This window comes from Amborella trichopoda, chromosome 3, assembly GCF_054954075.1.
Source record: "Amborella trichopoda isolate Santa Cruz 75 chromosome 3, AtrichopodaSantaCruz75HAP2 v2.0, whole genome shotgun sequence".
Classification (NCBI taxonomy): Eukaryota; Viridiplantae; Streptophyta; class Magnoliopsida; order Amborellales; family Amborellaceae; genus Amborella; species Amborella trichopoda.
In genome coordinates, this window is record NC_142338.1 from 53980740 (window position 1) to 54124058 (window position 143319).

Genomic DNA, 143319 nt, shown 5'->3' on the forward strand with positions numbered 1-143319 from the left:
CACCATCATAATGTTTCATTCCACATGAAGTTTTTTTCTCTCTAAGAGGAAATTACATTTTATACACATGAGTCTTTAGCTCCCTCTCTCTCCAAAGGAACCATTATTCCCATATAATGACCAAAATAGGGCAAACAAATTCTCTGCATTTTCATCTCATATATATAATTAGGAATCCACACAAAATATGAAACTTCATATTAATAAAACATATATCTCAAAAGACCAAGAGATAAATCCAAGGGTCCTAATCTTTTTGGATTTCTATTTCTTTTAAGAAACTTATCAATATTAATCTTAATCCTTAAGGGAATATCTCATTCCCACCTACTATGGGAATATCTCAATTCCTCATAATTTAGGAATATCTCAATATTGGTAATTTTGGATAGCACCAAATCCAACACCACCTATGATTAAAAAGACTGGTCTATAATTCGTTGCAACTATATGTAACTTTCAAGGACGTCAACAGCGGTCATGAATAGCACTAACGAGTAGGGCTGAATCGCTTTTAATCTAAAGAGGAAAACACTTTAACATAACAATTAGAGTTAGACCTTCTTCAAGAGCAAAGAATTCCTGCTCGACCTGGGTTATGCAAGGAAGCCCCATCAATGTTCAGCTTGAAGTGATTAGGGCTAGGAAATGACTACGCTACCGGGATAGCCAACTGATCCCTCTGTTGATCCCAATTGAGCTGTAAATTTTCAATGGGTGTTTTTACTTAAACATGGAATGTCCATGATTTAGCATCAGCTAACTCCCAAACATGAGAGATGATCTGTCGAAGCAATTGTTCCCTTCTGAATAATCTTGATTGGAAAACTCTTCGATTGTGTTCCTCCCATAAAATCCAAATAGTTGTGAAGAATAGAGATATTCAAATATTGAAAAAACCATTTGATTTGAATTTAAAAAATAACCAACTTCTCAGCATAATCGGAATAGAAGAGCCATAAATAAATCGTTTCTCGCAACACCATGCAAGAGATCGCCATATAGCATGCGAAAAATCATAGAGGAACAACAAATGGCAGGGGTCGTCATCACTGTTTTTGCAAAAGGGAAATACAGGAGGGGCCATAGCTATCCCACAATGTTTTAGGCGAGAGATAGTGGGTAAACGATAGTGAAGGGCCAACCAAGAGAACCATTTCACTTAAAGATGACATTTTGATGATCACAAGGTTCTGAAAATCAGTAAGAGGTATCCTTATGCCGAATAAACTTTCAAGCCTCTTTAGTCGAGAATAATCCACTTGCAGAATGAATCCAAACTAAAAAATCCCTATGTTGTTGTAATGGGATAATAAATCTCTCAACCTCTTGCCACATTTGAATCAAAGAACCTAATACAGCCGGCGGTAAAACTCAAGATTGAGGAGCACCACCAATATAATAAGAGACATTTGGCATAGCAACCTCGAGGTCTTGATGAATAGTCATCCTATAAGGGTCCTATTTTGACTTCTTTGATAACCATGGGTCTGTCAAAAAATCCACAAGCTAGCCATCTCCAATAACCAATCGAACATTATCTTTTAGATGAGACAATACAAGTTGAATACTCTTCCAAGCATAAGATGAATATCTTTTGTATTTGGTCTCCCATATGAAGGAATTCTAAAATTAGTGATGCTTTAAGAACCAAGCAAATAGAGGTGAAGGATCAGCCAAAATTCTCCAGGCCAATTTCATCATCCTGCAATATTGAAATCCACTATGTCACAGACTCCTAATCCCCGTTCGGCTTGAGGTATGCTGACTGTTTTCCATTTAACGAGATGCACTCCCTTTTTCTCAACCACGCCTGCCCATAGGAAGGTCCTTAAGGTTGTTGAAGCTCTGGGGAGGTAGATGCTAATCCTCTTTCTTTTAAAATTTTGAGGTAGTTCCTCTGTTGAAAGTTTGATATGTTTTTTTTTCCTAATATTTTAATATACTATCTTTTCAAAAGACTTAAAATTTGGAATAGTTTCTCTATCTAAAATTTTTTAGATAGTTTCTCTCTTTAAAATTTTTAAATAATTTCTCTGTAAAAATTGATATAATTTTTTTTGTGTAAGTTAGAGGGGGAGAAAGCCCCCTACCCTTTTTTCGTTAATAAAAAATAGATAAGTAACATCCAAATTTGATATAGTTTCTCTCTCTAAAATGTTTAAATATTTTCTCTCTCTAAAACTTAAAATTTAAAGATAGTTTCTCTATATAAAATTTTTTAGATAGTTTTCTCTCAAAGCAATTTCATGTAGTTTCTCTCTCTAAAATATGATATAGTTTCTCTCTCTAAACTTTTAAAGTACTTTCTATATCAATCACTTAAAATTTGAGATAGTCTCTTTCTAAATTTTTGGAAATAGTTTCTCCCTCTGAGAAATTTTAGGTACTTTATCACTCCAAAATTTGATATAGGTACTCTCTCTAAAATTTTAAGATGATTTTTCTCTCTAAAACTTTAATTTTGAGTTAGTTTCTCTATCTAAAATTTTCAAATAGTTTATTTTCAAAAATTTTAATATACTTTCTCTCTCTAAAACCTAAAATTTAAGATAGTTTCTTTATCTAAATTTTGAAATAGTTTCTCTCACTTAAAATCTCAGATACTTTCTCTATCTAAAGTTTTAAGATATTTTCTCTATCAAAAACTTAAAATTTGAGATGGTTTGCTCTCTCTAAAAAAATTCCAGGTTGTCTCTCTATCTAAAATTTGATATAGTTTCTAATCTCTAAAATTTTAATGTACTCTCTCTCTCGAAAACTTAAAATTCTCTCTCTAAAAGTTTTGAGATATTTTTCTCTAAAATTTTTTACGTAATTCCTCTCTCTAAAATTTAATGTAGTTTCTTTGTCTAAAATTTCAATATACTTTCTCTCTTTCAAACTTAAGATTTGAGATAGTTTCTCTCTCAAAAACTTTAAATTTAAGATAGTTTCTCTCTCTAAAAAATTGAGATCATCTCTCTCTCCCTGAAAAAATCATGTATCTTCTCTCTCTAAAACATTTCATGTACTTTCTCTCTCTAAATTTGATAGAGAGATTAACAAATTAATACTTTACTTGTATCGTAAGTTGGAACAATTCCAAAAAAAAAAAGTTCGTCTCTTGTGAGAATTTTGATAATGAAATATAAATGACAACACCAAAAAACAAGATAAATTAAAATGAAAGAGACAAATTTTCGCAAATCGCAATACATAAGATGGGAGCTAATATGATGTTTGCCGGATTGTCCCCGCATGATTTCGATCAACTTAGAAACCTTGGTGCCACATTTTTCACCTTCAAAAAACGCAATTACTGTATATAAGAGAAAAACATTTCCTTTAGGATATTATAATTTTTTTTTATTTATTTATTTATTTATATAATATATGATAATAAATTAATAAATAAAATAATAAAATACTAAGTTGAAGTGTTGTAACATAGACACGAATGATAAACTATACATATTACATATTTATTTACATGGATTTCTTCCCTTTCAAGGAACATGAATATACTAGACTAAAGTGATAATGACACGGATTAGTAGTAATCCTGTATGCCAAATTGGTTGAGAATGAAAAGTAAACAAAGAAATTATTTCTTTATTCTTATCTTAGAATAAGTCATGAATCCTAGTTATTAAAAATATAAAGAATGTGAGAACAAATAGAGTAAAAAAGGATTGATTCTTTCTCCCTCTAGATCATTCATTTGATAGCGGAGAGGTTAACGATCTTTTTCTTTTTCTTTGGTTGTCGGATAATCAGTTGGTTAAACAAAAACTTAAATTAAGTAAAGATATTATTTATTATTTCCCTATATCTAACATGGACTTGGACCATTTACTCCAGTTGGATGCCATATTATAGCTTATGAAAAAGTCATCAAAATGAGAACTTAAAGTGGTTACAGTGATATTTACTAAGAGCCTAGACGAATAGCGGTAAAACCACTATGTTAGTGAGGAGTGCGCATAATTGGCCAATTTTTTTTTTTTAGGATCAGACAAACCACCAAACCTGTGTTCGGTTCAGTTAATATCTGTTGGACCACGACCAGGTAAGATTAGAACTTAAAAATTATAGAATATTCCTTAATAATATTTAGAATTACAAATTCTATAAAAAAAAAAACAAACAAATTTGAAAACCTTCGTTTAACTTGTATAACAAAAAATATTGTTGGTCAAAAGGGTCAAAACCTACTATATAACTTAATTTTTGTTTTGGACCAAACTAATCAAGACATCAATTAGTCAAACCTGCTAGTGATGTCGATTCTTGATAACTATATTAGTAGCAACATCTTATTATGGTCGCATTCCTGAAAAAACACATTTTGATAGTAGTGTGCTAAAAAGTAATTTAACTCACAACTTAAGGAAAGAAAAATTGTTTCATGTGGGCTGGACCGCATTTAAGATAGGGAAAGTGTGTTAATCTCTCTCTCAAATTAAGATATATAAACCATGGGGAGATGCATCCATATAGAAATCTCTCTCTCTTATTAAGATATGGAAACACCATCTTAGATATGATATGCATATATTTTTTTTCTCTTGAATTTTATTTATCCTATATAATATGGGATTGTATACCATGAGACTATTTATTTGTGGTACAAGAAGGTCACAATTACTTATAGTCATCCCATATGACATATAATAGTTTGGGTGTATCACAAAGTTTGAGAAAATTTCTTTTGAGCTTTGTGTTTGGTTAATGGAGAAAATGAAACCACCTACTTTCACATCCAATAGTCCGAATTAATTGTGACCACCTTGTACCAAAGGTAAACGGTCTCATTATATACTTATCTATATATTATTATATAGTAAGATAAGATAATTTTTATTTTTTTTATATTTACTTACCATAACAAGATAGGTTAAACTTTATTGCTTCTCTATATATTACTATAATCAAATAGGGTAAATTTTAACATTTCCCTAATTTTAGTTCATTGGTACTTCTCTCTCTACCTAACAAGGGTTGAGTGGGGATAAAGTACCCATTTTAGGAGTTTTGAACTGAAAAATTGAGGGGAAGGGGGGATGGGAGATGACTTGCATGCACAACTTTTAGAAAAAGGATAGAATGGGATAAATAAATAAATACAATATCTAATTCTTACCGACTTTAAGAGGTTTTAAAAAAAATAGAAATAAATAATGTTCAGACAAGGATGGATATAGAAATATTTATCTCTTGTACCTCTCTAATTAATGTTGAAATAAGGATGAATATGGAAATATCTCGCTTCAAATATGGAAAGAATGATGATCTCTCTCACAAATTAAGATAAGGAAACAATGACGAGATAATCATCGATATGAAAACCTCTCTCTCTTTAAATAAGATATGAAAATAATGTTTAGATCTTTCTCTCTTCTGCGTACTCATCTCCCTCTCAAATTTAGTTATCCAATAAATATAGACATGAATGTAATACACATTAAAATACCTTCCAAGTAAAGTTAAATACATTCTAGTACATTTTGGGTAAATCTATGTAGCCTAAAATTTTAAAATCTCAATCAAGGTTGATATGAGATGGTTTGAAACTGGATATTAAAATTTCGATTTTTTTTTGGAAATTGTTATAAGCAATATTTTTTCGAGTAATTTTGAAAAGAAATGATTGTTTAAAATATTTTATAAAAATATGAGACTTATTTGCAGCAAACATTCTCGACAAGAAGGAGAATTTGATTAGAGATGAGCACCGTAAACAAGCACCTTTGCCATGGTTTCAGGCCATGTAAGCCCTACCAGGGCGAATCCTGGCCTTGTTTATAACATTGAGGCCGATGACTTTAATCATTAGCTTCCCCAATCTTGAGCATTCTTCAGTGGACAGTTTTGTGAGTCCTAGAACTCATATATAGATATGCGTCCCCTCATGACCACCCATTTTTCGGATGGATTTTGTACCTATCTTTTTAGGTATACGGAGATCATGAACATGTAAAATAAATAAATTTTAAAAACTAAAAATGATAATTTTTTGAAGGAAATTTTTGAGCTGTAGATTTTACCTTTTTCAATTTCATATCTGATGGATGCGTGAGGTATGTCTCGGGGGATGCAAATGTAGTTATGCGTCCATGGATCTTTTCATTCTTTCAATTAGCTTTATCAGAGCAATTATCCGCAAAAGAAATGAGAGATAGAATTACAGTACTATAGCATCATCCATTTCATGTTGCCCACATTTTTCTTTCTTTTTTTTTTTTTCTTGATTTATTGATCTCTCCCAACAAACTTTGTTGCTTTTAACAGAACAGTATTAAAAATCAAACAAAAAATTTGAGAAAGAATATAAAAACAAGGCAGCGACTTATCCGTAAGCTACCAAAGTCAAAATAGCAAAGGCAAAAGTCTTTTTACAATGAAAGCAGGACAATTCTTTGGGCATAGGGGTAGAAAATATCAATTTTCATAGAAAGCGGTTAAATCACATGTTCAATGTTTAGAAGTTTTTTTTAAGGGAAATTTATCAAAATTTGCATAAGAAATGAATTATTCTACATTTCACCCATTCACAATTATTCTAACTCATTATTATGTACCTTTTTTATAAGTATTTTGAAATTAAATCAAAAGATATAAGTAAAATGTTAAATAGCTTTTCTTTCATGAGTATTTAGATAAATTACCCTTTTTTATTTGGCCTAATTCTAGAGTTGTCAATGCATTAACCATCCCCGGTGGCATGCCAGTGGGAGGAATCTCATTTTTAATTTTTTATTATAGACAATATGTGATTAACATGATTTTACTACAATAGGTTCTATTGATGATTGAACCTTCATATTTATCCTCGTATCACATTGCATACATACCATTATGGTTAAAAATAGAACTATACCTTTTATTTGTGAAAATATACAATATTTTCTTACTACAGTGGTACTACTTTTGACTTGAATAGCATGTCACTTTTGATATACAACCGTCTTTATTGACTTTATAAACAGCCTATATATACTGTATATTAATTTTATAACCCCGTAAAAATAAAGCTTTTGTACACATATCAATTTTATATCATTCTTATAACCCCATAAAATAGAGCACTTGTACGCATATTGTATGGGTTCTGTAATACATCTTTTAAGAACTTAAAACTCAAAAATAAATAAATATAAAAAAAAATTACTTATTTAATATGCCATATCGACCAACTTACTTGAGATAAAACTTAAATGATGATACCGTGTCAACGAACTAATGAACCTCGGATTGTGGACCACATGGACTTCAATTTGAGTAGCTTGAGCACTCAATGATTAAAAGGTCGCGTATAGGGCTCTCATAGTGCCCACCATACACTTGCTTCCTTAGGCAAATACCCATTTAGGAGGATTTGTTTGATATGAACTTTTGCGCATATAATCAACTATGAGCATGTTAATAAAAAAAAGATTGAGTTCTTGAATAAATTTGGATTGTTGAATCATTCCAGTGGGGCTGGGTCTTCGATCATCACCGTCCATACATCAATTCGATGGTCTTAAAGCTCATGACCATAGACATTGTATAGTGTATATAGATTATATTACACTTTCCCATGGAAGAGGGTCCACATGTCCCGTGTAGTCAAGATTCTCAACTTATAAAGCCTAACACCTTTTCCACTTCTTTTGGACTTTTTAGCATTGAATCTTTCCATTCTTTGGACTTTTTAGCGTGATCATTAAACTGTGGTCCCCATTCTTCCCTCTTTCTCTCTCTTGAATCAAAATTCTCTTTCTCCACGTATTTTCATAATACACAAAGGAAAATGATTTGATATGGCTGCACTGCATAACTCATCCTAATTCAACAGTGTTGAAAAATATTTACATCGATCACATGAGCTTGAATGTTATGGTCGTGCAAAAAAAAATCATTTCAAATTCTAAAAGTAGTATATATTGTAATAAATCATCTAGATCATCCATTTCACCTTAAAAATAAATGTTTATGTATCTGTAAGATCGATTATCATTTTTTGAGTCTCAAATATATTGTCGGTCTTGAAAATTAATTTTAGAGCCATCATGATGATTTTCGATGCCGAAATTGCTTTCCAAATGAAGATTTAAGGTGAGGCTATTTTTCGTTTTCATAAAGCCTAGGCCTTATGAAAACTAATAGGATTCCCGTCCTATCAAAATAAGTAAAGCCTCATCTCATAAGTCATTGAAATTTATAGTTCCAGCATTGAAAAAGCTTTGGCTTGAACTTTATTATTATGAAAAAAAATAGAATTTTAAGCTCTAAAAATAAGGTATATTGTAACAAATTATCTAAACCGTCCATTTCATAGTAAAAAAAAGTGCTCAAGATATGTACCATTTTTTTTAACTTCAAATTTCACTGCCCATTCCATATATTGATTTTAGAGCCATTGTTGAGATTTTTTGTTTTTTGATTTTAGAGCCATTGTTGAGATTTTTTGTTTTTTGGATAAGAATTTGAGGTGAGGCTTTATTAAAGCCTAGGCCTTACAGAAACCTCATCCTTTCATAAATGAATACATGGGTGGGCGTTGCATCCAAGACTCTGACCTTGCTTGTACTGGATCTTTCTAAAATTTTTAACCTTTTAATCGTCTGAACACCCAAGATTTTGATTCCGGCTTATGTGATCAATGCACAATTTTCTCTTTCCCCATATGGGTTGAAGTCAACATGAACTTTCCTTCTCTTCTCTTTCTTATCCCTGCCATCTGTGGTGAACTTGAAATGTCCACCCTAACTAATCTTATGCGGATCTGTCATGTGCATATTCCCCTGTTTCAAAGGAAGGTTTCCCCTTTTCTATTATTTCTCCTTCTATAAGTATTATTAATGGAGTTAGTTTGTCATGTTATAGTTTACTTCTTTCTCCTGCAAAGAAGTTGAAGGAGGAGAAGAGAGAAAAGAACATGGGGTTGACGGTGCTTTTGGTTTTTGGATTGATTTTGAATGCTGCAATGTTATGCAATGGTGGTGTTACAAGTTTATTTGTCAGGAAAGTCGAACCCACCAAAGATATGCCTCTTGATAGTGATGTATTCCGAGTCCCACCAGGCTACAATGCTCCTCAACAGGTGATTCTATCTCTGTGTTCTAGCTACTCTGCTGTCGTTCTATCTTTGTGAGTGTGCCTGTGCTTTTTGTGCTAGTTTGTTTGCTACTGATTTGTACCTCCCTTTCTCTCTCTGTGTGTCTTGTGTTTTTGGTTTCTTACTATTAGTTTGCCCAACCCACAACTGGGTTTTCATTTTCATTTTCAGGTTCATATAACACAAGGAGATCATGATGGAAAGGGTGTGATAGTATCTTGGGTCACCCCATCAGAGCCTGGTTCGAATACTGTGCTTTATTGGACTGCAAATGATAAGCACAAGTATCATGCTGAAGGACACGTTAGAAAATACAAGTTTTACAATTATACTTCGGGTTTTATTCATCATTGCACGCTTAGGAACTTAAAGGTATGCTCATTTATTATTCAACTTTACCTCTGCCTATGCCTCCCCTTTCAATTTCCTCTCCTAAAAGTGATTATTTTTTATTCATCTGTTTGAATCAACTGTTCTTTTGATATTTTGAATTTTTAAGTTCCTAGTAAAAAGTTCCACTTTGCACCTCATATGACTTGATATTATTTTGCATGCGACCTCTTTTAAATTTGCAATATTATTTCCATATTCAGATGTGTTTGGAGCACTGAACTATTCTCTGTGAGCTGTGCAGATTGATACCCAATATTACTATGAGGTTGGAATCAAGCACACAATGCGCCAGTTCTCTTTTAGAACTCCTCCAAAAGTTGGTCCGGATGTTCCTTATACTTTTGGCCTCATAGGTATTGCTCCATGAAACTTTTACTCTGAAATTGAAGTAGCCTTTACAAGATAGATGGATATTACTTTAAATGTTATTGGTTGTAGTTTGTTAGTTTATGGAGTGGCCCAAGGATTTTGGCCCTAGCTTCCCTAGTGTAGCTTCTTCAAAATCCAGCACTCTGTACTCTCAATGTCATTGGGCAAAAGAAAATATGAGCGGTAGGGTCGAATACGATATTTAGTGGATGGATGAACCCTCTATGAGCAAGAGCTCAGATGAACTCAGCAAACCAATTCTGTATAATGATCAATAAGCAGCTAACCTTGCAACAAAATGTAATTTCAGTGATGTCCAAGCTCCTTACAATAGTAATATTGTAAGCGACATGATCGTTCCACTAAAGGTAGTTGAGCTGTATGTGCTTCTTGGCATGCATAAATTCATATAGAAAATTGAGCACATTCATGGGTTTGATGTTCTTTTGCTGTGACGGATTCTATCATTTATTCTTTTCTCATTTCCATATTCCATGGTCTGAATTTTGAATTGCTAGATTGTATACTGATAGGTTCACGTTGATAATATTGTGATTCTATACTGTAGGTTCACCCTGATAGTATTGTCACATATGCAGGGGATCTTGGTCAGAGTTTTGATTCGAACAGAACACTTGCACACTATGAATCCAACCCCAATGGGCAAACAGTTCTATATGTCGGGGACCTTTCATATGCGGATAATTATCCATTTCATGATAATGTCAGATGGGATACATGGGGTAGATTTACTGAGAGGAGTGCTGCCTACCAACCTTGGATATGGACTGCAGGCAATCATGAGATTGATTTTGTTCCTGAAATTGTAAGTACTGGATATATTACAAAATCAAGCTACCGTCTTTAAAGAGAGGGAAAGTGTAGAATGATCTAAAGGACTAAGGAATAAATACTCTATTGGATCATCACCCTCCATGGAAATGACAGAGGGTGATAGAGAGAGGTCCCCACCATTGAGGGGATGTTCACTCTCTCTCACATCCATGGATGATGATGATCCAATGGACTAATTTTTCCGTGGTCCATTGGATTACAGCATAATTTCCCTTGAAGAAATGGAGCTTAAAGCTAATCAATCAATCAAAAACAACAACAAAAAAGACAAAAAAGAGAAAGAGCTTAGACCCTGTCACAAGATTACTTATAGGTGCTTTTCATTTTCTTATTTTGGCCCGCACATTTAATTAGTTGGAGACAGCTTGTATCATTCTATCAATATTTACAACAAAGCTATTTCATCTGTGTATTGATACAACTCATCAATTTTCTGCAATAGTAGTAGAATTATGCTTTCTGATATATCTTTGGTTGTTTAGACCGCAGTTAAAATTAAGTGAATTCTCCGACAAAATAAAACTATATTAAATCTCTAACTTAAGCGGCCATCCCGTGGTTTGTAATGGTTTACAATAATATGCTGGTTTATAATGGTTTTTTAATAATATGCAATGGTTTTCATGTACCACCTGATGTTAATGTAGGGTGAAAAGGTCCCATTTAAGCCATACAGAAATCGTTATCATACACCCTATAGAGCATCAGGAAGTACATCTTCATTATGGTACTCCATCAAGCGGGCATCGGCATATATCATTGTCCTTTCTTCCTACTCAGCTTATGGTATGTGTACATTTATTCAATCTACTTCTTCCATTTCTTATAAATTTGTGTTATTATAAACATTGTCCATCTTTTATTGCTTTTTGTCATGATATTGTAAACTGGTAATTGGATGATTATTGATTTGGCAAATTATGCTAAATTATAGTAATCAGTCTAATATCAGTATCAATTTGTTAAATGATCATCTCTGATTGCACTAAATGTGTAGATATTACCTCGTGATTGATTGTGACAATGGTAATCGGGTTGCCTTTTTAGGGAAGTACACTCCCCAATACAGATGGCTTGAAGCAGAGCTACCTAAGGTGGACAGAAAGGAAACTCCATGGTTGATTGTGCTCATGCATTCACCATGGTATAACAGCTATAACTATCATTATATGGAAGGAGAAACCATGAGAGTGATGTACGAGCCATGGTTTGTGCAATACAAAGTAGATGTTGTATTTGCTGGTCATGTTCATGCTTACGAACGATCGGTAAGTTGTTATCCTTTTATATGTTCATTCAACTTTTTATATAGCTCAGTATCAATATTCATCTTTTACAAATTGAATAACAGTTCAAGCATATCATATTTAATTCTTACAACAAGCAAAAAAATATTGTCTTTAGTATTTTCTCCATAGTGAAGGGAATCTTAAACAGCAACCAATGTGCCCATAGAAACTTATTTAAGGATTTCATATATTTGTCTGTAATGCCTTTTACGATTATAAGTTATACACATAGAAAAGTGAAAGTTTCATCTTGCAGGAACGCATATCCAACATAGCATACAACGTAGTGAATGGACAGTGCACCCCAATAAGTGATCAATCTGCTCCTGTCTACATTACCATCGGAGATGGAGGAAACCTCGAAGGATTGGCAACCAAGTAAGACCTTTGCACAAACCCATTTCCAAAACATTTTCTAAGTTAGCTTATTTGAAAGAAGAAAGCCCACATTGTTATGCCCAAATGTGCTTTATAAGTTTAATTAGTATACCCAATTCTCTTTTATGCACTTGTTACTTTATAAGGATTCAAACGGACAGTTCAGATTTTTCCAGGGACAAAATCAACCAATATCTTCATTTCCAAATTCCCCAATTCCAAATCTGAACTGTCAATTGAGGTGAAAGTGGTATATCATCCATCTCTGTTGCCATAGATTGGCACTTTCAAGCATGGCAATATGAAACTTAAAAAACTCTTCAGATGTATGAAGATGATAAATTTTTAATAGCTCCTTAATAAATTCAAGGGAAAATTACTAAAACCCCCCTTAAATTTTTTGACACCCTCCCCCCAACAACTATTTAAAACCCAAAAAAAAAACAGTATTATTTTCTTTTGCACTTCCCCCCAGTTAAAAGGTCAATAAATTTATGACCAAAATACCTTTCACCCCCCCTCCCCCCCCCCCTCCAAAAAAAAATACCCCCCTCTCTGCATATACCCATGTTTTCATAGTGCCGGTCTGACACATTTTTTGTGCCGGACCAGGCTCATTTTTCGGTCAGGCTGCTGGACCGGTGTTATGAAATCATTGTACTGGACCGGTCGGGCACATTTGTTTTGTCAGTCGGGCACAATTTTTTTTCCTGGACTGACATGGACTCATTTTTCAATCGGGCACATAAAAAAAAGAAAAAAAAAAAAATGATTGCTCTAAACATTGGTCAAATGGGGCATTTTAATTTTTAAAAAAGGGACCTTTTTTAATTGGGGGTAGTTGCAAAAGAAAACAGTACTGGGTTTTTTTCATGTTCTAAAAAGTTGTTGGGGAAAGGATTTTAAGAATGAGTCAAGGGGGGTTTTAGTAATTTAACCATTAAAGCTCTGGAGCTATTACCATGGATTTGTTTCTCGCTACATTCATGCAATAAAAATTTAGTTTAGATTATTTTGAATGACTTTCCAATGAAGATGTGGTTAATGGGGAGAGAATGGATCCCACCAAATCAAGGCAGGATCCCAATGATAGGTCCCACTCTCTGCTTTGCCATCACCATTTCATTGGACCATGCTTTTCCCAGCCCAATATATTCCTTCATGCTTTCCTGGTAAAACCTATATATTTCTTCTATTCTTATTGAATTATATCATGCTTGTCTTCATGAAATATACATCTGTTCTGATGCTTCTGTTCTTGTTGTGACAGTATGACTGAGCCTCAGCCAAAGTATTCAGCCTATCGTGAAGCTAGTTTTGGGCACGCCATTTTTGAGATAAAGAACCGAACACATGCCTATTACACTTGGCACCGAAACCAAGATGGAGAAGCTGTGGCAGCTGATTCCACATGGTTTTACAATAGATTCTGGTACCCATTGGAAGAACCCACCTCAGCTATGAAATAATAATTCAAGATTCTTATTTCTTGTCTGTTTTATGTGTTCTTTGGCTATACGTGTTCTTTGTTTTGGTAGGTTTATATCAAAACAAGAAGAAAGCAAGTGAAATTCACTCTTTAAAGTATCGTGGGGAAATTCACTTTTCTTCTTCTTTGTATTATGACATTTATAATGCCCATATTATCAGAAAAGTGAAGCCATTCAAACCTTGCTGCATCAACCTTTCTTGACGGCAGATATGCGGATAACTCAAGGCATTTAATAAAAAGGTCTTTTCTTTATTAGATTATTCTTGTAAGTGATTGGAACACGGTCTAGACAATTGACATAACTAATCCAATTCTGGGATTTGCTGCGGGTGGTTAATTATAACTAAAGTTAACTCCAGGGTTGATGTGGCAGTTAAAAGTTGAAGACCATCATGGCATCATCATCGCACATCAGGGCAGCTAAGATCAGTGTTGGAAAGAATGAGTCGGACCGACCAGTCGGTCATGGTCCGAGCCGATTAGTCGGACCGACTCTGACTTAGTCGGACCGACTTTGACTTAGTCAGCCGATTAGTGCTGAGTTCTTATAGTCTGGACAAAATTTCTAGGTACCTAAAGCAATACTTTTTCAGTTAATTAGAAGTTTTTTATACTAGAACTCTAATTTGAGAATAAAAGTAATTTTAAAATTATTAAATCCACATTGCACTTTAGTAATTAGAGAATAAAAACATATTTATATTTTTTTCAAAAACATTTAATTTGAGAGGAAAATAGAGAGACAGACTGAGATAAAGAGAGGGAGAGAGTCCGAGAGAGATGAAAACCAAGGGGAAGAGAGCGAGGGAGGAAGGGAGTGGTAAGGAGAGAGAGGTTGGGGCACCTTGCCTCAACCCGAGAGAGAAAGAGAGAGAGTGGTTGGGGCAGGCCACTGCCAGAGAGACGTTGGGCAGAGAGAGATAGGTTGGGACACATAGCGCCAACCCAGGAGAGAGAGGTTAGGATACATCTCTCCAACCGGAGAGAGAGAGAGAGAGATTGGGGCTCCTTGCCCAGCCCAAGAGAGAGAGAGTTTGGGCCTCCTTGTCCCAAGTTCGAGAGAGAGAGATAAAGATAGGGAGAGAGCTATAGAGCGAAAGAGGTTATACTACATTAGAAATCTACTCATTTTTTCAATCTCCGATGGGTGTACAAATCAGTCAATTTTGCAAATCAGCCGATTAACAATTTGTACATTAAATTAGCCGATTAGTGCCTCAGGGCTATACGCGCTCGGCCAGTTCACGAGTCCGAGTTAGTCTGCTGATTTTTTAAAAGTCAACCTTTCAAACACTGGCTAAGTTCTCCTTTCTCTCCCTCCCTCCCTCCCTCTCTCTCAAAAAAAAAAGTGTAGCACTATTTTTTCAATGTCTTTACAAAATCTCAAAGGCTAGATAGTGAAAATAAATATCATCGAAGTTCGCTAAATGCCGTGGAAATAAAATGATTTAAAAGTCTCCTACAAAAGTAATCGTATTAAATCACTAAGATAAAATAAAAATGAAAATAGAACGAGTATCTGAAAAAACATAGACTACAAATCCCTAAGGCAATGATCGAAGCAAAATATATCTTTCCATATTAGCCAGAGCTAGGCTCTACCACAGGATTCCAATATCTGTTATAAAACCATGCAGAATCACCTGCAACTGCCTTCCCATCCTGATTCCGGTGCCAAGTGTAATAAGCATGTGTTCGATTCTTTATATCGAAAATTGAATGCCCAAAGCTTGGCTCCCTGTAAGCTGAATAACTCGGTTGAGGTTCTGTAAACCTGCACAAATATGCAAAAATGAGCACAAGTGGATTCATCACAAATATCCTACGGGAAAACAAACGTCCATTCCTAGAGTCATCGGACACAACAGAACAGGATATGGAACTTTAACTGGGGTTTCAATCTCTCCCCTTCACAAGGGAAGGGGATATGAAACTTAACTGGGTTTAAATCTCTCCCCTTCACCATTCATCATTTCATTAGATTATAACGACCAAATGAACTATGAGTTCTCCACAATATTGAGGATTATAAGTTATTTTCCCTAAATAAAGAGTGAGATGCAGTGGTTTACCTGTTGGCTATTCCCTCCATGTTTCCGCCATCACCAATTGTTATGTAGACAGGAGCTGAATTGTCCTTAACTGGAGTGGACAACCCATTGGTGATGTTATATGCTATGTTTGATATGCGTTCCTGCAATTAAAGGAGAAAATTTTGAATCCTTATTAAATCTAAACAAAGACTTGAAAAGAACTTGCTAGCATCCAAGGCAGTGAACTTCATTAGAAATGGATTTATAATGTTAGAACGTGGGAAACAATATAAAATCAGAACATGAACGCATAGTGAAATGACTTACAGATCGTTCATAGGCATGAACATGGCCAGCAAACACAACATCAACTCTGTTCTTCACAAACCATGATTCAAATGCTACCCTCATGCTCTCCCCTTCCATGTAGTGGTAGTCGAGACTATTATACCACGGTGAGTGTAAGAGGACAATTACCCACGGCGTTTCACTTCTATTCACTTTGGGAAATTCCTCTTGGAGCCACTGATATTGAGGAGTATACTTTCCTAAAAAACATAAGCAAATAAGTATCATCCATGTAAAGTAATACAACAGTTAAAAAGAACCTTGAAAAGAAATAAAGCGAATTGCAAAACAAACATTATTGGGACAAAATTCTCAGTTTCCATACAAGTGACATACAACCAAATGTTATTGAGAACGCCCTCGGCTGTTATTCAAATGACCATAAAGGTCATGTAAATAAACAGAGTATGCTCTCGCAGGAGCAAAATTTACATTCACTCCTCGAGCAAATGACATACGAAGGAGGATTCTCTTGATGCGAAATTTTGGTATCCACTTTGAAATCACCATATGTACTTTTCGAAGAAAAAAGAATAGGGTTTTGAGTACCTAAATACTCAGGTTTGACAGTGGGTGAGATTTTTTTTCATGTAGTTTCAAGGTCCTTCTTTTAAAGGTTGATCAATATAAGTTTGGAGTTTTAGAAATACCTCCTAGTTAGAGTCCACACAATCATATCCATTGATCCATTCCAAATTTACATAATTAAAATTGATGAGCATATTTAACTCTAGTTGAATTTCTTCTTCTTTTTCTTTTTTACTGTTCTTGCTGGTTAATATAGAATGAATCATTACCATATGCAGAATAAGAAGAAAGGACAATGATATAGGCTGATGCACGCTTTATAGAATACCAAAGTGGTGATGTGCTGTTCGATGCTTTGTATGGCACATGATACCGATGTTTGTATGGCTTGAAAGGCACTGTCTCACCCTAAACAAATAAATCCAATTTCAGGCAATTCATTTTCGATTCAAAACAACATCCAAAAAAACACAGCATCAATAAACAGAGTATCATCTAATATTAATCTTGTCACTGGTAGCATGATTACCATTTTCCTGTGAGTAAATTGATATCAATAAGATCAATAAGGCATTATACATAAAATACATGCTTACAAGTTCAGGAGCAAAATCAATCTCGTGATTCCCCGGTGTCCAAATCCACGGTTGGTAGGCCGCATTTTTCTCGACGAATCGGCCCCAAGTATCCCAACGGATATTATTATGAAATGGGTGATCATCCGCATAAGAGAGATCACCAGCAAATAGCATGGTTTGGCCTTTTGGATTTGAATTGTAGTGATCTAGTGTGTTTTTTGAATCAAGTGTCTGACCAAGGTCCCCTGCAACCGTAAAAAATTATGAATCATCCATTGCTCTGAAAGCTAATTATGAATCATCTATTGCTTTGAAAGCTTTGAAAGAATGATCTTATGAATCATCCATTGCTTTGAAAGCTTTGAAAGAATGATCTTATGAATCATCCATTGCTTTGAAAGAATGATCAAAACATATGAACTCAAGCAAAAGGAAGAGATTGAACTCAGTTTAATGATCATCAGACATTAATGGAGAGAGGAGGTACCCATGACGCCGAAAGTGTATGGAACATCGGGTCCAGTTGGGGGAGGAGTTTTGAAGAAGAATTGGCGGCTGGCGTTCTTGGTCTCACTTAGTATCTCATAGAAGTATTGCGTATCATACTGTTCCTCACCAAAAGCCAAACCAAATGAGACTGAGACTGAATGAAGCCAGATTCTATTTTCTATTCAACAGTGATTTTATATATATATATATATATATATATATATATATATATATAAATATATAAATATTTATATATATATATATATAAATAAAAGGAGTCAATCATATACTATAAGTAAGATACATCTAAAAAGTTCACTTAAAAATATCGTTACGACATTGAAAAACCTTCCAATTGATGTTGACCACAACATATAAAAATATGAAAAAATAAAAATATCAAGACTCAAAAAGGGTGCATCTTGAATCACATTATCTCGACCGATTTTCAAGATTTTCATGTATATCTACACATCTCAAAAAAAAAGAATATCAAGCCTAAAAAATAAATAGAGGTTTCCAGCAACAAAGCCACATCTTTAAGTATATTTTAGAAATGCACTGGTTTAAGGTTGACCCGTTGTACCAAAACTGCCCTTTTCTTTTAATATTATTTTTTATTTTTCAATGATATTTTGTTTAAAAATTTAAAAGTTCTTTCTATGAATTTGGTCCCACCAAATCTTTTGTGTATCCCACTTGGCCTTATTGGGAGCGTACAAGTATTAAAAATTAAAATACGGTTATAAACTCTCCCAGAGTTTATGGGCACTACCATGAATTTGTTTGGAGATGTAGTTTTAGTGAACCTTATGATGGTTGGAAAAATTATTTTTATTAAATTTTAAAATTTTAAAAATAGTACAAATTGAGTCGATCTATAAACACAAATTTTGAAAACAAATAAGTCACTTAAAAATTTTATAAGATTCTCTATTTTTAGGACTTTAACTTTTTAAAAAAAAAATTTACAAGATTCCTTATTTTTAGGACTTGAAATTCTTTTGTTCTTAGTAGAAGGGTTTTCTAATATTGGAACACTGGTACACCTTAACAATATAAGGTTACAAATCTTATATAAATTTTCTCCTAGTTTTTAATACATATAAGTTTTTAATAGATTCAAATTTTAAATTTTGGAGACAATACACCTTTCTTCCTAAATTTTCTCTCTCTCTCTCTCTTCCTCTGCTCACTCCCTCTTTCTCTCACCCAATCTTATTTCTCTCTCTGTAAATCTTTCTCTTCACCACACGTCTCTCTCTATTTTGAGAGTAGGTTTCATGTGATGGTAAATATGATATGTTGTATTATTGTATTGGCTAGTTATGCTACGATGAGTTGTAGTGTGTAGTGTGATGAAGTTGAATAAAAAAATAAAAAAATAGTGGAAAAAGCATTCCGGGGGATGCAGTTTATACAAAACCCTTATTTTGCAAGATTTCATCATAAAACAAATCAAATCATAAACCAGTTACCTCAAGGTTCTTGATGGTGCAGTGATGAATGTATCCTGATTTGTAATTGTAGAACTTGTAAGTATAAACGTTGCTTCGAGACATGTGCATGCGCTTGTTCTCTGCAGAACCATATACCAGCTTGCCGGGCCCTGGCTTAAGGGGTGTGACCCATGAGATTATCATGGCTCTCCCCTCATGGTCTCCTTGTGTTATATGAACCTAATTCAAAATAAAAAGGAGGTAAGTCTTTTTTTTTTTTTTAATGAAGGGTGGTTTTTTTTTTCTCTTTTTTTTTAAAAAAAAATTAAGAAACGAAAACAATTATAAAATGAGGAAACAAAAAACTTAATATACAGTGGAGTCGGCTGGACCACTAACTCAGAGGGCTGGCACGGGCTATGGGATGGGGAGTGGCTCGGCTGGACCCCATTAGCAAGACCCAGCCAGGCCACCTAACTCCAGAAAGAGTAGGGCATGCACGGGGCTATGGGATGTGTGGTGGCTCCGCCTGACCCCATTAGCAGGAACGGCCGGGCCACTTAACTCAAAAAAGAGTAGGGCCAGGAACGGGCCAGGCCACCTAATTCGAGAAAGAGTAGGGCAGAACCGGGTTGACCCACCCGGGCCACCCAACTCAAGAAAGAATAGCGCAGACACTGGGTTATGGTATGGGAAGGGCCTAGGCTGGCACTACGTCGAGAAATCGAGAAATAGTAGAGCCGAGCCGGGCTTACATTATGGGCAAGGCCTAGGCCCCAGCACCCTAGGTCCTAGGTCCAAAGTCCAGTCCTCATAAAGAGGTTTCATGAAATCAATATATAAAAAAACAAAAGAAAAATTTTTTTTCTTAGAAATAGGTGTACCTGTTCAGGAGCATTGAAACCAGGAGGCGGCCTAAAAGCTTCATCAGTGAGGGGCATGTCAACTGAAGGAGGACTCCTAGAGTAGGAACTGGTAACACCGCCATGGCATGGAAGGGGAAGAAGACTAAGCAAAAACAACAAAAAGAGCCTCAAATTTCCCATTGCAACAAAAGAAGAATAGGGATGAGGAGCTCAAACTCATAATCCAGGATGCTACCCTACATATATATTGAAGAAATAAGGATGAGGAGATCAATAATAAAACTGCAAAATCACGCTAATATTGTTCTCTATCCATAAGTTGGATGAACAGATAAGTGGATATAACAAAAATATTTTAAAACAGAATCTGAATATTCAAATTTTAAAAAATTTGTATAACGGTATTCCCGATTTTTCATATATCTGATATTAACTCATTCAAACACAGTCTTTTAACAATATCCCTAAAGTAAGCAAAAACCCAAAAATAAAATTTGTTCAAATACGGGCGTTTATCAACTAGATCATCCTTTGTGTTACTTACTGGCTTCTCTGGTTAAGCCCAACGCGAAAGGTTGCAGACATGGACAGTTACTATGTGAGTAGAAAGTAAAGGAATTAGGGTGAGTTCTGCTTTACTGGCGAAATTACGGGTTCCTGTTACTGTTAATCATTAATAGAAAGGTCCCATTAGAGCTCAAGAGCCAGACTAGTCCTTATACGTCAAATCCAGGCTCGCCATTTTTCTCTCTCTCTTTGCAATTTGGATCTCTCTCTAACTCTGTCACCAAATTTCATCCCTTTCTCTCTCTAAAACTCTTTAAAGGAAATTACTATTTAGCAAGATTAGTCCTTTGACTCCTTTCCATTGATGAGATGGGGTCAACTGTAGTCCTCGATGACCATGGCTGCCTTCGCGCCTTCACGTCATGCCAAGTTCTAGTAAAACCCAGGAATTTGTGCTTATACAAATTCCGGCAAAAACAGCGCAATTCCAGGTCGAATTCCCTCCAAAATAAAGAAATTTCTGGTGGGGGCTTCACTTTCCGGCAAGTCAAGTTTATTCTCCAGCAAAGTGTGTGAATTTTCTGGGGAAGTGGATGACTTTTCCAGTTAATTGGCTCAGTTTCCAGCAAATTACGTGAAACTTCAGGCGTTAGGGTTCATTTTCCAGCAAGTTGGTCAGTTTTCAGGCGATTTAGACACGGATCTGTTCCTATGCGGCCAAGCCCGCATATGTAAAAAGGCTGGCCTTTAATTAATTTATTTTGATGGATTAAACTTACTTTTTAAAGATATATAATAATATGTAAATAAATAAATATATTTTAAAAATTACAAATAATAATTCTAGTAAAAATCATTTGAACGGTTAGTTTTTATAGTTTTCAAATGAAACACCAACTTGATTCCATCTTAACTGCAACGCTATGTAAAAGATGGGTGGTTTATACTATCTGGACGGCTGCGTAAAAAATGGATGCTTTACCCTTGGAACGGCACCGCATATGCAAGGTACCAGCAAATTGGTTGCATTTTCCGGTGAGATAGATTGCCCGTAAATGGTGGGATCAGGAGTGAATAAAAGAGATAGCGGTTCCAAATTTGGTAACCAGAAGAGATTATCCACAGAGAGAGCAAATTGCATCCCGTCATAGAATAACCCCGGATACCAAAATTTTCAAACCCGGGATGAGTTATTGGGATTGAGATATTACGTGGTTATTAAGATGAATAATGATTTTATTGGACCCTCTCACCGCTGCAAGTATGGGATCCCAATAAGTTGCTGTAGGATTTGGATTCAAATTTCACAAACAAATCTGAATCCCTCCCCCTATTTTATTAAAATAATATTTTTTTAATATCTCTCTCTCTCTTTCTCTTTCTCTTCCTCCTTTCATCTTTCATCATACTTTTAAGAGAGCGCGAGCTACTTAACAAAAGTATAAAAGAAGGTATTTTAAAAAAGAAAAAAGAGGGGAGGATTTGAAATTTCTCCTTGGAATTTGGATGAAAATTCAAAAGTGATTTATTGAGATCTCATTCTTGCAGGTATGAGAGGGTCCTATAAAATCATTACTCTTTGCAACTTACTTTTAAGGTGGGGGCCTTATGCAAACCCCACCCTTTTACGAACATTTTGTTGAGACATGAGATAATAGAAAAAGTACATGAAGAGGCTATTTACTTTTATATAAAAAGGTCACAATTACTCTTGTCTGTTTGATTTTAAATTGAGATGTAGGCTTTATGAAATCAAGATAAAGCCTTCCCTCAAATCCTCGTCTACAAAGCAGTTTTTGGCAATGAAAATCTCCATAATAGCTCTAAAATCAATTGCTAACACCGACAACAACATTTAAAACTCAAAAAATGGTACAAATCTTGTGGATTTATAAACACTGATTTTTAGGACGAAATTAACAGTCTAGATAATGGAAAAAGTTTATATAGATTCGATGCTCCAAACAATCAAATTAGAGCCCACAACAAAAATTTCACTAGAAGATGTTGTTTTGATGTCCAAATATCCTCAAATCGATCATCTCGCTATCAAGATGCATGAACATGAGAAAAAAAATGGATTTCAAGTTTTGAAAATAGTGCATCTTGTAAGGCATTTTAAGACGGTCAATTTTCAAAATTTTAAAGTTTTCATAGATCTGCACATCTACACTATTTTTTAACCTGAAAATTTTATAATTAACGAAAAAAATGTATTTTAAAGCTATCACAAAGATTTACAGCATAGAAACAACATTTTTCAACATTATTTGAAGATGCGATTTACTTTGATTGTTTAGAGCTTCAGCTCTATACAAGTTGCACCCCTAGGTAATTTGTTATAATATACACTATTTTTAGAGCTTGAAATTCTAATTATTTTTTTTTTTATAACCATATTCAAGCCGAGATGATCAATATAAATGCTTTTCAGGACTTGAATTGTAATTTTCGGAGACTTATGAGATGAGACTTTATTTATTTTGATAGGGCGGATGATTGTAGTGTGTCATTTGACCAGACTCAAAATCTGAAGAAGAAAAAAATTCTCAAGATCTCCCAAATCCTCCAATTTGATATTTGTGAACTCTTTATACCAATGATATCTCATACTATATAATCCCGAAAAGGTGGGGTTGGTATAGAGCCTACCTAGGCTCTAAACAGTCAAATTAAAAGCCTACCTTCAAATAGTATCACGAAATGTAGTTTCAATATTAGAAATTTTTATGATAACCTTAAAATATATTTTCATATTTATTTATATAGTTTAAAGTGTAAAAAATAGTGTATGGAGAGATCTACGAAAATCTTGAAAATTGAATGTTAAAAAATGCATTACAAAATACATTATTTTCAAAATTTAAAATTTATTTTTTATTACAAGATACACTATTTTAAAAAACTTGGAATCCATTTTTTCACTTAAAATCCATTTTTTCTTCATGTCCTTGGTCTTGATGTCTAGAAGATGAATTTGTGAATACTTGGGCACAAAACAACCTGATCTAGTGAATTTTTTGAGGCAGGCTCTAAGCCTCGGCTCTATATAAACATTTCCCATCCCGAAATAATGCATATGAATATGAACAAGACCGCAGGCTTTGCTCGCGCCATCATCAAGTGCCCGTGGTATATTGCGCGAATAAGAGGAGTAGCAGCAGAGCATCACAAGCAAATGCCTAGCAATTGCAGAGCAAAATGGGGGAGAATTTAGAGGTGACTCAAATGGAAACCCAACCACAAAACTTACAGGGGTTAGAAATCCAATCCCAAAACTATGAGGAGAGTGAAATCCAACCCAAAATCTCCGAGGAGAATGATTCCCAGCACAAAAACTTCGATGCGAGGGAAACCCAAATCCAAAAGCCGAAGGAGAGAGAAACCCAACACCGCAGCTCCAATTGGGGAGACGCCCAATATCAAAACTCAGAGGAGAGAGAAATCCAAATCCCAAACTCCACTGAGAGAGAAAACAACCACCTAGACTCCAATGGGAGTGAAACCCAAATCGAAAACTCCAGTGCGAGAGAAACACAAATCCGAAACTTCGAGGAGAGAGAAGGACTGCCGCAAAAGACTGAGGAGAGAGAAACCCAACACCAAAGCTCCAAGGATGAAGAAACTCAACACCAAAAATCAAAGGGAACTGGGGAGATGGATGCTGAATTCTTTAGTTGTCTCCTTCAACCTATCATTTCCAATGTTGATCCTTCTTATGTGGCCATGCGTCGCCTACTCCTTTCCAGAAAGGTTGCTTCTGGTTGTGATCAACGCAAGGTTCGCTCGATTTTTTCACTGATTTTGAATAGACCTGAATTTGTGTTTCACCGATTTGCCTGATCTTTTCACTGATTTTGAATAGACCTGAATTTGTGTTTCACTGATTTGAATATTCCATGAATTCGTGTTTATCTTGGAAAAATTTAGATGCACAATGGAATTGAAATCTGATTTGATTGGAAGAATTTGCATTTTTAAATTGGATCTCATGATCTGCTGAATTTGTGCAGCTCCCCATCAGTAATGCATGAGAGAGAGAGAGAGAGAGAGAGAGAGAGAGAGAGAGAGAGAGAGCCTTTGAAACATTTTTAAGATTTATTCAGAATATATTGATGGTCCTTAACTGAGGGGGAGACCATGATTTCAAATCATTTTCTGAAAATGTAACTCATTGTGGCCATCTCATTATGAAGGATTGGAAATGTAATGGCAGAGGTTATGTGGCCTTTCGCAACTACATTCAGCAACGAAAAAATGGGGAAAGTTTGCATGTACCAAGCCAACCAAGTACTCCTGGTCAAAGGTCAGTTAAATTCAAGTACTCTCGTTTTGGGTTTTATGTACCTTGAAATTTCTTTCCACTTTGTTGATTCAAATGATGCAAATTTTGAACTAAACAATCTATTTTGGCTTGAGATTTGATTCCCTTATGGTGAAGCAAGGTCTTTTTGTTTTTATGGTTGTTGTGAATTAAGGCCTTGTTTTGGTTTGAAATTATTCTCTATGTGTAGAAGCATGTACGGGGTTTTCTACATTGCGAATACTCATTGTAGCTTACTTGTTTTAAATCAAATTATGCCATTTGTAACAAATTCATATAGTCTACTTGTGTGATAATTTAGCTCTTATACTTGAAATCATGATGCATCTCTTCATTTTGTGTTTACTCTCTCGGAGTTTATTTGTCTAAACAAATCTAAAATTTACTGGTCGATGGATCAGTGGGCGCTGGGGATCATCTCCTGGTCTGCAGTCTATCCTTTATGAGGCGGAAAGTTTGGGCTCTAGCAGGGTATGATCATACTTTTTTTATGCCTTTTTCAGTATCTATGATACTGTGGTATTTAAACAAAACACGCACACACACACAGATACATTGTTGGTTTCATAAAGGAAATTTGGTTTAGTGTTATTTTTTTTTGTTTTTCATTTAACGATATAGGAACTGACTTGAGTTCATTTTTATAGGATTTGCAAGGCTTTAATTCTGCTCTTAGCCATTGTACAAGTTTTAGCTCCACTTTGAGTGAATCTGATCGCCCTCTTCGCTTTGCGGAACCTGCATATTCTTTTGTAGGGATGCATTGTATCTTTGACAATTGCAAAGCATCAGGTAAAATTTTAATGGGATTTACTATGATTTAATGCACTATAGAAAATGTTAATTCACTCTCCAATGAAGTGAGGGCAGTGATTAATGCACTATAGAAAATCTTAATTCACTCTCCAATAAAGTGATGGCAGTGATAAAGGGCGCAGGGGGGGGGTGGGCGGGGCAACATGGGGTTCTTTTCTTGGTTTTTGAGTCTACACTCGTTCCATCGTCATCCATCATTTCTTTGGATGGTGATGACCCTAATGGGTTCGGGTGATGACTTCATGGACTATGGTAGTCCATTGGATCATGATGCAGTCTCCTTCTCGTGAACTGAATTCAGACGATACCTTCTTTTTCAGTCCTTGATTGCAAGGGTTGGACATCTGGATATTTCCATTGAAAACTCACTAACTAGTTACTGTTTCCAGTTACTATATTGAAATTTGGGCACATGAGCTCAGACACTCTTGCATATGGCGCTTCTGATGGTAGCTTGACTGTTTGCACTGTTTCACAACCTCCTGCCATAATTCAACAATTGAAGGGCCACTCAAAAGATGTCACAGGTCAGGTCCAATGTTTTCTATAAAGATTCTTATGTTATCTTATGAGGAAGTTCTGGAAAATCTGTTTGTGTGGCGATTTGATCAAACTATTTTTTGGGTATGATTTTTGATTTTTCAGCGATGCATCCTAAAAAGTTCAATCAATTATCGAATTTTTACTTATTTTTTATAGTTTATCAAATTTAGTTTCTTTTTCAGGGATTTTATGATGTGGCTAATTTGTAGCCTCAAATGCACATAATGGACATGCCAAATCTGTAATATTCATCTTTTTTACTCGGATTTTTGATGGTTTCTCTTTCATTCAGTTTCTAGTTGAATTTACCCAATTTATACATTAATGTAGCCCTTCCATCACTAGACAAGAAAGAAAATAACTTTTGTCATGTTTCATGTCAGTTTCATTTATTAAAACATCACTCAAATAGTCAAGAATCAAGCGGATTGTTACGGTATTGTGATATCTCCCTTAGTGAAGAAGATCAATAGTCTTTTTGAAGATGGATTTGGGTGGAAGGTCGAATGGTTTTAGTATTGAGTTGGGAACTCACCTCAAAACGATCTTTCTATTTTCCAATTCTTCTTAAAGAACATGAATCTTTGTTCAGAGATCTCTCTGTTGATCAAGAACCTATTTCGGAGGCACAAATGAAGTGACACATCATTCATGGGTTAAAGGAGTATATTCCCTATGTTACTTTTATTCAAGGGTGGGCTATGCAGCCATCCTTGATGCAGTTTACAAATCTCCTTGGTGGCCCGTCGAATAGCCAGATTTTTTTTATTTCGGGAAGTGATGGAGATGGTCGAATCACACTTAAGAGCTAAGCATTGTCTCCTTTTTAAAAAATCACTTTAAGGGAGAGTGTTAAAATTATTAAAGTGTATTTTCTAGAAATCATATTAGTTTTTATTTAATTTTATTTTAAGGGTATAATGAGGTTGTATTTGTAATTTTGTGCAATAGGAAGTTATGGAATTACTAGGTAGTTAGTAGTTATTACTGGAAATAGGTAGTTATTACTGGAAGTGGGTAGTATTTGTAGTAAATATGGTTGTAAGAACCTCTATTTAAAGAGATACATATTGTGGGAAAATTGGGTTCCATGTATTAAGTTTGTAATGCTTTTGTGTACCCTTTTTTTTCATCATTGAATAGAAAATTTATTTTTTGTGGAGAAAGGCAGATGCCACAATAACTAAACAATTCGCTTATTAATTATTGTAACAATGGCACACTGGCCCAAGACTCATCACCAAAGAGATAGAAGAAGAGCAATCAAGATGAGGCCGAAGAAACGCAAGTTCTCATTCAATTATAATAAATAGGGTATACAAAAGCATTACAAACTTGATACATGTGACCCAAGTTTCCCACTACACATCTCTCTTTTAATAGAGGTTCTTACGACCATATTTATTACACGAATTACCCACTTACGATAATAATTACTTATTTACAACAATAATTACTAACTATCTAGTAGTTCCATAACTTCCTACTACATATGATTACAAATACAACCTCACTACATCACTCAAAATAAAATAAAACAAAGAATAATATAATTTATAGAAAATGCACTTTAACAATTTTAACACTTCCCCTTAAAGTGATCTTATAGAAAGGAGACCATGCTAGCTCTTAAGTGTGATGCGATCATCTCCATCACTTCCCAAAGTAGAAAATCTTGCCATTTGATGGGCTACCAAGGAGTTTCTCAAACTCCGCCAAGGATGGCTATGTAGCTCACCTTTGAATAGAAGTAAGATAAGGAATATACTCCGTCTTTAACTCACAAATTACAAGCCGCTTCATTCGTGCTTTCGAAATAGGTTCTTCCGAATCAGCGAGAGATCTCTAAATAAATATTCTTGATCTTTAAGAAGAATTTGGGAAATAAAAAAATTGCCTTGAGCTCCCAACTCAATGCTAAAACCATTCAACCTTTCACCCAAATCCATCTTAACAAAGACGATCTTCTTCACCAAAGGAGTCAAGATAATATCACTACCACCCTTGTGGCTTTAATAACATGCAGAGAAAGATAGATGCCACAATACCGAAGCAATCGACTTCTCAATTAGTGTAATAATGTTACACTGGCCCAAGACTCACCACCAAAGAGATAAAACCAGAACAATCAATATGAGGTGGAAGAAAAATAATTTACTATACAATGATGAAAAATGAGGTACACAAAAGTATTACAAACTTAATGTGACCCAATTTTCCCACCGCACTTCTCTTTAAATTGAGGTTCTTACAATTATACTTACTACAATAATTACCCACTTACAACAATAATTACCTATTTACAGCAATAACTACTAACCACCTAGTAATTCCATAACTTCTTACTACACATAATTACAAATACAACATCACTCAAAATAAAATTAAATAAAGATTGATATGATTTCTAAAAATTACACTTTAACAACTTTAACAACATTTTGAGGTTTTTGCTTGTAAAAAAAATGTATCCACCTTATTCTTATTTATCCATTTACTTGAAAGAATATTGTTAAAGGTGGGGCATAGAGTAGAGTGAAGACTTGATTTGACGATGGCATGTCCCTTGGACACCTTTTACCTGTCTTTCGTTTTGGAGAATGGGCGACCTTTTGGGCAGGATTACTGTAAATGCTGGATATAAGAAAGGGACTTGCTTTTCTCAATGCGAGGAGCTTTCGATATCGTGTTCAAGTCATGGTTGCTAATTTGTAAGAGAATCAGTCTGCAACTAAAAAAAAAAGGAATGAACTCATCCTTGTTCAAGACATTTTCTTTCTTGTTCTATTTTTTTCACTCCTCAGTGGGGTTTTAAGGCTGTTGATCAAGCAATAGCTGTTCATTTAGTAAAAGGTCCCTATACTTCATGCATATGTGATCAGGATTTCATGTAAACTTTGTATGAGAATTTAATTGCTATCCACATGACCAAATAGTCTTAAGTTATGCTTTTGCTTTTAACAATTTTATGACTTAATTCATGATGTTAACATTCCATTGGTTGCTGCAATATTTCTGAAGTTGTGTGGTTTTTTCTTTAAGCCTGATTTTACTTTTGCGGTTGGAAGAACCACTTTGTTTGTGCTCTCTGCGAGACTGCAACTTTAAGATTCGATGCGTTATCCTGTTTCTTTTGAACTCACTAGGTGCACTTTTTTCAGATTTTGCTTTTTCATCCAACAATCAGTACATAGCTTCGGCATCAATGGATAAAACAGTTAGAATTTGGGAGATATCAAAAGGGCTTTGTATTAGAGTAATATATGGAGTTTCTCCACAATTATGCATTTGTTTCCACCCGGTGAGTGCATCTTCTGACATTGGTTATTTTCCCTGTTTTCTATGTGTGATCAAGGTCAATAATACTACAAAATATCATAGTCTTATTCGCAATTGAAGGCCTCAAGACTCCCATTTTATTACACTTGCTTACCACTTACCTGCATCTACTTTACATTGAATGGGGAATTTGGGTTCTTACTTCTTGCTTAGTGATATAGTTATTTGGCTCAACCCCTAGGACTTGGACCCAACTTCCTTATCCAACGATAGTAAAAGTTCATGAGATAATATAGATTTCACTATGGGTTTGTAATGATGGTAACCAAAGCACAAGAGTAGCCACGAGTATCTTCTTTGGGAGCAACAGATTTCTCCTAATTTTCGCTCATATTTGTAGGATGAAAACCCTAGGAGGGCTTCCAAGAACAACAAGAAGAGCAAAAAATAGTTTGAATGTTTTTTTTAGTTTTTGTGCTATTTCATATGTTTTTTTTTTTAATTTATTTCATTGTTGAACCAATTAGGGACTTTTTAGATATTTAAATTAAAGTTAGGGAGTTTAGTTTCAAGTTATCTTTAAGTTAGGACTTTTTAGTCAAAAGTCGATTGTATGGACATATATGGTCCACAACAATAATTTTCAATATAAATAAAGGCGTGGATGGGTTGGAGAGGCATTCATATATTCCTGCTTTAAGAAAAAAAATACTTTTTCTTGGGAAAAGAAGCCGAAGGTTTGAACCCTAGGTGTGATAAAGCCTTAGGGTTTCTACAAAATTGCTTATGTTAAGGTGCTTTCTTGCTAATTTTCTATGTTTCTTCAAATTCTCTACATCAGTTTGATACCCTTGGACCTGTACAGTTGTTCTACTAAACGTGTATTAGATCTTTTGTAATATGCATGATCCTCTTGGAAGAAAGTTCCCTATGAACTGAGATAAAATTGTTTAGCTGAAGGAATGAACTGGATCTGTAAATTCTGGATAGTGAAGGCCATATTTATGTCAACTAGATTAGCAATTTGCACTCTCAATTAGGGTAGAGTGCTTTCAGTGGAGCCCTTGCAGCTCCGTAGGAAAGTCATCAGACCCCTTTCAATGAGTATGGTGCTTCTCACACTTATATTTCAATCCGAGGTGTGTTCTAACTTCTGGGAATTGCATAGATGAAGTTTGCAGTTCTCATTAAAATGAACTGGCATTGAAGACCAAATGTTTCCGAGTTGCATGAACTCGTTTATGCCAATATGCTTTTGATATTTCAAAAGAACGAGACAGGAAAATGTGGCAAAAGGATGAAAAATAAAAGGGAAAAAGACATATACCCCCTTTCCTGTAATTATAATCCCTTTGGTCCATGGAACATGGGCCCCCTCAAATTTAAAAGAAAATTACATTTAACCTCTTCTCTACCTTTTTCATAGTCCAAATGACAATATTTATTTATTTATTCTTTTCTAATGACCCCGTCATCCAAACCATAGGAAAACTCCCCCGCTCGCTTCGTCACTTGTGATCCCCTCCTTTTCTTTCTCACTTTCTCTCTCTCTCTCTCTCTCTCTCTCTCTCTCTCTCTCTCTATCATACACACACACACACACACAAACATGGGCCTCACAAATAGGTTAAACATACCATCTCATCTCAAAATCCATTCGGATGATAGACCTAAAAAAAATGATATAATTTGGACCAAGGTTTAAAAAAACAGATCGGTGACTCGGATCAGTCACTTCAAAAACTATGTCGGATTGGTGATCTGGATCGAAGAATTGGCCAAATCGGTGGTTTTGGCCTTTAATTTTTCAAAAAATCACTAAAAAATTTAGTTTCTTATGTTTTCAAAGAAATTTGGGGTTTGCATTGTACATTTTCACTATTTTATTGAAAATATATAAATACTAAAAATATTTTTCATTCCTGAGTATTTGTTGACCACTACATCCATTTTATAGTCAAAATGTAGTTTAGAATGCAACTCATTACAACAAAAATAAATCACTTTAACTCAAGCTTTTTAATTTTTATAATCACTTTATCAATTGTGATTGTAAAAATATGGGATCTTGCCTCATTTCTTGTTGTAAAGAAAAAAAGATAAAAATTACAGGTGACATAACCTTAAACATTTTCACGAGCAAGAAATAAATCAGGATTAAATAAAGGAGGCGGTTAGCATGCGGCCAGCCCGCATATTGTAGAGATGCGGGCTTTGCCATAAATATATTTTTAAATATAATTTGATCCTAAATTTTAGAGAATATATAATTTTTAACATGGAGATCATGAATATGAAAAAAAAAAATAATTTGAAAATTAAAAATAAGAATTATATTAAGAAAACATTTGTATCGTTAGTTACAATTGTTTTTAGATGGACCACCTATTTGCATCCATCTTTAAGATGGATGCTTTATACCTCTGGGCTGCATATTTTAGAAATGCGGTCCAGCCCGCATGAAACAATTGTTCTTAAATAAATAAAAAATATATAGTGTAGGATATAAACAAAACAAAAAAAAAAGCAATATTTAGCTTTGTGTGGATAAAATATTAAATATATTCAATAGCTATGTTAATATATTACATATACTATAGTCTCTCTCACAAAAATAAGTAACGCAATGGGTCGAGGAGAAAGATGTCCCACATCAAGGAGTTAGAAAGACGATGTGCTTTATAAAAGTAGTGTTTTCTCACAGTAAAGTACAGAGTGGTTGTGGCCTCTTATGTGTGCATGTGGAGGTGCCAATTTTTGGAACTGGGGAAAAGCTAGACATGTGGAGTTGCCACTTTTAAACTTGATAGTGGGGAAAAGCAAAACCTGTGGAGGTGGCAAACAAGTCACATGGAGGTTCAAAATTTTGAAAATTACAAAAGTATATTGGGGAACCGGTTATGGTGTGAATAGTACATTTTTTTGACAGAACCGGTGTGGACTAGTTAGAAACTGGTATGGACCGGCTCGAACCTGCAGGTTCTAGGGCGGACACGACCTGTTCTCGATATATTCAGAGAACCGGATCGCCCTGAACAATTTTCGATTCGGATCAGGCGATTCCGATCCGGGTCGCTGAATTTTAAAACCTTGATTTGGACAATGGAAAAAGTAGGGAGGGGGTTAAACACCTTTTCCTTTTAACTTTGATGGGTTCCATGGGCTTTCCTAGACTTGAGGGTTTATTTGTGATTATAATCAATAAAGAAACTCAGCTATCAGAGGCATACTCCCTTGGGGTTTGGTCCAACAGCTGATGAACACATTTCTCTTAAAACTGGAGTATAGTAAGCAAGTAAGGCAAATAGAAGTAGTGCTTTTAATTCATGGCCTTTGTTGGCAAATAGAAGTAGTGCTTTTAATTCATGGCCTTTGTTGGACAGTCTTGCTGGCATCTAAGTGATGTGGATATAAGGAATATAAATAATTCTTGTAGTGGAAAATCTCCATGAACAAAGTGAAACAGCTTCAGTGTTTTCTATTCTTTTGTTGATTATGTGTTCTCTTTAAATTTATCCAAGACCTGATTGGGTCATTCTTTATCTCTTTGATATTGGTTTTGATGACATCCTTAAACTTTTTATATGGGGCCTTAATACTTTTGATCCTCAAGCATATCCCTTCTCGAGCCTAAAGCTTAACTTCTTTTTCCACACTAATGCTAATTTATATTATTTAGGAGACCCCCACTTGCCATGAAATTTAATGTTCCATACTGAATCTGGTTTATTCATGTTTGAGCTGAATGAAAAAACAATATCATGTGGTTTCCAAGCAACTAAAATGCCAAAATATCCTAGGCGGTAGCATTTAATCTTGGAAGTCATTTTGTGATGAACCTCGAGAACTTCAGTGCAAAAAGCATCCTCTTTGTTTACCATCATTGCTAATTTCTTTTCTTTTACTGACTAGGATTGTTTTCTTTTCTGAAATCCATTCTCTAATGAGATGTCTGAATGGACCATACCATAAACTATATTCTGCTGTTGAGAATATTATGGATTCTTTTTCTTGTTGTATGCAATTTGAGATGCCTGAATAATATCCTGCATGTTTATCTTGGTGGGAATCTGGTGCAGGTCAACAATAACTTCCTTACAGTGGGAACAGCAAACAAAGAAATCACTGTAATTATCTTATCCATTCTCTACAGATTTCAGTTTAAATTTGACAGTTAACTAAAAAATATCGGTAATCTGAAACTGTAGCTTTAGATTATATATTGACAAATAGTCATTACAATTAGTTGACTTTGAATTGGATGGCGCTTGTTGCTGATTTTGAATTTAAATCTTGGTCTAGGTGATCAATTTTAGTACAGGACGAGTAGTAAACAAGGCTGTCTTTGGGAATGCGATTACTGCAATGGACAATGACCATACTGGTCAGCTTATTTTTGCTGGTGATGCTCAGGTTTGATAATTTATTCTCCAGTATCTTTCATATTCGTGAATGGAATGCATGCTCTATCCCAATGGACAATGGAAGAAGCCTAACTTATTGGGTCATCACCATGCAATGAAAATAATAGGCAGAGCGAGTGGTTCCCACCATTGGTTCATACTCTATCTGATGGATCCCAGTTTCTCCTTCCCATCACTCAATGGATGGTGATTGCTCAGTTCCATTGGCCAAATGGACTATTAAATTCCTGTTTATGATTATGTTGTAATCATCTGTATGAAAATCACAGGGTTTTATATATTCTATCAGTATGAACTCACATACAGGTGCATTATCAAAGACCCATCGAAATCGTAACAACACGCGCACTTCTCCCATTACCACTGTGCAATATCGTACCTTTTCACTGTTGGCACGGGGTCCTGTTCTTCTTGCTTGTAGTCAAGATGGCAGTCTCTTTTTCTTCAGGTCTTTTTTAGCGGTCTTTGTTATTTCTTTTGATAATTTTCTATTTTTGGTGGGCAATGTGAAGGAAAAGCCGAGTCCGGTCCCTTCACTCCTCCCCCAAGACAAATGAAAGAGAAAATATAAAAAGTAACAGAAAAACAATGCTTCTTGGTGTTTGCTCATTTGATCCATTGAGTTTTTTATCCCTTTCATATGTGTTGTTGTTCTAAGAGAACTTTTGATTATGCAGCGTTGCTTTAGAAATACAGGGTTACTTAACCCTGCGGTGCTCACTCAAATTGGCTCCTCGGGTACACAATATACATGCTTCCTTTTGTCCATTGCTTTCCCTAGAGAAAGGAGAGTTTGTAGGTTTGTATTCCATATTACGAATGCTCTTTGATTGCTTGGAACAAAAAATATGTTTGTTTATAGAACATTACTGTCTCAAACATAAGTGTGTGATACAAATGAAACATTTAGTATTTTGTCCTACAAAGACAAAATGACAAATTAAATTTTCTTTGGGGCAGTAGGCTATTAGCAGATTGCCTTTAGCAATGTTTCTATGGATTCACCAACTATAAGATACGGCTAAGTGCTGTTGTGCATTTCTTAACATTTTGCAGGGTTTAAATGCACACCAGATTGTATTACTTGCACCTACTACATTGATACTTTTAATTGCTCTAGATGCTCCTAAATGCTCTGCATTTTAGTTTTATCAAATTACTATGTGGGGATACATCCATTTCTAATATTTGACATTATTTTTTTGGTTTTCATGGAAGTCTCTGGGAGTGAGGACTCGAATGTATACTTCTATGACCTGACTCGTCCAAAGCACATATGTGTGAACAAGCTGCAGGTTTGGTTTTTCACATAATGTTCTGATTTGTTATTGGATGTCATGAGCTTCTGTGATGCTCAAAGGTCTTGTATGGGTGTAGGGACATGGTTCTCCAGTCATAGGTATAGCTTGGAATCATGGGGAGAATCTGTTAGCCTCCTCTGATTCAGATGGGACCGTAATTGTTTGGAAGAGAGAGAAAGTTGGTAGTAGATAACCAGCATAAACTCAAACAAGGTATGGATCAAGCAATGTCTGATAGAGAAGATTTTGGCTGATAAGTTCATTGAATTGTATCTTCTATGCTTCTATGTTTAATTTAATTCATTTATGTTTTTGTGAGGTAGGCTAGGTGCTCAATTTAGTTACTAGGAATGACTCCTCAATGTGTAACCTGATCTTGCGTATGCTATGATGGGCTCAGGACAGCATGGTGAAAGAAGAATGTCAGATACTGAGAAAGAGATCTGATTGGGGTGAGGATCCAAAGTTCAAACTCTTGCCCACGTACCCGAAGGAATAAATTGGGAGTACCTTTTTTTTTCTTACCAGACCCACAAAATTGAATGTTTCAGTTATAACTGCTTTCCAGCAGAGCTAAAAGAAAGCAAAAAAAAAAGGAAAATGATGGGAAGTTTGATAAAGAGAAAATGATGGCAAGTTTGATATAGATTCAAATTGAGATTTGGGCATTATCTTGATTACAAGTCGACGTCCTGAGGTTGAGTCCCACAAAGAAAAAGACTCAAGTCTGTTTCCAACAACGAATTGCTTGGAAGAAGATCGTGCTTGGTCAGTTTGTTGAGAATAAATGTTGATTTCCCAGAAGAATGTTATATTGTGATCCTCTAGGAATTGAACTCAAGAGGAGCATGTAAAGAATGCCTGGTGGGCTTTAGGGTTTGCATGCTGTTGCATAAGAGTGTGTATGTGTATTTGTGTGCGCGTGTGTGTTGAAAAATGTACCTCTTACCCGGTAACAAAAAATTAATAACTGTCATGTTTTTTGAATATTAACTTGGACTGGAAGTTAATAACAGATTGCTTGTTATTTTATTTTTTATGGTTGTCGTGGGACACTCCTCTAGGGGATTTACCAGATTATAGATAGCCTTCTAAAGGCATGACTCAAACTAAGTACGTGTGATATGTCTAAGTTTGAATGGCTGAAAGCCTTGGAAAGTAAGTGTTATTCAATGAGTTGAAAACGCACCGTTCTTAATGTCCTCTGTATATAGTATATACAAGAAAGACCAGATCTGACTCAAATTCTCGAGTATTTATAGACTAACTCAAACTCAATAAATTTGGAGAGCATTTTGTTATCTGTATTTCTCCCTTTTTTTGGGGGGGAGAGCGGAGAGTGTGTGTGAGAGAGTGAATAACGATGCTCTTTTGCCAGCCTATTAATGTCTAAATTACACATTTTGCCGGGCCTATCTATTCATGGGTAGGGACCCTTTCCTTTGTCCGCATGTTACCAAAATACCCAAAAGCATTTAAGGAATAATAAAGAAAAATAACTAAAAGAAAACAGGAAATCCCTGTGCATATGAATAATTATAGAAATATGCAGTGTTTTAAAACCCCACTAATCCATATCAGGAATTGGTTTGGATTGAATTAGGGTAAATTGTTTCATGCGGGCTGGACCGTATTTCTACATATGCGGTCCAGAAAGTGTAAAGCATCATCTTAAAGATGGATGCAAGTAGGCGTTCCATCTAAAAACAATGGAAACTAACTGTCCAAATATTTTTTTTTACTAGAATTATTATTTTTAGTTTTAAAATTTATTTATTTTTTCATATTCATTATCTCCGGATTACAAGTCCTTAAAAATTAAGTCTTAAAATCCATCTCAAAAATAGATTTAAATAAGAGGCTTGCATTTTTACATATGTGGGCTTGACAGCATAGAACAGGGTCCTTGAATTGGTTCGGGAAAGTATCGAAAACAGGTTGATCCCCCAAATCCCTCTCATCATATTTATTTTTGCTCTTTGTTTTATTTGAACCTACCTATTATTTTTTGGCATTGTATACAATGAGACCATTGGTCACAATTAATTACAGCCATCGGATATAAAATTTGATAAGTTTGGATGTGTCAAGTTCGAATTTTTTTTTGAAGTTTAAGTTTGGTCAATGAAATAATTACATCTACTCAATTTCACATTTAATAATCAAAATTAATGTGACCACCATGTACCAAAGGTACATAGTCTCATTCTATATTTTCTCTTATTTTTTTAGGTCCCTTTAATAAACTTATCTATTATTTATTTCTTGACATTTTTCTACTCCGATCCAGGATTTGAATAACGCCGGAAATATGGAAAGTCCAAATCGGGAACCCCAATGATCAGGAAAATTGAGGAATTTGGGTCCTCTAAAATATCTCCCAGTTCAAAAATCTATCCTGTACCGGGAAGCCAGCAAAACCCGCGAAATAAAAGAAAAAAAGGGGAAATATCGGACAGAGCTTTCGTTCCCCATCTTAGTTCGTTAGAATAGCGAGAGTCGAGATAAGCCTTTCAAGGGGAGTGAAGCTAAGAGAAAGGGCCGATTCCAGAGAGAAGCTAGAGAGCAAGAGGGAGGGCCTATGCCATTGAGGATGGCTCGTGTTGCTTCTCCAAGCTTCTCTGTCTACCCAACTCTGCCTACTGACTCCAAAGCAACACCCTCCCTCTCTCCTGTTACTTTCCTTCTTCCTCTCAGGTAATTGTCTCTCCACTCCATAAAATACGTGTTCTTTTGAACGTTTTACAGAGAGAGACCATCACTTCTGTCAAAGAGAGGGAGATCATCACTTCTTCTTTAGAGAGAGAGAGAGGTCATGATTTCTTCTGTCAAATTTCTCTTGTCATTTTCTGATGTCCGTTTTGCTTTACACAGTATTGCTCATCCAAATTAGTTTATCGTTTTTATAAATTCTGCTATTTATCATGGTCTCTGCAAATGCTGCTATGTATTAAAGTAACTCGTGTTCCAGGTTTTCTTTCCTTTCTAGATCATATTATTACATGGTCTTGGAGCTAATATTTCTCTGCATTTTTAACGTAAAAATGAAGTTTTTTTATGCAATTTCAACTTTGAAGTAAATATATTTCTCTGCAATTTAATCCATCTGAGAAATTCCTATATCAACTTCCACTCTCATCTCTTTGAGTTCCTTCTATTCCCTCCTTTGCTTCGTGTTCTTAATGTTAGGGCTTCTTTAGTTAATTATTACCGTCTTTGCTTCTCTTGAATTTAGCATTTGCTTATTGGATACTGATACGCTTTTTGCTCTGTTACTTAGGATGCTACTCTTTTTGAATGATTCTTGATACTCTTCTCTGATTCTTCTTAATTATTGCCCTAGGTATGGAAAGAAGAGAAACCAGTCTAGTCTTTTGAGGTGGCAATTTATACAGTGCAGGGTTGCTAAAGTTAAAGATGACCCTTCTTCTTCTTCTCCCTCCTTGATAAAAGAAGCTCACAAATACTTTGACCATGTCTTCATTACTGTTCGTTCTGGAGATGGAGGCCATGGTGCAGTTCTTACCATGCCCACGACCCAAAGAAACCCTACTAAAACTCTAAGTAGACATGAAAAAGAAGCGATGAAGAAGAAGAGAAGTCCTTCTTATAAAAGAGATTCGGATGGTTCTCTCATTTTACCAATGGGTGGCCATGGTGGAGATGTGGCTATCTATGCAGATGAAGGGAAAGATTCATTGCTTGAACTCCATAAGAAGAATCGATACAGTGCAAAGAGGGGTGGGAATGTGGATGCCATGGGTGTTTTGACATCCATGTTACATGATGGGAATGCAGCTCCTGCAATGCGTATTCCAGTGCCCATAGGTATGTGATTTTCTAAAACTGGGTCTCTGAGTTTTGATCTTGGGAACTTAGATTATCTTCTGAATCTGTAATTTAATGCTTTCCCTTGCAACTTCTGAATTGGTTTTCGTTGCTTTCTGTGAATTTTGTGCTTCACAGTGACAGTAGTTCTGTTATTTTATGGAATTGGGCCTCTTTGTTTTTGGGAATGTTTTTTATGATCCAATACCTATTTTTGTGTGGATTTGTCTGCAACATTTGAATTGTTTTTCTTTGCTTCCTGCAAATTTAGTGGCTTGCGAATTATTTTCCTGCAAATCTCATGCTCAGGCTCTTTATAAATGTCAACTTGGGTGGAAATTAAAATGGTTGTCTTGTTTTCTTTCGCAAATTTTAGCTTGGGGAAATTTGGAAATGTAAACTTGGTGTAAATCAAATTGGCGACATAAATGTGAATTGTTGTTGATGGCAACTATGGGCAGGTACTGTGGTGAGACGCAAGCAAGGTGGAAAGTTACTCGCTGACCTTGTGAATCCAGGTGATGAAGTTCTCGTTGCAAGGGGTGGGCAAGGCGGGGTGAAACTCCTTTTTCTTATTCTTTGGTAGTGGTTTAACATTGTATTTGCTACATGGGATTTTCCTTGAAAAAAAAAAAAAAAGATTCATCATCATTTAGCCTTTTCCCAATTAATTGGGGTCGGCTACATGAATCTTGGTTCGCCATTCTGCTCTATTAAAGGTCATATCCTCAGTGAGGCCATAAGTCCCCATATCTTTTCGGACTACTTCTAACCACATCCTTTTGGGTCTACCCCTAGCCCATTTCAGTCATTCCACTTGAACTAATTCTCACCTCCTGACAGGTGTTATATTTGGTCGGCGCCACACTGGCCAGCCCACCTAAGTCTACTCTCTCTCATTTTATCTCCTATTGGTGCTACGCCTAAATTCTCTCGACTAGATTCATTGCGAATTCTATTCCTTCTTGTCTTGCCACTCATCCATATCAACATCCTCATCTCCATTACACTCATTCTATGAGTATATTGTTTTTTGTTCACCCAACTAGCAAAGCTGGTCTCACCGATGTCTTATAGAATTTGCCTTTCAGCTTCATTGGTATGCGGTGATCACATAAAATTTTAGTTGCACATCTCCACTTCGTCCACTCAGCTCTAATTTTGTGTGCGACATCTTCCTCGATCTCTCTATTTTCTTGGATTATCGACCCAAGACAAAAAGATTAGATTTCTTTATTTATTATTGATTCAGGCATCAACACTAACAATAATAATGATAATAACGACAACAACAACAACAATAATAATAATTTTTGAAGTTGTTAGCTTTGTAGAAAGAGCAAAGAGTACAAAAATTAGCAACACAAACATGGGCCAGTATCCAAAACTTACAATCAGGCCCACCAACACAAAAAGGGATTGGGCTACTCAAAAAAATGCTACACAACATATGTGAACATTAGGTACAAAAGGTTGGAAACCACATGGGAGTGAGGATCAGAATTATGCATTCACAGCTCCCATTGTTCCATTCATAGAGACTCCTTCTCTAGTGAGGTGGTCTGCTTCCGTGTTTGCCTCCCGCCAGATATAATTCCATGAGACGTGTATATCCCTACAAATATGAAAAATTTGGTCAAAAACGCTGAGTAGTTTCCACAGACATGGAGAGAGACCAGATGAAAAGGAGATGACATTCTTGGAGTCCTCTTCTATGACCCAGAGAGGGCCCCAATCTGGGTTGCAATTCTTGAGTCCTTCAAGGAGAGCTAGAGCTTCGGCCATTGTAGAGTCGGCTTTGCCAATAGGTAGGGAGAAGAAGAAAAGAATGTGGCCATTGTGGTCTTTTGAAATTGCCTCCAATTCAGGCTGGGCCTGGGTTGGCCAAGGAACTACCATTGAAGTTGAGTTTGGATTGCCCAAACTCTATTTGGTCTCCAAAGTGAGGCCCTGGTGTCCCTTGCGGGCCGTAAGTTAAGCATAGCACGCCAGTTTTGAAGAAAATCAGCCGAGGAAAAGTGTTTGAAGTAACTGTGATCGGTGGCCCAGAATATGACCATGGATAGGACCCTGTTGTTCATGTCTGCTAGGGTGGTTTTGATTCCTCGAAATGTTCTGTTGTTTCCTATTTCGCTCCATCCATAATTCCATATTACCCACAGACTTGCTGCCACATAAGCTTTCCATAGGAGGTCCCCGATTTCGACCAAGGGCGTGGGTAGAAGGATGTGAAGATCTGAGGAACTGATTGGGGTGTTACCCATGACAACTCAAAGCGTCTAAGCAGGGCACCCCACAGGGCATGAGCTACAGCACAGTGGAGAAAGAGGTGTTCATTGGTTTCTTCCTCCTCCAAACACGACGCATCTGTTGGGAAATGGAAGGCCCCTCCTCTGAAGTTGGTCAATAGTAAGCACCCTCCAGGCTAAGGCTATCCAGGAAAATACCTGGATCTTGGGTGGGATAAAGTTAAGCTACGCTTTGGAGCAAATAGCATGGGATCCCTCAGGAAGGATGGATTGCGACAGGAGTAGACGGTAGAAAGAGGAGACTGAGAAGAGGCTGGAGCGGCTGAGGATCAGATGACTTTGTCGCTGCTGGTACAAGAGAAGGGAGATGAATGGAGGAGTGCAGATAGAGCCAAGAAGTCTTCCATCTCATCATCCACAAGGGACCTTGCTTAGCCATGCCTCGACTGCTGCTTACTCGATCAGCCAAGAAGCATTCGACCTCTTTCTCAAATGAGGTTATGGTGTTTGGAGGTTACGGGTGGAAATGTTCCTTGTCTCGTCACCATGGTCTGCATGATTAGGCTTGATGCAACTTGTGGGTGAAGCTTTAGCCTTGCTGGGAGACCCGAGAAGCTGCCTTCCCAACCTCTTATTATGGGTTGGGGAAGGGCCCATCATACTTCCGTATGAAGTTGGGATTCGAAGCTTTGGAAGAACCCACAATTTCCAACTGGTTTGCCATTGTGGCCTAGAAGTCCCTATCTAGAAGATACAACTTGGGGTAGAGGTCCTTTAAAGGGGTATCACCTATCCAAACATTCGACCGGAAGAGGATTCAATTGCCTTCCTTGGGGTGAAATTGTATGTTGGCAGTGAAGGCCTCATAGCTTCGTTATATGGACCTCCAGGCACCCGAAGGTCAGCTGGGGATCAGGAATCTAGGAATCCAACATGAGTTATCACTTCAGTATTTGTAGTGTAGTACTGTCCACCACATATGGTTGTCCAAAGTGGTGAAACACCACCACCACTTGCCAAGGAGGGTGAGGTTGTTCAATTTGAGGTTTCTGATTCCAAGGCCTCTTGCATTTTTGGGATGTTAAACTCTATCCCACAAATTAGGTGAATCCCAGTAAATTAGGTGAAACTTTTTGTTCCCCCCTCACCTGACTAGCGGAAATTCCTCATGAGTTGGTCGAGTGGAGCCACTACTGAGGACGGCATGTGAAAGAGTGACATCTGGAAGATTGGAACATTTGAAAGGGTGGATTGATCAACCATGAATCTGCCACCCAACCCGCAAGCCTCCTATCAAACTTATTAACAATGTGACTACAAAGGCGCTTTTTGGGCTTGCCGATGCATAACGGTAGGCCCAAGTACGTGGTTGGGATGTCCTCGACCTGGCATCCCCATCTATTAGCAAAATACTTTTTGTGGTCTTCGATGCATACCCCCATCATCTTAGTTTTGGCCATATTAATACGAAAACCAGTAGCTATCTCGAATAGTTTGAGAAGAGGAAGGTATCCATATCTGTTGAACATCGGCATCACAGAACAAGAGAGTATCGTCGGCGTATTAGAGGTGGGACACCACAGGTCCCTGGCTACTGGATTTGAAGCCCATTAGCATTCCCCCCTCGTGCAACATAGCGATGTACCTGCTAAACACTTTTTGCCACTGTAGCAAACAAGAAGGGGGACAGGGGATCTCCTTGCCTGAGTCCTCTGGAGGAGTTGACAAAACCTGTGGGGGAGCCAGCCCTTGATAAGGATGGAAAACAGAGAATTTGATATGCAAACACGAACGCATCTCCTCCACCTTGTGCCAAAACCCATTCTGAAGAGGTTTCGTCAAGATGGCCCTGTCCACATGGTGGTAGGCCTTCTCCAATCAAGTTTGATGTTCACACTAGGGCCTTTGGATAGGTGTCTAGAGTGTGGAAACTCATGAGTGATTAGGGCACCGTCGAGGATACGGCGGTCTTTAACAAAGGCCTCCTGGTTTTGAGAAATGACCCGGCCCAAAACTTCACGCAATCGAAGAGCGAGGACCTTGGAAAATATATTGTAGGAGCTATTGATGAGGCTGATGGGGCAGGAGTCTTTAAATTCTTCAGCCCCTTCCATTTGGGAATCAGGGCAATGAATATCGCATTCATTCCCTTGTGGATGATACCTCTCTCATGGAACTCTTCGAAGAATGCAAGGATGTCAGGTTTGAGAGTATCCCAAAAGGTGTTGAAGAGCCCTGTCCTGGGCAAGAGACTTAATGACCTTAAGTCCTCTGAGAAAGGGCATTCCAGGCCAACTGTTGCATCCAGGGCGATGGTATGGAAGGACAAGTCGTCCATTCTTGGCCTGGGCCCAGACGAGGTGGGTTGTCAAATATATGGTCTCCTACTTTGACATGGGAGATAGCATTATCCCTTCTTCAACACTTAGCGATCTTATGAAAAAATGCAGTATAAGAGTAATATTTTTGTTATACTTTTGCCCTAGTTCTTATGAAAGGATGATTTTATATATGGCTTGAGTTTTAATGTGAGAATGCCATTTGATCTTTTCTGTATTTGTTTTTGTGGCAGATTAGCTTGTTAGAGATGCCTGAACATAGAAGAAAAACGTTGATGTCCCTGACCACTAACGTCATGAGGGATGAGAATGACAAGGTGAGTGTAATGAGCATTTATTTTCAGAGTTTCTTTCCTTATCATCTCTTTCTACTGGACCAATGATTATATCTTGGCTTACTTGAAGGTAATCTTTTACATATTTCAGTTTTTCTCCTCTAAAATTTTGAGATTTTATCTTATTGCTTGAATTGTGAATGTGAATATAGACCAGCCATGTAGTTTATTTAATGAGAGTCACCTACCACATGATGCTATCATTGTCATGCTTTTTCACTGCAATAGTTTTGGAAGCTGAAATATGTTAGTGTAGATTCAGAGGCAGGGTCCATCACTTGATTTCCTTTAGGAGTCTAATGGTCTCTTCAGCAATGGCACTACTAAGGAAGATATGTGTCATTCTGGTGTAGGTTTTGGTTCTTGGTCAACCCGGACAGGAGGTTACCTTGGAGCTAATATTGAGGGTAGTAGCTGATGTGGGTCTTGTGGTATGTGTTAATTTCAGTGTCATGTTACTTTCTAATCCGGATAAAGTGCTAGTATTAAGATTTAGGAGCGGCTAACCTTTGTTTTGGGATCTGTTATGTGCTGCATTATCACAATACATATTATATAATTATTTCTACTCATAATTCAGCTCCTGCCACATGCAGTCCTCTTTCCGTGCTGTAAAAAACTGTAATTGTCCTCTCTCTCTCTCTCTCTCTCTCTCCGTTTGTCTGTGCGCACGCTCGCATGCCCTCATGCACGGGCCAACATTATGTTGGTCAATACGATTGCCATTCTTCCAAGAAAATTATGTATTCTCGTTCTCTGTTTTTTAGGGACTTCCAAATGCAGGAAAATCAACTCTATTGGCTGCCATCACATTCGCAAAACCAGATATTGCTGAGTATCCTTTCACTACATTAATGCCAAACCTTGGGCGCCTCGATGGTGACCCCCGCTTGGGGGCGCTGAAATACTCTTCTGCTGCAACGTTGGCAGACTTGCCTGGTCTAATAGAAGGAGCTCATCTGGGAAAGGTACTGCTCCTTACATGGTGTTCAAGTTAGTTTTAGTTGTGAAGTTCTGAAGTGTTATTGAGATTGTAACTTTATACTTCTTGTAGGGTCTTGGACGTAATTTCCTTAGACATCTTCGCAGAACTCGACTTTTGGTGCACGTAGTGGACGCAGCAGCAGAGAATCCTGTGAAAGATTATAGAACAGTGAAAGAAGTATATAGCTTTGACATAAGACATCTTTTGAAGCACTTGAAGACTCTTATGTGCTTTATGCCCATCAATTATTTTGGTTTGTTAGGTTAAAGGGCAAATTCTATTTTTTTTTCAGTGTCGACTTTTTTTCCTATATTGGGATAGATGGACTTCGTTTTACGATTATTTTGCTCTTCAATTGTGCAAGTCCTACATAATATCTTAACGTTCAGTGCTATCAGGAATTTTTTTACTTAAGAATCCATATTTCCTCGTCTTTTGTTGATACTTATTATGTACGATTCATCAAGGGATTTGATCAATATGTTTAAGTCTACTTATTGGTACATCTTACACCAAGTGCTGTGGCCTGAAGTCTGGTACTGTACTGTTGTTTACAACCTACTTGTTGGAAAATTTCATTACTAAGAGTTGTTTTTATGGATAAGCTGTTGGAAAGTGCTCTGCTAGAGCGAACCACCCTTTATCAAAATTTTGTGATATGGAACTCAAGAGTCAAAACTTGATTTGGATGATTCATTTCTTATGAAGAAAATAGATTTCTCATGAATAAGGGGTCTTTATTTACTTAAATACTTTTTTTTCCCCAACAAATCTTTAACTTTTACGAAGGGCATTGGTTTTCTTCGGAGCATCAAATTGGGCATTAAACTTATTATTTTCCAATAATTCAAGTGTTAAAATTAAAATAGATTCTTAATATATTGATTTTATAAAAGGTTTGGCCAATGAGATGTCCACATACAGTTTCTAGATGCTCATTAATCACAAATGAGAATTTGCTACAGAGATTATTGTATGAGACAATTTGAGTTTAGGAGTATCTTGTCAAATTTCTTTTGAGATTGTTTCATTGTAATGCTTGATAGTGATGACCATCTTGCTTGCAGGAATTGCGGATGTACAATCCTGAATACCTTGAACGGCCTCATGTTGTGATTTTAAATAAAATTGACCTTACAGAGGTACACAAATTGGAGACGAACTTTGTCATTTTAAAATATAATTTTATGGTCATATAAACTTGTATTGTATATGTCACTTTTGTGCTGTTTGCAATAAATTGCTTAAAAGCTTCATGCGTACCCAAATCCGCAAATATTTCTATGTTGCAGGCAAGGGATAGATTGCCTTCCTTGATTGAAGAGATAGCTAACATAGGTTGCAATGAGATGGCCCCCAAGTCAGTGGAGAGTCTTGAGGGAGCTCTAGAAACATCGAATGGACATGAAAACCAGCCCTCTCCTCTTTCTACAATCAAAAAGGAAAAAGAAATTGGGGAATACCCACGGCCCCTTGCCGTTGTTGGTGTTAGTTGCTTGTATGTTCTTTACTCTTTATATTACCTCTACGGCCTGCATTTGTTCGGATGATGTTTCCTTGATCTCTTTTTTTATTTTTATTTTTTTGGTGGTTGTCTTGGCCTCTTGCTGTATCTTACATAGTTTAGCCTTGATTCCATCTCTTCTACCTTGTTACTCTGCTACCTTGTCAAGGTAAAATTACTTTTATATTTTAGGGTCTTTGAATAGCTTTGATGATTTCCAGCAGTTCCTGTGCATGCATTTTCTATGCAAATGGTCATTAAGGCCCCATAGATCTTGTGGATTTTTATTTTGTATACAGCATCTTAATTTTTTTTTTTTGTCCCTATGACTTCAAGGCTAGAAAAACATTTGATCAAATATGCAAATGGAATCTCAATAGCATTTATTTGAGTTTAGCATTGGGGAAAGATTTTCTAATTCAGGTTGGTATTCAATTGAAGTTTGTCAGAATTACTTTCCATTAGAGATGGAATTATTGAAGTTTGCCAGAGTTATTTTTCCAACATCTTTGCTGTTTTCCTGTCAATGATTTGCTTATTGTTGCCCCTTTGGGCCCATATGATAGAACCGGCTTCATTCATTGTTTAGTTTCATGTGTCAGTGGTGTCATTTTTGCAAAAGGCAAAGAGGAAAAGAATTAGATGCCTAATGAGAAATAACACAGTTATATAAATCTGTATCGTTTGTTAAGAATGTAATACAACTGAGCACATTATGATACTGGCTGGTTGTTAAAACTACTGTGCCATCTCTCTGTATAGATCGGAGTCACAGGAAATATGATGCCAAATTGTTTAAAAAATACCTCAATATTAGAGGGGCAGGGTCCATCTTCAATTCCTTGAGGTCTCTGCAGTGTTAAAAGCATTTCAGGTGGTCTGTGCTCATCATTACTGTTCTTTGGATGACCAGAATGCAATTAATTTTCTCTATCTGCATCTCAAATGGAAGCTTTTTATTGCCATGCCATCTTTGTAGTGACCAAACATTTTAACCTTTTCATTTATGTTTTGCAGGAAACATATTGGAATTAACCCAATGTTGAAGGAGATTAGGGCAGCTTTGAGGAAGTGTAATGATTATTCTCCAAGTATGGTGTAACTGGAACGAATCATTGTCACTTGAATTTATATGTTAGATATGAAAGTGCAAGGTGTTAAAAATGCTTTCACCCAAATTACGTACAACTAACGGAGCGAAATGATGTGCAAAAACGAGCTGCTAAAGTACTGTGATGATTAGCTTTTCATATTTGCAAACAATGTAGGAGCTTCTCAAGGAAAACAAAAAATGGGTGGTTGTACAGAATTTTTTGGGATCCTTGATCTTTTCTGTGCCCCTTTAATATCTAAAAACAGAATTTTTTGGGATCGAAACCATTTATTGATTTAAAACAAATTTAGCCATTTAGAGTCGGCCTGGTTCTCTCAATGCGGAATCATGTTTTCGTAATTACTATCTCTCATTATTTTACCAATTTGATTGAAATTTGTCACGAAATCTTCCTCTCTCGTAGATCTTCAATAGCCATATGTTTTTGGCCAAAATAAGTGATTCGTTGCACTTTATTCTATGGCGGAAAACTAGGGTTTGTGCGAACTTTTTGAATAAAAGCGATTAGAAACTCGCCATTTATGTACAAAGCTTGATTTTCTGAAGAAAAGAGATCGAATCACAGCAGATTGCAATAATTTGATTTAAACAATGCTGGTAACAGACTACCTTTCATATATTTCATTACCAGCAGTTAGCACTTCAGAAGTGCCCCAAAGTTCAAGCCTTACAGCAACCCTTTTTACTAAAATCCTTCAATAGGAGGATCTTTTACTAGCTACCATTGCTTTATAGCAGAGGGCGAACATTTCTTTATTTCTAACCATACCTGGCATATCAAGTTCCTCTTCATTCATCTCTTGATCAAGCTCATCTCACGGTCCTTTCTTTTCTAGATTCTTGATCTGGTACAGGGAGGGAACGGCAGTGAAAAAACAAGAAGTCACTGCAGTTAATTCAATAAGAATGGGAGTTATCGCTTGATTAGCCGGCCTTCCTAATACTCCCTCTTCATTTTGGTAAGGAAGAATCCGTAGGAAGCTGTTATGCATTGCCCCTTGGGAATTTTTACGGAAAATTTTATTTGCAGCTTTTGTCAACCGTATTTGTTCTTTTGCAAATGCATGAATCGCTTACATATAAAAACAAGTGCGATATTTCGTCTTGTGATCCATGTTTGACTTCACAATGATGAAGATTGCAGATGTTTTGCGCAGCTTTTCCTTTCCAGACCATAATCCAGCTGGCCATGCATATGCCCTTTGCATAAACAAGAATGAACATGATATTTTTGGTATTTGGGATGTTTTGATGTATTGAAAAGTATGCAAATAGACTTTCGATGGTTGTAAATATGTCATTGGCAATTCAAATTGGATGGTTGTAAATATGTTATTGGCAATTCAAAGTTAAAAAAAAGAATTCTGAAACTTTGTGACATATCTCAAGCCATCCAATTTGACATCTAATGACTACGAGCGATTCTGAACTCTTTGTAAGAAAGATAAATGGTCTTATAGTGGACAATATATTTATGGGAAAAGTTTATATAAAGCCTATGATCTAAACAATCGAATTAGAGCCTACCTCAAAAATTCCACTAGAAGAAGTTGTTTTGATGCTCAAATAACATCAAATTGATCATCTCCATATCAAGATCGCAAGGACATGAGAAAAAAAAATGGATTACAAGTTTTGGAAATAGTGCATCTTATAATGCATTTTTGGACCATCAATTTCCAAGTTTTCATACATCTGCTATATCTACAATGCTTTTGAAGCTTTAAATTTTATAATTAAAGATAAAAATATAATTTAAGGCTATCACAAAACTTTTCAGAATTAAAATTATATTTCACGACACTATTTGAAAGTGGGCTCTAATTTGATTGTTTAGAGCCTTGGATGTACAAACTGCACCCTATATTTAATATATTTATCTTTTTTTCTATGTGCTTGCATTATATTGTAAAATAAAAATAATTGTGAGGCTGCATTTGGGAAGCGCTTAAAACTAGATTATTTTTGCCATTTAATTATCACTGTTTTGGCGGACAACACAGTGTTTCTAGCGCCTTTTGCATCGGAGCGGGTGGTGAAAACAGTGCTCCGAATGCGCAGCAGGGAAGAAAGACCTCATGAGGTTAAAGGGTGTATTAACATGAAGCATAAACAATCTTATGTTTCACATATGGTAATTTAAAATTTGTTTGATTTGAGGTTTGATAGATCCCGTGAATAACACCATGTGCATTATAACGCATAGAAAGTTGAGGCACAATGAGTGTTAAAGGTACTGTACAAACATATCGATACTAATGAGGAAGATAAAGTAGGTGTGCAAATTTAAATTCTTTCATAAATCCTTTTTCCCAAAATTTCCACAAAAAATAAGGGCAGAAAATTGCATCAAAAAAGGAAGTTCATAGTTCCATTCAAGTTAAAATAAGAATTCTTAATATCTCTTACCTTGAATAGGAATTATGACCCAAAATGGAAATAGAACTTACGATAAAAATAGGAACTGCAATTTCTACCAAAATAAAAATACATCAAAACAACAAGATACCAATCTCAATATACCACAGAAGTACGAAAACAGTTAGAATATAAATATAAATTTTAATATGACAAATTAAATTGCAATTAAATGGAATATTAAACAAATACAATGGTAAAATTAAATAGGTAAATTAATCAAAATACTTATAACAGATGAACTAATTAACTATTTACCCTTTTGGAACTATTCCAACTCAACACCAAGTGTTTTTTTCTTTTTTGACAAGGTTATATGAGAATGCAACTCGCGACGTTGTGCTATCAAAACCCAGCCGTTACCGTCTTGACCCAAGCTCGATTCATTTTTTATGGGAATTTTGAAATTAAAGGAAAAGATACGAGTAAAGTGCCAAATTGGAATTTTGAAATTAAAGAAAAGGATATGAGTAAAGTGTCAAATTGCTAATCTCTCAAAGGTAATTTGATAAATTTCCCAATTAAATATTAGCCCACAATTAAATAACAAAGTAATTTCCCAATTAAATATTAGCCGACAATTAAATAACAAAGTAAAACTAGTATACTATTTTTATTTAAATTAAACAATTCTTCATTCAATTTCTCAGCAAGAGGGTTGTAAAAAGCACATCATCAGCGAGTATATAGCAATAAAATAAATTAATACTAGATTTTCCTTATAAATGCAACTCTAATTATATAAATATTAATTATCATCAGCTTTTAAGATAAATATTTCACTCAAGAACAGCAACATACCGAACAAAAACATACACAATATGTTACATCCATCGCTATTTCCTATATGGCTTCCCATGGTCTGAATCCACCAAATGACTGTCTCCTTTTCAACCCATCCATCTCTGTCCAATTCCCACTTCCCTACAGTCAGCAACTCACAAATGTAAGCCCAATAGTGAAGCATGAGGGGCCAAATCCAAATTTATCAGAAACAAAGTGAGAGGCAATGCATAAACATCTCGGAGAAAATAAACATCAGAACAGGAAAGACTAACAAGTCAAGAAAAATAGAAACCTTTTAAAGAAAAACCAATGCTTTAATTTGAAATCATAATGGAAACGTAACGGAAACATATTGATCTCCCAACGAAAATGAAAATTCCAACCTCAAAATTCCTGGTATTTTATTTCTTCTTCCTCTTCTTTTTCTTTTAGTATTGATGGTAAGCAGGTTTTGATGGTGCAATCTCTGTGTCGCAGAAAATGCCTTCATTTTGGGCATCAGGATCAAATAAAATTTCATATTTTGCTACAACTTTGTACAATTGGTCCCTTATACATTTTTTCAGTTCTCTTAAGAAAACATTACAGTTAAATTTAGAACAATCTGTTTCTCTGTGGGTTTGAAGAATAAATACACTCCACTTTAACTCAGCAAAAAAAAAAAAAAAAGTTGTTCAACCAGAAAGAGAAATAGTCAAACCTTGAGGCAATAACCAGTGGCTGTGTTGCAAACTGGGTAGTCTTGAGGGCAACAGTATTGACCATCCTTACAACAAACAGCGTTATCAAGATCACAACAGCTCCATGACAAGCAAATCCCCAAAAATCTCCATGTGCAACAACAAGTGTTTCCTGATGGGCAATAAGTCAAAAGGCTGCACTTAACTGGACCCGGAGGTGGTGATGGAGGTGGATTAGCACCACTCTTCGTTGGATAAGAAGGCATCATGTTTATACCGCAAACTCCTTGTGAGTCACCACTATTTCGAAGCATGTGCATATAGCCATCCATCCCCCAACTTGTTCCCCATGAATTCTTCACAATCCAATAATCAACACCATTTTTTGAGCCATACCCCACAATAAGTACAGCATGGTCCAAGGAAGTCGAACATGGTCCACTAAAGATCCCCTGTAGTGAAACCCAATTGAGAAAGTTAAATAATAGGATTATTTTGTTTGGTTTCTTATTGAGAATTAAATTGGTTTGGTGAAATAAGACTCACAGATGAGTAGAGTTGGAACGAACGTTCGCTACCACAGATCCCAACACTCACTGGCTGTTTTGCAACTGCCTGGAGAATTAAGTCCTCACTATTTGAAGGAATATCTGTATGTCCATCAATTGTCACAACATGACGCTCTGCCTAAAATAGAACAAGTGTGATCTTAGCAAGAGGAATGGTTTCTTTTGCCGATTAAGGATTTCATGAATACAGATATCTAATTATTATGAAATGAGACAAGGTGTCTCATATATGACTAATTAATGAGGCGGAATAGTGCTTATAGAAGAAAAGAAAAAAGACAAGAAAAGAAACGAAAAGAAAAGTACACTTATACCTGCGGGCTATGTTATAACAATTGTCCACTGGGACCTGAGGTCATCATCATGCATTGAAATGATGGATGATAATGGAGAAGAGAAGGTCCCACCTGAGCTGGAAATGACCCAATGGTGGTCTCACTTCCATCGTGCCATTGGATAGTGATAAACCCAGTACCCCTAGATGTGAACATAAATCTATTTCTATTTTTATTGATAAGCAAAAACAAATCAGTTACCAGTATTACTGGCCATATGTTTATTACATTAGCAACTTGCATTTTGCAAAGGAAAGACTGGAATGTTGGATAAAGCTAAATCTTGCGCATATATGCTTCTTCAAGGATGATAAATATATATGTGATGTACCTTGTCTTTAATACAGGATCCTTGGACTTCTCGATATGGATAATCCTTCTCAGTATCAATCCCATGATTCTTTGTGACCCACTTGAATGCATAGTCCATCAGCCCTCCCCCACAACCACTGTTGTAAGTAGTGTCACAGTCAATGATCTCTTGTTCTGAAAGACTTATGAGAGATCCCGTGACAATTTTGTTTATGCCTTCAATAGCACCAGTGGCCGAGAAAGCCCAACAAGCTCCTAAAAGAAGAGGAAATGAAAGTGGTTCTACTTTATAATTAAGAACTGAATGGAACATGAAATTAGAAGTGGTAGATAGGAAAATGCAAGAGTGATGTTATAGTCAAACATTTAGTTAACAGAAAGAAAACCAACAACATGACCACATTTTTCAACCAAGAAAAATTAATTTCTCAAGCAAATGTGGCAACATTTGTTCTTTTAAGTGATCTTGCCTAATTTATATGCCCTAGCTGATATGATCCAATGAATTCAAGATCAATGAACTAGAATAATTCTAACAAAAACTCGAATCAAAGCACGACTACAGAATAGCATAAATTTTTCATCATCTTTTTAAGAAAGTTAACGGGATTGAATTACTATGTGGAAATTATAAAAAAATTGCTTCCTGGGAAGGAAGCTTTGTACAAAAATAAGGCCCTTCAATTACAATGGCCAGTGAACAAAATCAACTAGTGGGGAAGGACACAGGATGGGGTGGGCAAGGAGGGGCGAGGGGAGGTGACTAAGAAACATACACTCAAACTGTGGCATTGAGTGCCCCTTCTTTGGCTAGAGAATCAGCATGTGAGTTACTCTCTCTCGACACATGGTTCCAGGAAAGTTGAAGGCCCGTGGATATATCAGAAATCTCGTCAAAAATTTGTAGCAAGTACCAGGGGCATTCAGAGAAGCCTGATGCCCAGGATATGGCATTGCAAGAGTCGCCTTTAACTATCAAACTTTGGTTTCGTTATTGAAGAGTTTGAGGCCTTCTAGGAGGGCTAAAGCCTCTGCTGTTTGAGAGTCAGAGTTGCCAACATGTTTGGAGAAAGTGGCTAAGGTAGCTCCTTTGTGGTTACAGAAAAGGCCTATAACAGTTGGCCCTGGGTACCGAGAGAACAGCCGTCAAAATTGAGTTTGACTGAGCCACGCTCGGGGGGAATCCAAAGAGAGGCCTGCCAGTCTTGATGGAAGACCAAGGAGGGGAAACCTTGGAATAGGGGATGGTTGGAGGTCCAGAAGATAACCTTCACTTTGAGTTTTTCAAAAAGGGCAGGAGCGGAGGAGAATTCCCCTCGGAAGATCCTTGAGTTATGCTCAATCCACAATACCCAGAGTGAGGCGGCCACAGCCGCCTTCCAAAGAAAGATGCCTGATTTGGCCCATGGGAACGGGTGAAGAGAGGAGAATAGGTGGAGAACTGAAGGAGTGACCCACTGCCAATTGAATAATTGGAGCAGAGCACCCCACAGGTTTTGCGCGACAGGGCAGTGAAGGAAGAGACGAGCATTTGTTTCTTCTACAGCTAAATACGTTACACATCAATTTGGTATTGGCAAGGCCCTTCTTTGTAATTGGTCCATCATAAGAACTCTTTCGGCTAGTGCAATCCAAGTATAGACCTTTATCTTTGGGGGGGGGGGGCGAGAAAGGACCACCCCTTAGCAACTATGGGAGCAGGGGCATGTGGATAAGTGGGGAGTTCAGTAAGCTTTCTATAGAAGGAAGAAACTGAAAATCTCCCGGATGGGGCTGGAGTCCAAATGAGATGGTCTACTCCACCGAGAGGAACGAAAGTCGAGTGAAGGAGAGAAAAGAGATCAAAGAATTCTGGTAAATCAAATTCCTAGGGAGGTCGTCTGTAATTTGGGCTCCAAGTCCTTGAGTGACCCTGGATCTGTGGCTTGGCGGTCATGAGCCAGAAGGAAGAACGGGGGAAACTCATCCTTAAGAGAGTTCTGCCCTACCCAAAGATCGAGCTAGAATTTCACTCGATTTCCAGTTCTCGGGTAGGACCATATGTAACTTTTGAAGTGATGTAAGATACTAAGGAGCGACCTCCAAATATCTGATGATCTCCCATAAGCCTGATCTTCGGGCGACCAAGAACATTGGTCTATGTTATACTTATGTGAAGTCACTTGTTGCCAAAGATGGTTCTCTTAGGTGGGAAACCACCACCACCACTTAACCAGGAGGACAGTGTTGGAATTCTTGCGCCCCCGAACTCCAAGTTCCCCTTAGTCATGGGGTAAGCAAACTTCATCCCAAGCTATCAATTGGGACACTTATGGCTGTTTGCATCGCCAGCCCAAAGGAAATTTCTTATGACTTGCTCAAGCTGAGATCTAATTGAGGCCAGCATTTGAAATATGGGCATTTAATATATTGGCACATTGAATAGAAGTGGCCTTAATAAGGGTTACCCTTCCTACTGAGGAAAGATAGCGTCCCTTCCAGGATGCAAATTCAAGATCAAAATAGTTGATTAAGTGAGCCCACAAGCTGTATTTTGGCTTCCCTAAACAAAGAGGAAGGCCGAGGTAGGTTGAGGAGGACTTTCAGCCAGGCAACCCATTCGGCTAGCAAGGTCGTAGGTGGATGGGGGGTCTAAAGCAACCACATTCATCTTGGTTTTGTTTAGGTTGACTTTGAAGCCTGCAGTCCATTTGAAATACTTGAGGAATAAGATAAGGGTATCCACTTCTTGGGGGACAGCATTGCAGGGTGTCATCTGCGCACTGAAAGTGAGATATAATAGGGCCATGGTTAGGAATTTTGAACCCATTCAGCATACCAAAGTCAAAAAGCCGTCGGATTGAATGGGAGAAGACTTCGGCTGCTATGGAGAATAGGAAGGGAGAGAGGGGGTCGCCTCGATGAAGTCCCCTAGAAGAGGGAGAGAAGCCTTTGTGGGAGCCGTTTATAAGGACCAAGAAGTGGGGGTTGCTAATGCACCCATGGTTTAGTAATCATCAAGCCATCAAACTTTTGACATCATAGAAAAAAGTGCAATAGATGCTATTCAGCAGAGGCCCGGTTGCTGTTGTTAGGCATCAGAGACCTGCTTTTGGCAGAGAACTAGTAAAAGACCACCAAGGAAAACTATTAATTAGTTGCTAACGTCCTCTACAAGAGTGTGCCTTAAATGAACAGAGGCCTAGGCACTGCTATCCGGCCTCAGACATCTACATTCCAGTTGGAAGAACTTGACCACTAATGGGATTTCACTAAGGTAATAACCTGGAAAAGTGATAAAGAACTTTGCCCTTCGAAGCTCCAAAATGTGTATGAAGAGATTTTTTACCGTCTAGTGCCATGAGCAGGATGAGTTTGGCCAAATTTGGAAGGAGTCCAATGAGCTCGTTAACTCCCTCTATTATATATATAAAAAAAAAAAAAAATACCCTGCACAGGATGGAAACTCCAAAACCCCTCTAGTGATAATCACTTTTTGAGGACTAACTTGTTAGATACAAGTGTTAGAGAGTTTATCTTGACTCGTTACACTGCCAGAATCTTGTATGTCTGCAGTTGTTTTTGGATAAGAAATATAAAAGTAAACACATTTTTTAATTAATAAGATTTTGCTAAAATTCAAAAGAAAAAATGAAATGGAGATTTGTATATTATCCCATCTTAGTAAGTTACTGCGCACATGAAATTCAAAAGGATTATGAAAACACATAAGCCTTCTTACAGAAATGGCTACTTCTGTATTATTCTATTAAACTTAGAGAAAAAAAACATAAACTCAAACTAGTTCAATGTGAAACAACAAATGACTTCCTTGACCATTTAAGGGAACAATAACAGATCCACCATAAAAGCTGATACTGCAAGAATCAAATGGAACACTTTACAGTTAATTTAGAAAGAGCTAGAATGAATGTATATCACAGCTGCTGTGTTAAACCAAAAGTTTGAAGAGCTGGAAAAAAAAAGAACTTCCACACCTGCATAGCTTCAACATCAGGAAACCAACGTAGTTTATATACCCATCTTATCGAGTCCGAGCTTTCTCATTTTATTCTCACATAAATAATTTTTGATCAATTTTTCGGTATCTTTCCCTTGTGCTTTCTGCGTTACCTATGTTCCAACAAGATATAGCATGGTGAAGCTTTTGGTAAGGCTGGAATGTCATCCAATTTCCATGGAGTTGAACATACAATTACCAGTTTCATCGAGTAGAACATACAACTAGGCACTGTCAGAATTTCATCGCAGCAATAGAGCCCATGATGTTCAACTTCAGTTTAATAGACAATTTCACACCATCATTCAATTGTTAAATGACGATGGTATGCATTGTTCTTAAACTCGGCCGAGTCCCCATATTGGTGAAGCGAGTTGGAGGCATGTTGGGCTGCCCAACTCACTGGGCACCAAAAAATAGCTAAAACAAATTGTTAAAAATAAAGAAATGCGGAAAATATCGATATATTATTTAAAAATATGTTTTTAGATGATTTCGACAGTTTTTAAAATGACTTCATATTTTTCCTTTTCTAATTTTTTTGAAATATTCAAGGTATAAATCAAAATTTTCAGTAATCGATCTTTTATAGAATTTTTTTCATCTTCTATGATCTTCTAATGAGTTCTATTATCTCTATTAATTTTTCTCTTTCTTTAACTATATTTTACTATCTTTTGCTTTTGCTTTTGATTTTTAAACATTTTTGAGGGTGTACATAACTTGGCTAAGTCCACTCGACCTGGCTAAGTTACAACTGAGTTACTCACTCGGCCAAGGACCGACTACCTTGGCCAAGACGAGCTTTAAAACCTTGATGATATGTATAAAACTAATGATCGCTTTCTAACGCCAAATGAACAGAGAAGATATTCACTACAAAAAGGCAGTGAAGATATCATTTCACATGATTTTTTTTTTGGTACTGAAATAAATGCACCAAGGAGTTGAGTATTTTAATCTCAACAGATACATGAACTGAACTTCGTAATACAGGCTTTGGATAAGTGAATTCAACAAACAGTATAGAAATTACAAAGGATCCAAAGAAAATGAAGAAAACTTTCTAATTAAAATCACAGTCAAGCCAATTACTCAGAACACTCATGAGCTGAGCAAATAAATATTCCCAACAACAACATATCTCTACAATCCGAACAAAAGCATATATATACAATCCAAAGCAGATGAAGTCCATGTCTCTACAATCCAAAGCAGATGAAATGAACTTCAAAATCACATAGATCAAAATAAAGGAAATCCGCAAATTAAGGGCAACAGGAGAGATACCACAACTCCCTTGGTCTTTAACATTCGTGACTGCCCCTTTGTCTCTCCAATCAAGAGAAGAAGGAACATCAATTTTTTTCTGATCACTGCGAAAATTGGAGCTCGAAAAGCGAAGAATAGAAGGACAAAGACCCAAGCGCTTGATCTTGAATTCATGGTGAGTGAGATCAGCAAAAGCATTGAGACCAACTGTATAATTAGAGTTAGCTCTCTGGTTATGCTCCCTTATAAAGACCAAGTTATCTGAGAACACTCTGAATCTTTGCTCCTTCTCCTCTACCGTGCCATAAGTACGGCCATGGCGCCTGCACCATGACTCAAAAATGTCGAGCTCATTCTGGCTCTGATCACGTTGATTAGGGAGATAAAGAAGTGGAGTCTCCTGGTTTTGATCCTCTACAATGCCATAAGTACGGCCATGGTGCAGAAGTTGAGTCTCCTGGTTTTGAAGTTGGGGATCTGAAAAAATGGGATCTTGTTGGTGGGAGAGAGAAAAAAACGCCAAAAAGAACAAAATGGTGCAAATGGAACACATCATCTGTGCATGAACGGCTCGACTTTCTCTAACCCTGCTCCCGTAGTATTGGCACTGGGCCTATTGCTTGCTGCAACGTCGACGACGATAAGCACAATATTTCCTTTTATTTTCTCTAATATATTTGTGGAGTCACATTTACGTTTAAAATGGATATTGAGTCTATTGAATTGAATGAAATTAAGTAGAAAAGACAAGAGGATTTGGTCCTATTCCTATGTGATGGGAAGATTTAGGAGCGTCTCCAAAGCATGGTCACAGGAAAACACAGTTGCTTTTTCACTTTGGGAAGTGTCCAACCATCAATACATGGTCATTTAACTCTTGTCATTTCTTTTTCCATTGTCATTTTAATTGATTGCGATTTCGAGTTCTTATAAAAGAGGCGGGTTGCGTTAGGTAAGCTGTCAACGTAAAATTTTATTTATATATATTTTCTATTTAAAATTGACCGATTCAACTAGTGTTTATCTTTGGAAGAATTTTATATTGTGGTAACTCAAATTAAGGTGACAATAACATATGTTGTTTTTTTTTATAACGATTTTGATATTGATTTTAAAAAATATACTATATTTTTAGATGTGTTAAATTTGCACCATCCATATGTTGTGGGTCTTCTACAAGTAAAATTGTTGCTTTGAAGTATATACTTTTTGAACTTAAGGCATATTTCGTTTGTAGAAATATATTTTTTACAAAAATATTTTCACCTCCTTATGTAACTACCTAAACATGCCTTCATATCCAAATTCAAGAAATCCCATACCGACTCTATCTTAAAATCGAAAATAATATGCTAACTTAATAGAAAAAATCAATCAGAAGTTACACCAAGCCAATGTGGGCAATTGTCTAGTGATCAAAATATTCAAAAACCAAGCTAAGATTTCATGAAATTTTCCATAACCGCCTTTATTCACTTTAAAAAATCAATTTTAAAAAAAAAATAATAATTGAGCTTTAGACATCTTAAATTTACTGTCGATGAAATGATCAACTCAAGTGTAATCATCATGTATTTTGGCTGCAAGACCAAAGTTACAATCTGGTCCCAACGTGCCATCAAATCAGTTCAAGTCAAGATTATCCGTTGGGTACCAAAATGTTAGCGTAAAGATGCAATCCCACCCATCTGTTCGGCTTAGTCAAATCGTTACAAAAAAATCAATAATATTGCACTAGCGACTGCGCATCCACAACACAAGGTTGAGGTCATGGTGGTAGCACACCCCATGCCTCAGGTGCAAGTAAACCACTAATTAATTATAAAAATAGGTAAAGCTTATGGCCCATTAAATTAACAAATATATATATATATATATATATATATATATAGTCAAAAATAATAATCAAAGACCACCCTAGAGACTCGGATCAATTTGGAATCGGTTATGGATATCATCAGTTGGAGATATTGCAAATATATTTATAGAGAGGATAATGATATTGCCGATGGATTGGCTAAATATATTTACAGGAGCCTATTCGCTATATATAGCTAATGATGTTGGAGATAGATTAGCCAAGAGGCCGTTTTTATGAACTTATGAGTATCTGAATCTTTATTATTTTGAAGTGATGTAACCTTTGGTTGGAAATAATATCAAGTGAAAAAATAATGACCGAAGTAATTACCGTTCAGAAAACACATAAAAGGCGCCTTTGTGAGTCTACCCAGAAATTGAGCACATTGCCTACGAACTTATTGGTGACAATAACCAGAAAAAAATAAAAGTAATAAAAAAAAAGAGAAAAAGGTGATGAAGCTTGAAAGACAAAGTGTATATACTGAGAGAGAGAGAGGAAAATTAAAAGAAGTAAAATTTTATGCTTTCGATTTCCAAAATACTAGGTACTTTTTTAAAATAATTCCGTTAAGGTCCCATCCAATACCCTTTTTTTTTTTTTTTTTTGTAAAATTTTGTACTTTCAAAGTGAAAAATACTATATTTTGTAAATTTTTGTACTTTCAAAGTGAAAAATAATGATAGTTTTGAAACAAAAAAAAAAGAATAAAAAAAAAAACGTATACTTTCATCTTTAAAATCATAATCCCAAATACCTATTTAGTCGATAGAATACCCATAGACCCCTCCAAGTTAAAAGAAAATGATGTTTATCACTTTAACCTCCTCCAAACTTTTGTTTTATTGTCTAAATTACAACACTTACCTTTTTTTCTCTAATAATCCCAGCGTATAAATTGAACCTAAGATGCATCTTGACCTACTTGTGAGGCTCATGAAATTAGCAAAAAATTTAAGGATTCAAGAGAGGTTGAAAAAGAGAGAGAGAGAAGTTCGTCAGGAAAGAGAGAAAGAAAGTGGGTGTTTTTTTAGTATTTTGATGAAGGCGTCATCAGAAAAAATAAAAATGGGTAGAATATTGTAATTTAGACTACAGAGAAAAGGTGTGGAAGGAATAAAATGTCTTTTTGTTTTAACTTGGAGGAGGTTCAATGGTTTTTCACATACTGAGGGGGTTATCTGTGATTACAATTTTGGAAAAAAAAGTAAACATTTTTTTCTCAAAATTGAAAAATTTGCGTATAAACACTTCTTTGGGTGGTTCACCAAAGATGGGATTTTCTACCTATGATCAAAATGGAACTCAAGAAAGTATGTTGTAAATTATTATAAAATTTAGAATGAATTTTTTTTAGTAATGCAAAAACTAAATAATAGGCATGTAAAAGTTCTCTTTTTTTTGTCCCTTAAATATAACCGGCATAGTGCACATCCATGAGGAGCAAATTAATATATACTCTCTTAAGCAAAATACCTACTCAGGAGGATTTTCTCAATCTAAAATTTTAGAGTCTTTTTCAGAATAACAAAATGAGTATAGATTTTAAGCTCTTAAATGCTTAGATTAAACCATCCAAAAATTGAGCAGTCTTTGAATAACCATATGATTTTTTATTTTATTTTTTCACGCACATATAACGGGTGTACGGATATTAATCACTGGGTTAACAAAACTGCCTCCCCAAATTTTGGGGTCATATAAATACCCCTAAGCAAACTATTACCCGACAGTAAATCAAAGATGTGCTCTCGCATGAGCATGGATTTTTTTTGTTAAAAGTCTAAAAAGGCCAAAATTGAACGAAATTGGATGGCAGATCCAAATGCTCTTTGTCTCCCTGTTGGAAACAAAGTAGAGTGTTGGTCAAAAGGCACAGAATCAGAACTCACAATTCTCTGCTTCGCATCAAAACTCTTAATCCTCTCTACTAGAATTTGAGTCTCTTGTGGGATGGCGACACAGCATCCACACATCTGTATTTTTTCTTTTTCTTTCTCTTTTTTTTTAATTATATGTTAACGGTGAGAATGGAAGGTGGTACGTTATGTTGAAGTATCAGCCCCCGACTTCCACATCTTTACATAAAACCCAAGATTCCTCTCGGAATGAACGATGGAGGACTTGCTACACTTTTAATACATATAAAAATGAATATTTAAAGAAATAATCATTGGATTTTGAGTTTCAAAACACTCTGATATTGAAAATTGGGATGGCATTGGATCAAGACAGGACAGGAAAAGAAAGCAGCACAACGTTCTCTACTCGAACTCGAGATGTTATCGACAGGATAGGGTATGGTAGGGCTTGGTAGAAGGGAACTCTGATGCCTCTAATCCTGCGGTGTCCGGACAGGAAATCCAAAAACAACCCTCTAGATCGTTGCAAGAACATTAAAAATACGTGGCATAGAAGCATCTACTGCACATGGTATCTACCTTTAAGAATCCAATTCCCTTTTATCTTCTCCATTATTGCATACGAATAACCTTTCATTTCACTACATCGTTCATCTCTCTCTCTCTCTTGCTTCCCTCTATAAATTGATCTTAATCCAAATTCCCATCCTCACTCAGAAGGCAGCCTTCTAAGGATCATACTCTGCAACGAAGCAGCCCGAGCAATGGTAGGCCAAAGAGAAACTTAGGGGTACTTGGCTTTGCAGTGATAACAAAACTAAGTTTCATCCAAAACCCAGGTTTCGAAAAAATCTAATTTTGGGGACCTGGGTTTTGATTGGAAGAAAAAGTGCCAAACACCATTTGCCCAAAAGTAGCTTGAGTTTTATAAAGCCAGGTTTATAAAACCTAAGGTCGGAACGGGCTTTGGCCTTAGTCTAAACAATGAAAAAAAGAGAAAAACCAGAAATTAAGGTTCAATGGAAACAAGCAACACTTTAGTATAACTTGTGTCGTTGTGACTTGCAGCAGAACTTAGAAGTTGGGTCAAAGAAAGCTGTTAGTGTTGGGCCATGGGGTGGCCAGGGTGGAAGTCCATGGGATGATGGGGTTCATACAGGGGTCAAGCAAATAGTAATTGTTCATGGAGGAGCCATTGATTCTCTCCGATTCGAGTATGATAAGAAGGGACAATCTGTTTGGTCTGAGAAACATGGTGGCAATGGTGGATGCAAAACTGACAAGGTACGTATTTTGACAATAGAAGGTATAACCACTGTAGATGTCCATCTTGTCATGCCTTTGTTTATGATTTCGTACTATTTGTATGGTTCAAAATTACATAAGGTTAGGAATTTTAATTTTAGGAAAAAAGTTGCGATGTTCTATATTATCCATTTTAATCTGACAATATAAATTTAGTATGTCTTAAAAAATAGTGTCAAATTTTGATCTCTTTCAAAAAATAAGATTTGTGTAGAATATTGCAACCTTATTTTTACACTCATAAAAGTTTTGTTTTAAATGTGATGCCTTTTTTTATCGGAGTTCTCCTAATTCTCTACACAAAACAAATAAAAGAAAATTATATTCTAAATGGGTTGTATACTAGGCTAGTATCTGGCTTCAAAATATTTGCTAACACCTCCCCTGCTTAGCATGTTGTTCCTCAAGCTGAAAGTCTGCAAAATGTTTGACTAACTCAGTAGAAATTAACAACTTATATTATACGTGAATTACACCTACCAACTGTTATTTATTGATATGGAATGGTTGGGGAAGTGTTAAATAAAAAAACAATAAAAAAAAAAATTAAAATTAAAAAAAAAAAAAAAAGAAGAAGAAGAAGAAGCTAAAGTAGCATACTCTCCTTTTAAAGATTTACGGGGATTATCAAGTATGATTGTACACTTTTACCCAAATATTTTGAAAATGATTAACAAAAAGTCTGTCTTTTAAAAGGTTCATATCTTAGGACAAAGATATTGTAGTATATATCTTTTTGGGTTTTATAAAAATTGCAAATAAATATTGATGCTCTCTACACGATAAATTTTTTTGTTTTCTTGAACCTTTAGGAAAAACAAGTTGATATTTGGAACACCATAAAAAGCCTTTAATTTTTTATTTTAATTGATTATTTGATGTAAATAAATAGGAAACCTTTCCATATGTCACCACCCATGTTTTAATCCTTGTCCCCAGCCACCCAATGGACGGTTGAAATGAATTAGTTTTTAAAGTTTGAACTTGTTCAAACAACTCAGAATATTTTTTCTTTTTTATTTTTTCTAATAAACCATTTTGCAATATAATTCGGGATGTACACACCTCTGATTGGAGCACACCGAATAGAACTAAAAATAGAAACATTTTTATGAGAAAATGACCAAAATACCTCTAAGATTTTTAGGGGCATTATGTTGTTTTTAATAATGAGTATTATGTATTAAAAATAAAAATATAAAGAGAGAGAGAATTTTCTTTAATGGATGCGGTTTCTCTAAGGTTGCAACCTTAAACAATCCAATTAAGGCGCACCTATAAATTTTATCATAACATGTAATTTTCTTGTAAAAAATTCCTAGGATTATCTAAAAATCTATTTTCATATCTAATTATAAAATTTTAAACTCCAAATATAGTTAAAATAAGTAAAGCTCTAAATATATGAAAATCCTGAAAATGGACGGTCTAGATAATGTGTTGCAAGATGAATTATTTCTAGGACTCGAAATCTTTTTTTTTTTTTTTCGTATTTATATATCTCGATGTTGAGATGATCAATTAGAGGGTTTTTCAACATTAAAACAACATTTTCCGATAGACATTTGTGGTGCATGTGTAATTCTACATTTTAAAGTTGCAACCTTGTATAAACCTTTTCCTTTCTTTAATAGCATTTCTCTCGTTAAACTCTCAATCCAGAGGTCTATAAACGTAGAACTTCTTTGATCCATGAGGAAATTATTGATGGAGGTACCTAAAAAGAAAACAAAAAATCATATTCATCCCATCTTTAAAATTTATTTTATATTTTGTTCATATTTTAATTGAAATATCTAATATGGAGAAGAAATAGGAGCAAGAAAAAATAAAAATTAACAAAGGGATTTTAGGTGCTAATTATTACTGCCAAAAATAGGAAGTTTTATATTGGTATTTAGTTTTTAAAAAAACTTAAAATTTTTGAAATGGTTAGATACAAAATCAAAGAGCTAGAAAAATAATATTGAACGAGCTAAAAATGATTGGGTGAGTCAGTGCGGAGAGGGCTTTACCTTTGATAGAAATTGAACATAGGACGTAGTGTTGCAAATCATTAAGTACTAACTAATTAACCCAAGCTCTTTTCCTATAAGGCTAACCATTGCTGGCCGAATATGGTCACTTAATGGGGCTGACCCAACCCAGTTTGATTACCAATCGGGTAATCTTGTACAGCCCAAATCTGGTTGGAGTAGTTAATTGCTAGCCCGAGCCTAGTTTTTTTTTTGAGTTATAAAATTTTATTAAATCACACAAATATTAAAAATAAGCAGTCAAAACAAAGAATCAAAAACAACCATGGAGTCCAACAAAACACCTTTCTTGGCCAGTCATCTTACTTAGCTTGATCATATTCGTAAAATCAAACTGGAATGATTAACCTGATATGGGGCCAAAAGCAGTTTAACCGGCCTAACCGGTAAACCGGTCAATTCAACCGTTTTAACTTGGATCTGATCGGATCTAAATTTGGATAGGATTGGGGTACAAGTAGATCCGATTTAGGATCTTATATTTAATTTTAGGATCTAGGATCTGGATCCGGATCTAAATCTTATGTTTAATTTTAGGATCCAGATCTGGATCCAAATATTTTGGATCCAATCAGATCTGGATCCAAATCCAAATCCGATGTATACTTTTCAAATCCGCATCCAGATACGGACCAACCCATTCTCAGTCGTAGGCTAGACATGCCAAACCTGCTAGGCTTGAGCTTGGCTCATCACAAATCCTGCTGGGCATCCTAGCCAAGGCCTGACCCACAAGGCCCGAGACTCGGCCCAAATTGGGATAGGAAGGTCCAAACCCAACTCCATATCCAAACCAATGTAATGAAATAAGTTCCCTTGAGACAGCAGTAGTAAGTGTTCGGCCGCAAGCTCTAAGCCGAAATAATGTGAATCAGTTCCCCCAACAAAATGAATATACGAAAAACATTTTTATAACTACCCATTTTATGGATAAAAGCTTCCATAAAATATACAAAATTTCGAAAGATATAACTGATAATATTCATAATTTTATAAGAAACGTTTTATATAAAACGTTCCACAAAAGTGCCAAATACATTTTGTTTTGGACGCGGTTAGCATGCGGCCAGCCCGCATATTGCAAATGCGGGCTTGGAAATAAATTTTTTTAAAAAATATAATTTGATCTTAATTTTAGAGAACATATAATCTTTAACATGGAGATCATGAATATGACAAAAAGAAAATCATTAGAATAATTATATTAAGAAAACATTTGGACCGTTAGTTACAATTGTTTTTAGATGGACCACCTATTTGCATCCATCTTTAAGATGGATGATTTATACCTCTGGGTCACATATTGTAGAAATGTGGTCCAGCCCGAATGAAACGAGTGTTCTTTTTGTTTTTCTCGCCTTAAAGTACACTTTAAGATTTTCATCTAGTGATGAAGAGAAGTGTTCTCACGAAAGGCTAGGGGCCCAAATCTGCACTTACCATTTTAGGAAAAGAGCCGAAGCTTAATTGGCTAGCACTTAATGATATGCAACGCTACATCCTAGGCTCAATTCCTATCAAGGGTTGGGGCCCTCTCCCCACTGGCTTACCCAAAAAAAGAAAAAGAAAAAGAGAAATACTCAATTCCTACCAAATATAGGGGCTCTCTCCCCACTCGCTCACCCAAAAAAAAGAAAAAGAGAAGTGCTCCCCTTTTTCTGTCCAAAAGAAAGAGCAGACATGAATCCGGTAACATTCCTAATTATATATATCAAGTTTCAGTGTTCATTTTTTTTAAAAAAAAAAAAATTGAGTTAAATTTGGGTGAGTGCACCTTTCAATGTTCGTTTTCTTTAAAAAAAGTGAACGGGACTCGGGTGAGTTACTCAAACTCGTCCGAATGACTCCCCTCAACCAAAGCCTGAGTACTTTGGCCGAATCGATCTTCTAAACACGGATAAAAACCTATGCTGCAGGTAAAGCTCGAGTACCCCGAAGAGGTCCTTACTTGGCTCAGCGGTCATTATGGTCCGATGTCAAGTGGGTGCCCCACCATAATACGATCTCTCACCTTCCAAACTAACTTAAAGAAATATGGGCCCTTTGGCGTTCAACAAGGCACTCATTTCTCCTTCACCATGAGTGGTGGTAAGGTTGTTGGTTTTCATGGGCGCTCTGGTTGGCACTTAGACTCAATTGGTCTGCATCTCAAACCTCTTTCGGATCCTGAGCCCGAGTCCGAGTTACCAAATTATTATTCCCAGGTTCTTGTGCCCGCTCAATCCACCACCAAAAATGGCTATGACATTGTTCATGGGACTGATGCGAAAGGCCATTATGATTTTGTATTAAAGGTGAGAGACAAGAAAGACGCCTTCAACCGCTCAAGCCAAGTCTCACAGACACCTTCTATGGCTCGAGAAGAATCCAAAAACAAGGTGCTTTCTCTCTCTCAATGTAGTTTACCTTAAGATTTACATACTAGTACAGTCTAGCTAGGTAGTATTACATCCTGTCTCACTCACTCACTAGCAGTGTTTTAAAACTCGGCCGACTCCATTCGGACTTGGCCTTAGCACCCTGCTGATCCCCAACTTACCCTTCTTAAATACCGGGGAAAGAATCATGAATTTGGTTACAAATACTGGTAGATAATTTTGAAATATGTTTCTACATGAATTTCATGTTTTTTATTACTATTGTTAACTTTTCTAATTGTATGTTCTAATTTTTTATTTTTCCCTTTTCATTATTATGAATTATTTATATATGGAAAAAGCTCATGTCAGCCCATGGGTTCATGGAACAATGTAAGCCCAACGGCCCAGATTAAATCTGGACCGATCCAATGTTCACAATTGTATTTCGTAATTGAATTTTAATTTTTTTTCTACAAATCCAAATCACTTGAAATTTGAAGCCTCTATTATTCAAGAATTGTCGAATCTCATAAAAATATCAAAAAAATAATTCGTACAAATTAAATTGATTAAAATACCCCTAAAAAGTTATAGGGGTATTTTGAGTAATTTATTTTATGTGAATTATTTTTTTAATAATTTTATTAGGTGCGTCTTGATGAGAAGAGTTTATGCTCCAATTTTCTGATATTTGGATTTATATAAAAAATATTAAAATTATATTATCGATAAACAGTCCTGACCATCAGATCGACTCAAATTCAATCGGGGCCGTTGGGTTCCACTATTCCATGAGCCCATGAGCTCACCCTAACATCTTCCTATATACATATACATATACATATGTAGATACATACATACATACACATTTTCATCTTTCATAGACTTTTGATGATTTTTATTACTTATTTGGTTTTTGCTATTTTTGATAAATGTTAACCTCTTTTTTTTTCTTTTCCTTTTTTTGTTTTTTGCCCCTGTTTTGTGCCCATAGAGGACTCGGTTGACTAACTCAGCTTGAGCTAGGGCCGAGTCCGAGGCATGAGCCAAGTTATGAACCATGCTTACTAGTAAGGACTAAGGACTCTATTATTTCGCTTCAGTTGCAGCTGGCCAACTTCTCCAGCGACTCTAGCAAAGGAGAAAAAGGAACCTCAAATGGTGGAGGCAATGTGACCCATGGCCCTTGGGGTGGCAATGGAGGATCCATCTTCGATGATGGCGTGTATACTGGCATCCGACAAATAAACTTGAGCCGCAATGTTGGAATCATGTCCATCAAAGTTCTGTACGACAGAAATGGGCAAGCAGTGTGGGGAAACAGGCATGGAGGAGCCGCGGGAAGCTTCAAATCAGATAAGGTTCGTATTTGAAATGACACAAAATCACTTTTTTTCAATCTAATATGAAGGACCAACTTTGAGCATGACTTTGTCCTTTATTTGTATCTATTCATTGATTTATGTTTTAAATTGATGTTGCCTATGACATTTTCCTTTCGAATTTCCTGGCAGGTGGTGTTTGATTATCCATTTGAGATCTTGACATACATCACAGGTAACTATGGTGCTGCATTCCTTATGGGACCAATGGTCATCAAATCCTTAACATTCCACACCACAAAAGGCCAATATGGACCTTATGGTGATCAGCAAGGGATGTCCTTCTCGTCTCAATCGGTAGCAGGCAGGATCGTGGGCTTCCATGGACGAAGCGGTTGGTATTTAGATGCCATCGGTGTTCATGTTTTTCCAACACAGGCCATTTCCAAACCTCAATTTCCTCCTTCCCATTCATTCAAACCCGAAGATGCACAGATAGCTGAGGTCAATAACCCGTATTGGTCGACCAAATCAGTTCCCAGCAGTGGTGGCCATGGAGAAGAGGTGCATTGAGACTTCTTGTTAGCACTTATTTGAACTTTCTGCTAACACTTGCTTTGGATTTTATCCTAACACTTCCTTTATCCCTATTAACAGTTATTTCTTTTTAATGCTATTTCACATTATTTATCTAAAATGAATCTTCTAATTGTTTACTGTTTGACATTCTCTATATGAAAGCATTAATGGGCATGTATATCTTTTATAGGTTGTGATGGGAACTGTGAAAGAGGCTGTGCCCTTTGGGCCTGGGCCTTGGGGTGGGGATGGAGGGAGGCCATGGGATGATGGTGTATACTCAGGTATCAAGCAAATTGTATTGATCAGAGGAGAAGCAGTATGCTCCATACAAATTGAATACGATAGAAATGGGCAATCTGTTTGGTCAGCTAGACATGGAGGCCGTGGAGGAGAAACAACCCATAGAGTAACTGAATCTCTTCTTCTTCTCCACCTCTTGTTTCACTTCCTGTGATATGATATTTCTTATGTTTCATTTTTGTTTTGATTGAATGAGTACATTGTGCTTCCATGGGAGCACACTGTACACTTACCCCTCAGGTAAAATACCTGCTTAGGCCCATTTTTTTATTTAAAATTTTGGGAACCATAAAGTACTTAAAAAAAAAGGATAATTTGCCCAAATACATACATGTGTGAGATGAACTATTAACATTCTACTTTTCTACCTGTCTTTTGAAATAGTTTCAAAATACCCATCAAAAGACATATGATCATGAGTTTGAAGAGTTGCAATTTGATAAAATCCTAAATAGTTTGTCTCTTATGAGTATTTCGATATATTTCCCCAAAAAAACAAGATTTTGGAGTTTGGAAGCATTTAGATCTAACCGTCCAAATATTGAATCGTCCACATTCAATTTGAAGATATTATGTATAGCATGCCTAAAATTTGAGATCCTAAAAGTACTCCTAGATGATATTTTTACCTGGGGGAGCATATACTCGTAGGAGCATATAATCTTTTGGCATTATTGACACTCTTGGGTCCTGCAGATCAAGTTTGAGTACCCTAATGAGGTGCTCACATGCATTACTGGCTACTATGGTGCAGTCGCTAGAGATGACAGATTGGAGGTGATAAAGTCTCTTACATTCTGCACAAGTAGAGGCAAGTATGGGCCATATGGTGAGGAATTAGGCACCTACTTCACTTCCAATAGAACAGAAGGAAAGGTGGTGGGTTTCCATGGGAGAAGTGGCTCCTATCTGTATGCTATAGGAGTTCATATGCAACATTGGTTGGGGGAAAGGACTGTTCCCAAGTCCTCATCCTTGCTATCAAAATATTTTAGTTGATTTCAAATAATAGGTGTTGTCTTATGTTACTTGTCTCTATGAGGGGCACATATACAACAACTAGTATTATTATAGCTGTACCATGTAATTTTCATTTTTCTTGCTTGTAAGTTGGGATTTGGAGAAACCCCTATGGTTCTTACCTTTGAATGCTTTTATTAGCACAACATAATTTTCTGATATCCTTAGGCCTTTTATTTTATGGAAATATATTCAATGAGACCATTTATTTTTTATACACGGAAGCCATGGTCATTATTGACCGTTGGATGCAAAATGAGGTGGCTGAGGATCTATATTTAGTTGGGCATAAAGTCCAAAATAAAATTTTTCGAGTGTTGTGACACATTTCATTCTATTGAATTCCACATCCAATGGTTAGAAATGACTGTGACCTTCTTGTACTAAAAATAAATGGTTTTATAATATACAATCCCTTATTTTATTGGGAATAGAAGGTATGACGCTAATATGATTATAAACTTTTGCATGATGGAAAATAAGACTTTAGGATTGGGGCATTGGTGGTTAGAGGGACGGATGCCTCGACATAATGTCCCCATCCATTCCCACTGTTAACACATCAAAAAAATAAAATAAAATAAAATAAAAAAGTGCACTTTAGGGATGGCCATTGTGTTTGTAGCATACTAGCAGTGCCTAAATAAGTATTTCTGCACACATTAAATGGGCGATGATCTGCCCTTGAGTGAGTTGTTGCCATGTTCCGCCTTCCCCATTTTGGAGGCCTTAGGGACGTATATTGTATCTCAAATTTGGCACATACACCCTCTTGATTTTGAAGAAGAAATCAATGAATGGAAGTTTCTAAAAATAAATATAAAAGATAGGTTCAATTAGCGTTGGCTATCTATTTAATGGGTGGCTAGATATTGCCTGTAAAATCTTGAAATCATTAAATGTTTTTAAAAAGAGATAAAAAAATAGTTTGGATGAACATAGGTCGTTCATTTCATATAGGTGCCTAGACTTTGCATATCACAACTTGAAGGCTGAGGCTTGGATCTTATGATAACAAAATAAAGCCTCACCTCAAATCCTTATCCGATAAGCACTTTCAGCAATGGGAATATCCATGATGGCTCTAAAATCAACTTCCAACATCGATAATGAAATTCGAAACTAAAAAATGGTACAAATCTTTTAGGTCTATGAACACTTACTTTTAGGGCGAAATGAATGGTGTAAAAAATTTATTACAATACACACTATTTTTAGAGCTTGAAATCTTTTTTTTTTTCATAATCATAATGCTCAAGCAAATATGGTTGGCGTAAAAGTTTTTTGATGCTTGAATTGCAATTTTGAGTTATTGAATTGCAATTCAATGAATTTTCTATTGCTTGAATTTCGATATGAGTTATGAGGCATTACTTATTTTGATAGGGCAGCAGCCCTATTAAACCATTTTAAGTTGGTGGACCATTTCCCATCCAAACATAATGGGACATTCTACATAAATTTGGGGCATCGACCTCATGCCATCTTTCAAGTTGGTGGACCTGGGTTTTCTTTAGGTCCGAATGAATCTCGGGTCGATGACTTGGGTTCGGCAGAAAAGACCCTCCCTCAAAACAACCACACACAATGTGTGCAAATAGGTATCAACGATGAGGGAATTTTAATGCGGTGAGTGAAGTTTGAGAGGTTTACCTTACTACTTGGATTAGCGGGACGCGTTTGGATAAAAGCAATCCTCTTAGATCTTTGGAGAAAGCCTCCCAAGTTTCTGCAACTTGGTCTGAGTTCAACTCTTTTCTTTTCCTTGCTCTGCTTGCTTTAAATTCCTATATGGTTAGCTTTCAGGTGTCTTCTTAATTAGGCTTGATATGATAAAATCAATTTAAAGAAAATGAATTAAAGAAATTATGAAAATGGAATAAATTAGTCTTAGAAATACAAAAGATAAGGCATAAAACGGACAGCCTTCTGGCATCACTTCCCAAGAGGCATTACTGGTTAATAGAGAAAGGTATTCGACTTGTGATCGAGGTACCCCAGAGGATTCAGGAGAACGGAGTCCGTGGGTTAAACCCCTACAAATCATTTATGAAGAGGCCCTTTATGCGATATGCATGATAATGAATTATGAAATGAAAAATATAAGGTTGAAATAAAACATACACCTTCCGACATCATCTCTCCCAAAAGGCATTACCGGTTAATAGGAAAAGGTACTCAACTTGTGATCAAAGTACCCCAGAGGATTCAAGAGAATGAAATCCATGGGTAAAACCCATCGCGAATCGTTTCTGAAGAGCCCCTTTATGCGACATGCCTGACAATGATAATGAATTATGAAATCTAAGAAGGGGCATAGACAAAGATTATGATGAATATATAGTGGATGGGATTTTAGGCTTGCATAAAGTGACAAAGAATCGAATTTATTGATGAAAAATCATATGTAGTGCCAATGGAAAAATACAAGTTTATGTATGATAATGTGAAGAGATCCATGTTTTTTTCTATGAATGATGATGATAAGTGGTGTCTATATGGATATATGATAAAGAAACAATAAATATTTAGAAAATAGTAGAATTAATGCAAAATAAAAAAATATATATGAAAAAGTTGAGAGAAATTTGAATAAAAAGAATGGCAGTAAGAAAGAGAGAATATCAAGATAAACAAGAATTGAGAGAATATGATTAAGGGAGAGAGATATTGAGATATGAGGATGAGGGAAAGAGAGAGATGAAAGAAGAAGAGAGTGAGATGGGTTGGAGAGAGAGAATGAGATAGAGATAAGAGAGAGTTTCGATAGAGATAGAAAATAGGGAAGATAGAATGAGAGAATGAAGGAAGAGATTTAGAGAGAGACGAGAGAGAGGTAAAGAGAGATATGGGTTTGAGAGAGAAAGATAATGAGATAAGGATGGGAGAGAGAAAATGAGAGATATTAGAGGGTAAAAGAGAGAGAAAAGTTTAGTGGGGAGAGTGGGTGAGTTGTGAGAGAAAGAGAGAAAAACAAGAGGGCGAGAGTAAATTAAAGGAAATAAAGAGAAAGGGATATTGGAGGAGAGAAAGGATGAGAGTAACGAGAGAGAAGTCGCTTAAGGGAGAGAAAGGAAAGATGAGAGTGAGAGATTTACGGTGGGAGAGAGCAGGATTTGGAGAGATTTTTGGGAGAGAAAACATGGCGTGTTAGAGAGAGTGAAAAGAGAAGGAGAGGGAGAGGGAGTTGAGCCCGCTTGTGAGGTTAAGAGAGAAAAGAAATACAAGGGAGGGAGAGAAAGAGAGTTTGAGAGTGATAGAGAGATAGAGAGAGTTGCATGAGAGGGGGAGAAAGAGAGAGAGAGAAATGACGGATAGAGAGAGTTTCATGAAGGAGTGAGAGAGTTGGAGAGATTTATGGGGAAGAGGGAGAGAGATAGATACAAGAGAGAGGGTGAGTTTTCGTGAGAGAAGGTTTTTAGAAGGGGAGAGAGATAAGTTACAATGAGAGATAAAAGAGATTTAGGAGTGAGGGAGTTAGGGAAAGAGATGACCCAGATGGTAAGAGACAATTTAGGGAGAGAGAAAGAAGAGATTTGGGGGAAAGTGGGTGCGGCCCGTGAGGGTGAGAGAGTGGAGAGAGAAAAGAAACCTGAAAGGAAGATTTGGGACAAAGATACAGAGAGATAGAGGAGAGGTTACATGAGGGAAGAGAGATAGAGGGAGAGAGAAAGAGAGATGAGAAATAGAGACGGAGTATAAGAGGGATAGGTTACGTGAGGATAAAGCATAGTTAGCAAGTCGGGGACCGTCAATAAATCGGCTCACCATAAAATAAAAAACAAATCGTTTTTATTTTAAAAGGTTGGATGAAAAATTTAGATAAAAAATACATATCAACAAAAATACTTTATGTAAAGATATCTCTAATATATTAGGCTCCAAAAATTGGAGTAAAAAAATCGGATAAATTTAAAAGATTAAAATTTTGAAATTCTAAAAAAAAAAAATTATATCAAAACCATAAAATAAAATAAAAATACCATACCATATAAATTTACTCATTAAATACTTTAACAAACATCACACCTACTCCGTAGGTACCAAAAAAAATTCTAATGTTTTTTCCTCATTAAAATTTTTTAACTATGTTATAGTGTATATGGCCAGTCTATAACTATGGTTAAAGTTTATATATATTTCTTTAATTGAAAAGAGGGTTGGGCTCGTAGCCGTTTGGTTTCACTTGTTTCACATTGCTATGTTTTTAGAGAGAGAAAAAGAAGAGGGTGGTTTATGGTTTGCACGATGAACCTAGGAAGACTGAAAACGCTAGATTATTGGTTGGTGAATTTGATTAGTAATTCTATGGTCTCGTTCTGGGATTTCAAATGATAATCACAGGGTTTCAGGTCCACAAGATGAGATCAAGAGAGTTGGAAAACCTAAATCATTCTCTATAGAAGATAGGATTGTGAACTCTATGGTTTCAAGGTGTTTAGAAGTGGTCAATAATTCCAAGATTTTGGTCGAGACTTTAGGGTTTTTGGTATCAAAGGGATTTGGCCTCCCAAGCTTGCTAGACCTATATCAAAGGTTTTTGATATCAAAGGGATTTTGGTCAAGACTTCTAGGGTCTTTTCCTATTGTGGTTGATAACTTCTAGGGTTTTTTGTATCAAAGGGATTTTAGATCATTAGCACCGGTAGATGAGGAGGCTTCTCCCGTGGTAAGAGGAGGAGGGTAGGAGACTGAAGAAGATGTCACAAAGGAGGAGAAATTAGAAGAATAGAGGATTGGGGTTAGGGTTGGGGAGATTGATCTCGCTACTGCTTACAAAAAAAAAAAAAAAAAAATCTTGTAAAAAAAACGATGTCTTGGTGTGGTCTAAATCGTTATACCAAAAATCACGTTTTAAATGTTCTTATAAAAAATAGGCGATTTTTTCCAGAATTTTAATTTTCAATACATCGCAGTTTTAAACGGTTTCCATAAAGTCGCTGATTTTAAAAAAAAAATCACCATTTAATCGGCGATTTGCTAACTATGGGAGAGAGAGAGATATGGAGTTGAGAGAGAGAAAGAGAGAGAGTTTGAGAGAAAAAAAAATCGAAAGGAAGAGAAAGTAGAGAGAGAATGGGAGAGGAGAAGGAGAGAGAGTAGAAAGAAAGAGAATGGGAGACCGAGAGGGTGAGTGAAAGAGAGAGAGAGGAGAGAGAGATCGAGAATAAGAGAGAAAAAGAAGAGGGAGAGAGGAAAGAGAGACTGCGAATGAGAGAGAAAGAGAAGAGGGAGACATAAGAGAGAATAGAGAGTAGAGAAAGAGAAATGGGCATGCAATTTAGACCGTGGGCTCGAGAGGGAGAAGAGAGAGAAAAAAAGATAATAGAGAGAAGAAGAAGAAGAAAGTAAGAGAGAGAAAAAGTGAACCGTGCACCTAGGTGAGCTTCAGTCCTAGGCTTGGCTCGGTGTGGACCCTTTGGTGGGCTAAGCGAGATGATGAGCTTGGAACTCCAAGGGGCATTTGTCTCTCTAAAAAAAATTCTCTCTTTAATAATAAAGCCAAAAATTGAAATCTCATTCCAATATTTTTTAATTTTTTTTTCCAAGAATGAGTTACACAGACACCTATTTATAGGCATTCACCAAAACATAGGTGGATCTTAAAAAATAGACCAAATTTGCTAAAAATAGTATTTTTCTTTAATTAAAATATAATTTCGTATTAGTGAAAATAACCAAAATACCCTTTCTCACAATGCAAAAAATGACCAATTGGTCCCCTTGAAGAAGGCCTAAGCCATAGACACCCTTTGGGGGCTTTTCGGTGGCCGTTCAGACAATCCATCATTGTATAAATGATATTCAATTTATGACGATCGTTTTAATATCAATTTTGATGTCCAAATCGTACTTTTTGACAGCTATAAAGAATATGTCATTCTTTAAAAACATGGAAACCTTCTATTTTGTATAGGCTAATCCGTCGTGTTTTCGATAAATTTATTCATCACAACTTGGATAGGATTAAATCGCAGTCATTTTGTGTCAAGTCAAAATTGATGAAACCTTGTTCCCAATTTGGAAAGTCATAGTAAAATGGGATTCTAACATCAATTTGGAAAGTCACCGAAAAATGGGATTCCAACAACTGGAAAACTTGTCATTTTCATCTTTAAATTATGCTCAATCTGCCCCCTCATCTCATTTGAATTTTACTTCTAATCTTGCTTGAATTTTACCACATATGATTCATCTTCATCCTACGATCGCAACGCATCTATTTTCATGAAGATCCGATGTCGGGATATCAAAATATGCCCACCTGATCAATCACCATTTTCTCTTTTGAGAATATTCAATTTCGAGCCAAACTTCTCTCTATAAATTCTCTTCATTCACTCATCATCTCGGGGCAAATTTTATATCACTAAGACGAACTCGATTGGGTCCGGGATGAAGGAGATATGACCATCCAAATATCAATCCCAAGCTCAAAATAGCAGTTTCCATTTCCCTGCAGTCTCACCAGAATGGGTAAAACCTATCCATTTTGGATAAGTTGTCCATTTTGTGTAAGTTGGGCATACCTGCAGCCTCACTAGAATAGTGTAAAACCTATCCATTTTGGATAAGTTGTCCATTTTGGGTAAATTGGGTATAGGGGCGTCTAGAAGTGTCATAATAGGCTAAAATTTGGTATACAATGGTTCTTGAACCTTCTAAATCTAATGGTGGTAGTATGGTGTTCACTTGAGGCATACAAATTAGGGTTATAATTATTAGGTATTTTTCAGGGCAATAAAAGTTGAATTTCGAACCAGATTTCATCATGATTGGTCTTAAACTTGTCAGATTGGGTTGAAATTTGGTAAGTATCTTTAAAACACCTCAAGCCACCATATTACCACTTTTGGGGTCATTCTGCCACCTTTGCAAAAACGGCCAAGCCACCATATTACCAATTTTGGGGTCATTCTGCCACTTTTCCAAAAACGGCTTTATTTGATCATTGCTTTCGTAGTCCGCATGCATTTTTTGTACCAGCATGATTGGCTCCTTTCTTATTCATGTCGGGGCTAAGCCAATCAAAAATACCCTATAACACTATCCTAAAATGAAAAGTCCATATTTATTGTGTTCTCTATCTCCTCAAGGAAAAAACAAGTTTTTGGGTTTTTTTGGGTACTTTGTTCTCGTACCAAAAATCGAGGCAAAATAAATTGAGGCAAAGATTACAACATTCTATACCATCCATTAGTTGGATGGTATATATTTAACATGTCGTTTAATAAGATGGTACCAACGTTACGTTATTTGATTAAAATGAACATCGGAGATTATTGCAACTTTATATGAACTTTTCTCTTTTCTGAATTATAATGCATTTAGAATATAGGTGAGTTAGAAGGTGATACATTATATAATATAAGGATGCAAACAAATGAGGCCAGGTTAAGCCTAGGCCCATCTCCGGCCTGGCTTGTCTTGGTGTTGACCTAGCTACAAATGCTTCACAATGCTTGTAATTTTTTTACGAATAATTATTGTAATATTCACAATCTTTAAACAAATGAAACACTATGGGTTGCCGAAATACATGATCTATAATTTGTTTTATAACTTTTAGATCCAAAAATTATTTGTTGGGGATGATTTTTGGATACTCAAAACTTAAAAATTAAACATATAAAACTGATGGCCGCGATTAAATTTCAAGATCTGGATCGAGTTTAGGAACAGAAGGAACCTATAGGTGATTTCTATCAAAAAAAAAAAAAGGAACCTATGGGTGATCAATCAATATTAATTCAATATATGCCTGCAGAAATACCTCAAATATTATATCAGAGGACTCATATAATCGGTACTTGCCATCAGGCCTGATATGCCTTGAAAATTCAACATGGGCCTTAACCGCTAGACTCACTAAGAGCTTATCATAAACATCTCAGTTTGAGGTATTTTTGTAGATCCTTTGTTTAGCCCATTAGATTTGTCCTTCGTCAAGGCACATCTTTCTCAGTATTCATCCGCGGGGAACAATTCCATGTCTTTTAGGTTTTACATTTGGATTGTACACTGTATAACCATTTTTTAAAGGGAAAAGTTTATATAGAGCTTAGGCTCTAAACAATCAAATTGGAACCTGCCTCAATACTTCCACGGCAAGAGGTTGTTTTGATGCCCAAATATCATCAAATTAATCACCTCCACACCAAGATACATGAACATGAGAACAAAATGGATTTCAAATTTCATAAATAGTGCATCTTGTAGCATATTTTTTTACCGTTAATTTTCAATATTTTTTAAGTTTTCATAGATCTGCCCGATCTATACTATTGTTTAAGCTTTAAATTTTACAACTAAATATAAAAATATAATTTAAGGCTATCACAAAACTTTCTAGTATTAAAACCGGGAAAAGTTTATTTAGAGCCGAGGCACTAAACAACCAAATTTGAGCCTACCTCAAAAAGTTCACTAGAAGAGGTTGTTTTAACGCCCGGATATCTTCAAATTGATCATCTCGACATCAAGATGCATGGACATGCGAAAAAAATAGATTTCAATTTTTGAAAATAGTGTATTTTGTAACGCATTTTTAGACTGTCAATTTTCAAGGTTTTCAAATTTTCATATCATCTACACTATTTTTGAAACTTTGAACTTTATAAATAAATATGAAAATATATTTTAAGGCTATCACAAAGATTTTCAATAGTAAAACCATATTTCTCGACACCATTTGAATGTAGGCTCTGATTTGATTGTTTAGAGCCTAGGCTCTATACAAACCACATTCATTAAAACCATATTTGTCGAGACTATTTAAAGGTGGGCTGTAATTTGATTAGAGCCTCGGCACTATACAAACCGCACCTTTTTGTAATACGTATTGAGGTTATAATCACATTTAGCCATCAAATTTAAATTTTGATTGCTTTATGCAATTCAAGATATTTTATTTTGAGTTTTCTACCCAATCAATGACACTCCTATAAATCTAATTTCACATCTACTAATCAATAATGATTGTGATATCCTTGTACCAGTGATCGTGACATCTTTTTTTACTTTTAACACAATTAATCACACACCTCTAGCAATATGATATCACATGTGCTGATCCATAGTGATTTCAACCTCCTTGTTCCAAACAAGGGGTCTGATTTCGTATATAATGATCAATAGTGATTGTTACCACCTTATGCCAAAAAAAATAATAAAGTTTTACTTTTTATCTGTCCCACCTAAAACATCTTTTAATGAAAAAACTTGTTATTCAAGATATCATTATTAAAATCAACTTTGAAGTGTGATTTGATAAATTATATCTGATTTTTAATTATGCATAGACTACATAGAATCGTGCGTGTTTTCATTATTTGTCCAACACTTAAGATGATCAAATTAGAAGGTAAGTCTTAAAATTTAAAATAAAATAAATAGAATTTGAAAATTTTAACAATTTTTTGATCCATAATAAAGTGATAATTGAAATTTAAATAAAAAAAATTCACAAATATTTTTAGGAAATTGGGCATTAATATTGTTTTAAATCAAATGTTAAATAATTTATCGTATTAATTATATGGTCATAATCACTTCAAAAATATTTTTTATGCACTAAAATAAGGAAAACATTATTAAAATTGTAGCTTTGAGAATCAATTTTTTATGAAATTGTAAGATTGTCATAGATTATTAAAATTATTAAAACATTATTAAAATTGTAAGATTGTCATAGAGATATAAAGTTCCAAAAATATTTTTTCGAACTTCGTGATTCATCCCAAACCATCCAATTTGACATCTAATGAGCGAGAATGTTTGTGACCTAATTGTATAAAAAATAAATGGTCTCTTTGTAGACAATTTCATTTACAACATTGCAAACTACACTTTATTATTTATGAAAATTTCAACCAATTTTAAGAACCATCTTGAAACCATATTTATGTGTGAAAATTTCAACAAAATTTTGTTCTAGTGTTTTGATATAGCTATATGACTACATCAATTCAAACTACAATTAAGTAGGACGCACCTCATTATGCAAACATCCCCACATTAAATTTTAATCGAAAGAATACCAATAAGCTTGTAGTTCTGAGCCCAATGACCACATTTAGCTGTTGTACACCTGACCGTAGTCCTAGTGTTGAGGAAACCATTTGATAAACCCAAAAATTGATCCAATGCATAGAAAAAGCCAAGCATTCAATCCCAAGATGTGCCCAAATTGGACTACCGTTGTTGGATTTATTGGGTTCACTAGACCAAAATCAATTAGAAAAAACAAAATTAAAGGGGACTAATTTCATAAGGGTCCCTAACTTAGTCCTATATTAAACTTCCCAAAATCTCTAAACAATCCTTAAAAAATAAAAAAAAATCTAGAAAACTAAAGAAAAAACCCAAAAATTCCTAGAAATTCCCAAATTTTCAAATATCTCTTAAATTCCCAAAATCATAGGAAAATACCTTATAAAATCCTAGATCCATAAACGCTAATTAGTTTTTCCTAGATCCATAAACCCTAAAACATTAGTCTCTCTTAGATCCATAAAACCCATAACTCAACCCTAGATGTTATATCATCCAAAAAGGAGAAGCGGTACCAAGAAAGATCAGCCTAATCCGAGCTAGCAACTATTGAGTTGGGAGTCCCCAAGTAAGAGATAACCACTTTTTTTATTTAATTATTTATTTTATTTATATTTTAAAAATTATATGAGTCATTAGTTTTAGATCTAACTTTTAAAGATTGATTTAGTGTGAAATTCAACCAGCGTTGCTCTTCTTAGATTTAAGTCTATTTCAGGTCTGTGATTTAACTGCTCCCACTTCTCTATTGATTTAGAGTTTTTTCTAATAGTTTGTGTTTAAATAAGATGGATCTCATAATGGATCTCATCAGATTTGTACGTAAAAAGTCGGGCACCTACATAGGGAAACAAGCTGATTGTTAAAAGTTTTTCAACAATATTTTTATTTCCAGATGACAGAAAAAGAGATCACAAGACCATCGGTGGCATCCAGGATTTGGTATGGAAGTTTCAAATCCCAAGTCACAATATAGTATACACTTTAATTTTTCTTAAAATAAATAATTTTTTTTAAAATAAAAAAAATAAAAAAAAAGAATTTATAAGGTGGAAAATTCAAGAGGACTTAGAACCACTAGGAAGCCTTAAAAACAAAAATTAATAAGAAAAATAGTTTGATAGGGCTGCAGCCCTATCAAAAGAAGTAAAGCGTCGCCTCATAACTCGTTGAAAATTGCAATATGAGCATTAAAAAGTCTTTACATCGATCATATTCGCTTAAACATCATGGTGGTGAAAAAGACAAGATCTAAAAGTAATTATATTTTAACAAATTATCTAGATTGTCCATTTTGCCCTAAAAATAAGCGTTAAAAGATCCGTAAGATTTGTATAATTTTTTAGTTTCAAAATTTATTGTCGGTGTTGAAAATTGATTTTAGAGCCATCATTGAAATTTCCATTGCCAAAAAGTGATTTTCGGATGAGGATTTGAGGTGAGGTTTTATTTGGTTTTCATAAAAGCCTAGACTATATAGAAATTTCATCTTAGTACTAGAAAGAAAATTGTTTCATACGGATATGACCGCATTCTACATATGCTGTTTAGAAAGTGTAAAGCATCCATCTTAAAGATGGATGCAAGTAGGTATGACCGCATTCTACATATGCTGTTTAGAAAGTGTAAAGCATCCATCTTAAAGATGGATGCAAGTAGGTGTTCCATCTAAAAACAATGAAAACTAATGGTCCAAATGTTTTTTTATTAGAATTATTATTTATAATTTTAAAATTTATTTATTTATTCATATTCATGATTTCCATGTTAGAGATTCTATGTCATTGAAAATTAAGTCTCAAAATTCATCTAAAAAATAGATTTATGAGGAGGCCCGCTTTTCTACATATGCGGGCATGGCAGGGCCGCATAGAAACCGGTTTCTTGATAAAAAGGAGGTTCTCAAGGGGAGAGTTGGCCGGGGCACGTAGGATCCGAAAACCAGTTCGGTCTTTCCAGACTCCTATCCGGTCTGCGATCGGTATAAAAAAAAAACCCTAGCTGTTCTTTTCTCTCTTTCGACTTAACCAGCCAACCCTCTCTCTTCGCTCCTGAGCCTAATTCCCCCTCCGCTTCTCTTTCTCTCTACTTAACCAGCAAGCCCTTCCCCCATCTCTTCGCTGCTCTTTCTCTCTGCTTAACGGGCAAACCCTTCCCCCATCTCTTCGCTTCTCTCTCTACTTAACCAGCAAACCTTTCCCCATCTCTTCGCTCCCAAACCTAATCCCTTCCCCATCTCTTCGCTCCCAAACCTAGTCCCTTCCCCATCTCCCAAACCTAATCACTTCTCCCTTTCTTCGCTCCTAAGCCTAATCCTTCATCACTTTGCTCCTAAACCTAATCCTTCATCAGTTTGCTCCTAAACCTAATCCTTCATCGGTGGGGTTTCGGATTGGTAGTATGGCGAGACATTATGAAGAAGACGAGGTTGAAGAAGAGCAGGAGGAAGAAGATTTGGAAGAGGAAGAAGATTTGGAGGAGGAGGATGAGGATTATGTTGGTGGAAGGAAGAAGAAGAACAAGAGATCAGAATTCTTAGATGATATGGCTGAAGAAGATGACGAGGAAGATGAAGAAGAGGATGACCGCCCCCGGAAGCGCAAGAGTCGTCCTGGTTCTGAGTTTTTTGATGACATGGCTGCTGTGGCAAGTGATGATGACGAAGAAGAAGAGGAAGGAGAAGCAGGTAAGCTTTATTTTAGTCCTCTCTCTCCCTATTGATTTTTTTTCTCTCTTTCTAATTTTCTTTTATCGATTTAATTACCACAAATTTATTTTTTTTCTCTCTTTCTAATTTTCTTTTATCGATTTAATTACCACAAATTTATGGGACGTGGAATTTTTATTTCAAGATGTAAGTTTGCTATTGTTCTCCTGATTTAATTACCACAAATTTATGGGACGTGGAATTTTTATTTCAAGATGTAAGTTTGCTATTGTTCTCCTGGGTAGTTGTTATGGGATTTGTATGCCCTAATAATGATTCATGCTGTAAAATCTTCTACATTGTGGTTCATGTCATTAATTTTTTTATTTTTTATTTGAAGAAAGGTTAACCTCGTTCATGTCATTAATTTTTTTATTTTTTATTTGAAGAAAGGTTAACCTGTATTAAAAAGAGATTACTTACATAATTAGAACAGAAAAAATACGGCAACCCACATATAACATTAAGGAGAGAGACTTATAGAAAGAAAAAAGAAGAGATGCTACTTAAATATCCAAAAAAAATTAGAAAACGAATTACAGAAACTTCAGAAACTGCGGGGCTGACTTCTTAGTAGTCTGCGAGTCTTCAAATCTGTCTGGCTTCGTTGCAAGAGATGGGCAGGGACCCGTGGTGAGAAGTTTCAGGAGAAGAGAAAGGTGATTGATAGAAAAAGAGAGATAAGCGGTAGAGCAGCAAGGTGATTGGTAGAAAAGAGAGAGAGATAAGCAGTAGAGCAGCAGAGAGAGAGCCCCGTGGTGAGAAGGCTCATAAGAGATAGATGAAAATGGAGAGCAGCCGAGAAAGAAAGAGGAGTTGAGATAAGTACTAAAGGAAAGGAGGAAAGAGGAGTTGAGATAAGTACTAAAGGAAAGGAGGAGTGAAAAGAGAGAAAGAGAGAGAGTAGAGGATCGGGCTGAGCCTTCATAACGGAATCTGTTCCACAAGGGAAGGAAGACGAGTGTGCTGAAAATGTTGCTGCCTTGTATGAGGTCGTCAGATCTCCCATTCTTGCTGCCCTTGCTGCTGGGAGCAGGCATGTGTTGAGGATGGCGGCAAGAAAGAGGGAGAGAAGGTTCCAGGGAGAGACTAGCATCAAAGGGGGGGATGGGAGGAGGGTAAGGTGGCGGCACACTTGAGAGCTCATGTACCTCGTGAGCCGGCGATATGATCAGACCATTAATGAGAGCAATAATGTGGGGGGAAGGCAGAGAGGAAGGCGCATCATCCAAAGGCGGCAATAGCTCAGTAGGATTAAATGCGGGGGATGACTAAGTACGAGGAAGATTGGGAGCGGGTGACACAATGTAGGGTTCAGAGTTCAAGGTCATGATGGGGTGGAAGACTTGAGGAGGATTATAAGGGAGAGGAGCGGAGCATGGAAGAGGAGCAGTATGGGCCATAGACTGAAAAGGAGTACTAGGATTGGGAGGCAACTCAGCAACCCTAGTGCACCACAGTCCAGCCATCGTGATCTGTAGGAGGAGGGCAGTCATGGCGGTTGGAACACTAGGCAGAGACCCTAATGGGGTAAGAAAGACCATTAATGTGGATGTGAAGGAGATCAGGGTGTTTAGAAGCTATCAAAATAACAAGGTTTCCTAAGGGGAGCGAACCTAAGGACTTCCAGTGAACCGAAAGGAATTCCTCACAGCAATTTCCCAAGGTTTTGAAAACCTGGTGAGTCTATGAATACCTTCTAATGAAATTTTAAAACTTACCTTTACGTTGAGCGTCCTGAGATTCATTCTACCTTTTTGAAGTTAGACGATCGCCTCGGAAGTTGAGCTTCGACCTTGGTTTAACATGAAGGGGTAAAGAAGGGTTCAGAAGGAATATGAGGCAAGCGCTGCTATGCAGGGGTTTGCAAATGACCTGGGGGGAGTTGAAAACTCTTTGGAGCCACTTAGCAATACCTTTAGAATCATTACACTGGCGAGAGAGTGTGCTAATGAAGGAGTTTTTCAAAGATGAAAGGCAGTCTGAAATTTTAGAGGTAAGGGGGAGCCAGACATGGGGGTTGGAGTTTAAGAATGAAACGTGGGAGGCTAAGTTTGGGGGCAACAGGGAAGAATTGGGCTGAGAAATGGGTTTTGGAGGGGCTGAAGGGAGGGGCTCTGAGGCAGAGGCCTTAGCAAAGGATTTCAAGGGTGATGGAGGGGAAGGAATGATGGGGGTGGATGGGTAATGGGAAGACGAGGTGGAAAGGGTAGAGGTGGAGGCTTCGGGGTAAATTAACTGCCTGTAATGGCGGTACAAGGGAGGGGAGTAAACGGGGGGAGCTTAGAATTAATTGCTTTCATTGTTAGTTTTGGAAAGTGTTATTTAGTGTAGGCATGAGTGTTTATTTAGTGTTTTAATAACCATATTCACTAATGTACCTAGCTCTTGGAGTAAACAGCACAAGTTTGTACATGTATAAACAAGATTTATCACTTTAATACTTCTTGAAAGCAAATATCATAAAAATATTGGAAAAAGGAAAAATAGGATAATAACTTATTAGAGATATATCTTGAAAGAGTGTTGTAACTTGTAATCATTTTCGATGTGACTGTTGAGGCCTACTTTCTTTAAAGGATTAAACTCAATAAAATATTGACTCATCTATTTTCTGGGAAAAATTGACTCTTTGGATCATAAGTCCTCTCAATTGGTAATGAAATAAGCTAGTGAATTTTCCTAGAATGTACATTTTTGTGCAAATGTTTATATTCTTTTTTTCTGTAAGATTGTGGAGAATGTGCGTAGATTGTAGGGTCTTTTGTAGGGGGAAATGACCATACCTGTTGTTCTTGATTTTCTTTGGGAGTGGTTATCCTGTTGTTTGAATTTTAGGAGCTTCAGACAGATCTAATCAAATCACCCCACTATGCCGAAATGTCAAACCTATAGGCTCAACCATGAATGGCACCTTAAACCTTTAAGCATAGCCATAAGTACCTAATGTGAATCTACTTTGCTCCCTGATCTTTGAACCTCTGCTTTAATGGCAAGAGAATGATGTTCCACTCTTGATGCTTTTTATAATGCGAGAACTCTGCTGCCTCAATTTTGATTTTCTACTGTTTGATATGAGTATGAAAAGAAATTTCTATAATTGAGATGATGAAGAATGTTTCCTCTTGGGTCTGAACGGTCATGGTGTTTATAGTCTTTTGCTGCTCTAATATTATCAATCTTGAAGCTTTCATGTCAGTGCTGTGATGTACTTCATAGAGACTAATCATCGAATTACAGTTTAATTCCTAAAAATGCTAGAATTCATTATTTGAAGCAATTATGCATAGCCCTATTTTAGTATTTCTCAACAAAACGGAAACATTTTGCATAATTATATATCTTAATTTCATGTTCATGTGACAGATTTTATTGACGTGGGAGATGAGTTGCAAGAGGAGGATGAACGGCGGGTGCATCGTCGACCTTTCCTTCCACGCGAGGAAGAGCAAGATGTGGAAGACCTTGAAAGGTTAATTCAAGAAAAATATGGCCGTTCAGATCACTTAGAATATGATGAGGAGACGACGGATGTTGAACAACAAGCTCTTTTGCCCTCAGTGAAAGATCCAAAGCTTTGGATGATCAAATGCGCGGTATGTTGAGCAAGTGAGGGAGAGAGAACAAAAGGAGGAGGACATTTCCTTTTATCTCTTTGTTCATACTCTTAACTTTTCATGTTTCTTCATGTATCTAGTTTTCTTGACATGCTCCTAAACTGTCCATTTCTTGTGCAATGTTTCCTGTTTTTTATCAGATTGGCCATGAAAGAGAGGTGGCTTTCTGCTTGATGCAGAAATGTATCGATTTGCAATCGCAAGGAGTAGAACTGCAGATCATGTCGGTAATTGCATTGGATCATTTAAAGAATTATATATACATTGAAGCACACAAGGAAGCTCATGTCAAGGAGGTATGCCCCCATCAATAACTTTTGTTTGTGTGTATGCACTTCATTTTCTGGTTTTTGTTTATACTATTCCTTGGGTCCAGGCTTGTAAAGGAATGCGACACATCTATTCATATACCAAAGTGTTGCTTGTTCCAATCAAAGAGATGACGGATGTTCTGTCAGTTGAGAGTAAATCCGTTGAGCTTTCAAAGGATACATGGGTGCGTGTGAAGCTTGGAACTTATAAAGGAGACCTGGCAAAGGTATATTTGTCTTTCATTTTCCTTTCTTGGGTTATTCCTATTGCCTTTATGGAAATTTATGGATGCCGACCCTCTGCAGGTTGTAGATGTTGATAATGTCAGGCAAAGAGTTACAATAAAGCTTATCCCAAGGATCGACCTCCAAGCTTTGGCCAACAAAATGGTAATCTTCTATTTGGTTTTCCATCTTCACATATCATTTCCTTTTTGTATTGCACTTTGGCTGTAATGTACACGACATGGTAAGCATTTCACTGTTTGAGTCTTCTTGATAGATACACCATATGATAAACCATTTCTTTATTGTATCAGGAGGGCAGGGAGGTTGGGAAGAAGAAGAACTTTGTTCCTCCACCGCGGTTTATCAACACCCGTGAGATGAAGTAAAATATGATATACTCCTATTGTGCATTTAATGATGGGAAAGTATACTATATTGCAAGGGGCTATGGAAAACTATCTTTCATTTGGTCCTCACCATTCATTAAAAAAATGGATGGTGATGACCTCAATCAACCATGACTTTTTGAAGATATCATAGCCCATTGTTACTTTACATATTTGAGTTCAACTGGGATTGGTAATAACTTGTTATTAATTTTATTATTTCAGGGATATGCATATCCCTGTTGAACGAAGGCGGGATCCAGCTACAGGGGAATATTTTGAAACTATTGATGGGATGATGTTCAAAGATGGCTATCTTTATAAAACTGTGTCAATGAAGTCTATTAGTTCTCAGAACATACATCCCAGTTTTGATGAACTAGAGAAGTTCCGGAAACCTGGAAAAGATTCAAATGGTGATATGGCCAGTTTGTCAACCTTGTTTGCAAATAGAAAAAAGGGACATTTTATAAAAGGAGATGCAGTAATCGTTGTCCGTGGTGATCTCAAGAATCTGATGGGATGGGTCGAGAAGGTTGAGGAAGAGAATGTATACATAAGATCGAAGATGCCAGGCTTAAAGGTAGTTATTCCCTGATTTTATGTTTCTCAAGTTCAGAATCAGTTTTTTATCACAATATTGTATCATAAATCCTGCTACATGCCTTGCAGGAAACCCTGGCTGTTAATGAGAAAGAACTTTGTAAATACTTTAAACCTGGAGACCATGTGAAGGTAGTCTCAGGCGCTCAGGAAGGAGCTACCGGTATGGTTGTCAAGGTGGAGGGACATGTTCTCATCATCTTATCGGACACCACCAAGGAAGATGTAAGTAACTTCACAATTTTGTATATATCTCACAGGTCATAATGTAAGAGTGAATTCCTCTTAGCTTGTAAGGCCCATTTGCTCATTTTGTTTGCGATTTGTGTATTCAGATCCGAGTTTTTGCTGATAATGTGGTGGAAAGTTCTGAAATAACTTCCGGTATTACAAAAATCGGAGATTATGAGTTACATGATCTAGTGCTTCTGGAGTAAGTTGATATTTCTTTTGGCAATTATTAAAATAAGTAGATATTTTTTGACATGAACAGATTTTATTGCGTCTTTCCTTTTAACATGCGGGAGTCAATTGCATTGCAGTAACTCCAGCTTTGGTGTTATCATAGGTGTAGAGAGTGATGCATTTCAGGTAAGGAAGTGTGGCTCTAAATTTTTCAGTTACATTTTAAATTATTTTAATTTGTTTGGTGGAGCCCTTACATTTTAAATTCAAAATAATCATTTTAACTTCTTTCCCAGGTTCTCAAAGGAGTTCCCGAGAGAGCAGAGGCTGTTTTGGTTAAGTTGAGGGAGATTAGAAACAAGATAGAGAGGAAGCGTAGTGCCCAAGATCGCTATGGTAGCACCGTATCTTTGAAGGATATCGTTAGGATTCATGATGGACCCTGTAAAGTAAGATTCTATTATCTGAACTGTTCAAATGAAGCCGAACTCTTTTCTTAGTAAATAACTATAAGTTACTATTCTGTAGGGGAAGCAAGGCCCTGTGGAACATATTTATAATGGGATTATGTTCATACGTGATCGCCATCACCTTGAAAATTCTGGGTTCATTTGTGTGAAAGCTCAATCCTGTGTTGCCATAGCTGGATCTCGTGGAAGTAGTGATAGAAGTGTAAGCTTAACATCACCTTTGGATTTTGGAGCTAACTCTTGTGTTCATCCAGTCTCTGAATAACCCCTTTTGTTATTGATGTCTACCATGCTTATGATTTATTTCTTGATGAATCTCTTCTGCAGGGTACAGATTCTTTGGTTTCAAGATTTGATAGGTTGAGGTCTCCAAGTCGGCTGCCTAGAGGAGACCCTCAGCAATATTGTATGTTCTTCTATTTACAATATTTAGGGGAATTTTATATGGTACTCATTATGGGCACTAAAGAGTCCCGATGTTGTTAAAAAATAATAATAATGGAACACCTGACATATTTAGTGGGAGACAATTCTGTATAGTGTACCAACTTTTTGATTTCATGATACTGCAGCTGGGGGAAGGGGTAGAGGGGGTAGAGGGGGGAAAGATGCTTTGGTTGGGAATACTATCAAGATCCGTGTGGGTCCCTTCAAGGGCTACCGTGGTCGTGTAGTAGATGTTAATGGTTCAACTGTTCGAGTTGAACTGGAATCACAAATGAAGGTGGTTACTGGTAAGTACTTTTGTGTTATTAATGGGATTGCCTTTTGTATTGGTTTTCTTTTATTTTTGACAAAGGGTCTGTTCTAATATGCAGTTAATAGGAATCAGATTGCTGATGCTGTAGTTATGACGACACCTAGGTAAAATGGTCATTGCCTTTTCTATTATTGTTTGGCTGGGAAGTTTGAACTGTTTATGAATATTGGCTTTTATGTGGTTACCAGGGATTCATCTCAACGGTATGGGTTGGGAAGTGAGACGCCAATGTATCCATCACGAACCCCAATGCACCACATGACTCCGATGAGAGATGCAGGAGGTATGCATTTATTGTGGTGGTTTTAATTTTTAACGTTCTTGAAATAATTCTGCATTACATTAGCATTTTGGTAAATTGATGCAAATTTCTTTGACAAGGTGGCAAAAGCTGTCTTGTGTTACTTTTTTTCTTTTTTAGGTTTTGGTTCATTGAGTCATGTTTTCCTATTCTTGTGTCATGAAACTGATTGCCTCTTTTTTCATCTGCGTAATGCCATATCCCATTGGATATGAAATTCACTTTCCTGTTGTCTCATGATGACTCTGTACAGGGGCCACTCCAATCCATGATGGAATGCGAACTCCCATGCGTGACCGTGCATGGAATCCTTATGCACCAATGAGCCCACCAAGGTATGACTTTGTCATATAGGCTTTATACGTTTCTTTGTGTGACCCATGGGAATTAGTATAGTTCAGGCTCCTTTAGGCTTATAAAGTTATGGAGCCCTTCTCTCCATTTTGTCTAAGAAATAGAGCTGTTAGATTGGAAGTTTTCAGAAAAAAATATAGGCTTGAACTTGAAAATTTTTCCTCAGGGAACTTCCAAGCTGCAGGATCGATGTTATGCATACATAGCATCTCCATCTGCTAAATGTTCTAATGTAGGGTCGGCTATTGAGCAACGAGTATACTTGTGAAGAAGCTAAAGCATGTTTGATGGATATTTCATATTTCAGCACGGGGATTTATTATCTTACATGCACATGTTTTTCCTAGAAATTTCTTGTGTATGGTTTTGGAGGTGATGGCAATATTTATTATTTAAGATAATTGTCGGCGGTATCAAAGGAAAATAATGTTTATTACATATAGCAAACTTAAAAAACCAGCATATGTACTTTTCGATTCAACGGAACACAAATTTAAATTCAGCATGAACATCTTTGAGGAAGAAGTCAGCATGCATGTACTTCTTACAAGAAAAATTATGTTCTGCCTTAACTTGTCTAAAAATCCTTTGGAGGACTTCAGCAGATAAAGAAATATGATCTGAAACCCTCATAGAATATGAGTTCTGCCTTTTGTAAAAGAAACACATTAGTGATATGTGTGACACAAAAATCCATAAGTTTCTAATTTAATAACTTGATTATTCTCAACATTCGTTGGCTTTAGACTTTTGGTTCTTTATCTTGTCGAAACAAATATTCCAGTTTTGTAAATTCTTAATTTCTAATTTAAGAGTTTTTTATTGTTTAAAAGTAATTTTACTGATTTAAAGCAGGGAATATGAATGGCTTGGGGGTTTGTGTTCCGTACCCTCTTTGAAAGTACAAAATTTTCTTTTCTTATATAATTTTTTAGATTTCAAAGTTCTAAATTTTTACTTGAAAGAAAAAGAATAAGATTCTTTTTTTAGTGTTTATTTTTTATTACAAGTTTTTATTAGTTAAATAAATTGCCAATTTAAAGTAAAGATTCATTATGTTTTGTATTGTCCTATTGGCTTAAGGGTACAGTTATATATGGTGGCAAAGGAAGTCAGGTTGCAGCATTTTACACCGTTCAATTTAGTTGGAATATGTAGATTTGCCTTGTAAGACCTTATCAAATTTTTGAGTCTTCAAAGACGTGCCAAATCTACATCTTCCAACTAAAACAAACAGTGTACAATGTTGCAACCTTCTTCTAGTAAGATTGCCACCATATATATATATATATATATAGGGAGAGAGAATGAGTGAAAGCATGAGCACTCTCACTATTATATAAATACATAGGGCCTCTCTCACTGTTATAGTCCCCATATTAAGTAAGTAGAGAAACCCATGCTAGGTTGTGGTTCCATTAAAGGAGAACTATTATCTTCTTAAAATTGTCAAAACTATGAATGGACAATGAAATACTAATGCTCTATTTAATGTTCTATTTGAAAATTTAAGTTGTTTTTTACATTATTTCATGTAATTGACATCTTCTGGTGTGTTATTGAATTCCTCAACTAACATGTTGGATTATATCATCCAATGTTTATGACATAATCAGGGATAACTGGGAAGATGGAAATCCTGCCTCTTGGGGGGGTTCAACTAGTCCCAGTTACCAGGTTAGAACTTGTATCATATTGTGGCTCAGTTGCATGAAGGCATTGATGTTGTTATTCATTTGAAATTTAAATTTTCCTTATTATTCTAGTATTCCAACATTTCATTTTTTTACATCAGCCTGGAACTCCATCAAATAGACCTTATGAAGCACCAACTCCTGGCTCAGGATGGGCTAGTACTCCAGGGGGTAATTATAGCGAAGCTGGAACTCCTAGAGATGCCAGCCCAGCTTATGGTAGGTGTTTCTCTATTAACCTATCATGCTTTTATATTTGTGTGTGTTTGTGTTTTTTCCCCCTAATAGTGGTAAATGTGAGTACATGTTGCTCTTCATTTATTGTGTTTCAGCAAATGCTCCCAGCCCCTATTTGCCATCAACTCCGGGTGGACAGCCGATGACACCAAGCTCGGCAGCCTACCTACCTGGAACTCCTGGTGGACAACCAATGACCCCGGGAAATGTTGGCCTTGATGTCATGTCGCCCGCAATGGGTTAGTTCCCATGCCTTGTTTTATGAATTCCTTTTATCTGCGAACGTCTCTCTTTCTCTCTCCCACACACACACACACACATACACACACAATTTGTTTTGTCTAGAATTTTGAATTCTGGAAAATTTTTATGAATTCCTTTTATTTGTTTTGTCTTCTAGTTAGTTATTAGTTTTTTCAATGATATACATTCTTCTAGGACTGAATGATAAACCTGTTGTTGATAATATCTCATTAGAGAAGACCCCTCTGATTCTCTAAATGTAAAGATGAAGAAAATATTCACATCTGAGAGCAGAAGGCATGATCAACTTTTTACCTTGCATTGTTCTTCCCTTTCACACCATCTCCATGATCTGGTTTTTTACCTTGCCATATTCTTCCCTCCGTCCCTCTCTCTCTCTCTCATGGTTTTTGTTATCTAAAGCTCCCTGCATTCTCTAAGAGATCTACTAAATTCAAAACTAGCTCCTCCCCTTCCAATTTTTTCCCCATTCTGTACAGACAGGTCGTTGCCTCTGTTTATGGGGCTTCATATGATGTGGAATGACCCCCATATCTTTATTTGAAATTTGACTACTAAGCTTTGTGCCACATCTTAGAGACACAAATGCCAATTAGGCGTTTAAAAGTGTTACTAAGCTTTTTCTGCATGTGTTGCCATTATGAGTTGTTTGGAACAGTGATGTTCCTTTTCAGTCTGGTCTACTCTTTGAACCGGTTGTTAATAAGACCATTTCGGCCCCTGTTTTTTTTTTCCCCCCAAAAAAATCAAGGTTCAATGGGGGGTATTTTTTGTCTTTTTCTATTTCTAAAGGGCCCTAAAAGTACAAAAAAAAAGGCTAGGGTTTTAAAGGGTCATACAGAGATCCTACGAGAGAGAAAAAGAGGCTTATGCAACCCTCTCTCTCTCTCTTTCAAGTCTCCATTGAAACTCCCATGGCAAAGATTCCGGTCAAGATTCAACCCAAGGTAGGTTTTTTTTGTCCTTTAATGTTCTTTAATAGTTAATTTAGAGAAGGCAAGAATAAATGAAAATAATATGTTTTGGACTTTTTGGGCTTAGGACGTTAGGATTCTATAAACCTAAATTTTTCAAATTTTTTTTTTTTTGGGTTACAATTTTTTATTATTTTAAAGGGCTTTTACAATTTGTATGAGCCCCTCAAAAGTTAAACAGAAAATGCGAAAATAAAGAACAAAACAACTACAACAAAACAGAAAAAAAGGATAATATTTTTTTGCCCTTATTTTTTTTCTTAACTTTTGGTTTTAAATTTTTATGGGCTTGTACCATTACATTTTGTAAAAGTCCTTGAACTATGAATTAGAAAATAATAAAAAAAAGGAATATATTTGTTTGGTGCATTTCTTTCGTATTTCCTATTTTAATTTTTATAATTGCAAGGGCTTTTACATTCTGTAAAAGCCGTTAAAATTTTGAATCAAAAATTAAAAAAAAAAAAACAGAAATATGTTTGCAGTTTCTTGCATATTTTTTACTACCGCTTGAATCGATGAATCGGTTCAGTCCAGCTGGTCTGGCCAAACCTTTACTCTCACCAGATTCAGTCATTTGTTCGGTCCTGAAAACATCGGTTTGGGACCCTTTCATATGCAAATCCTTCTTTTGCATATACAAGTTTCGATAGCCTAGGTTCATTTTGGTGTATTTTTTGAGATCATATCCAGGATATTTATATCCTCAAAACCTCTCATGTCCAGCATTTGCTCATTCTGAAAAAAAGGAAGAAAGAAAGACAGAGAATGAGCAAATGCAAGCTTTTCATAAAATTGGCTTTTTGTATAGGGGCGGGCTTTTTTTTCTCACTCCTCTTCCCCTTTTTATTAACATTATGATATATAATTCTCTATAATTATTATAATAATGATATTATTCCAATAGTTGTAAAATTCATGTTTAATAAACAATCTAAAAAATATTCATGTTTAATTTTTATTATTGTTATTATTATTATCATCAACATTAAAATGTTTATTATTGGAATGTTGATCATTTAAATATCTGCTTAAATAAATATCTACTTTAAAAATAATGCTATGATGAGTGGAGTATATTTTGTTTGTCATGTGGTACCCATAATTTAAAATTATTGATTAAGAATACATATTTAATAAAAATGTCCCAATGATTCTGTTTGAATAAGCAATATGTTAGAGAGAGAGAGAGAGAGAGAGAGAGGGAGAGAGAGAGGTATAGATGGCATATTTCCAGGACATCGTTTCAATTGGAGAGATACCAGTATGTAATGATCAAATATAAAATTCAACAACTAAACTGGTTTAACATCAAATTTCCAAAACCAGGTTTAACATTAAGACGAGCTAAACAGGGAAATTCTTATATACTGGGTTCATTCAAAAGCTACCCAAACGACATGGTTCCTAAAACCAGATTTTACAGATACTAGAATCTCCATGTCAAGGATTTGATGCATAACTAGGTTTTGCGCATATCAGGTCCCAAACGACCCATTGACTCTGTGGCTTTTCATTTCCATCAATTACTTATTATTTTTTGGGCATGTCTAGTGCATTCCTCATTTCCATTGTGATTAAGTGCTTAGACATGTTTTTAGGGTGCAAAAGGCAGCACATTTTCTTGTAAAAAATGTGAATTAGAAATTGTCAGACCTCACTTCCTCTCTCTCACACAAACACATGGTAACACATATGTAGGCAGGTTTTACAGGGGTAATTCTCTAACTACACCATGCGCGGCGCCAAGCCTCAATCGTTGCTCTACCGAGGCTAGGCCAACCTTCCCACCAATGCACAAGAAAGAGTTTAGAGCCAACCAAACACACAAGGGCACACACAAACACAACAAATAGCCAATGGCCTTAGACCAACGTGTTCCACTATACAATTGAAATGTGTATGCAACCATGGTCCTCACACTCTGGTCTGGGCAAGGGGTACTTGTAGCCCCATGGTTTCATACGAATTTCAAATGACACTGCCATAATGGTCATGCCACCACCATGTCCGGCTGCATGGAGGCCACCTGCTCACCATATACATATACTCTGGGTCGGCCACTTGGTCGCCCACCACTTGGGTCGGTTACACATTGACTACCCATGTCCCACGTTATGCGCCAGTAAGGCGTAACTGCCCACTATTCATGGTGAGCATTATGCCTACCTTCCCCACTCCTTCAATCCACGCCTCTGGCTCTTGAGTGGAGGGGGCCGGTTACACCTGGTCATCCCACAATGCTAGAGGTTGATTAGCGATGCACCTGCATGGGATAGTTACACACATGCACTACCACTCACACATTAAGGCCTAGACCGTTACATAACTCCTTACCGGGGTAGTTACACTGTTTGAACCCACATATAGCCATCTTTGTCACACCTGCCCAGCTAGGTGTATGGCTCGCCTCTTGCACATGGCCCTCTTGATCATGTCCTGTCCGATTGAGCCATCTCTTAGCCACCAGCCCACTTTGTTCTTTGCCCAAGGCCTCATGCCAAGGGTCTTTAGCCACCACTCGCCTGCGCATGCGCCATGCACCTAGTGCTGCACACCCGTGTGAAGGGTCACTCACTTCTCTCAGCTATGGTTGTAAGCCTAAAGAACAGGACCTTCGTGAGTTGTAGCTCCGCTTTGTCAAAGTGGCATATGTGCTGCCTGATGCGCCGAGGGGTTATCTGATCCTTAGCCATCAAGGTGCAACACACACCACTTAGCCTTCACCACATGCATTACACTGCTAGTTGGCCTGCTCCACGCACCAGCTGCACATCTAGCTGCAACATGCGCACCAGGCTGTGCACAAGGCCGCCTACACCACACGCACCAGGTTGCCCGCACATTAGGCACCAGGCTGCATGCACCACATGGGGTTTAGGGAAAAGGGGCCTGATAGCAGGCTAGATGCGGCTACCCAAATGACATTTTCCTAAAACCAGATTTTACATACTCTAGAATTTACATATCCAGGATTTGATGCATAACTAGGTTTTGCGGAAACCAGGTCCCAAACGATTCATTAACTATGTGGCTTTTTATTTCCATAATTCCATCAATTACTTATTATTTTTTGGGCATGACTATTGCATTTCTCATTTCCATTGTGATCAAGTGCTTAGACATGTTTTTAGGGTGCAAAAACCATCAAATTGTTGTAAAAAATGTGAATTAGAAAATGTCAGACTCTCACCCACCCTCACACAAACGCACATGATTGCACATGTAATCATGCTAGATCTGGTTTGATTAGTTTTGTTTTCTTTTTCTTTGTTCTTTTTTGTCTTCGGTTCAAATTAGCAATGAAAGCCTCGTAATGTTGGCCCACTACATTGTTTTATAAATGATTTGTGGCAGGTGGTGAAGGCGATGGGCCATGGTTCTTACCTGACATTCTCGTAACTGTGCGGAGGCCAGGAGATGATCCAAGCGTGGGAGTTGTCAGGGAGGTGCTCTTGGTATGACCTCATATGCTTATGAATTTAACCTCATATTCTTGGATTTATCAGCTGACTTTCTTTTCTTTTATATATTTCAATTGCTTCAAGTTCGTGACTTGTGTACCTTCTCTTGTAAACTAAAATTGGGATATGTTCCTTTTTTGTATAAATGGCAAAAAAATTGAATGGTTGTCACAACCTTGTGTGGTTGCTCAATTATCTATGCTGCAATTGTTTTTCTTATTACGTTGCCTCTTTCTTCACAGGATGGATCGTGCAAGGTGTCGATGGGGACATCGGGAAATGGAGAGAGCGTTACCGCGAATCCAACTGAGTTGGAAGTGGTGTTGCCCAAGAAATCAGACAAGATTAAGATTATGGGTGGGGCTCAGCGTGGTTCTACAGGGAAGCTAATTGGTGTCGATGGCACTGACGGGATTGTTAAAGTTGACGATACCTTAGATGTGAAAATTTTGGACATGGTTTATCTAGCAAAACTAGCCACATAATGTATAATTATTTGTTGTATTATCCGGTTTCCCGTTAATTTTATCATTTAGTTGTTTTGCAAGCCTGTTCGGTATGTGTAATGTGCATGTGCATGTGTATGCGCTTTTTGAGAGAGAGACTGCAGCATAGAGTAGATCAATTTAGAAGGCATTTGTTGCTCTGTGGTCCTTAGGCTAGAGCCATCAATCCAAATTAATAAAGAAGGAACCATATTGAAATCTTTATTTTGGTAGTGATTTATGCCATTTAATGTATTTCAGTTTTTGATGCCTTAAAAAAGTGTAAAATTAATGCCATCCAATTGAAATTGATTGTATAAAACAATGCAATCTTAATTATTAAAAAATGAAGTGCATTGAAATCTTAATTATTCAAATCTGTGGAAATGCGTCTCTGGAAGTTGGTATTTGCATTTTCTAGAATATGGGTGTATGACGTTTGACGCATTTGGAAGCGACCAGGAAGATGCCAATCCTTGTTCGGAATTTGTTTTTCTAAAAAGTTCGCATTTTTTCATGAATTATTTTTATTCAAAAAATTAACCATTTCCAATGTTGTGTTTATTGAACTCTTTTTTCTAGTGTTTGTCATGTGAGACAGCATTTCAAAATTATCGATTTTGCAATTTCATTTATAACACCAACAAAAATTTGACATGATATATATTGCTCATGAAGATGTATTTTATGGGTGAAATAACAAAGTGTGCGATAGGTCTGAATTTTTTTTTTTTAGCCCTTAGTCGTTATTGTTATAACGTGCGATTTTTATTAGGGTGGCAACTTTAAACAATCCAATTAAGTCGTACTTCCAAATTTTGTCCGAACATGTAATTTTGGTGTAAATTTTTTTTAAAATTATCTCAAAAACTATTTTCATAGCTAATTATGAAAATTTAAAATTTCAAAAATTGTCAAAATAAATACACCTATAAATGTGTGAAAATCTTGAAAATTGATGGTTTAGATAATGTGTTGTAAGATGCAATATTTATGAGGCTTAAATTTTTTTTTTTCATACATCTCGATGTCGAGATGATCAATTAAAAGGTTTATCAGCCTTAAAACAGCATTCTCCGATGTTTGGGGTGCATATGTAATTCCAGGTTTACATTTTAAGGTTGTAAATTATTTAATTTTTTTCCATAAATAGGAGGGAGAGGGTTACAATGGACCCAAGTAGGCCGTACTTATAAACATTCACAAATTACATAGCTTAAAACAATTAATCTAAAAGTCCACTATGCACCATTTTCAATGCATATTAAAAATATATATATATTTTCATAGATCCCACTTTCAACTTTTATTTTTTTCTAAATTCAAAATTTAGAAACATATCTTCTAACCCTCAAATAATTTTATCTATTTTTATTCTAACTTTTAACCTATAAACATTTTAAAAAACTATCTTTTTTTCTAACTCTCTCTCCTCAAGTGTCTCTCTCTCTACTGCAACCCATTTCTTTCTGGCTCAAACTGTTCTTTCTCTCTCTTTCTGTGACCCATTTCTTTCCGGTTCAACAATGGTGGAAAATTTCAGCGATTTTGTGTTAAGAGCTCAAGAATAGGCTTCGACTTCTTGAAAAAAAAAAAATGTGTAAGGGTGAAAAGGCAGAGGCTAAGAAGAGGTGAAAAGGCAGAGGCTAAGAAGAGGCCGTGAGTCCTGTGCTTTCATGGATATAGAACGAGTGCTCAGATTCTTAGACAATAGGTCGGAAAATGGGGAGATTCAGTGACTGATAAACTGGATTTGGTTTTCGTCGACGCCCCTTTTCCAGCATAAGGGGCTTTCGTCACCTTCTTCTGATTCATCTAAAGACGCCATTCCAAAAAAAAAAAAAAAAACCTCCAAATTTTGGGGAGGCCATCTCTGGTTTCAATAGGAAGAAGAGAAAAGGGTAAAATTTCTCTCTCTTCGGTAGTGGAGACCATATGTGGTTTCAGTGGCCTCTTCGTCTGCAATTGCATATGAGAAGACAAACCCTAATCCTAACCCTAACATGCAGCGGTTTCAGTGGCCTCTTCCTCTTCAATTGCATATGAGAAGACAAACCCTAACATGCGGCATGCAATGGCTGCTTGGGCTGCGTCTCCAAGCCATGGAATCATGTATGACGAGACATGGAAAGCGGTTGATGACCTAGAAATTATAGTGAAGAGGTTGAAGGTGAAGCAGATGAAGGATGGGAAGATAAAGGGCTAAACTCTTGGTGATGGCTTCTCGGATCCTGGTTGGTCTCGAGAACTTGGCTCTGATAGAGAGAGATGGAGGGGATGGGAAAACGGAAAAAAGAGAGAGTTGGGGGAGATAGAGAGAGAGAGGGGGTTTGAGAGGTTGATAGGGAGAGAGAGAGAGAGAGAGAGAGAGAATCATCTCAAGAGAGAGATGGGCTTAGAAAAATATTGTTTTTTTTAAATTTGTTGGGGGCTAAAAAAATTAGTAAAAAATAAATAAAATATATTTAGAATGTAAGGAGATATAATAAAACGAATTTTTATATAAAAAGATATGTTTTATAATTTTAAGTCAACAGAGAAATAAAAATTAAAAAATAAAATCTATGGAGATATTTTTCTTATTAAAACCCATGTTTCAAAATTACATCATTCCCATAACATAATCATTTTATTTATTAAAAAATAGGAAGTTAAAAAGAAAATTGACGCGGATCGAAAAGATCATTTCGCATATGCCCATGTCAACAACTGATCCAAGAGCTACGTTGGAGGTAGAACAATGCCGAATCTCTTTAGAGCGTTATACCAATATTCATGCTCGGTAAGTTTTAGTTTTGAAACCTAGACATATTCCAAAACATGATACCAATTCTTTTCAAACTAAATTTCTAAACCAATGTGACATGCAAACATGAAGAACCTACTACATCCATGACCGCCACGGACATACCATAACCATGACGGGGCGAAACATTATAACAATTCGTTTATAGGTGTTTTTAAGATTTTTTTCATATGTATATATATATAAAAATCTTCCCAACACTTATAGCAAACACTACCGGACAATCGTAGAAAAAAAATAAAAAATGAAATATTATTGGACAATCATGACCGTACGATGAATTTTGAAAGGTGATGAAAATAGGAGAAATCACTGACGTTTTGTAGTATTTTCTTATATATATATATATATAATGAAACAATCTTCAAACACCAAACACCATGTTATATATATATATATATATATATAATGAAACAATCTTCAAACACCATTTGGGCCATTTGTTTGATTCAAATTTTAAAATATATACTATTTTCATTCTAATGAATAATTACAAAACTAAAATAAACCGTCAATTTGGATAAGATGTTTACCATAAAACGGAACCTAGAAAGTATTTTGTTAGCCCTATTAATATAAACCGTCAATTTGGATAAGATGTTTAGATCTAGGCCTTAGAAGGAATTTTTTTTTTTTCAATTTTTTTAGATGGTTTTATTATTCATTAGATGAACAATGTTAACAAAAATAGCAATGAGTTTGTAAAGGCTAAAATATTGAAATTCACCATATCTAAAATTCAAATTGAACTTTTCTTTTGAGGGGGATTGATTATTGAGATGAAGAGTGTGTGAACAAAATTTTGAGTCATATAACTACCACAAATATGATTTTTCTAAAAGTACGGTTGCATTATAGTACAATACAACCGTTATATGAAATCACTACGCATATATATAATACACACACGGAAAAAACACATAGGCCCTCTCGCACACAAAAATATCCTCTTTCTCTCAACACAAACATGACAAAGCACATAAGCTCATAAGCTCTCTCTCTAAAAAGATAAAGCACAGAGTCTCTCTCTCTCTCTCAAGAATAAGCTCTCTCTCCCTCCTCTCTCTCTCTCTAAAGATCAAACACGTAAGCTCTCTATCTCTCTAAAGCAAGCTGGCATAAAAAAAATTTCTCGAGTTACAGTAACACATCAAAGCTGCAAATAACAATCACTTCGATAAACCTACCGTAAACCTCAAATTCATGTGGCTATCATCCAAATCTTACTATACAACAATTATGTACTTTGCTTCAGCGAAATAATCAAACGAGGAAAACAATTCCCTCTCGCATTTCATATATAATTAGTTCTAACTTACAAACAAACAGTATTTAGTTCTTTTTTGGAAAAATTTCTTCGAGTAGACCTTCTTTCTATTTTTCTTTCAAACGGCATAAAAATACCCTCAAATATCTCATTATACCCCTTCACCTCTTCTCTCTCACGTTTATTGACTTTTAACCACAAAAACTAACCCCAACAAATTGTTTTATTCCATCTCAATCACTTAAGTACTGAAAGTACAAAATATGGTTAAAAAAGTTTTTGAATTGAAATGGAATAAAACATTTATTAAAACTAATTTTTTTGACCAAAAGTAAATAAACGTGGGAGAGAAAAGATGAAGGAGTAAGGTGAAATACTCGAGGGTTTGTTTTTTTATGCCGTTTAAAAAAAAAATAGGAAGGTCTAACGTGAAATAAGATGAAAATTTAGGGGTCTGAAACTTTTCCTTCTTTTTTTAGCTCAAAATAGATGAAGAAGAGAGATAATCTGAAGAATATGGTGAGTGGGCAGCAAGCACCATGCAGAAATGGGCGACTGGGGTATCGGGGACTGTAGATAGGCGACTGGGGTTTCGAGGGCGTCTAGGTTTCAAAGAGCAAGAAAATACATTGGGATAAAACCTAAATCTCTCCTGGGCTTGGAATCTAGGTTGGCTTGAAAATGAGAGGGGTGCTCATCTTTGCAAGACGGATTAGGAAATCCTTTGAAAGCTCATCGCCCCTTAGCTTTTTTTAGTTTTATCCATTAATTGCTTCAAAATGTATTATTGTCCTGCTTATATGATTTGTAATTGTTTATAAGGTAATGGTACATCATTGAAAAAAAAATCCGAATTATATATATTGATATTAAGTAAATGACTTTATCCTAATTCTTTCCACAGTATGTCTGTGGATGTAAGCACACCATATTTATCTCTGATTCTATGCATTTATGTCCTCCAAATCCACCAAAAAATGGTCATTATTTAACGTAAAATCTAAAGAACTCACCAACCACAAAGTTTTTATATCCATACATATGCCCCAAATATCAAAAAGAACTACACAATGTCTCAGCTCAAAATCAGCCTAGCCCTCTAGATCCACACAACTCTTCCAAGCAGCAAAACCTCTTTAACTGAAGAAAAAAAAAAAAAACCAGATTACATAGATCCACTTTAAACTCTCAGCCTGCACTAATTCACCTAGTAAGGATTTCCTCCGAAACACGAAGCTGAACTGGTATCTAACTTGTATTTTTCTTTGTTGTCTTCGTGTTTTGGAGGGAAATCCTTACTAGGTGAATTAGCGCAGGCTGAGTGTTTAAAGTGGATCTATGTAACCTGGCCTATATACCAGTTCGGCTTCATGATTCAAGGCATATTGGACTCAGCAACCTAGCGATCCGAGAATGATGCTTGCATGAGATTGAATGCTGAATCCATGAACTGTACACAATAGAACCAATTGGATCACAAACCTGAGATTTAATATGAAAGACGCATATATCCCAATCATGTAAACAAAGGCAGAACATACAGTGAAACAGAAGGGGAGAAACCTGGTGCAAAAGCGAGCTTGGCCTGCCTTCCTTATTCTTAGATGATTTTTTTTTTTTTAAGTATTGACTGTTAAATTAAAATGAGAAAAAGGGTACCAGGGCCAAACGACAGGGCCCACAGCCCGGGCCTCTTGGCAAAAAATAGGCTATCCCTGCTCAGGTTGCCCTATACAAAAACTGATGGGGGCTTTTAACTTATGCCCATTACAAAGATGTACAGAGGAACGACACACAAGGTCCAACAAGTGTAAAAGTCCTTGACGGGTAGGAGAAAGAAAACACAGATGTGCAAAAAGAGAGGTCCGTGATCTTCAAAACTAGAGTCTAAAACTCTTACATGAAAGTTTAATATCTCAAGTGTTTTAGATGAAAGTTTAATATCTCAAGAATTCATTTGTTCAGAATTAGAGTGTTTTACTGGCTTAACGTGAAAAGTCTAGGATAATACTGTAACTGAACTTGAAATGCAAATGCAGCAAGCTTATCTTCTTATCTTTGTACATAGAGGAAATGAGAAGAAAAGATCAACATGACAACCTCATTAATTACTCATGGGGGAAGAGCATTTTTACCACCATTAACTTTCGCTTTGTGACATTAAGCAAAGGCTAATCAAACCAATTGTAAGCATGCAAAGGGACTATGCAAGTTCAAATTTTTAAGAAGCTAGCACGCTAATAGGATTTTGCAAATTCCAGAACCTATAATGCTTGAATGCTTCAAATGGGTGTTGTATTCAAGTTGGGTGCTTTAAAAACCCATGTAAAATTGCAGTCATTCGATGTTATAGTTGTATCCACATCTACATCAGTGCATCATAGACCAAACTCTTCAAGGCAAAAGGGAACACATGCAGACATTGTCATATATGATAATAGTTCTAATGACATCCGTTTCTCCGTCCTCTCTTCTTGGTTCCAAGTGATGAAAAAAATGGCTTTGGTATGAATAAGGGCACCAATAGGTAAACATCAACTAACAGTGTCAGTCGCTAGTTCAGAGTCATATCACCCTCTCTTTCCACAAAACCAAATATAGAGTGACTTCTACAAAAGGCAGAAACCTATTGAAGCAGGAAGGATGTCATGGACTCCACATGCTCCAAAACTAGCAACTATATTACAGCTGGCCATTGTACCTAACCCCCAGCCTCTTGTTGACCCTTTTGCTTCCCTTCTGGCCCCCCGGCAGCTTTGGCATCTCCACCCCTGTACCCATACATGGTTTCTCCGGCTCCCTTCAAATCTCTTCCCTCACCTTTTTTGGTGACCCACTATACCCCCCTGGTTCATCCCTCACCCAGCCCTTCTTCACGCACCCTCTCTACTCTTTACCCCCCTGATTCTCCTCCACTCCTCCCTACCCCCCTTCTAGGACCAGCTTTTCCCAATCCACCCCGCTTAACCCCACGCCCCACTATCGCCCTCCACCCCTCCTTCCTCAGCTTCTTCCTCTACTGAGCCCACCCTCAACCTCCTCCCAGACCTGTCGCTCTAACCTTTTCCTACACCCACACGACGCGCGACCTCTGACACCCCTAAGTCTTACCCTCAGCTTCCTACTGACCTCTACCCATCCAACCCCTTTGAGTTGTCTCCTACCATACCTTTTGAACCCCCCGTTTCCAGCCCCTCTCCCTCTTCGTCGGTAACCTGGTCCTCTCTCTCTCCTTCGCCAGTTTCTGTCGATTCTGAATACATGGATGGGATCGCCCGCGCTCAAAGCAATATTAAGGACGTGCTCAGGGTCATGGGGTTCCCCCATGAAGGACCTAAGGGACCCTGTCACCATTTCTTCGAAGCAGACACATAGAGTAGGCTTAAGGTGAGAATTAAAGGCCAAAGGGAGGTACTCAACCTCTACTCAAGTATTAACTACGACAGACAAGCCCCTAGTTTGCCACCTCCAGTGGTTTCGGTCCAGTCCAACCTCCTAGACCACACCCTAAGGAGTTCACCCAGACCGGCACCCCCCACAGCCCCCTCATTTCCCTATGAAGATCCTTTCATGCAATTTTCAGGGTTTGGGACAAACCCTTAAATGCAATGCTGCAAGGGACATGTGAGCGAAGCACAACCGCACCATTTTGGCCTTAACAGAAACCAAACAAACTGAGCCCTCTCTTCAACTGATACGCTAGGTCTGGGGTCGCAGACCTCACCAGTGGGTATCCCGGCCCACTGCGTGGGCGTCAAGGGGTATCTGGGTTATCTGGAACCCTTCCGACCATGCCCTGGTGTCCTCTTACACAGGGGACTTCTCTCTCACTATCCTCCTTTCTAGGATCTCAGACAGATACCTCTGGAAATTCATAGCTGTTTACGGCCCAAACTCAATGGCATTAAGAACCGCCTTTTGGGATAAGCTTCACCACGTAGCAACCCTCACCCTTTCTGGTGCTTAGGGGGGGGGATTTCAATATTACTAGATGGTCCTTTGAGAGAAACTCCAATTCCAACATCTCGCAAGGGATGCTGGACTTCTCGAACTTCATCTCTCGCAACGAACTTCTAGACATCCCTCTAGAAGGTAACCTCTTTACCTGGTCCGATCACTCGACCCAACCCACCCTATCCAAACTGGATAGGTTCCTTCTCTTTGTGAATTGGGATGTCCACTTTCCCGGCTCTCATGCCTTGGCTTTACCTAAACCTACTTCGGACCACTACCCCATTATCCTTGACACCAATTGGCCCCGAGAGGCCCTAGACCCTTTCGGTTCGAGCTCTCTTGGTTGGATGAAGCTTCTTTGTCCTCTCTCATCCCCCCTGTGGTGGAAGTCTTTCTCCCCCTTAGTCTCAAGAAGGGCAGGCTACATCCTGCAAACAAAAATACAACTTCTTAAGGCATCCCTCAAAGCTTAGAGCAGAACCATCCCAGGAAATTTCACTCAACTCAAGAGTAGCTGCCTTGCTGCCATCCAAGCCCTTGACCTTACTGAAGAATCCCAAACCCTCTCTATCTTTGAATCAAACCTCAGAACTCAGCACAAATTGGAGTACTTCTCCACTCTCAAAAAATAAGAGATCTTTTGGTTTCAGAGGTCTAGGGTTAAGTGGTTACATGATGGGGGCCATAATACCGGCTTCTTCCACAAAATCACTAATTGCCGACGTCAGGATAACATTATATCCATTATTCAGAATGGTACTAGGATTTTGGACCAGCCACCTGAAATCAAAGCAGCCATTCTTTGTTTCTTCCAAACCCTCTACTTTGCCCCTTCAAGCCCTAGACCCAAGATGGGGGACTTACAATTCCTTAGCGCTCCTGCCGATTGGGTCTAGTGGTTGGAACACCATTTCTCTGAATTAGAAATCCTGGCAACAATAGCGGACCTGGGAAAAGACAAAGCACTTGGACTGAACAGCTTCCCAGTAGCTCCCTTAAAGATTTTTTGGGAAACCTTTAGGCTTGACTTCCTCAAGTTCTTTGAAGAATTCTTTCACCAGGGTATTCTTCACAAAGCAATGAATGTGACATTAATTGCCCTAGTCCCCAAGATAGAAGGGGCAGATCAACAAAAGGATTTCCGACCTGTTAGCATGATCAACTTGACCTACAAGATTCTCTCGAAAGTCCTGGCCTCAAGGCTTAAAGAGGTCCTCCCCTTTGTGATTTCTCTTTCCCAGAGTGCCTTCATTAAAGATAGGCAGATTCTTGCGGGGTTTTGATAGTGCATGAATGCCTGCACTCTAGGCATCTAGCCAATAAACTGGGCCTTATCTTTAAAATTGATTGGAAAAAGGCCTATGACCATGTTGATTGGTCGATCTTGGATGAAACTATGGCTAGGATGGGGTTTGGGGAGCATTGGAAAAAGTGGATGAGGGGCTGCTACTCCCAACCTTTCTTCTCAGTGTTGATTAATGGTGCTCCGAAGGGATTCTTCTCTTCATCTAGAGGTCTCCGGCAAAAGGATCTGCTCTCCCCCTTCCTCTTTGCTATCTCAGTAGAGGTGTTCAGCCAATCAATCTCTCGCATGTACCAAGCTGGCCTCCTCCCAGGCTTCAAAAGTAGCACCAGGGGCCCTACTGTGTCCCACCTGCAGTAAGCGAACGACGCGCTCGTCTTCATAGATGCATTTCTGGAGGAAATAGCGAATCTGCGCCTCTTCTTCAGATGCTTTGAGTATGCCACTGGCTTTAAAGTTAACATGGAGAAATCCACGATGATTGGGAATGCCCTCACTGCCCCTGAGACTAGAGCACTCATTCCAGATTGGGAGTGCAAAGTGGAAGACCTCCCTACTAGCTACTTGGGTATGCCTTTGGGCCTAGGAAAACCTAAAAGGAGACAATGGTCCCACATTATTGACAAAGTTGATCGCCACCTCGTAGGGTGGAAAGGGGGATTCCTTTCCTTCGCGGGCAAGACCACCCTCATTAAGGCCACCCTGGCCAACACTCTGGTTTACCCCATGTCCGTTTTACACATCCCTGCGGCGATCGTCAATCGCCTTGAACAGTTGATAAGGAACTTCCTTTTTGGTCAGGGGACGCGGAGTCAAAAAAAAGCCCATCTCATCTCATCTCATGGGAAAAATCCTGCCAACAGAAGCACCTCGATGGGCTTGGGATCCGGAACTTGAGAAAACAAAAACACTGCCCTACTCGAGAAATGGTGGTGGCAACTCGCAAATAATGACAACTCACTGTGGTCTCAAGTTATCCGCAGCGAATACAAGATTTCTACCAATACATGGATACCAGAAGGGAGAATTCCGAGCAAGTCATAAGGGGCATGGAAGTCCTTCCAATCTTTTCTCTCCCTTTTCAAACAGAATATTCGATTCCATCCGAGGGGAGGTAAAAGAATTTGATTCTGATCAGATCTCTGGTTGGGCCACACCCCACTCAGGGATCGGTTCCTTTCTCTTTTCCTTTTAACCACCAACACTAACTCCTCCATTGTTGCAAAGATGCCCATCTCTGATAACATAAGGGTTTGGAATCCCTCCTTCAGACGTCCCCTTTCTGACACCGAAACCCTGGAGTTCCTTTCTTTGTATCTATTGTTGCACTCAAACCTCCTCGCCCTCTCTTGACCTGAGAGCCTAGTGTGGACCCCCTCTCCTTCGGGCTCCTTTTCGGTTGCCTCCTTGTATAAAAAACTTCTGCAACCCCCCACTTTCCCCCACGCCCCGACCTCTGTTATATCCAAGGCGTGGTCTTCAATAGCTCCACCAAAAGTGCAAGCACTCAATTGGATAGCGTGTTCTGAAAAAGCTCTCACAATCGACCAACTTCAACGGAGGGGCATCCCCATCCCCAACTGTCGTGTCATGTGCCTCTGTGATGAAGAGAGCAACCCCCATCTCTTTATACATTGTGATCTGGCCCTCAACCTTTGGAGTCGACTCCTTCGCCACTTGGGCCGTACCTGGGTTACACCTGTCTCCCTTTTGGCTCTCTTCAAACTCTCGCTCAACTCTCTATGGCCAAAGGTAGGTAGGCTTCTTTGGAAGGCCCCCATAGCGGCTATGATATGGGTCTCTGGACTGAAAGAAATTCAAGAATATTCCGAGGAGCCAAGTGCGAAGCTTCGGCTCTCTTCCACAAAATTACAGCCCACGTCATTTTCTGGGCTTCAAATCACAAGGCTTTTAAAGGCATTTCGGCAGCGACATTACAGAATTGGAAAGGCATCCTCCTCCTCGAACCCCTCCCCCCCCACCCCACCCCACCCCACCCCACCCCACCTTCTCGAAGCAAACAACTAGTCTCCTTCCCCACCTAGCCTCACGAAACTAAATTTTGATGGGTGTTCCTTCGGAACCCTGGACCAGCGGGGGTGGGTGGGGTCTTTAGAGATCACCATGGCAACATCCTGGCCTCATTTTCCAAGAATATAGGCCATGCCGACTCACAGTTTGCCGAGTCCATGGCTCCTCTCCTTACGGGCCTTAAATCGTTCCACCTTGCGTGGGGACAACCCCTGATGGTTGAAGGCGATGCCAAAAATATAATCGTCTGGGCGACTGGAATCTCTCCCTCCCTGGTACCTTGTCTCGATTTATGACGAAATTATGCACATTTGCAGGGATACAACCGTCTAATGGACGCATTTTTGGAGGGAATCAACGATCTGGCAGACCTATTGGCTAAGGAAGGGGCAGGCGCATGTGTTGCAGATTCATAACAGCTCGAGATTTTTTGGCACACACTCCTTTTTTGGAGTTTTTGGTTCCTCTAATACTCTTTTTGTACATCTTCTGTAACGGGCATATGTTATAAGCCCCACCCATTTTTTGTATAGGGAATTTTTGGGATAGCCCTTTTTTGCGCGAGGCCCAACCTGTGGGTCATCTCGTTGACACCTTTGTCTCTCCCTTTTATTAATACAACAGTTAACAACATCAAAAAATATATATATTACAGCTGGCCAAGAAGCAAGAAATCATAGCTGCCATTATCGTGAATTTTTAAATACTATATTGATGGCTGTCCACAAGGCCAATGCCATAACATATACACAATAATTAAGGACATGACTATCTCAATAGTTATAAAATTTGCAAGTCGGTTCACACGTACAAGAACACGAATATACCTAAGCTGCCAATTCTGGAGCAACAAAAGTGAGAACAGTTAGAACATGGATGTCCAATCTAAACTTTAAAGCATTCTTACTAGAACATAAACAACAAAGGAACTTTGCTCAGGAGAATCTCCGGACTCGCCCAACTTGGCCCAGCTCAGAGCCCTAGCAAGTCAATACCTCAAGACTCGCTTTGAATATCTAGTTTTTTTTAAAGAAATAACTTGGTAAAAATACCTGGTCCTACTTGGGACTGGCCCGAGTCCGACAAAGCAACTCGGGCTCGGTACCCAGGCTAGGCCCTGCTCAAGCCCATGGCTTTAAAAACTAATCTCTAGAAGATCAAAGTAAACTAATAAATAGGCCTCGATATTATTAGTTATCACGCATATATAATAAATAATTACACACAAATTAATACATATTCCAATCAAGCAGATATGATGAGAACGATACTTTCTTCCATAGAACAATAATGACTCCAATGAATTCAATAAAATGTGGACAATATAAATCTAAAACCATGGGAAAGTAAAGGTATTGAAATGACAAGACAAAACAGGCGAGCGCCCTAGCTTTAACGGAATGATACTTATATTGGGTTTTGTCCATACTAGGTGAATGTTCTGTAGGGGAGCTTGGTGAAACAACTGGCTGCATCTGAGAAATTCCAGATTGCAAGAGAACATAAAGAAAGCCATAACTAGAAAACATTTGAATAGGAATGAGTCTTAAAGAAAACCATATTCCGAGCTCTTGTGACTTGGTAACGAATTTTACTGTACAACCTATCTGCATTACTTATTGCAATTTTAAGACTAAATCCCAAAACATCCCAGTGCTTAGAAATAATAACCAAAAGAAGGGAAAATAAATTTTATGGCAAATTAAAATTAGATGAAAACCCTTAGTTTAAACTTTAAATATAAGTAGGCATGTATCACTCATATTCACCCTAGTTACACACATATCCTACCTAGGTGGGAAATATTGACAGAGAAACAGAATGAGAAAAATTATAGGGAGGAGAGGAGAGAACAAAACATGAAGAGTAGAACTCTTCTTCTTGCATTTCTTTCTGCTCTGAAAAAATGGTCATTCCTCCCTTTCGATGGCTATTCTAAGATTAAAACAAAGAGTATCAACACCAGAGTGCAAAAACCATCTATTTTATCCCTCTTTAGAACATGATCTAAGAATGGAATCTATGGACATGGTTACGAAAATCCATGTCACACAGATTTGATGAATCCAACTCACCTACGCATATTTTGCCAAGTCTAGTACGACAAGCTCGTATGAGTCCATAAAACATGTTTATCGCAATAATTTGCGACTATTTTAATTATAAAGGAGTAACTTAAAATACTAAATATGTGGCCTCAAATCATAGATGTATATGCTTAATCACACAGACACACGTGTCTTACAAAATGGACACACATGTTTTCCAATGCAGACGTGTCTTCTTTGTCCAATCTGTGGACTTGCATGTCCCGCATAGAAGACACTGCTGCATCAGCATATCCAAAAATGGAAAATATCCACACATGCATGTCAACATGGATTTCCACGTCAGAAGGCATATTTTGCATGTTCACACACATGTCTAGCATGATGGCATGTTTAATTCTGCTAGAGAGACATGACACACATGCTGTTTATAACATATTTTATAGCAAATGCATCAAAGATAACATCTCACGCCCCTCTCTTATTTGCAAAGAGCTTTGTTATATGTCTACCACTAAAAGAACCCATTAAAGTGGTCTATCATTTACAGGAGTAAGATATATAAATATATAGGGTGTGGTTTGTATAAGGCCGAGGCCCTAAACAATCAAAGTAAGGCGCAATCAAATAGTGTCGAAACATGTCGTTTCAGTATCATAAATCTTTATGATGGCCTATAAATCTATTTTCATCTCTAATAATAAAATATAATGATTATAAGATAGCGTAGATCACGCAGATCTATAAACACATGAAAATCTTAAAAATTGACAGCTTAGATAATGTAGTACAAGATGCACTATTCCCAAGACTTGAAATATATTTTCCACATGTCCATAAATCTTGAGGACGAGATGATTGGATTGATGCTTCTTCAGCATCGAGCCAAAGTCTCCTAGTGAATTTTTGAGGTGAGTCTTAATTTGATTGTTTATGGAAGGGTGGACAAAAGGGACAAATCCTCAATTTACATGATTTTCTCCTTTTCTCTTTCCTCACTCTGAAATCAGTTTTCTTTTGCTTGTGTTTTGACATTTTGGTGCCACATACGATAAAGGAATAACAAACGTTATTTTAAGGAGCACACACCTTAGTACATTCAAAATAAGGGTAGGGAGCTCATTTCATATTTGGGCATAAAACTCATTTTCCATATAAAAAACACACATTGATAAAATGATGAAAACATGATGGCTTTTAAATATTTAACATACTCTATAATGATGAAAATACAAGTTTGTTTGTTCAATACTTCACAAAGAAAAAGAGGCATTCTATGTCATGGGAAAAAGTGCCTTCATGGTGGGACTTCCTTTCCTCCTGAAGTAATGACAACGTAGAATACATAATATGCTATCCCAATATAGGTTACTAACAACCAGACCTTTAAGGAATACTCAATTAAAATAATGAGATTAGAGATATTTGCTAGCACTGCCTACGATTGCTTTACAAGTATTGAGAGTATGGTTTCCTCTTTCAGATGTATGCATCAATCATTTAAATGCACATTCTCCACAACTTTAACTAACAAGTGGAATGTCAACCCAGAGAGATCTATGTTACCAGGGCACTCTTATCCATCTCAGGGTATCTAGTTTGTACCATAATCTTATACATTGGTGTAAAATTTGTATAGTTTTATCTCCTTTTATTAGTCTAGAAGTAAGCAAGGTTAATTAAATGAGATTCATTGTATATAATATGTATATGGAAACTACTCTACAGACCAATGAAGACTGTTCTCTCAGGCTTTGGAGCTCCATGTCTCAACATCTTCCTCTTCCACTCCTTTTCCTTTTATTGTAGGTACTACAAACTCTTCCTCTTTGTTTAAACAAAAAAAATACCACAAACAATCACACAGAATTAGTTTGGAAGATATTGCAACTAGAAATTGTTGCCCTCGAGTTGGAAATCAAGCCCATAAACATGTGTGCGAATCATATCCAACCATCTTGGTTCAGGGCAAGATACTCAAATTTTACGTGATTTTCTGCTGAAAATTTAATGATACTTCAAAATAGTATTGTAAGACATGTATCTTTTAGCTTGACGAGCAACAGACAGTTGTAAGTAAAAATCATAAGCACTAGGCAAACGGGTGTTTCATCACATATTAACATCTAGAGATTTAAATACTACTACCACCTCAGTTCAATGTATGATACTGAGATATTATATGTTTTTTGTCTTAGAGGATACTCAAATACTTAAATAGTAGAGCTGAAGGACATGTGTCCTTTGGCTTGACAGTTAACATGCAATACATGTAAAGCAAAATCATAACTACTATGCAAAATGATATTTCACTGCCCACTAACATCTATTAACATTTTAGATATTGCTAAAACATTAAAAATAGATATCCTTATACAGACATCTCAACAACATTTTTGGTTTAATTATGGTATCAATGGAAATTGAAGAGAAAAAGAATATCCACAACCTTATGAACCAGGCGAGCATATTGTCTACACTGGAGCAATGCACAAAGGTAAATAAAAGAAATACCTTTCCAATTGACCGTAGTTCTCGTGAAACCGGTTCCATAAATTTCAAGTTGACCTCAACAGGCCATACCTGGGAAATAAATTGTCATTAAATACTTTAGCAACTCTGAGTAACATGTTAGAAACTGCCCAAAAATTGCCTTTACTCAAAACATAATAAGTAAAACTTCCCTTATGAAATACCATGAATCCAATATATGTAAGTCTTTCAATAGAAAGTAAATGGCTTAATAAATATTCAATTGAAAAGAAAAAATTTCTATTTAAGAAACCCAATTTCTTTTCACGACTTTTTTTCCATAATAATCCACTTACCATATACGTAAGATTAGTTTGGGGAGAAAATCCCCAATCTTATAAAAATATATGAATAGAAAATTTCTTACAAATATATTATCCAATACTTCTCTTTAAAGATTATTCTACTCATTGATTACTCATTAATTTTCTTACAAGGTTAGAGGCTTGCTGGACCCATTAGTTAAGGGGGCTGGTAGACTACCATGACCATCGTTATCTAGACAGCAGGGCAAACTGGCTACGACAGACATATAAAGGACACAATGTATCCAGTTCACTTCATTTGCCTTGACAAGTCCCATCCCTATCCCCATGATAGATATTTGGGTTTATGAAGTTCTATGCTCCCCATCCCTTTTCTCATGGTGAGAGAGCAACAATGGGCAATTGATTTCCTTTCAAATGAAAAGGAAAGCAGCTAGCCCCCACCCCAATGATTGTAGTTACAATATCATCAACATAATCCATAAGTACATCAATTTCACTTCCTAAATTCCTCATGGATTCTGAGGATTTTGTGAAAAACTACATAAAACCCCTTAAAGTTCAAAACTTGGCAAGTCAGATATCAGCTACATGTAGTGAAAAGCTATGGCTCCAAAGCTCTATTGGCTCACCTTGTATTCATATTTCATCCGCAACCATTTTCTATGAAAACTTTAATGCTCCAATCAGTTTGGGTCAAAGTTGTTATGTGAAGAAATACATGGTCCATACCACTACCATAATACCATTGAGGATCTACATTACAAAAAAAAAAAAAAAAAAGGAAAAGAAGATTGACTGTAAAAATTTGATGTTTGCACTTACATGTAAAGGTACCTCTACCACATACACATATTAATCAACAAGACCCAACAACCCCTTTTTCCATGGCCCAATTCTCCAACCTTCTTAACATCAATCCTTCCTACCTTCTCACCATGGTTTTTGCCACAAACTCAACACTCCTTGAAGGAACAAAGCTTACTTTTGGGCCAACTCCCATTCAGTATCTCTAGCCAAGTATACTGCACTTCACTTTGGCTCCCCACAAGTTCAGCCCGAACTAGCTCCTATCTAAATGCAAAACTTCTCAAAACCACCCCATCATCCTAAGATATTTCCCACCCTACCTTTAGAAACCGAAAATCCTCTTTACTAATTATATCAACCTTTTCACAACCCGTGTTGCTCAATTATATATATATATATATATGGAAAATTCTTCCCAACGCCTATAGGCGAAAATGAACAGTGATTTCTCCTACCCTCATCACTGTCAAAAGTTCATCGCACGGTCACGATTGTCAGGTAGTGTTTCATTTTTCATTTTTTTTCTACAAATCACAATGACCTAAAATTTCGAGCGTGTGTACATCTTAGTGAGGTGCACCTAATAAAAATATACAAAAAATAATTCACCAAAGAAATTGACCAAAATACCCCCAAAACGTTTTGGGGGTATTTTGGTCAATTTTTTCATGTAAATTATTTTTTTTATAGTTTTTTTAGATTTGCCTGTTTTTTATGAACACACGCTCCAAATTTTAGGTCATTCTGATTCGTAGAAAAAAAAATGAAAAATGAAATACTACCGGACAATCGTAACGGTACGATAAACTTTGGACGGTGATTAGGGTAGGCGAAATCATTGTTCATTTCGTCTATAGCCATTTTACAGTATCTTCCTATATATAGATATAATTGGAAGAGTCCTATCAGTTGTAGTTATCACTAAAAGATCTTACACTCCCTTACGACCATAGAGCGACACTTCGTTTTGCCTATACCCCCACCAAGTAGCTTCCAAACCACCCTCACATGATAGTTGGCAAGCAGCTATCTCTTGACCCTCATGGAAAACTCATACAGGGGTTGCTCCTACCATGTTCCTCACAAATACATTGGTTCATTTGACCACCAAGCTGATGGTCCAAGCAAAACCTCAAGGAGGATAAACGCTCGTGATCAGTGTAACTACTATAAATAGCACGAAGAGTGATGATCAGTTGGTTCAATCTCACGATCAAGCCTATTCGAAACACATGAGGACCACTATCAACAAGCCACTAATGACATAAGACTGTCAATATAGATGTGTCCCTTGGGCTTGTAACTCCCTTGAGAATGCATCCATAATAACACTCATAAGTAGCATGAAATCCGGTCTCTTTCCACTTCCCCACAATTTTGATAGTTAGAGAAGTGAAATTACATAATCATTGGGTTCGCCTCTAATCTAGCATAGGTCTTTCAAACTATGGATACTTTTGAAGCTTCCTTTCACAATATATTCTAGCTTAGAATCTCTTGTGAAAGGAGGGTTCATAACTTGCATTCTTAGCCAAGGTATTGCAAGGTATACTAAAGCATCACTACATTACACGGAACCAGTAAGGAATTCAGGTCATTAAAGTTCCTTCTCCGTCTCATTTGTATGTACCTTTTCAACGTAATTAACAGCCCAGCATTTTGTCCATACTCTATACTACCAACCTAAGAAGCAGTATATTAAGATCCATGAAAGATAAGCAAGAATTCAAGGCGGTGGAATTGTATGATAAAATCAGGGAAATTTTTCCCCCATTTTTATGCATTTGGTGTTGCTTTAATTTTCATCTAGTTTTCAATTGAAGCAATAAAAGCACTCATGAACACAATCAAACATGTAGAAATAATACATATCAATTATTTCATCCTATTCAATACTTGAAACTCAAAAGGAGCATTTTGAACTTGATATGTGGCGAACCCAACAAAAAAACTCATCCCTGAATCCATAGTAACAAACCAGTAAATACCATACTCAGAAATGATAGAAAGTTCATCTGAAGTCATGAATAATTTACGCATCGATTAAAGAATATTTATTAAACAAAGCTTCAAACTCAAATCAAGAAAAACTTCATAGACCAAAAACAACAGTAGGAATAAGTGGGCGAGAGAAGAATTTGAAACCTTCAATCCAAGCAGTCTTATGGGCGTAACCTGTCCTGGTATAACGCACTCGGGACCTGCTGCTTCCAGAAAGGCCTCGGTTGCTAGGCCGTCTCCAATGGGGTCTGGGTGCTGATTTGTTTAGAGAGAGAATGAAGAACTTACATTAAGATAGAAAGATGAGAGAGGGAAGAAAGAGCGAAAGAGAGAGAGGGAGGTATATATAGAGAGAGAGGGAGGTATATATAGAGAGAGAGAGTCCGTAAAGATAAAAAGAGGAGAGAGAGAGGGAAGAAAGCGCGCGAAAGAGAGGGAGAGATAGATAGGAGAGAGAGAGAGAGATGCACCTTCATTACAGCAAGCGCATAGTTGGAGGTGGGGTTAGAGGGGAGGCGGAGGATGGGAGGATGGTGGATTTTGGGGATGGGTTTTTCCTCGGAAGCCCTCCATGGCACGTCAGAAGCTAAGGTTTTCTTGGAAGACATGTCTGTCTCACTTGGTGGTACAACCACCAACTAAGTACTGAAGTTGCAGGTTTCTCTCTCTAACTCTATTTTCTAACCAGGTTTTATTTATGAGTTTGAAGTTGCAGGTTGGGATAAGGCCTTTGCTCTCTCTCTCTCTAAATCTTCTCTCTCTCTAAATTTTTTCTGGTGAAAAGAAGGTTGGGGTAAGTGATATTATCCCTGTAGATAGAGAATAAGATAACATAGTATATCTCATCCGGATTTTCTCTTTTTCTAATTATTTTGATAATTAATTTTATTTCGAGTGGACTGGCTTATCTATAGCTGATAGACTTGATCAAATTAATTTATCCGTTGTTCAGCACGAAACTTATGTGTAATATTATTTAATTAATTAATTTTTAAGTAATTTTCAAGTATTTTTTATTATTTTGAGCTTATTTGTAAAAACAACTTTTAAAGAAAAATAAACTTAGATATACAATTGTTTATAAGTTTATCTCATATAATTTATAATAGACACCGCCGAACAATATATAATAATGAAAAAATTTTATATAAGTTTACAACTTTAAAATGTAGAAATAAATATGCATATCAAAAATCGATCAGAAAAGGTTGTTTTAATGTTGAAAAACCCTCTAATTGATCATCTCGACATCGAGATGAATGACTATATATAAAAAATAATAATATTTTGAGTTCTACGAATAATGCATCTTACAACGCATTATCTAGACCGTCCATTTTCAAGATTTTCATATGTTTATAGATGTACTTGATTTTAACTATTTTTGGAGTTTAAGATTTTATAATTACATATGAAAATAAATGTTAAGATAATCCTACGAATTTTTTATGCCAAAATTACATGTGATGATAAAATTTGGAGGTGCGTCTTAATTGGATTGTTTAAGGCTGCAACCTTATAAAAACCACATCCATAGATGATTCACTATCGGGGATTAATTTTATTGAAACAGGTAATTTGTCAGTGTTAACACACATCCAAATAGGCCCTAAGTGAGGCTTCTTTTTTTGAAATGTTGTTTATTCTTGAGAAAATATCTCTAGTATTGTCAGGCATTTCATACAATTCATTTCATGCCCCCTCTTTTTACTCCCCTACCTATGTACCCAAAATTAATTTCATTATGCATAGAAAAATATTTAAAACTGTTTAAATTGCAAATGAATAAGTACAAAGCATCGACGTGAATTTGTTCTATTTTTTTGTTTTATCACTTTTTCGGTATATACTATGTATATGAAAAAGATTTCTAAAGGGAGGTGCTCTAGCCTGAAACCTAGGATAGTTGTAAAATAATAAGGTTAGTTTCAAATGCCCTTGAACTGTATAATACCCGGGATAAACAAAAGGGGCAATATTTGTATCAGGTGTGAATCTTATACTATTGGCGTAATGTACAATTCAAAACTTTGCTGAAAGATGCAGTTGTAGTGTCGGAAAGTCTTGTGATAGCATGAAAATCTATTGTCCCTTTTAATCATTAAATGAGTAATGATCTTATAAGACCCTCTTACATCCATGTGTGTAGGACTCTAAATAATCACCATTTAATTTAGCATATATCCCTAGAAAAGTCAAGTCCTACACCCATATGATAACTTTTTTAAAGATTTATACCAAATTTAATGGTGATCCTTTGAGATCCTACACACATGGGTGTGGGAGGGTCTCATAGGGTCATTACTCTTATTAAATTTAAGGCTTAAAAAATATTAAAATCAATCATATGCACAAATAATTAAATTTTTTAAAATGGGTGATATGTGTGTGTGTGGTGTGTATGTGGATATGTTCGAGTCAGACTACTCCACATCCGATCTGGGTCCAGGGTTTTGATCTGGACGCAACCAACCAGGTCCAAAACTTGGACGTCAACCTATATCAGGTCGACCCACGGGATTGGGTGAACCTGTCTCGATTGCCACGACTAGCTGGAGGACGGGAATTTAAGAATGATTAAAATATTTTCAAAGATATTAAATATATGAGGTTTTTTACATTCAAGAATAACATATACAATGACTGTTACAAGGGATACAAAGGGCTATATATGTATATATATTGGATGCGGTTGGCATATGGATGTATCCGTAGCTGTAGAGGTAAGGTGCACCTTCAAAATTTATCGTGGTATATAATTTTGATGTAAAATATTATTAAGATTATCTCAAAATCTATTTTTATATCTAACTGTCAAATTTTAAATTTAAAAAATGGTTAAAATCAAGTAGATATATAAACATATGAAAATCTTGAAAATAGATGGTGTAGATAATATGTTGTAAAATGCACTATTTCAGAGACTTAAAATCTTTTAATTTTTCATGATCATACATCTCGATATCGAGATGATCAATCAAAGGGTTTTTCAACATCAAAACTACCTTTTTCGATGGATTTTTGAGGTGCATATGTAGTTCTACATTATAAGGTTGCATCCTTACATAAACTTTTTCCATATATATTTATCAATAAATAATTGATTGAGTTTTTAAAAGAGAAATGATCCTATAGGACCTTCTCTCACCCATGTGTGTATGACCCCAAAAGAGCACCATTAAATTTTGTATGGATCTCTAAAAAATCAAGTCTCACACTCATGTGATAAATTTTTTTAAAGATCCGTGCCAAATTTAATGGTGATCCTTTAGGATCCTACACACATAGGTGGGGGAGGGTCCTATAAGATCATTACTCCAAAATTTAATGGTGATCATTTAAGGTCTTACATACATGGGTGGGGGACGGTCCTATAAGATCATTACTCTTTTTAAAAATAGTGGATGATGAACTCTTTTTGAGAGAGAGAGAGAGAGAGAGAGAGAGAGAGAGCATGCAGTAATGCATGCACAATCATTTGCATATTTTGAAACCTGGTACGACAATTGTTCTATTGAGAAGTTTATTATCATGCCCCCTGTGCTTCTTGTGGATCTATGAACCGCGTGTAGATAATCTACAATAATATACATGATTTCTAAGGCTTGAAATTCTATTTTTTTTTCTCTACTGTAATTATGAGGTGGAGATGATCAATTTGAAGGTTTTCTAATACTATAACTGTAGTGAGTTTTTAAGGAAATGCATTTTTTTTGGGAAAAATGTCTCCATACCTCATGTTGTTAGGTTTAATTTCACAATAGATTGAAGGTTTTAAAAGATATCTCAGGGCATAAAAATTGTAAATTTATTTTTTCTCACCCCCGAACTAATTTAAACATTGTTTTTTCATGCCAAACAATTTTTTTTAAAAATGCATTTTCCAAAAGCCATCATCCCAAACTTTTAAAGGGAGATAAGGGCTTCATGAAAGCTAGAGGTTACCAGGAGGAGAGAGAGGTGTTTAGATAAACACGGGAGGAGAGAGAATGATAGAAGAGAGATAAAGATATAAGTTTGGGGTATACAAGTGAATAGAGATAAAGGATTGAGCTTAGAAAAATCATATATTTATCACATTTGTTTAAGTTAAAAAATAGGTTTAAAGTGACCAGGGATTAGAAGATATGTTTTCAAACCTTGGGTTTATCAATAAATTAAACCTAAAAATAAGGGATATGGATTTTCTTTTTAGTTTTCTATAAAACCTTAGCTTATTTTAACCTCTTCCATTTTTTTTTCTCCATCTTTTTTGTACCAAACCTGAACTAATATCAACTTCGTAGTTTAACAATAAACATAAGTATGAGAAATGATTTCATGCAACAGTTGTATAGTAATATATTAGTGCTATTTGTTTGATCCCAAATTTTAAACTATTTTCATTCCATTGAACAATCACCAAAAAAAAAAAAAAAAAGAAAGAAAAAGAAACTCTAAAAAGTGTTATTTTAGCTCAAACAATATAAGCCATCCAAGCTTTCCCTACAACATAAAACTTATATATTTTCCCTTACCCAACCATCTATTCTAAATCGAAGGCTAAGAATGCCCCAATCACAATGTCACATCTCTATACTATTTTATTTTTATTTTTTTCTATAAATTATTTTGACACCAAATTTTGTATGTTTAATCCTATATTAAACTCGCACTAGAGAAAAATATAAAAAAAAATATTTTAAATAAAATAAAATGACCAAAATACCCCTAAATATGTAAGGGGTATTTCGGTCATTATATTTTATTGAAAAATTATTTTTGATATTTTTTATAGGTGTACCCCAATGAGAAGATGACACGTACCAAATTTCACATTCATACAACTTGTATAAAAAAAAACTAAAAATAAAATACTTTGAGACATCAGATCTAAGATCAAACGGTGAATGACTCTCTTGATCAAAATTGGACGGCTGGAAGGTAGGGGAAGCATAGATCTTCTATGCTGTATGGGAAGTATAGAAAACTTTCCCTTGTTAAGATGCTTAGATCTCAATCTTAAAAGGATTTTTCTCTTTTCAAAATTTTTGGATAGCTTTATTATTATTAGATGTTGCAAACAAAAAAAAAAGGTTTTGAGTTCATAAAAGCCTAGATCTTTAAATTTATAAAATGTACAGTCTATATTCAATGTTGGAGGGGACTCATTTTTACCATGTATGTGATGCAAATTGAATTTTATTCCATTTTTAAATTGACTATAGGGATGAAGAGAGTATGTGCAATTTTTTGGGTGATACAGTTGCTACAAACATGGTTTTCTAATTTATTTGGAACCACTTAAGAATTACTAGATTATTAATCTTTTTTAAAAAAGGTGTGGTTTCTATGAGGTTGAAACCTTAAACATTCCACTTAAGGCGCACCTCCAAATTTTATGATAGCATGTAATTTTGGTGTTAAAAATTCATAGGATTATCTGGAAATCTATTTTTCATATCTAATTATAAAACTTTGAACTCTAAAAATGGTTAAAATCAAATAGATCTACAAATATATGAAAATATTAAAAATAGACGGACAAGATAATGTGTTGTAAGATGCAAGACTCAATCTTTCTTTTTTTTAGTCATATTTCGATGTCGAGATGATTGATTAAAGGGTTTTCCAACATCAAAACAACTTTTTTTGATGGATTTTTCAGGTGCATCCACATCTTAAGGTTGCAACCTTGTATAAACTTTTTCCTTAAAAAAATTAAAATTAAAATTTTCTAGCTCTTAGATCTCACAATTTGAAATTTGGATGGTCTCTATTCAATCTCGAGGCATTGTTTTTTCAAGTGCATAGAGGGTACAATCAAAAAATTTTAATTTAGATGAAGAGGTTACATCTCCAAAATTTGGGGTCAGAAAATTAATTATAGGTGGCTTTTACTCAAGGAAGTAAATGGAAATTCTCCTCCTGCCGGTGCATAATATCGTTTGGCTTAACAATATATTGGCAACAAGGAGTGTTAGGTGAATACCGACATGGTTGGTGCTGAAATACTGCTTTTTATTATACACAATAAAATGTCATTTAAATACAATGTATTTGGGTGGAGATGCCATTGATGCCTCGGTGTGGATTTTTTAGTGCCTTTTATGATTTTTAAGTGCAGTGGGAGTTACAGTCCTTTCATGTGCATATTCAACAACAAAAATAATAATAATACATCCTACTAGCAAAAAAGTATATATAAAAGCGTAAATAGTAAGCCATACCTAAAAAATATGCTAAAAACGTTTATTTGATGCTGAGTAATTATCTCAACCTCAAGATGTATGAATATAGGAAAATAACAATTTCAAGTTATGTAAGTAGTGCACCATATAATGCATTATCTAGATCTTCCATTTTCAAGTTTTTTAAGTGTTTATAGATATGCTCAATTTGTATAATTTTTTAGCTTTAAACTTTATAGTTTGACTGAAAATGGTTTTTTAGGGCATCTTTAAGCATGATTCAGTGGTACATCTTACTTTGATTGTTTAGAGTGTAGAATTATAGATGCACCTAAAAAAATCAATTGAAAAATACTGTTTTAATGTTTTTCCTCCCTCTAATTGATTATCTCGATATCGAGATGTATAAATATAAAAAAATAAAATATTTTGAGTCCCATAAATAGTGCATATTGCAACACATTATCTAGACCGTCCATTTTCAGGATTTTTATATGTTTATAGATTTACTTGATTTTAACTATTTGTGAAGTTTAAAATCTTATAATTGGATATGAAAATTGATTTTCAAATAATCCTAAAAACGTTTTACACCAAAATTACATCTTATGATAGTGCAGAATAGCAGACCAAGGTTCGCGTAGCCAACCCTAAATAATTGGAGAAAAACTTTGATGATGTGATGACGATAATGTATAAATTACTCTAAAATTTAAATGCACTTTATTTGAGGTCGAAAGAATAATAGATTAAGGTTGAATAGAGATCATCTAATTTAGATCTAAATGTTTAGGAGCTCAAAATCCAAATAATTTGATGGAAAATACACATCAAGTAATTCTAGAGTAAATCCCAAAATCATGTAATGTAAAATTATCTCAAATTTATCGTCTAACCCCCATAAGTGGCCCCACAAAAAAAAAGAAAAAAGGCTCAAGTTATTATGCACGTACATCCTATTTTAAGAAGAATACGGTTTCTATGCGACCAGCTCATATATTAGTGGAAATGTGAGTTTGGCAATAAATATATTTTTTAAATATAATTTTATCTTAATATTTAGAAAATATATAATCTTTAACGTAGAAATCATAAATATGATTTTTTTTTGGAAAAATATAAATAATTATTATATTAAAAAAACATTTGGACCGTTGGTCACACTTGTTTTTAGATGGACTATCTACTTGCATTCATCTATAAGATGAATGCTCTATACCTTTGGACTGCATATTGTAGAAATGCGGTCTAGCCCGCATGAGACAATTTTCCTTTTAAGAAACCAGAAGTTTAAAATTCTAAATACATGAATTGAAAAGGGTAAGGAAAAAGTTTATATAAGGTTGCAACCTCATATATAGAACTACGGATGCACCTAAAAAATCTATTGGAAAAGGTAGTTTGAATGTTGAAAAACACTTTGATTGATCATCTCGACATCGAGATGTATGACCGTGAAAGATAAAAAGACTTTAAGTCTCATAAATATTGCATTTTACTTGTCGAGATGTATGACCATGAAAGATAAAAAGATTATAAGTATTGGTGCATTTTACAACAAATTATCCACACCGTCAATTTTCAAGATTTTCATTTTTTTATAGGTCTACTTAATTTTAACCATTTTTTAAATTGAAAATTTTATAATTAGATATAAAAATGGTTTTTGAGATAATCCTAATAACATTTTACATCATAATTATATATCATGATAAAATTTGAAGGTGCACTTTATGCCAACTGCACCCAAATAGTAATGCCAAAACAGGGCATCGCTTTATTTTTTTATACGACTCGCGTTCGATAGCTCATAATATTGCTCAAAGTTGGAATATAATCCGTTCGTTCTACTCTCAATATCCACAAAACTGTAATGTATTTTTCTAAAATTCGAGGAATAATCATCCCCTGTCCCTCTCTTTACGCTCAAAATTCAAGTAATAATTATCTCTCTCTCACTCACTGTCTCTTTCCATTCTCCATATTCGACTAATAACTCTTTCTCTCTCTTTATATTCACGGTTCGAGCCTAGTCTCTCTCTCTTCATGGACGAAGTTTTTGTTGGGTCCCCTGGTCTCACTCTTCTCTCATCTGGTTTCGTTCCTCTGTCGTCCTTGTTCTGCTCAATTCTCCTCTGAAACCCTTCTCTCTGTCTCTGTATCTCTCTCTCTCTCTTTTCCCATCTTAGAGAAACGGGCATGTGGATTACCCCGAAGTACAGCGCGGTTTCGCTTTCTGGCCCGGTGAGTTTCGATTTGAATCCATAAGTTTCTGATCTTCTTCACTTGTACGCCATTTTATCTCTCTAGAACCATTTCAATGTTTTGAAAACTAGATGTTTTTTTTTTTGTTGGCCAGTTCTCACGGATGGTTCCGGGCTTTGTCTTTTCTGAGGCTGAGCTTCGTGATGGTTCTCTCCGGCATTCGTACCTCTCTCTCTCTCTCTCAATTTTGTTTGAAATGCTTTGTTTTGTGTGTTGGATCCATGGAGGTTAGGTTATTTAGAAAGTAGAAGCTATTGAGATCGTTAAATTTTGCTCGAATTTAATTGTTCATATTTCCTTTTCCTTCTGTGAGTTAGGGCTTTGAGGTTAGAGGCTCTCAGCGCTTTCATTGGGTTCTAAAAGATGAATGGACTATATAGGGTTTCACATTTCACGGGGTTTCTGGATTCTAGGGTTTTGTCTGTGTAATCTGTGATCAAAGAGCCTGAAAGTTGGAGAAGAGAAAGGTTAACATCCTGAATTAGGGATGTTGAACAAGATCATAGGAAGGCGAACACATCGCAAGCTGCCTCCGAAATCAGACCCAATTGAACCAGCAGTGTTCTCTTTTGCCTCCTCTGAGAGAGTAGGCAGGCCTTCAGGAAATTCATCGAATTTTCGTAACTCTGGGTCAGTTTCGAACCCTAGCAATGTCTCTTCATCTGCTAATAATGTTCCAAGGTTAGGTGGTAATCCACAAATTGGGGGGCAAGCAGGTGGTGGAATTGATAGGGGTCTGGTTCATAATGGCACAGTTGGGGTCATCGAGCCATTGCCCCTCTTTCGAGATGTACCAGTTAGTGAACGCCAGGTCTTGTTCATTCGGAAGCTTCAGATTTGTTGCATATTGTTTGATTTCTCTGATACTCTGAAGTCAGTGAGAGAGAAAGAAGCAAAGAGGCAAACTTTGCTCGAGCTGATTGATTTCATACAATCTGGATCAGGAAGAATCACTGAGAACGTTCAAGAAGAACTGATAAGAATGGTCTCAATCAATATCTTTCGATGCTTGCCCCCTGCTTCTCATGAAAACACAGGAAATGAAAACACTGACCCAGATGAAGAGGACCCATATATTGATCCTGCTTGGCCACACTTGCAATTGGTCTATGATCTACTCCTTCGGTATGTTGTCTCATCAGATACTGATACAAAGATTGCAAAGAGGTATATCGATCACTCATTTGTTTTGAGACTACTCGATATTTTTGACTCTGAGGATCCTCGAGAGAGGGAGCATTTGAAGACCATATTGCATCGCATTTATGGAAAGTTCATGGTGCACCGCCCCTTCATTCGAAAAGCAATCAATAATATATTTTTCCGATTTATTTTCGAGACTGAGAGGCACTGTGGAATAGGTGAGCTTTTGGAGATTCTTGGAAGCATAATAAATGGGTTTGCGTTGCCCATGAAAGAGGAGCATAAGCTGTTCCTTGTTCGGGCCCTTATCCCTCTCCACAAGCCTAAGTCAGTGGCTCTTTATCATCAGCAATTGTCCTATTGCATTACCCAATTTGTTGAGAAAGATTACAAGTTAGCTGATACTGTAATCAGGGGATTGCTGAAGTTCTGGCCGGTGACAAATTGTCAGAAGGAGGTTCTTTTCTTGGGTGAGTTGGAGGAAGTTTTGGAGGCAACCCAATCTGCAGAATTTCAGCGATGCATGGTTCCACTTTTCAGGCAAATAGGGCGCTGCCTTAATAGCTCTCATTTTCAGGTATGAGGGAAATTCTCTGAGCTTCATGTGTCAATGTTTATTGCTTCTTTTAGTAATGTCTGCGTAATTGTGCCTTTTTTTTCCTTTCATATTATGCTGAATCTGTAACTGCTCTCTGTGGGTGGTTTCCTTTGGTGTTAATTGTTCGAATTTCATGATAATTGTTTGGTTCAATGTTGTGTACTGATTCATTGGATGAGGAAATGTTGATTTTCTTAGGCAGTTTCAGCTAGAGAGTGATGACATTTTATTGAGTTATATTATAAGGTTGTGTTGGAGTTTCTTTGTAGAGCAAAATGTTTGCTCTGTTGTTTATGGTACTCCTTTCTTTATGCTGATCTTCTGGTTTTCTTTAGTTGATAAGTACTCTTTTATTCATGTGATTCCATGTTATTTATAGGTGCACTTGTCTCTTATACATTTTAATAAAGAAAGATGTTTGCTTGTTATTTGTTGTATCTTCTCAATAAGTACTCTTTGAGAATTCCATCCCTTTCATGGGATTGTTGAGTCTTTAAGTGCGTAGAAGGATATTGGATTGGTAGTTTGAAGTTCGTAGAAGTTATTTGGTATTTAAAATACTTTTAAAGAATATAATTTTAAATATATCAGTACAATTAATTGGAAAAGGCTAAAATGATGACGATGAATCTTGAATATGTTAGTCCAACCATTTATGGCACACCTAGTGATCTAATGCAATCATAATCCGATTAACATACTTGACTCTAGTTCATGAGTAGCTTTGTTTGGTCAGGAATGCTTTGGCAAATATGATATGTTACCTGAATTGAACTACTTTGTGAATAGGGTTGCTTGCGTTGGATGTGACGATTACTGGTTAGACACAACTAGCTAATTTTTGAGGAAAATCATCATCATCATCATCCGAGCCTTATCAAAACAATTTGGCATCGGCTAACAAATCATGTTCCGCCATTTCGCTTTATCAAGGTCATATCCTCAGTTAGATCATAAGTCACCATATCTCTTCTCACTACTTCTATTTATGTCTTTTTGGGCATATCCCTTGCTCTTTTAGAGCCTTCTACTTGTACCAAGTTACCCTATTAACCGGTGCTGTTATAGGTTGATGCTGCACATGGTCAGACCACTTAAGTCTACTTTCCCTTCATCTTATTGCCTCTTGGAGCTATCCCTTAGTTCTCTCGGATGTATTAATTTCAAATTCTATCAGTTCTTGTCTTGCCTTTCATCCATCTCAACATCCTCATCTCGACCACGCTCATTCTATGGAAATGTGTTTCTTGACTGCCCAACATTTGGTTTACCTAGAGGATAATTGCTGAGTAACAACAATTTAAAATATTCATTCTAATGTAAATACCAATAATTTTTTTTGAAATTTTTTATTTGTATATTCTAATGTAAATAATAATAGATTCCAATCATTTATATTTTTTTGAACATGGATACCTATATCTTGTAGAGGAAAAGCTCTCAAGTTATTTTGATGGGATTTCCTATTTAGGTAGGAAATGCTTTTCTTAACTTTTGGTAGATAGTTTTTTCTAAATAGTGTTGAGTTGCAATTTCCAATTTTTTTTGCTTTCGTTCCAACTTCTTCGCTCTATTTTATTTTATTAAAAAATGACTTTTCATAATAAATGAGACAAATTTTAAGTGAAGTTGGGCTTCACATTGTTTAGCTAACTATTATTATATTTTAGTAGAATAAATTAAACTTCAATGGATTATTTTTTTGCAGTTTGTTTTTACTTTCATTTGATATTATTTATGTAATAACTAATTTCTCATATTTATGTTTGTTTAATTTTTTATCTTTCGCAGTATTTCTTGAATTCCTATTTTATATGTTGTTTTTTCTAAAATAGATACTTATTTTGTTGACAAATGTATGTAGTTACTAGTTAGTTTGATTCGAGTTCCTATTCTGGTAAGTTATTTTGGTTAGAGTTCCTATTCTGGTAAGAGCTCCTTTTTTAACTACTCATAGATAAAACTTTTTAAAATGTTTTTAGGTTTTTTTTTTTTTTCTATTTATTTATATCATTCCAATTCTTTAAATATAGTTTTTCTATTGAAGACAAATTTTAGATAATAAATGAGACAGAATTTAATTGGAGATAGATATGACTTTTTTATGGCTAACTGTCAGTAGACCTATTTAGATGCATCCAGAGAGAGATTCTAGGAAAATGGGAGGCAAAAGGAGATGGGGCTTGTAATTCAAAGTTCGTGCTCTATCCTTCTCCCTTACATATATAGATGGCATGACAGATTGCTATGATGAATTTTGCATGATCAAGGAACGTTGGCCAAATATCGTTGATGCTAAGTTGTCCACTGTATGTCACATGTTTGCAACAATGAATATCTGATTATACTGCCTTGTTCATTATTAAATGTAAATATTGATGTGTTATCTTGGATGGACTGTCTTGCAATAGGCAGTGTCCTTGAGTTCATGTGCTCCTTTTTAGGATCTATTGCCGGCACCTGGCTCTTTTCCATTTGGGGTCTTTTTAATTGATGGAAATGGCCGATACAGTGTCGGCTGTTTTGAGATGGTCCTATGTCTTGGTAAGGAAACAATGTGCTTTGTCAGTGGGATTGATTGCTGCTATCATTTGGTTACATAGTAAACATATAAAGTAATGAGCATGGTACATGGGAAATGTCAAAGTATTTGGAGATTATCCCCAAGCAACAATGGTTCCTGGCCTGCTCAGAATTGGGATCTATGTTTGCTGCCTTTAGGCTGTGGTGAAACATGATCCAGTAATTGACTAGTGACTACGATCTGTTTCATGAGGTTTGTGATATTCCATTGATGTCTTGTCTGTTTAACCCCATTCAATGGTAATTTGGTTTTGTTTTGAACAAAAGTATGATCGCCTTTTCTCCCCCCTCGTAAGCCAATGCCAAATCCCAAAGAGGGCATATATTCAATTTTTGTGCAGGAGCATGTACAGGTGCACCGCTGCTGTAAAATTTTGTGGTGAACATGCTGTGGATTTGGGCTCTACATGATAATGGCTGTCAAAACTCAAAAGGTCAAAGAATGTTCCCTGGCCATATGATTTGGGAAAGAGTACCTGATTTACTAATGACAGTTCTGCCCTTAGGGCTTTTAGGAAATGAAAGACTTTGGTTCATTATGACCTCACGACATCCATGCAATCCATTTGATGAACACGTTGATTGTCTTTGTTGCCAAGAAATTAAGTGCTTAGGATATGTCCAAAAACAAAAAAGAAAAAAGGAAAAAAAGAAAGAAATCAAATGCACAGAGTGTGGGTTGTTCTGCTCAACTTGTAAGGAGTTGGACTCCATCGAATATAGAAAGAATGTAAAAATGTGCTTATGACTTTCCGTGATTTGTTAGAAACTCAATCTGTAGAATATGTCATGTTCATCCCCGTCTAGTTTTCTGGCTAAATGCAACACATAATGTTTGCCTCTTGCATCAGATCTGAGGATTGAGGCATAGTCCAAATCATTGTGGCAGATATAGGAGTTGTTCCGGTTGGCACATAATTATGAGTTTATGGAAAAGCATGGAGCACTTGCAAGTACACGACAAGAATCAACATATGTTACTGAATAACCAGGGGCAAATGGATGGACTAGAAAAATGTGAAAAACACTCACCATGATGCAAAATATGAACCTGTTCTTACTTTGCAATGATCACCTCTTCCTACACTGTGCAATTACACATGAACTGTTGGCACATAATTATGAGTTTATGGCAAGCATAGAGCACTTGCAAGTACATGACAAGAATCAACGTATGTTACTGAATAACCAAGGGCAAATGAATAGACTAGAAAAATGTGAAAAACACTCAAGATGATGCAAATATGAACCTGTTCTCACTTTGCAATGATCACCTCTTCCTACAATGCGCAATCCCACATGAACTGTGGGAAGTCATTATTAGGCTCTTTCAATGGAAGTGGGTGACCCCTCCCTCAGTACCCCATATTTTTACCTCTCTCCACCCCCACCGCTGGTTCAAATCAGGGATCCTCCTTTGGAAAGCCTCAGTCGCTAGATCCACTCCAACAGAGAGCTACTGCATACTCTCATGGGTTATCTTCTGCGGCCACCTAGAATCCCAAGGGCATCTCTCTGGAGGCCGCCTGAGGTTGGGCACTCCAAATTGAACTTTGACGGCAGCTCCCTGGGCAACCCAGGCCCCGCAGGCATAGGAGGACTCTTCAGAAACTATTTAGGTGAGACTCTTTACTCCTTCCGCATCCCAATTGGCCAAACTGATTCCACCACAGCTGAATCACTAGCACTACTAGAGAGAGTCAAGCACTTTAACCACGATTGGGGGCCAAATTTGGTTACTGAAGGTGATTCCAGGAATGTTATCTCCTAGGTGACCAACTCTTCAATATGTCCATAGAGACTTCTTCACATTTTTGACCAAATCCACCACGTCTGTGGTAACTTGAATGTCTCTTGGAGACACATCTTGAGGGAAGCTAACTCCGAAGCTGATCATCTAGCCAGAACAGGAGCCTCATTAAACTGATGACTGATCTTCCTAGCGCACCCATTTCAGTAGCATCCATGACGCAACACATCTCTTGTAATTGTTGTGTATACATATGACCTTCATTGTTACTAGCCCATATTTTTTTGCTTAGTGGGCTGCACTGTATCGTTGTATAGTGCGCTCTTCTTGGGGTGCCATTTTTGTACTCCCTGTATCTCAATACAAGTTAACTTTCTCAAAAAAAATAAAATAAAAAATGAACCTGTTCTCATAGGAGTGAGCAATGAGAGTGCATTATATGAAAAAATAAAGAATTACCTACTATGGATTGATCTGATATATATATATATATATATATATATATATATCGAGTTGCAGTGACCTCAATGTTTCGAGTCATTCCTGGATATGTTGACTGATTCGTCACCAGTGGATCCTGCTGGTTATCATTGGAATTTCTGAAATCTTTTTGTTCTCAGGCTTACTTCTGAGATAGTGGCATTCTAGTATTCAACTCGCCAACTGCTGATGAATATCCTTGATAACTAGACTTCATTTCTTTCTTTCTTAGGGTTTCTATTTAGGAGTCAAGTTATTAGACTCCAGTCAAGGTAAAACAATGGAAGCTGAGCTGAACATGCAATAGTTGAATTGAATCAACTTCTTTCGAATGAAGATTTCAACTATCTTCTGATATATGTTTTTGAGATAGTTTCCTATACTTATGAAGGAAATTCATTTACATCATTCTGGAAATCTAACTCTCTTTCGGCAATAATCTTGGTTGTTTTACGTGCATTCTTCTAAGAGAAGAATACGATTCTTCTGAAATGTCTTGGAGATCTCAGTGTGTTTTTTCATGTTAGGAAAGAAAAATAAATTCTATCAAATGTTCAAAAGCTAGCTACATTGTTTAAAGAAACTAGGTGCCCCGAGGACCTCAGGGCGCACGCCTAGGGGTGGGTGGCCATCCCTAGGCGCTGATACCTGGGTGCCCGCCCAGTGCCCAGTCTTGTGTGGGTGCCCAGGTACTGGGCCCTTTTTCTGTGAATAAAGTGCCCCCTAAGGGCACTTTGGGTCATTTTTGACCCACGATTTTTCATAATAGGCTATTGGGGACAATCTAAACCCCCAAAGTGAAAAACATTGGAATCTAAGCCCCCAAATCTTTTGATTTTGAATCTCTATGAATCGAAAAAAAAATCTGAGATTTCATTTGAGATATCAAGAAACATCCATAAACATTTGACCTATAGGTTTTATGCTTCTCTTTTGTATTTCATCTTCTCTAGTTGCGATCGTTTTCATGAGTATGCCATACTCAGTTTGGATTGGATAGTTGGAGGTTAATACCCCATGGACTTATTTATGTTTTTGACTTTTTTTGCTAAATTTTCAATAATTTGAAGTTTTGAACGTGTTTCAACATTCATGCATATTCATTTGCATGGAAGAACTTAGTTAGAATACATATAAATGCAAAAAAATACAAAATTAACTGGACATAGTATTTTTTGAAACATTGGCTAGCTAAGATTTTTCGTGTAATGACTACATTGACTAAGAAACAGCTCAAGTTCTCATTATGAAAAAAATAGTTGTTAATTAAATTGTGATTTGTCCTCTTGCTTTCAATAGAATTAGTGAAAATAATTGAACAAATTTGTATGTCATCATTGAATTCAATATTTACCATTAATGTTTAGATAAAATAATTGATATCCAAAATAATCGTTCTTTTAATATTTAAATCAATGTTATCATATTCACTTTGCTTTGGCCATCTTCAACCTTTAATAAGAAGCATAGCAAATTACTGGTAGTTCAAATATATTAGTAAAACTTCCAAAATGCCCCTAATGTATTCAAGATATTATGAACTCCACCGTCCAAAATTAAATGAATCTAGACCACAGGGATCAGCATTCATTAAATATATCAGTAAGGTTTCCAAAATGCCTCCTATATATTCCAAATTTTTTGAAAGAATGAAAACTTAATTGGACAATGATCACTCTTGATGGTGTTCGGATGTGGTGCATGCGGATTGCGGATTTTCTTGACTCAAAAGAAATTTCAATGGACAAGGCAAGAATTTTAAATGACACACTCATGCAAGCATTACCAATATTTCGTTAATGTGAAGTAAAATAGTACGCGGTACAAGACAATTACCTCACAATGGAGTTTGGATGCCCTGGGTTGGTTTAGCCAACCCTCTAAGGTCTCCTAGTTTTTTGGTTACCGGTGGAGGTCCCACACTCTCTTATACTCTTCTTGATCGATAGACTTTCAGGACGTGTCCTAATTTCTCCTGCAGGGGGGCAATTGGGATAAGGCTTGGATGATGATGATAAATGTACATTGAGTTTTTCTGGTAAAAAATTGTAAAAGAGCTAACACTACCCGAATACTTTTACCAGCAATCCTTGATTTGATTATTTGAAGTATAGCCGGTTAATCCATGTAAGCTGCAATAAAAGGCTTTAGCTTATGGGCCTGGTAGGCAGACTCCTACAAATCCTACTACTAGGGCTGCCTCATAATTGTTGGGATTAGGAGTGGGACCCGGATCGGGATCGGGAGTGTGGAATCATGAAACGCTAGAAGATCCCTATGGTGGGGAGCGCCACCTGTATGGTGCATATGTTAGGGATCTAGATTGCCAAATGTTAGGGATTGAGATCCCAACGTTTTGGGGATCTTGCTCCCAACTTTAAAAAGTATATATAGCCTAGGACCATATAAACTCTTTCAACTAGCGATCTCTAAGCAATGCAACCAGAGTAAAAGTATAGTTGAGTTGCTAGTTGGCTATAAACTAAGAAAATAATCAGTTTGGTTGTTGTCGTGGTTTTTAAGGTTGGGGTCAAGATCTTTAAAGGTGGGAATCGAGATCTTAATTGTGGGGATCTAGATCCCAAAATTTCAAAATTGAGATCCCTTAAAGATCCCTTTCTCGAAGCGCTGGAGATATTCTGAAATAGAATTGCCACCTATGTTGGGAGATCTTGGCAACTATGGGCTGCCTCAATCATGACCCTGGTGCTCTGGGGTTCGCATCCATGCGTGAAGAATGGCCACATGTAGTGGGAATTTTGGTTGATCTATCCCACCTTTAGTGAGGATAATGCTTTTGGAGAGTTTCTACCCTGTAGAGGATCTGTTATTTTAACAGACCAAACACAAAAATAAAAGGACTGGAATTTGAAAGTGTGAATTTCTTCTTTTTCGTATCCCAGTTCAGTACAATTAACCAATTTGTTATTTATGGTTTGAATGCTCATTTTGCATATTGATTGTTAGACATTATTAGTTGTAATAGGACGGTGAACCAAGATTGTTTTTATGGTTTGAATGCTTATTGTGCATATTGATTGTTAACATTATTAGTTGTAATCTTATGGGTTTATTTATTTATTATTATTGAGGTTGCTTGTTTTTCGAGCTTTGGTTGCTGATTGTGTTACTTGTCTTGTAGCAAACTGCTGTTAACTTTATGACATTGTTCTCTCAAAAAGGACTTTATGACATTGTTAATTTGCTGGGTATCATTCATGATTTGTTCTTTATATTTTTGTAGTCAATTTATACTTATAAATTGAAGCACATTTGCATGTGAATTAACATTAACAAGGTAACAAGTATATTTCTCTTGAATTCTTTTGGTATATATTATGCGCATAGCTAAAGCTTTTGGGAAATTATTAGAAATATACCTTAATTTTTGGCTTATTAGAAAAAAACCCCATACTTTCCTAAATCTCGTCCATACCTTTTTTTTCCACTTTTTGTGTTTTTTTGACCAAAATAGCCTTCACGGTAGTTATATGACCGTGAAGGCATCATGGTACTTAAAATACCATAATGACCATGAAAGGTATCACGGTACTTAAAATACCATGATGACTATGAGAGATATCACGGTACTTAAAATACCGTGATGGCCACAGGGTGTATCATAGTATTTTAACTACCGTGATAGTCGTTGAACATGTGGGCCCGGTGAAGTTTGGTGGACTCGATTCATTTTTTGTTTGGAAATTTATGAAACGAAGCGAAGTGAGAAGAGAGAAAGACGAAAGATGAAAAGCACAATGTACGATTTCCATTAAAACCCAATAATCTTTGGCGGAAGTTACTGGAACAGAAACCAATTGCATAGCAATCCCATTGAAACAAAATCCTTTTTGTTCGAAGTTTCCTTTCTTAAGGAAATTTACTCCAATTTTGCCAGAATTTTAGCAGAACAATTCTTGTGATAATCATTGAAATTGTGTCGTAACAAGTTTTGATGCTAAGCTTTGATGTTTGACTTCTCATATTGGAAAAAACTCTCTCGAACTTCTTATCGAGAGAACTTTTGTTCTAAGAATCAGGGTTATTTAGGTCTTGGATTAGGAGTGAGTAGATAGTCCAGAGTAGAGGGAGAAAGCCCTCCACTTTCAACATTCTGGGGAAGCAATCTAAGATCCTAGTATATGGGCTCTTGAAATGCCCCCTTTCAGCAATTCTCCATGATTTTGAAGCAAAAGCTTCACTCGCTCGATGGGAGCTGCAAAGCTCTTAGATATGTCAGCTGCAACACCACCCATCGCAAAAGCAGCAGCCGTTCTCTAGCCACAAGCCATCCTCCCTTGTGTTCACAGAGCCCATCTAAGACACCCAACATGACAAAATTAGAGAGAGAAAGTCTTGTGGGCTGGTAGGATTAGAGAGATAAAGCCCTATGGGGTGCCATGCTATTAAAACTCGTATTCTACAGGGAACCCATCGTCTGTTGAAGCATATGTTTCTCGGGCAGTATCATCTTCAAGCTCGGGTTCAGAGTGTTCAATCTTCATCACATCTGGGTTATCTAGGGTTCTTCAAAGCTTCAGGGCCATGACCTTCTTCCTCTTTCTGCCTCAATTTCAGAAAGAGGGCAGGGGGGTTGAGGTCGTGAAGGAAAGAGAGTGGAGAGAGGGAGAGAGATGAGCTGTGGTGAGAGAGAGAGAGAGAGAGAGAGAGAGAGAGAATATTGAGCTTCATTTCTTGAATGAAAAAAAGAAGAGGGTAAAACCTCCAAGTTCATGGTTTGGGATTCATGAAAAAAAGAAGAGGGTAAGACCTCTAAGTTCATGGTTTGGGGTAAGACCTTTAAGTTCATTTCTGCAAATGGAAGATCATGCCAAAACTTAAAAAAATTTGTTTTTATTTCTTTGCAACCAAGCTAATCATCAAAATGCATCCAAATCATGGCTCAAGGTGGCATTCAGAAGTGCCCTAAACTGCACAGTGTAGCCATGAAAATCCTAAAAAAAAAGGTCTAGACAAAAAAAGAGCATCATGATACTTAAAATACCAGGATACCTCTCATGGTCATCACGGTATTTTAAGTACTGTGACGCCTTCTGGTGATACGACTACCATGAAGGCTATTTTGGTAAAAAAAAATACAAAAAATGAAAAAAAAAAAAGGGTATGGAAGTGAGTATGGAGTGTTTTTTCTAATAAACCAAAAATTAAGGTATATTTGTGATAATTTCCCAAAGTTTTTTTATAAATTAGAAAATCGATATTGAAAAAAAAAGATAAATAATAAAAATCTGAAAATGATTGTATGACAACTCAAATGACTTATATCATATTATGCGTAAATGGTGATTGAGACTGACTATATATTATATGGATACTTGATATCTAGACAAAAATTATAGAGATAAGTTGATAAATCATTGATGTTTCTCAAAAAATAAATCATCGATGTTGCATTGAACATTACGGGGGAATGATCCTTAGAACCATGCCGACAACAAGAATGTAGGCAGGGCACTTCTAGCCTTGGGATACTCTCCCTTTTGGAGACATACCTTGGGATTCAACAAGCTAACTAAACATGACAGTTTAATCCATGAACTATCTTTTCTTTTTTTTTTTTTTTTTTGAGAATGTTAACGTTTGTTTAATCCATGAACTATTTTGAGAAGGGATAGGATCCAAAGCCTGGAGCTGCTTGCATACAAACTCAATAAAGGCATGATATCTACAGGATCATTACCTGATATTACTCATTTTACAGTCCTTTTTAAATACGTTAATTTTTTTCTTCCTTTCCCCTAGATTACTGCATACCTAATTTCAGGACCTAGAAACCTCCCAAGCATCTTCAGGCCCTACAACGTCAACTATACTGTGGGTGTGGCAACCCTGCGGTCTGTCTCCTTCCACCCCCCTTCCTCTAGTATATAGTCACAAACAATGAAAGAAAGTTCGGCCACCTTGCCGCCTAGGCAGTATGCTCCATGCGGGTGCATCAAGGCACCCACCTAGGCACCCGAGGCGCCTGCCTAGGTGGTCTAAAAGGCGGGCGCCTAGGCGCCGCCTCGAATAGTCGAGACTGAGGGCAGAAAATGCCCCTCAGCCATTGGGTAATTTCGTCATTTCCCCCCTTAAAAAAGGGGGAAAAGGGTTTTGGGGGCCATTCTTCCCCCCCCCTCCCCAAAAAACGTTTTTAGTGAGGTTTTGAGTGAGAAAAATCTTGAAAAAAACAATATTTGAAGATTTGTAGAGAAATCAAATTTTTTTCAAACCTCCTCGAATTCTCGTGAAATTAAAGGATATTCATACCCGATCTTTTTGAGGCTTATAGTGGTTCTAAAAGAGGAGATTTAAGAACCAAAACTTTCTGGTTTGGGCCAATATTGGTTCCATTTCAAGGATATTGGGTTGTATATTTTTTTTGTTCACAACGTTTTATGATATTATTCTTTGCTTTTTGTATTTTTCGTTTTGAAATTTTATGTAATATATTTGTTAACAACTATTTGGATTATTATTCACCAAAAAAAAAACTATTTGGATTATTTTCTCGTTTCGATATTTAGTTTGGGTCTTTGGGAAAGCAATTCAATGGAAAAAGTCCATTGCCCCAAACCGAATGAATATTTTTTTTCTAATTTTATGCATGAATTTACTTATGTGATTCATAAATCATAATTTTTATTCCCATAAATTTTTTTTTATGAGTTAGTTTAACAATTGGTTATTAAGCAAAAAAAATTCCAATTCTATATACAATAAGGATCTGCCCCTTCCCCCATTGCAGGCTGCCTTTGTGTCTGGGCGCCCGCCTAGGCTGCCACATCCACCTTCTTGAACATTGGTCATGAATGGTTGACCGATGGTTCAGACCTCTTTGAATCTTTTCTAAACACGAGCTCTCGCAGTTGTTACAATAAACCAAACATGTTAATTCTTGACATGATTGGTTCTTCGTGATTATCGGACCCCATGAAGCTCAGACCACGAATGGTCAAATCCACCAAATTATCTGATGAAAGCTAAAGATTATGCATCTCTTTAAGGTCGAGGGGTGTCAATTCTGAGCGTGGTGATTTGCTGGGTGATTTCTTGAGAATTCCTATTGAAAATTCAAATGGTCATGTTACTGCTCTTGATCTGCGATAATTCTGGATTCTGTGGTTATGAAGAACTGAGATGGATGAGAGATGGAAAGCTAGATGAGGTCAATTCAATTGTAATAGGACTCCTATCATAAAAAAATGTATCTAGTCAATTTTACACAACCCCCTTTTAGAATGAATTAGATATGCGTATTTTTGTGAAGTGCTAAAGATATGTTGTTAAGTTAAGGAGGCGTAATTTGATGATAATGCTCTTTTTTATGTAAAAAAATGAAGATCCTTTTCAAGTTTATGTTACCCCCCTTCAAAATGCAATTAGATTTTCATATTTTGGTGAAGTGCTGAATATTTGTTAAGATCTATTAAGGAGGTCTGGTTTGTTGATAATATGCTGTATCATTATCCATGATTTGTTGTTCAACAGCCAAATAAGATGATTTATTTGTAACAGTTTGCTAAGTACCATGATTGAAGCAGTATTTTTTAGACAACAAAAGCTAGTTTTTGTTCTTTATGTTGGCTTTGCATGGAATCTGGTGATGAGAAATTTTGTTGCCTTGTACAGTGGAACCTATATGGAGTTTTCTTTAATATCAGGACGTGTATGGGGAAGTTTCTCTAAGTTTTGTTACTTCATGCACCTAGAAATATTGTAAGATCTATCGTTGTATTTAGATTGGGAAGGAGGTAAACTGACATTGGAACATATGAGAAGCCTTAGTAAGAACAAATTCATGAAGAACCTCTGTGGGAACGGGAACTGTAGATAGTTTTCAATTGTGACTTAAAGACTCTTAGTTTTGGAAATGGGAATGCCTCCAAGTATAATGTTGCTGCAACTGTATATTCAGTAGAATTGGTTTGTTTAGGCTGCCCTTTTTGTGGTTTTCTACACTTATATTTTGACCTGACATGGAATTTTGAATATGGTGTATCTTAATTTTAATGCTTATCCGCAAAGCTGACAATTATGAGTCAGGACAATCATGCAGCATCAGACTTTTTTATTGGTGATTGCTCGTGTCATTGCAAAACATTCATTAACTGAGCTTGGTAACAGCTCCCTCTATAAAGCTCCTAAGGTTATTCGAGGACATAGGCTCAATGATGAGGAAAATTCATGTGACCGGAGGCAACATGTAGGACATTGCAATTTAAAATGACTGCTATATAAGTCATTGAATTTTGTGTTATCTTTAGATATTCTTACAAAATCCACCTTCCATTCCCATTAATATTGAAGGGTTCCTTAGCCCCAAAAAACCTACTTTCTTGGGCTCTAGTCATTTCTTGGTTGAGCTTTTAGAGTTACGATCACCTTCCAGCCAAGCCGACTTCAGTTTTTGCTTTGAGCCAGTCTACTTCGTAGCATCTAATCCTAATTCTCTTTTTTTTTGGGTAATTCAATGGGAATGACGAGCCCCTACCCATTTTTGAAATCGTTTGTAGTTTTTGAATGCGTAGGTGAGAATGGAAGCCTAGACCTTAGCTGGGGCACAAGTGGTGCTACCACCACAATCCCAACCCCATTCTCATCTAATTCTAATTCTCTTCCATTTAACAATTGCATATTTTCTGTCTCTCTCTAACATTCTTTCACCTCAGGTTGCAGAACGTGCTCTCTTCCTTTGGAACAATGACCACATTGTGAGCTTGATAGCCCAAAACCGAAGCGTGATTTTCCCCATTATCTTCGAAGCCCTGGAGAGGAACATCCAGGGACATTGGAACCAGGCAGTCCATGGCCTCACTCTCAATGTTCGTAAGATGTTCCTTGAGATGGATAACGATCTCTTCCAAGAGTGTCAACACCAGTTTTTAGAGAAGGAAGCAAATGCCAAAGACCTTGAAGACAGGCGTCAAATGACATGGAAAAGACTGGAAGCTGAGGTTGCAGCCAAATCTGGGGGTGAAGACATGGTGATGGTAAATTAAGGTTTGCCATCTCTACTTTTCTTGTTTTGATTTGTTCAATCGTTTAATATAAATATACATATTTAGCCTTGAAAAGAAAGGAAGGATGTTTGGGATTTTTATGTGTAACCGTAGCAGCCTAATGTTTTGGAAAAGTAATGTAATTTAACTCATCTCATTGATGGGTCTGTATGCCACAGACTCTGAATGAATGCTAGTGAAGATTCTTTCGCTTTTTGTTAGATCGAACGCCATGTTTCCTCACTAGAAAGGATGAGTTTTGGAACCAGACCCACCAAAAGTAGTGCAGGCATAAACCTAACCGATGACACTGGTCCATCAAATTTTTTAAAGGTCCAGATGGGGCCAAAAACACTTGTTTGAACCTGAGGGGGGTTTCCATTTTCTCTTTACTGCTTAAGCTATCAAAAAGTTCGCATAGGATCAGCTTGTGTGCTATTAAAATTTAACCACAAAGTAGAAGAGTGTAGACATTCCTTTTTAAGGTCCCTTACCCTGAAACCTAAAATGTGAGCAGTAATAGAACCCTGAATCCTAAGCGCTAAGCCTGGGCCAATTATTTCCTAAAGCCCTAGGTAAAATAACCTAAAATTGCTTAATGATATATTAGCCATTAGGGATCATACTATGGCAGTAAACCTAAGTGTTTTCTCATCTATAGTCCCTAAACCCTAAACCATACTCCATAGTTTCTGTAGGACTTTAGGAGATACCTAGTAGGCATCTTAAAACCATTAGATTATCCAGAATCAATTTAGGATAAAGAACATTAAGAAATCATATAACAGTTTCAAAAGAAAAAAAAAGAAAAATCATATAAGATTAGAACTGTGTCAAATACAAGTCATGATACAAATATTTCCAAAACAGATCCAGATTAAGATAGGATGCACGATTCCATGTCTCCAGGGTCCCCTGCAATGCCTCAAGTATGTGGAAGGGTTTCCATTCTTGCTTTCATTGCTTCCTCTCCCATATCCGCTTTCATCCTAGAGAGGGTAACTGTATTGCCTTTTGGTTGGACATTTGGCTGGGCCACACCCCACTCAGGGACTCATTCCCCACCCTTTATCGGTTGGCTAGAAACCAGTTATCCATCATTGCTGAGAATTTTGAACCCTCCCCTCGAGAAAAGGTTTGGACCCCTACCTTCAGAAGACCCCTTAATGACTCCGAGTTACCTGATTTTCTTGATTTGCAGACCCTGCTCCACAACTTTTTCCTCCCTTCTTTAGGTTTCAATAAGGTAGTCTGGACCTTTTCCCTTTCAGGAGTGTTTTCTGTTGCCTCTTTTTATAAGGCTCTCCTCTTGTCCTCCCTTCCCCCCGTCCTTTCGTGCCCACGTTGCTGCTAAGGCCTGGGATTCTCTGCTCCCCCTAAAATCACGACTTTTATTTGGGTGACCACCCATGAGAGGCCTTAACTGTGGACCATCTTCAAAGAAGGGGCCTACAACTACCCAACAGGTGCATCATGTGTAAGAAAGAAGCTGAAACCAATGCTCATCTCTTTCTACATTGTGAGATAGCGTCTTTCCTCTGGAACTCTATCCTCCAACTTTTTGGGTGGGTTTGGGTCACCCCTCAGACTGTTTGACAGCTCTTCTCTTCTTACCTTTCACCCTGGGCTAGATCATGTATTATTCTTTGGAAAGCTTATGTGGAAGCCTTACTCTGGACTCTGTGGTTGGAAACGAACCAGAGAATCTTTAGGGGAGAATTTTCTAATCCTGTTACACTAATGGAAAAGGTGAGATCTTTGGTCATCTTTTGGGCAGCCAACTCTAAACCTTTCAAGTGCTTCTCAGTGGTGGACTTCCACCAAAATTGGAAGGCTATGCTTCAGTTAAGGCCTACCCAACTTCCTAGATCAGCCTCTTGGTTACCTCCCTCTCAAGGGTGCATTAAGCTTAATTTCAATGGTTGCTCCCTGGGCAATCCTAGACCTTCGGGTGTAGGTGGCATCTATCGTGACCATGCCGGTCGCACCCTCCTCTCCTTTGAGCATTCCATCTGTAGCTCAGACTCCACCGAGGCAGAGGCAATGGCCCTCCTTCATGGCCTTCGACACATCAACAGGGCCCCGGGAAACTCTCTTGTGATTGAAGGAGATTCTGCCAATGTTATCTCTTGGGCTTATACCCCAGCCGAGTGCCCTTGGAGGCTAGAATCCGTGTTTGACAAAATCCAACATAGGTGCTCCCTCTTGCAAATCGCTTGGAGGCATACGTGGAGAGGCCAACTCCATCGCTGACTCTCTAGCCAAATCTGGAGCTCTAGGATCAAAT

The 143319-nt window shown here is 36.6% G+C and overlaps 9 protein-coding genes across 30 annotated transcripts in view; 6 read left to right on the top strand and 3 right to left on the bottom strand.

Moving 5' to 3' along the window:
- The first annotated feature begins 8369 nt into the window (after positions 1-8369).
- On the top strand, positions 8370-14038 carry PAP10 (purple acid phosphatase 10). The gene is made up of 8 exons (XM_006838637.4): positions 8370-9070; positions 9257-9457; positions 9720-9831; positions 10447-10673; positions 11350-11488; positions 11750-11970; positions 12248-12369; positions 13640-14038. Exons 1-8 carry the CDS (start codon positions 8906-8908, stop codon positions 13836-13838), a joined length of 1386 nt encoding a protein of 461 aa, XP_006838700.1. The 5' UTR covers positions 8370-8905; the 3' UTR covers positions 13839-14038.
- Positions 14039-15273: 1235 nt separating this feature from the next.
- LOC18429352 (purple acid phosphatase 2) lies at positions 15274-21379 on the bottom strand. 2 transcript variants are annotated; one of them, XM_020664318.2, is made up of 9 exons: positions 20687-21379; positions 20161-20284; positions 19316-19516; positions 17836-17953; positions 17367-17593; positions 17040-17178; positions 16222-16442; positions 15934-16055; positions 15274-15635 (listed from the first exon to the last, which is right to left on the bottom strand). In XM_020664318.2, exons 1-9 carry the CDS (start codon positions 20725-20727, stop codon positions 15443-15445), a joined length of 1386 nt encoding a protein of 461 aa, XP_020519977.1. In that variant the 5' UTR covers positions 20728-21379; the 3' UTR covers positions 15274-15442. The 2 variants fall into 2 exon arrangements, with proteins under 2 accessions (XP_020519977.1, XP_088717501.1); XM_088861375.1 differs by having other exon boundaries at positions 20161-20378; positions 20687-21300.
- Positions 21380-23728: 2349 nt separating this feature from the next.
- Positions 23729-36368, top strand: LOC18429353 (Transducin/WD40 repeat-like superfamily protein). Of its 15 annotated transcripts, none has more exons than XR_016051721.1 (13): positions 23729-24429; positions 24846-24955; positions 25375-25444; positions 25621-25765; positions 26179-26316; positions 29494-29633; positions 33691-33738; positions 33914-34024; positions 34325-34483; positions 34713-34834; positions 35254-35330; positions 35413-35549; positions 35737-36368. XR_016051721.1 is itself a non-coding variant. In XM_006838639.4 (13 exons), exons 1-12 carry the CDS (start codon positions 23851-23853, stop codon positions 35527-35529), a joined length of 1836 nt encoding a protein of 611 aa, XP_006838702.1. In that variant the 5' UTR covers positions 23729-23850; the 3' UTR covers positions 35530-35549; positions 35737-36368. The 15 variants fall into 15 exon arrangements, 7 of the variants coding, with proteins under 7 accessions (XP_006838702.1, XP_020519972.1, XP_020519973.1 ...); XR_016051722.1 differs by having other exon boundaries at positions 35742-36368; XR_002280125.2 differs by having other exon boundaries at positions 34342-34483.
- A 1500-nt stretch (positions 36369-37868) lies between these two features.
- LOC18429354 (putative GTP-binding protein OBGC2) lies at positions 37869-47740 on the top strand. Of its 6 annotated transcripts, none has more exons than XM_088861381.1 (10): positions 37869-38033; positions 38680-39164; positions 39626-39746; positions 43986-44069; positions 44441-44518; positions 44855-45055; positions 45142-45249; positions 46140-46214; positions 46365-46570; positions 47594-47740. In XM_088861381.1, exons 4-10 carry the CDS (start codon positions 44001-44003, stop codon positions 47676-47678), a joined length of 822 nt encoding a protein of 273 aa, XP_088717507.1. In that variant the 5' UTR covers positions 37869-38033; positions 38680-39164; positions 39626-39746; positions 43986-44000; the 3' UTR covers positions 47679-47740. The 6 variants fall into 6 exon arrangements, with proteins under 6 accessions (XP_088717507.1, XP_020519976.1, XP_006838703.1 ...); XM_020664317.2 differs by having other exon boundaries at positions 43991-44069; XM_006838640.4 differs by having other exon boundaries at positions 39626-39720.
- A 3081-nt stretch (positions 47741-50821) lies between these two features.
- On the bottom strand, positions 50822-58704 carry XBCP3 (xylem bark cysteine peptidase 3). 2 transcript variants are annotated; one of them, XR_016051727.1, is made up of 6 exons: positions 58081-58704; positions 52810-53045; positions 52458-52644; positions 52121-52261; positions 51595-52026; positions 50822-51032 (listed from the first exon to the last, which is right to left on the bottom strand). XR_016051727.1 is itself a non-coding variant. In XM_006838641.4 (5 exons), exons 1-5 carry the CDS (start codon positions 58616-58618, stop codon positions 50952-50954), a joined length of 1428 nt encoding a protein of 475 aa, XP_006838704.1. In that variant the 5' UTR covers positions 58619-58704; the 3' UTR covers positions 50822-50951. The 2 variants fall into 2 exon arrangements, 1 of the variants encoding a protein (XP_006838704.1); XM_006838641.4 differs by lacking the exon at positions 52458-52644.
- Positions 58705-62496: 3792 nt separating this feature from the next.
- LOC18429356 (Mannose-binding lectin superfamily protein) lies at positions 62497-70869 on the top strand. The gene is made up of 7 exons (XM_006838642.4): positions 62497-62552; positions 62854-63069; positions 67043-67504; positions 68590-68847; positions 69001-69372; positions 69578-69796; positions 70387-70869. Exons 1-7 carry the CDS (start codon positions 62550-62552, stop codon positions 70687-70689), a joined length of 1833 nt encoding a protein of 610 aa, XP_006838705.1. The 5' UTR covers positions 62497-62549; the 3' UTR covers positions 70690-70869.
- Positions 70870-82668: 11799 nt separating this feature from the next.
- On the top strand, positions 82669-98088 carry GTA2 (global transcription factor group A2). The gene is made up of 22 exons (XM_011623260.3): positions 82669-83449; positions 86837-87066; positions 87228-87383; positions 87464-87625; positions 87705-87788; positions 87938-88008; positions 88238-88595; positions 88685-88840; positions 88951-89048; positions 89158-89206; positions 89317-89469; positions 89549-89692; positions 89818-89896; positions 90063-90224; positions 90309-90354; positions 90439-90533; positions 90805-90886; positions 92522-92582; positions 92701-92818; positions 92932-93075; positions 97432-97532; positions 97781-98088. The coding sequence occupies exons 1-22, from the start codon at positions 83164-83166 to the stop codon at positions 98021-98023; spliced, it is 3078 nt and encodes a 1025-aa protein (XP_011621562.1). The 5' UTR covers positions 82669-83163; the 3' UTR covers positions 98024-98088.
- Positions 98089-103375: 5287 nt separating this feature from the next.
- LOC105420255 (uncharacterized) lies at positions 103376-117836 on the bottom strand. Its single transcript, XM_011623261.3, has 4 exons — positions 117512-117836; positions 117186-117296; positions 113947-114015; positions 103376-103546 (listed from the first exon to the last, which is right to left on the bottom strand). The coding sequence occupies exons 1-4, from the start codon at positions 117647-117649 to the stop codon at positions 103496-103498; spliced, it is 369 nt and encodes a 122-aa protein (XP_011621563.1). The 5' UTR covers positions 117650-117836; the 3' UTR covers positions 103376-103495.
- Positions 117837-125257: 7421 nt separating this feature from the next.
- The window catches only part of LOC18429360 (serine/threonine protein phosphatase 2A 57 kDa regulatory subunit B' beta isoform), a 19712-nt gene continuing 1650 nt past the window's right edge, over positions 125258-143319 (top strand). The window contains exons 1-4 of the mRNA XM_006838646.4: positions 125258-125455; positions 125571-125638; positions 125794-127196; positions 140703-141033. Of these exons, the coding sequence (XP_006838709.1) occupies positions 125964-127196; positions 140703-141032 (1563 nt within the window). The 5' untranslated portion in view covers positions 125258-125455; positions 125571-125638; positions 125794-125963 and the 3' untranslated portion in view covers position 141033. The remainder of the gene's footprint in view (positions 125456-125570; positions 125639-125793; positions 127197-140702; positions 141034-143319) is intronic.

Bases quoted from the DNA above. Each gene is read 5' to 3' on its own strand.
- LOC18429356 (XM_006838642.4), top strand. The intron at 68,848-69,000 runs GTTCGTATTTGA...ATTTCCTGGCAG, and splicing joins GAAGCTTCAAATCAGATAAG to GTGGTGTTTGATTATCCATT. The intron at 69,797-70,386 runs GTAACTGAATCT...TGGGTCCTGCAG, and splicing joins GAGGAGAAACAACCCATAGA to ATCAAGTTTGAGTACCCTAA.
- LOC18429352 (XM_020664318.2), bottom strand. From the start codon at position 20,727: ATGTCTGCAACCTTTCGCGTTGGGCTTAACCAGAGAAGCCA. The intron at 17,954-19,315 runs GTAACTGGTTTA...GGTGAGGAACAG, and splicing joins GCACCATCAAGAACCTTGAG to TATGATACGCAATACTTCTA. The intron at 15,636-15,933 runs GTAAACCACTGC...ATATTTGTGCAG, and splicing joins ATGGAGGGAATAGCCAACAG to GTTTACAGAACCTCAACCGA.
- GTA2 (XM_011623260.3), top strand. From the start codon at position 83,164: ATGGCGAGACATTATGAAGAAGACGAGGTTGAAGAAGAGCAGGAGGAA. The intron at 89,897-90,062 runs GTATGTTCTTCT...ATGATACTGCAG, and splicing joins AGGAGACCCTCAGCAATATT to CTGGGGGAAGGGGTAGAGGG. The intron at 92,819-92,931 runs GTAGGTGTTTCT...ATTGTGTTTCAG, and splicing joins AGATGCCAGCCCAGCTTATG to CAAATGCTCCCAGCCCCTAT.
- LOC18429353 (XM_006838639.4), top strand. From the start codon at position 23,851: ATGGGGGAGAATTTAGAGGTGACTCAAATGGAAACCCAACCACAAAAC. The intron at 34,025-34,304 runs GTTTGATAATTT...TGAAAATCACAG, and splicing joins TTTTTGCTGGTGATGCTCAG to GGTTTTATATATTCTATCAG. The intron at 35,331-35,412 runs GTTTGGTTTTTC...GTATGGGTGTAG, and splicing joins TATGTGTGAACAAGCTGCAG to GGACATGGTTCTCCAGTCAT.
- LOC18429354 (XM_020664317.2), top strand. From the start codon at position 37,918: ATGCCATTGAGGATGGCTCGTGTTGCTTCTCCAAGCTTCTCTGTCTAC. The intron at 39,165-39,625 runs GTATGTGATTTT...AACTATGGGCAG, and splicing joins GCGTATTCCAGTGCCCATAG to GTACTGTGGTGAGACGCAAG. The intron at 44,070-44,440 runs GTGAGTGTAATG...ATTCTGGTGTAG, and splicing joins TGAGGGATGAGAATGACAAG to GTTTTGGTTCTTGGTCAACC.
- XBCP3 (XM_006838641.4), bottom strand. From the start codon at position 58,618: ATGATGTGTTCCATTTGCACCATTTTGTTCTTTTTGGCGTTTTTTTCT. The intron at 53,046-58,080 runs GTATCTCTCCTG...CTCTTCTTTTAG, and splicing joins TAAAGACCAAGGGAGTTGTG to GAGCTTGTTGGGCTTTCTCG. The intron at 52,027-52,120 runs GTGAGTCTTATT...GTTTCACTACAG, and splicing joins CGTTCCAACTCTACTCATCT to GGGATCTTTAGTGGACCATG.
- LOC105420255 (XM_011623261.3), bottom strand. From the start codon at position 117,649: ATGTCTTCCAAGAAAACCTTAGCTTCTGACGTGCCATGGAGGGCTTCC. The intron at 114,016-117,185 runs GTTTCAAATTCT...TTTATTTCCCAG, and splicing joins TAAGACTGCTTGGATTGAAG to GTATGGCCTGTTGAGGTCAA. The intron at 103,547-113,946 runs GTATTTCTTTTA...TATTGTGTACAG, and splicing joins AACTACGGTCAATTGGAAAG to TTCATGGATTCAGCATTCAA.
- PAP10 (XM_006838637.4), top strand. From the start codon at position 8,906: ATGGGGTTGACGGTGCTTTTGGTTTTTGGATTGATTTTGAATGCTGCA. The intron at 10,674-11,349 runs GTAAGTACTGGA...ATGTTAATGTAG, and splicing joins TTGATTTTGTTCCTGAAATT to GGTGAAAAGGTCCCATTTAA. The intron at 11,971-12,247 runs GTAAGTTGTTAT...TTCATCTTGCAG, and splicing joins TTCATGCTTACGAACGATCG to GAACGCATATCCAACATAGC.